Source organism: Rissa tridactyla, chromosome 6, assembly GCF_028500815.1.
Source record: "Rissa tridactyla isolate bRisTri1 chromosome 6, bRisTri1.patW.cur.20221130, whole genome shotgun sequence".
NCBI classification, from domain to species: Eukaryota; Metazoa; Chordata; class Aves; order Charadriiformes; family Laridae; genus Rissa; species Rissa tridactyla.
Window position 1 is genome coordinate 13,669,900 of NC_071471.1, and position 125,093 is coordinate 13,794,992.

At 50.9% G+C, this 125,093-nt stretch overlaps 7 protein-coding genes across 13 annotated transcripts; 3 read left to right on the top strand and 4 right to left on the bottom strand.

Moving 5' to 3' along the window:
- Nucleotides 1-25,255: 25,255 nt before the first annotated feature.
- Nucleotides 25,256-34,285, bottom strand: CRYGS (crystallin gamma S). Of its 2 annotated transcripts, XM_054206194.1 has the most exons (3): nucleotides 30,792-30,818; nucleotides 27,527-30,409; nucleotides 25,256-25,583 (listed from the first exon to the last, which is right to left on the bottom strand). In XM_054206194.1, the coding sequence occupies exons 2-3, from the start codon at nucleotides 27,821-27,823 to the stop codon at nucleotides 25,311-25,313; spliced, it is 570 nt and encodes a 189-aa protein (XP_054062169.1). In that variant the 5' UTR covers nucleotides 27,824-30,409; nucleotides 30,792-30,818; the 3' UTR covers nucleotides 25,256-25,310. The 2 variants fall into 2 exon arrangements, with proteins under 2 accessions (XP_054062169.1, XP_054062168.1); XM_054206193.1 differs by having other exon boundaries at nucleotides 27,527-34,285.
- Nucleotides 34,286-34,408: 123 nt separating this feature from the next.
- TBCCD1 (TBCC domain containing 1) lies at nucleotides 34,409-44,175 on the bottom strand. 2 transcript variants are annotated; one of them, XR_008467068.1, is made up of 8 exons: nucleotides 43,724-44,165; nucleotides 43,494-43,643; nucleotides 40,414-40,780; nucleotides 39,243-39,429; nucleotides 38,602-39,099; nucleotides 35,546-35,704; nucleotides 35,267-35,390; nucleotides 34,409-34,957 (listed from the first exon to the last, which is right to left on the bottom strand). XR_008467068.1 is itself a non-coding variant. In XM_054206192.1 (7 exons), the coding sequence occupies exons 1-6, from the start codon at nucleotides 44,054-44,056 to the stop codon at nucleotides 35,575-35,577; spliced, it is 1,665 nt and encodes a 554-aa protein (XP_054062167.1). In that variant the 5' UTR covers nucleotides 44,057-44,175; the 3' UTR covers nucleotides 34,409-34,957; nucleotides 35,546-35,574. The 2 variants fall into 2 exon arrangements, 1 of the variants encoding a protein (XP_054062167.1); XM_054206192.1 differs by lacking the exon at nucleotides 35,267-35,390 and having other exon boundaries at nucleotides 43,724-44,175.
- A 265-nt stretch (nucleotides 44,176-44,440) lies between these two features.
- Nucleotides 44,441-59,705, top strand: DNAJB11 (DnaJ heat shock protein family (Hsp40) member B11). Its single transcript, XM_054206572.1, is given in 11 exon segments — nucleotides 44,441-44,516; nucleotides 44,519-44,591; nucleotides 44,811-44,967; nucleotides 48,674-48,771; nucleotides 49,901-50,033; nucleotides 51,027-51,169; nucleotides 51,716-51,798; nucleotides 52,784-52,841; nucleotides 53,408-53,519; nucleotides 53,922-54,081; nucleotides 58,741-59,705. Coding segments are annotated over 11 exon segments (1,143 nt in total). The 5' UTR covers nucleotides 44,441-44,455; the 3' UTR covers nucleotides 58,806-59,705.
- Nucleotides 59,706-65,254: 5,549 nt separating this feature from the next.
- Nucleotides 65,255-68,453, bottom strand: PROCR (protein C receptor). The gene is made up of 4 exons (XM_054206212.1): nucleotides 68,282-68,453; nucleotides 67,930-68,166; nucleotides 66,668-66,934; nucleotides 65,255-66,588 (listed from the first exon to the last, which is right to left on the bottom strand). Exons 1-4 carry the CDS (start codon nucleotides 68,337-68,339, stop codon nucleotides 66,476-66,478), a joined length of 675 nt encoding a protein of 224 aa, XP_054062187.1. The 5' UTR covers nucleotides 68,340-68,453; the 3' UTR covers nucleotides 65,255-66,475.
- A 2,189-nt stretch (nucleotides 68,454-70,642) lies between these two features.
- PFKL (phosphofructokinase, liver type) lies at nucleotides 70,643-77,182 on the top strand. The gene is made up of 22 exons (XM_054207115.1): nucleotides 70,643-70,763; nucleotides 71,330-71,403; nucleotides 71,499-71,576; nucleotides 71,673-71,862; nucleotides 72,065-72,230; nucleotides 72,314-72,358; nucleotides 72,456-72,564; nucleotides 72,888-72,983; nucleotides 73,067-73,159; nucleotides 73,273-73,398; nucleotides 73,512-73,576; nucleotides 73,753-73,816; nucleotides 73,894-74,040; nucleotides 74,161-74,231; nucleotides 74,356-74,443; nucleotides 74,590-74,742; nucleotides 74,892-75,056; nucleotides 75,252-75,313; nucleotides 75,677-75,788; nucleotides 75,869-75,968; nucleotides 76,098-76,203; nucleotides 76,304-77,182. The coding sequence occupies exons 1-22, from the start codon at nucleotides 70,679-70,681 to the stop codon at nucleotides 76,449-76,451; spliced, it is 2,343 nt and encodes a 780-aa protein (XP_054063090.1). The 5' UTR covers nucleotides 70,643-70,678; the 3' UTR covers nucleotides 76,452-77,182.
- Nucleotides 77,183-79,593: 2,411 nt separating this feature from the next.
- Nucleotides 79,594-86,419, bottom strand: CFAP410 (cilia and flagella associated protein 410). Of its 4 annotated transcripts, XR_008467168.1 has the most exons (8): nucleotides 86,151-86,286; nucleotides 85,981-85,999; nucleotides 85,127-85,173; nucleotides 84,128-84,357; nucleotides 83,302-83,473; nucleotides 83,096-83,210; nucleotides 82,537-82,630; nucleotides 80,935-80,977 (listed from the first exon to the last, which is right to left on the bottom strand). XR_008467168.1 is itself a non-coding variant. In XM_054207197.1 (7 exons), exons 1-7 carry the CDS (start codon nucleotides 86,225-86,227, stop codon nucleotides 80,852-80,854), a joined length of 765 nt encoding a protein of 254 aa, XP_054063172.1. In that variant the 5' UTR covers nucleotides 86,228-86,284; the 3' UTR covers nucleotides 79,598-80,851. The 4 variants fall into 4 exon arrangements, 3 of the variants coding, with proteins under 3 accessions (XP_054063174.1, XP_054063175.1, XP_054063172.1); XM_054207197.1 differs by lacking the exon at nucleotides 83,096-83,210 and having other exon boundaries at nucleotides 79,598-80,977; nucleotides 86,151-86,284; XM_054207199.1 differs by lacking the exons at nucleotides 83,096-83,210; nucleotides 85,981-85,999 and having other exon boundaries at nucleotides 79,594-80,977; nucleotides 86,151-86,419.
- An 11,857-nt stretch (nucleotides 86,420-98,276) lies between these two features.
- Nucleotides 98,277-119,274, top strand: TRA2B (transformer 2 beta homolog). 2 transcript variants are annotated; one of them, XM_054205976.1, is made up of 9 exons: nucleotides 98,277-98,410; nucleotides 105,286-105,419; nucleotides 109,599-109,761; nucleotides 110,588-110,776; nucleotides 112,168-112,283; nucleotides 113,319-113,402; nucleotides 117,127-117,189; nucleotides 117,972-118,045; nucleotides 118,876-119,274. In XM_054205976.1, exons 1-9 carry the CDS (start codon nucleotides 98,375-98,377, stop codon nucleotides 118,884-118,886), a joined length of 870 nt encoding a protein of 289 aa, XP_054061951.1. In that variant the 5' UTR covers nucleotides 98,277-98,374; the 3' UTR covers nucleotides 118,887-119,274. The 2 variants fall into 2 exon arrangements, with proteins under 2 accessions (XP_054061951.1, XP_054061952.1); XM_054205977.1 differs by lacking the exon at nucleotides 118,876-119,274 and having other exon boundaries at nucleotides 98,360-98,410; nucleotides 117,972-118,053.
- Nucleotides 119,275-125,093: the final 5,819 nt, after the last annotated feature.

The window sequence follows — 125,093 nt, forward strand, 5'->3', positions numbered from 1 at the left end:
TTCTCTGTCCTTAAATGCATATATTGCTTGAGTTAGCAGAAAGGCTGGAGTCAGGCATGGTCCTCCTGACCCAAAACCAGAAGTCTGGGACCACCAAAAGTTTGTCCCCTTTTCTGAGACAACCACATAAAAGGCAACAAAGAGGAGGAAGATTTCTGTGGACTCCATCAAAGAGCCAAAGTCATCAGCTGAAGGAGCACAGCACCAGCTGGACATAAATCATCGAGCTGCATGATGGTGCGAACAAATGCACTTATTTGAAGGTGCTGAAGTGTACCCTCATTGCCAGTCTTGAAATAAAACCAGGTGATGAATCATTTAACTTGTTCCAGGCACACACTCTCAGCACGGGATCTCCAAAGAGACGCGTAGTTCAGTTTTGAGTACTACATACTGCAATTTCTAAGAATAAGTGGTCTAAAAGACTTTCTTTTAGGTCTCTGCTGAAAGCAACCACCATACTTCAAATTTGTAAGACCCTTTTTTTTCCTGAATTCCCTACAGATGAACTTTAAACTGTTTAAAAAATCATAACTAGCTTACCTGTGGGAGTAACTCCGAGAAGGTCTCAACCCAGAAGATGCTTTGTCCATCCACAAACCTCCCGCCTATACGTTCAAAATATCAGAAATCCTATCAAATCCGCACTCCACTTCTGCCCAAGGGTTGTAAGAATTTGATGGCTCATGTAACTCTGAGTTCATTTCTCTGCAGTCAGAAGTACACACCTCAAAGTCCTCCAGCTAAGGCTCCTTCTTTTCCTCACCTTACAGGTTTGCAAGGCTCACCACATGAAAAGTTATTTAAGACTCAACGTTACTTCCAAATTGAGATATTTGTAACAAATACACTTAGAATACAATATCTGGCTTTCTCAAAAATACCCGTCTTCTCCGACTTCCTTTGACCACCAATGGAAACAGAAATCTCGAGTTTCTAACTTGTCGAAAAGAAAGTTTAGGAATATTTTAAGAAAGGAGTTTTTCTCCTGCAGTTGTTCAGTCAGGACACCACAAAGAAGAAAATATAGATGGATGGAGAAAGAATGTCAAATATTTTTAGGATTAATAAGTGGATGTAGAATGAGGATTTGCCTAGCGTTTTATACCCTTAAAAATCAGTGGAATAACCACCATACAGAAGCACATATGGATCAAGGCATTAAAGATAACTAGATAGGAACCAAACAGCTGTAGTAATTGTGTGAGTCATTGTGTGTGAAGAGTCACTTGGGGATTACACATCAGGAGTGTGCTGTGCCACCCCTGAACTAAAGCAGAAATGTAACTATTTAAGGAATTTTGAAGAGACTTAACACTCTGGATTACAAAGTACTTCTACTTTTGTCTTTTGAAAAAAAAAAAAATATTTTCAGGCATGCTTAATTACATCATGTTTAAAATTCAGCCAAGTCTTGAAGTTACATTCTATAACAAAAAATTAGGAGTTTAGCAAGTGAATGCACGCACTGTCCTTTGGATCCCACTGCAAAGAATTACTTGAGTTTAGACACTGCTCTTGTCAGCCGAGAATCTGTCATTTGCTAGTGGTGTCCTTTAGCCACCCATAAAACACAATTCATACAATAAACCCAGGTATTGCAGTGGTAATTAAAATCCAAAAGCAATTAGCCTTTTGTTTATTTCACTTGGGAATCTGAATAAAACCTAAATGAGAAAACCAAAAAAAAAAAATTAAATAAAGAAAAGAAAAATCTTCAGCTTAGGCATCGGCTCAGATGTCTAAATGATGTCCTAATTAAGCTGTATTACGGCATCACAACATAAACCGGCCCACATATATATGTATATGTGTATGAGTGTGCACTTTATTATGTGCTGTAAAGTCTTGACAGCCTCAACAATTCATTTCCAAGATCTGAGCAGGTGGTGATTAAGGACTGAAGAACTGGGAGGAAAAAACAAGCAATCTTCCTAAAGCTCTCCTAGAACTGACCTGGGAACAAGTGCCTTCCTTGGTGAGGATGAGAAAGGTCTGGAAAGCTCCCTTAAAGGTGGATCCTTGGAAGATGGACCCATTCCTGGGGATGTTCAGGCTGGAGGCAGGCAGCTGGGTTCAGCAGGAGGAGGTGAAGATGTTCCTGAGTTTGAACAGGGGAGTCACACACAACCTTCACTGCTTGCAGGTCAAACCTCAATCTGCCAAGGAGCTTCTCATTTCCTGACATTTGTCCCTTCCAACCCACACAGGGAAAGGCTGCAAATCATTTCTCCAGACTCTCGGAGGTGATCCCATCAACAGACATTCCATGTCCTCCAGCATTTTTGAGTCTAGTCCCACAGAGGGTTGAGTTCACCCTTCTGGAACCTTTTAAAGGTGGGGTTGACCAGGTTCTTGGAGGAGTTAGAAACATCGAGGATTAGGTTCTGGGCCTGGGTGCAGTGCCCAAATGGCAGTGAGATGGGAGAAGGGCTGTTTTCCACGAGCAGAACTGCAGCTGTGGAGAAATACAGGTCTAGGAGCAGAAAAAAAAAAAAGGAAATGAATTATTTCAGGAGGACACCAGGCCCAGAAAACCCCTCTGGAAATGTTGTACTCAACTTCAGACACCAGCTAAATAATACCTTGATGATATCAGCTGCTTGACTATAGTCTAGTATTCTGTAAAATCACTTGCAGTACTCAGGAATATTCTTATGCATAAAAATAACAACTGTGTGAAGCACCTTCCCCCAACCTCTTCCTTGTGCATTATTAATATCAAACCCCACCCCCCCCAGACTTGCATAAGTGCATAGTCTACATGTGTGTATCCACAAATTTACCTGCAAACATCTCTAGGAAAATGGGAGGATCGCTCTTTGCTGTCAGTTATCATGTCGCAAATCTCAGCTACGAGCGTGGAGCGAGGAGTAGCACCCGATTCTAGCAGTGCGAAAAGGGGAATCAAGCTGAGGGTTCTTAACCCTAAAGGAAGCGTTCAGAATACGTATTTGTTTTTAGGGCACTATTTAAATAGAGTTAAATGGCATTTTGCAAATCACATTTCTCGGTAAAGGTGATGCGTTCAGCTTTATGTCAGTATTTCAGGACGTACGCAGACACTGAGCAAGGAGGGTTCTCACACGGGAGAGGAGGAGAGCACGCTCTCATCTTCCTCTTATAGCTGAAATGCAAAGGGAGGGAGATGAACTATTAGGTGCCATTTAGCTGGAAAAAGTTGAACTTAGCTGTTTAAAACACAATCCTGTCCTAACCAGTCGCTACCAGGCCCTTTTAAAGGCGCTGCATCCCCAGGCAGCACTTTGTTATTTATGCGTTACTGGGATGCCACATCTGCCTGCAAACATGACAGCACACAGCCAAGCCCAGCGCCACCAGTACACGGTGGCACTGTCAAATGCTCCACTTGTGTGTTGCTTGGCAGAGCAGACACTGCTGACAAAAAACACATTGTGTTATCAGCTCAAAGCCGCTATCAGACCCACCAGCCAATGCCTTTGTCCCTTGTGCTCCAGATCTCCCTTATCTGTATCATCTGGACACCTTTCTTATTTCCCTCCTCTTAAAGGAAAGCAGACCCACACACTCCACCCAGCTGCGTTGTTTTCCCCAGCAACTCTTTTTATGAGCTGTCTCGGAATTTCTTCATCAAAAGGCCTATCAAGCATTGGAACAGGCTGCCCAGGGCAGTGGTGGAGTTGCCATCCCTGGAGGTATTTAAAAGACGAGTAAGACGTGGTGCTGAGGGACATGGTTCAGTGGTGCTTTTGTCAGCGTTGGGCTGATGGTTGGACTTGATGATCTGAAAGGTCCCTTCCAAGCTAGGCGATTCTATGATTTTAATTTCCCACCGTCTTGTGCCTGTGGCAGGCAGCCAAACTGACAAGTGCGTATCAGACGGGGAGCATCGCTGTGGCTTTTCTGAGAGTGGTTTGATCTTTTCAGACGCTTCCCATGAAGTCTTTAGCAAAGCTAATAAGCTTGTTTTCCTGATCTTTCTAGATGTACTCCAGCTACAGTTCCCGCTTCCAGCCATTTTCCCCTCTCTGAGGGTACAGAAGGAGCATTCTAGAGTCTCATAACTTGTGTTGAAACCCATCAATTCTTTGTCCTGTTTGCTATTACCCTTCTTGACATGACTGCTTTCACACCTTTGCTTCACTGCTTTCTTACAGAGCTGCCCTCGCGCAGAGAGGTTTTGGATGCAGAAGCTTGGCGAGCTCCGAGCAGGACATCAGTGTAGAGACCTGCCCAAGTCCCTTCCAACCGGAATTATTTTATGACAGGTATAAAATATGTCTCACAATCACCGTGTTGTATCATCCAACGAGGAAAAATAAAGGCGGCCCCCCTGTATGGCCAGGTGCACCGTGTTTTCCCTGCCTCTTCCAACATGATGATCCATCTAGAGGTCATCTAGAAAGGTCCCACCTTTCGAATGCTGAGAGTATTTTAAGGCACAGGGGAAGCAACCAGCTATAAGGAGGACATGCCTGGTGCGGATTCCCCGCTGCCCAGCTAGCCATGAGCCCGTCCAGTGGCTAAGCCCTATCCAGGGTTTTACGCAGAGCCTTTGTGCTGCATATAGCTTGGGCTGAACCTCGGGAAGGACACCTTCAGAGAGGAAAGGCGCTGCAAGGTTCATGCTTCGAAGTTCAGGCAGCCTGGTCGCCGAAATCTGACAGCACTACCTGCAGGTTCGCCATCCAGTGCTTGACTTTCGTGCCCTGTGCTACGTTGACACGCGAATTAGCATTATCTGTCACTGTCCGCTAAAGGGTTAATCTAGAGCGCCAGAATACTGCAGGCATTTGGCAAAGAAAGCAGCCAAACTCAGAAAAGATCCCAGACTGTCACTGCAGTTTTTCCCTTTTCTGTTTCCTCCATCTTCCTCCACCTCCGAAACATTCATTTTGCTCTTCTCTTTGATGGAAGAACTAGCTCAAGCAGAGAAAGGGATAAAATAAACCCAAATAAAAAAAAAAAAAAGAAAATAAAAATAAATCCATAACAAACCCCTTCCAAATACTCACCCTTCAAAAGGATAAAATGATTTCAATTTTGGTCTGTCTCGTTCACTTCCCTCCCCCTTCCCTCCCTAGGTGTATATACATATCTGTATATTTAGAGAGGGGTTGTTTTTTTTAGTATTATTATTTAGTTAATATGAATTACAGGCCTCAAGCTGCCTCCCCTCTAAACCCAAAATGAAGAAGATCTCTTTTTGCTCTTTTTTTTTTTTCCCCCCTCTTCTTTCCCCCTCACCAACACGATTTACATTCTCAATGTAATGTATTAAAAAGTTGACAGGGCCGAAAGGATTCACATGATGTCGGCTAAGAAACCCAATTTCCATGATGAATTGCCCGGAGCCCCTGAATCACAAACCATTTTTTCCGCTGCTCAGAAGTTGATTTTTTTTTTTTTTAAATCTTCTTAAAGCTTCTCTCCTAATCTTCGGCTAGAAGAGATGGGTGAAAGGATTTTTTTTTCTAAACTAAGGAAAGTATTAGCATCTTGGTTGTTGTGCATCAAATTTGAAAATGCAAGGTTAGTAATATTTCAAATCGGCTACGGTCCAAGCCACTTGATAAGTATGCTTGCTGTCTCTCGCGGTCTCTTCCCCCCCCCTCTCCCCCCTCCAGCCTCGCTAAGTTCCCGTTGGCAGGAGCGGAGTGCGGCTTGCAGTGATTGCGTGTGCGACTGGGCACGCCGGGTGTGCAGGTGGGGCGGTGGGAAAGGAATTTCAGCCCCCCGCTCCCAACTTCAGCTCTTTCTCCCCTCTTTCTTCCCATAGCGCCTGATTTCCAGCGGAGGAGACTCATCCGTCCCCGTTCAGGGCTCACACGGTTTGAGACAGGGCAAATGAAGCAATGGCCAAACACCTACAACTATGCGATTTCCCTTGCAGAAGGGGCCGCTGAGCTCTTCCCTGGGTGCTGGGAGAGAAGCCCCGTGCTCAAACAGTGTGTCCTGCAGGCACGTATATTTGTTTTTAAATGAACTCCTTCCCTCCACGGAGTTCCTGAGGGGGGAAAAAAAAAAAAAGCCTGCAGAGAGGAAACGAGTCATTTTGCCCACTCTAATGAGACACCCAGCCATTCCCAATAGCGAAGGTCTTTAATGAGATTTCCCTCCCTGCTCCCCTCCTTCCCCAGCACATGAAAAACAGGAGGTGATTGGGGGGCTGCCTCTGCGGATGAAAGGAAGGACAGCTTCCTCCCCCGGCGCTGCCGCTTCCAAACCCTAGCATTCCCATCTCCATCATTTGTAGAGTGCTCCTACTGCTTACCCGTGAAGGAGGAATAAGCTGGCAGGCAGTGGATGGAAACGTGCCGTAACCAGCTGCCCAAATGCTCGAGGCTCTGAGGAAATGGCTCACGCCGTAAGTGCCAGATTGCAAACCCTGGGAAGATGAAGCAGCACAAACATTAAGGACTCCAAGCAGCAAGTTCTGCATACAAAGAGTGGGGTCAGAGACTAACCCTGAGCACAGCAAGGCACTTCCAGGGAATGCATTGCATTTTTCCCCTTTATGTTCCAAGACAAAAGGTATTTGCAGCTCTGGGACATTCAAAATAGTAAGTAGGGAGCATCCACTCATGCCATGCCATGCCATTCCTGCTTGGCATTTGGGACAAACAGGGCAGCAGCTTACAAAGGTAGCCCAGGAGTTTATCCAGAAGACCTGATGCACCCATGGGATGATCCTCCAGCACTAACAGAGCCAGCAACTTAAATATACACTGTGTGCAAAAAAACACGCCCTTCTGTCCATTGTGAGTCTGTTTCCTTCCTGGAGTCGCTTGTATTGGAAGCAACCCCAGACTCCCCGACCTCTTGTTGTAAATCTGCTTCTGCAGTGGTGTGTCTCACCTCAGCCCACCACGGCCCTCCACGCTTGCCGCCTTCTGTGTTCTCCATCTCTTTTAGCTCTCACCCTAGATGCCTAAAGGCAGGGAGTCAATTGTATCCAGCATTTTGCATATAAATTTCTCCCACTGAGCTAAAAAAAAAAAAAAAAAAAAAACACACCTCCGCTCTGCCAGAAGAGAAGCTGCCTCAAATGCCAGGTTTTTCTTACTGGGAGTGGTTCTGTTATGGTATATTGCCAGAGAGATGCTGGAAGGAGTGAGTCTCTCGTGACGTTGGCAGAGCTACCGCAGGAGCCTCCACTACCTCTCTGTCACGATCAGTCTTTCTCAGCACAGATTGCAGCAGCCTATTTCATTTTTATTCATAAAATCCCTCCCTGGGCACTTCCAAGTCAGGATCAGCTCTGGGAGCAAAGCCAGAAGTTCAGGAGGTCACCATCAGTGCACAGAGATCTGAGGACACCCTCTATTTGCTGCAGGTATTGGAAACACGAGGGACATGAGGGAGGCCATGGTGGACTGAATGCCTCTGTGATCCGTCTGCAATTGAGTGGGAAGGACCGGAATCAATGACCTTGGAGACCTCCGCCCGTTGAGTGGGACCTACTAGTTGAGTAGCTGAAGAGGAAATATCCACCCATCCCTAGCTGTGACCTGTGTCAAGAGCGTGGCATCAGACCCTCAGGTTTCTCACTGGCTTGCCATGTGAATTTACACCCCGAGGTGTCCCTCTCTCTGCAAATACCAGCCCTCTGCATTAGAAAAAACGTCTCCTTTTCTCCCAAACTTAGCCTCTACAATACAGCACCTGTTTTGACTCTTACCTTCGCTACCCAAAAGCCTGCTGTTTTGAGGTTTTTTTCCTGAAGCATGTTGACAAAACTCTAGACTGAGGCATCCTAGCACATCAAGCAAAGCCCAGTTTTCCTTGCCAGCGCCACGTGTGTTAGTCCCACCTCCCGCAGAGCTGTAGGGTCTGTGCCAAGAGTTGACTCAACCTCTTTCCCTGGCACAAACATTACTTTCATTGAGGGAGGCGATCCTACGAATTAGGGCCCAAAGATAAGCCTCATAATTGCTTTCTTCCAGGTACAGCAGTTGATTTTAATGCACAGCTGGCAAGGCGGTAGGCCGGTCTTAAACTCAGGAGCATCTTGAGCAATTCCAACACTTACAGGTTTTGGAAAAACATAGGACTTCAGCAACTGGGCTTAGGAGCCAATCAAGCTGAGCTCTGTTCCTGCAATCACGTCACCAGACTTTCCTTCCCTGGATTTAGCACCAGGAACATGTATATGAAGCAGTAGCAGGAGGGGGCTGACCCAGTAAGTATTGCTAGGAGCTAATCCAGTCTACTCAGAGCGATGAAGGCCCCCTCCTGTGTCCTGAGCTCTCAATCTCTGCACGGTTCTGCCTCGCGGAGGGGCTGGTAGAGACCCCCAAATCCCACTGCTCCCCCCTCCCTTGCTTCCCTGCTGCCACGGAGCATACATCCAACACCCGTACACCCACCACACCAGGGCAGACAAGGTGGTGACACCTGAAGGAGCTGGGTACAAACCAGACGAAGATGATGCAGGGAGGCTGAAATCAAAAAGACTACCAGGGCACTCAGGAGAAGGTGAGAAACACCACCTGCAATTGCTGAAAGCTTGGCAGGCTCCACACTCTGAAGGCATTTTAGTGTGAGACCTGTGTAATTTAAGTTTTCCCCATGTATTCCAAGGATTTAATGAAATTATAGCAGGCAAAAAAAGCCTGCTCTGCAGTCACCACGTCTGCAGAAACCTGAAAGTTGGTTCCCTTCTTTCTTCTCCAGACAACTTCAGGGAACTCAAATAACTTGGGTTTCTCACGGGCACCATCTTTTTCTAGTTACAGTGCAATAACTATTGGCCACGACATTGAACAAGTCTCAGAATACCTTTGGTCGCCGTCAAATTTTTAAGACAACCCCTTAGAATGCGCTTTGACCTCTCACAGACTGAGCAGGTTTAAGGCAGGAGGCTAGCAGGATGTCACCAGAAGCATCAGTTTTTGCATGATGCATGCATAAAAAGCAGCCGGAACACAGAAGCATGAGTGAATCCATGTCCACAGGAGAAGTCAGGTCTCTCCACGTTGGATGTCCAACTTGGAGTTTCCTTCACACCCAGGCTTTAAGTCTGGTAGCTTTCAGAGGGTGCCCTATCTGGATTATCTTCCTCAACCATGAACTCCAAAGCAGTGGGAGCTTCTTAGGTTGAAGGAAACCCAGGTTCCTCAGCAGTGAGCTGCATACAGCGGAGTTGCTGCCATCAGGCTGTGTTTAGTAGTACGCAGCAGGTAGCAGTACTGCTGTGCAAGCTGGGATGAGCTGGGAGCAAGGGGTGACCCCGCCGCAGGTGGTGCCCTCACCCACCAAGGCACAGCCCCTCAGCACCACAGAGCCAAGTACTGGCAAGAGGATCCCTCAACAGCCCCTGACAAAATGAGGGGATGGACCAGGTTCAAGGTCCATCTGTGGGGTCCCATCAGAAGATAGGGCAGAAACAAGCCAAATATAATGAAGATTCAAAACCTACCCAAGAGGAAAGGTAAGACTGGAGACAAGCACACCTACAGCATACCTCAGGCCAGGAGCAACTGCACGGGTCTGGGCTTAAATGGAGCTCCTGAGCCTGTGGGCAGCAGGGTGGGTGGGCCAGGGTCCCAGGTGAGCCTGCTTAGGGCAATTAAGACCTATTAGTGCACTCGGGGCCCTGGCATTACACCAAGGATATATATAATGCCAGGGCCGCAACCCATTTTTAGTAGCTTCTAAATCTAAGAAAATATACAGAGAACATTGAAAAGTCTATATTTCTTAAAAAACACATCTCACCCGGGCACTGATAAATTAGAAGACTGTCCTGCTTCTTCAAACTGTGGCAAAGACACCCCACTCCCATCCTAGGACCCCTCCACAGCCTGTCACCTTCTTTCCCATGAAGGAGAGAAAGGCAAGGGAGGATGTTCCCCAGCCCCGCTCAGCCCTGGGCTGCTGGAGGAGGCCACCTGGACCTCCTGTCTCGGCTGTGCTGGTTGGGCAGAGCTCCCGCTGGGTGCTCAGGGATTGCAGGCAGCTGCCGGTGACTGCAAAGACAGCAGCAGCCTCCAGCGGCCAGCTGGCAAACAACACCAGCATGGCTGCGCGACAAGCGTCCCACGGTTGGCCTCATGTCCCACGTCTCACAGCAAACACCAGAGTGGTTCCATGTTCGATGTCCCACGGTGATCTCCAGTTTGGCCTCACACCCGGCGTCCCATGGCAAACATCAATGTGGCCTCATGTCCAACATCCCACAGCAAACACCTGTGTGGTCTTATGTCCAACATCCCACAGCAAATACAGCATGGTCTCATGTTCGATGTCCCACGGTGATCTCCAGTTTGGCCTCACACCCAACATACCATGGCGAATATCAATGTGGCCTCACGTCCAACATCCCGTGGTGAACACCAGTGTGGCCTCGCGTTGGACATCCCATGGCGAATACCAACATGGCCTGACATCCAGTGTCCCACCACAAACACAAACACGGCTTTGCATCCTGCATCCTCATGGGGCATGGCACCATCACTCCCTCCATCAGCTCTAAACCCACAGGGATTCGCAGTTGTCCCAAAGCCAGAAGGACACAAATGATCCCCTTTTTACCCAAAAGGCAGCTTTTCGACAGGCATGAGTGGGGAACAAGCCTTTCCCCTTTCTGTCCAGCAATGGCACAAAAGCATGGGGCGGGCCCTTGCCCTTGTCGCATGGACTTGTGCTGTTGTGACAGTGTCATCCCAGCAGCAAGGGGGTGTGAAGGCCTTCTCCTTCCCTGCCCTCCACCCTGGTGCAGTTACACAACGGCACTGTCCTTGGCCAAGTGTGGCTATACATATGGCTGCAGCATCCTGGGGTCTCCTTGTTGGCTATTCCCCATTCTCCCCCAGAAGGATGGCCTTTAGTCCTCAGTGTCACCGTGTCACCGAGGCCCTAAGGGATCTTCATGACAGAGCTTTGCCTGCCCCGGGTCCTTGGGTCCTCAGGTCCTCACCCTTCCCCAGCATCTCACCCCATGCATTGCCTGGTTGTCTTCCCCAAGCTGCTGCACAAAGAACATCTTGCGGAGGAGGAGCCCACCCAGGTGCCTGGAGAAGCTGCAAAATAGGAGTGGGTGAGCTTGTTTTCTTGTTGTCTGCTTTCTCTTAGCCCTTTGAAATAATCACAAACACAGCAATTATTGCAAAGATAAAATAGCAAGGATTATGAAGTCCTCACAGGCAAAGCTCTCCATCAATTAACTAAATCAATCCTTGCTTCAAAATATAATCCACAACAAGAAGCCACAGCAAGAGACAATTAGGAAAAAAAAAAAAGTACAACAAATAAATATTTTTGTGGAAGAAAAGAGTGGGAAGGAGAGAGGAGAGATTTTTATCAGAGAGCGGAATAATTTCGGGTGGTTGTGCGTAACATAGGAGCACCAGAAATATCTCAGGAAGGAGCACGCTGAGACACACTGCTGAGGCTTCAAAATGCAGCTGAGGGGCTGGAGGGGTGTCATGAGTTTGGAGGTACATGCACACAAAAAAATGCCTGGATCAAGATTTTTAAAAGTAGTGCATAAAATTGGGTTCCTTCGTCTGCTTTTAAGGACATATAAGTAGAAAAGCTCTCTGGGACCATGAAGTCCATTTCCCCACAGCACGGACAATGCTGGTGTTTAATCCTCTTCATCATTTATGATTTCAGCATAAAACTTGCTCCTCTCCAGGAAGGGTTCGGGCTGAAGGGTGCCGTGCTCGGTGAGCTCTCCTGAAACTGGTTACTGACTTCTCTGTTCTCCCAGTTCAGCCCCATTTCTTCCAGTATCCATATCCCCTTGTAACCGAACTGGCTGCCAACCGCTCCCGTGTCTCTGCCTGGGGAGCAAAGCAGGTAGCCTGCTTCTCAGCAGCCCCAAGCCTTCTGCCGCAACCCCCGATGAGGCTATGAGCGCTTGACTGATTGATTAATTACTGGTTTGATTAAGGTTTTGCCTAGCAACTCTAGCCAGCGATCAAACCCCAACAGCAGGGGGGATGCCAACACGAAGCCGACACATGTCCTGGGGCACCCCAAAACCAACATACCTGGGAAGGACACAGGAGCGGTGGGCGCTGATGAGCACCATACAAAGCCCCAAGGCTTTGGAGAGATCACGGAATCACGGAATTTCAGAGTTGGAAGGGACTTCTAGAGATCATCTAGTCCAACTCCCCTGCTAAAGCAGGATTGCCCAGAGCACATCACTCAGGACTGCATCCAGGTGGGTCTGGAAAGTCTCCAGAGAAGGGGACTCCACAACCTCCCTGGGCAGCCCGTTCCAGTGCTCTGTCACCCTCGCTGTAAAGTTTTTTCTCATATTTGATTGGAACTTCCTATGTTTCAGCTTGTGCCCGTTACCCCTCATCCTGTTACTGGGAACCACTGAAAAGAGTCTGGCTCCATCCTCCTTAAACCCACCCTTTAGGTACTTGTAAACATTAATAAGGTCTCCCCTCAGCCTTCTCTTCTCCAGGCTGAAGAGTCCCAGCTCTCTCCGCCTTTCCTCATAAGGGAGATGCTCCAACCCCTCCATCATCTTTGCTGCCCTACACTGGACTCTCTCCAGTAGTTCCCTGTCTCTCTTGATGTCCATCAAAAGTTGCAGACCCCCCTGACACTCAAGTTTGCCCCCGTAAAATGGAAGCAAACCAGTTTTGATGTTCCTTACAGCCTTAGCACTGGTCTGGTGCCTTGAATAAGGATAACTAGCCTGTCTCTGACCAGGCAGGTCTGGGTTTATGGCTCAGATGAGCCCCTCGTTTCTCTTTGTTCACCATTTCTCTGTCCTCTGCCGTGGCACAAGGCAAGCGTGCCGTCTCCCCGTGCCCGCATACAGCACCAAGCGTGGAAACCTGCCATGCTGGGAGAGCCGGGAGAGCCACGGTCTCGGCAGGCAGAGCGAGCTGTGTCTCAAACCTCTTTCTCTCCTGGGCTTTGTCTTCTGTCTGAAACTCAGGGCTCTTCTGCGGCAGCGGAGAGAAACCGTAAGGGACAATCGAAAAGGTTAATAAAAAGTTGAAAACGTTCTTAAATGACAGCCTGGGCTTGAAATGTGAGTCTTCTGTTTGTTTTTCTTTGTAGCTCGACTTGAATATCCCTGCTAATTTTTTGAGTATTGCTGTAGTGTACAGAAGAATTGCTGATGACACATTTTCCTAACACGCGCATTACACAAAAGGAGATTATATTTTAGCCTCTTTTAGAGACTATAAAATCAGATTCATCCTAATGAAACAGCAAATAAAAAGGGTTTTCCCTTTTCTTTCTCAGTCTCTTGGCATTTTTCCTCCTGCGGTTTTATTCTTCTCCTCCCCCCTCCTCTTTCTTACGTTATCTATGTTTCCTGCTTATTTCAACTTGATGACATGTTGCTGGGACAACTAAGTCTCGTAACCTTCTTAACTTTGCCATTGTTACTGCCTGGAGTGTATTTAGGAGGAGTGTTTTAATTTCTTTTCGAAGGCACAGCGCCTGCCCCGTAGAAAGATATTAGAAATGGAAGCGGGGGGGGTAGGCTTTTCTTCTATAAATGTATGCTATTCAAATCATCTCTTTTTTTATTTCCTTTAAACCCATCATTTGTATGCTGTAGGTCGCTACTTTAAAACCCGGCTCGCTGTTGCTGAAAGGATCACCCGTATAATGATGTCATCCATATTCAGCTGAAATCTCAGCTCTGCTGGAGCCCAGCGCTTCCCTCCCCTCCCCTCCCCCTGGAAGCCCAGCCACCGGCGCCCGACCCGTCCACGCTCACCCCAAATTTCCCGGTGGGAATGATCAGGCTCAGCTGGGGATCGGGGAGGAAGGAGGTCCTGCATCGGGCTCGTGGCATGGCACCGCGATGCGCAGTTTATGTAGGAGCAAGCAGTAAAACTGGCTCTTTTGGAGACCTCTCTTTTCTGGGTTGGGCAGTGTGAGGTTGATGGTTGGACTCAATGATCTTAAAGGTCCCTTCCAACCTAGACAATCCTATGATTCTGTGAAGCTGGTGGAAGGTCCTTATAGAATTATATCAGAATCACAGAATGGTTTGGGTTGGAAGGGACCTTAAAGCCCACCCAGTGCCACCCCCTGCCCTAGGCAGGGACACCTCTCACCAGACCAGGTTGCTCCAAGCCCCATCCAACCTGGCCTTGAACCCCTCCAGGGATGGGGCAGCCACAGCTTCTCTGGGCAACCTGGGCCAGCGTCCCACCACCCTCACAGCAAAGAATTGCTTCCTCAGATCTCATCTCAATCTCCCCTCTTCCAGTGAAAAACCGTTCCCCCTCATCCCGTGGCTCCCCTCCCTGATCCAGAGTCCCTCCCCAGCTCTCCTGGAGCACCTTTGGGGACTGGAAGGGGCTCGAAGGTCTGCCTGGAGCCTTCCTTGGTGTCACCCTTTGGAGGAGAAATGCTTGTTCTCTCTGAGACGGAAGCATTGGGTCTGCGCCCTTACAGCCCGGGGAGAGCCCAGTGTCACAGCACGGTGCAATATCCCAAACCCCCGGTTGAACACCGGCTGGATGCCTCTGCGTCCACTCCAGTTTGACTATATTAAAAAACTAATTGTACATATGTTGTGCACGCGATCTCCCAGTCTCTTCAATGTCAGCTTGATGTCTCCCTGACACACTTATTGTACCTGGATCAATGCTCTTTTAACAACTAATTGATCTTTTATTAACATATAATAACTTACTTATTAAATCTAAATTAAAGACTTAATTGAGACACTTAATCTAGAGTGGCTCAGTATATCACCCTCATAAGCATAATGTATAATTTAATTAATTGACAGAGCTGATAATAGCATGTCATCTGTCACCATTTCTCCTGACCTGGGAGCTGGTTGCAGCCTGAGGATTTCGCCAGGGACGCAAACGCAGGGCTCTCCCAGGAGCGGTACCGCGGGGTTTGCCTCATGCCGCTCAACGCGCCGGCCACAAGCTCATCCCTCTACCCCTACCCAAAACGCCCGCAAATAAACTGTCCGCTGCCTAGGATCATAAATCGATCTTAAAATTTTATCTGCTTCACAGGAGGAGGCTGAACGTGCGCCCAGGCGCTGATGGCGAAGGACAAGCTCAGCCCAGCGCTACCCCAGGGCTGCCGGTGGAGGACAGCCTGGACATCTGGATCATGGATGGCTGCCTCTCCCTTTCCTCCGAGCAGGAATTTCAGCTCCCCTCCTGCCTGGCAGCTGCCCCAAAAGCAGGGTGCGGGCCGCACCCCCCAAGTGGGGAGGTGGCGGGTGGCCCCACCTCCCTGGGGACACATGGGTCCGCCCAGGCAGGGCTTTGTTTCCCCGCGGGTGGCTATTCTGCTCCGGCTCAAATTTGGGGGGCCGTGCACCATTTTTTCCCCAGCCAGGCACTTAACGTTGCCCACCTCCCCCACCGTCTCCCAGCAATAAAGAATTTCATTTTAAAAAATGAAAGATTTAATTTAAAAATACAAAATGGCAAAGGGAGGGTTTTTAAATAAAAAAAAGTAAAGGTAAAGAGATGATGGTTGGAACAAAATGTTCTAGAAGAAAGCTGTTCCCTTGGGGTTTCTTTTCTTTAAGCTTTGCATATTACAATTTGAAATTTTTGTAAAGAGATCCCCATTTTATATTCACACTGGTAGCCTGAATTTAAATATCTCTCTCACCTGAGATTAATACAGGCTTCACCCTGAATTACTTCCCAGCTCTGAAGTACAGCTCTGGAGAGCTCAACTCTCCACAAATTCACTTCTCTTTTAGAGGCATAAAAGCTTATGAAATATATGAAATATTAAAATAGCGTGTGTGCCGGGGCAGAGAGGGGGGAAGGGAAGGCTGGGTCAGTGGCGGGGGGGGGCGGTCCTTTGATATGAAAACGCACTTTTTCTCAAATGAAACCACGGATCTGTTAGCACAGGACAAGAGACCCATTAAACTCTAAAGGCGAAGGTTTCACCCCAAAAGAGAGGACACTCTTTTTTTTTTTTTTTTTTTTTTTTAAATTGTTAAGCCCTGCAAGGGGAGCAGAATGCAATCCACGTTGTGTGCAACAGAAATCGTTATTTCCGTCAGCAATAGAAAATATCAAGTTTCTCCGGCACAAAACAAAGTATTCCCTGCAAATGAGGTTATAAACAAAGTTGTAAACACCGGCTCCTTATTATGCTAACTCAATATTAACCAAATCCACCTGACGGGGGAAAAGTACTTTGTTTTACCTGCTGAGGACCCATTAGCTGATTGCAATAGAAATCTGGCATTTTATATAATGATTTAACCCTTGCAGAGCTGTCAGGCTGGTGGAAGAAGGCAGTGGGGTTGGTTTTTGACCAAAGGATTTTGGCGCTGTGAAAACCAGCCCCTGCATTTGCTTCCATTTGCTGAGCCCGCAAAGAAATCGACCCCATCAAATTTTAATTCTTTGCTTTAGCAGGTGACGCTCGAAGACCTGCTGGTCCTTGGTAGCCCCTCACACCATCCTTGGCTGCTCCCACACCTCCTCCTCCTCCTGTCCCCGTCTCTCTTTTCCCCTCCCTGGTGTTTTCATGTGTCCTTTTCTCCCTACTGCCACCACCAGCTTGCCCAGCCCAAGGCAGGAGCTCCTGTCCCCGGCCAGTGGGGAGGAGAGGAGCTCTCAGCCAAGGCAGGTGGGGTATCTCAAGGTGGGACCTCCTGGGAGACCCAACAGCCCTCAAATAAGTAACCAGGAGCTGGCAGTGCTGCACAACCCTGTTTGCTCATGAGCCATGAGCAGAAGATGCTGAGATGGGCATTGCTGGGATGGCAGAGACAGCCCAGAAGAGGCCAAAGGGCGACTTTATGCCACAGCTCTGCTTGCAAGAAGAGGCTGTGGTGGGCACTGCCCACACATGTCTCACCCTGCCATGCTCCACAGCCCATCGGATGGTTTGGGGCTGTGCTTGTCACCACCACAGTGACCTCCCGGGCTTGTGAACCACTGGCAGAGAAAGCCTTCCTTCAAATGTATGACTCCCCTAGAAACCTTCCTCAAGGGGCCATCAGCATATAAAAAAACCCACCATTTTCCTCCTCCTCGGCATCTGTGGTCTCCAGGGCTTGCAGGACACCCAGCGCTGTTGTAGCCCCAAAAGACACCCCGGTTGACAAACCCAGAAGGGATGCGGTGGCACATGCAGCGCACGGCGGGCAAGATGCTGCACGTCTGCAACGGCCAGTGAGCCCAGTAAAGGGGTGGCCCATCTCCAGTTTGGGACGTGCCAGTAGGGTCCTGCTCCTGGATGTCCCCGAGTCAAGCGCCACAGATGCTGGAGTCAACTGGGATGGGCACATCCAGGGATATTTTGTCATCTCAACGCCAGGCCGGGCGATGGTGCTTCCTCTTGGCAGCAGCATTTTCCATGCAGACCATCCACATACAGCATCCGCGTGTGGATGCTCTTTTCTTGGAAGGGAACTCACTGCTGTGGCAGAGGGGCTTCTGTGCAGCCGCTCCATTCTGCCAGCTGCAATAAATTTCTTTGCTAGCGCTGCTCGTCTGAATCGAATATAGTTTATTTCATTTTAAGAAGTCTTTCTTTTTTTTTTTCCCAGGAAAATGAATGTTAGAGCCAGATAAGAAACTATAGTCTGCTTTCAAGAAGGTTACAAGAAAACTGCATCTTGCATTACTAATCCTTTATCTTTCATGTTAACAAAAAGATTACTGACATATTTTTGAATGAAAGAAAATAAAATAGCAAATGCATCTAAAGAACTGTGTAACTTTCATGCAACACACAAATCGGTTGTTAAACGTGGAGAAAAAAAAAGGAGGGGAATGAAGGGAAAATTCATAATACATTTCCCTTTGTAAAGTGAGCAAACCAACTTTCTGTAATAAGAGAAACTAGCGGAGGATGAGAAGATGCTCCTTTCATAAACAGAAGAGGATGTTATTTTTACCGGAGGCTGGATTCAGACGGCAGAGGAGGAAATTTCCCTTGCCCAGGTTTTCCAGGGAGGGGATCGGGTGGTTCCAGCCCCCGTCCTGCCCTCCTGGGGGCCGGGGACCTGCGTCCCCCAGCCCCTTCCACCAGCCTGGGTGAACATGTCCCACCATGTGAGCCATCCCCAGGACAGACAGTTGTCACGGAGGAGCTGGACGGTGCCTCCCTCCGCGGAGCATCGCTCTGTCCCCTCTGCGCCAAATCCGCCTGGGATGAGCTTTTCTGGTGCTTCTCTCCCCAAACCTCCCTGGAAATACCAGTCCTGATCCTCAGCCCTGCCTTTCCAGGAGAAAACATCCCCCTGCCTTGGCACACAGTGGTTCATTAGGAAACCCATAATTGAATTCCCTGACCATTCAGTTCTAAAACCCCTTTGATCGAGAATTAGTTAATTACATTGGGCCCAGTATATTCCTTGTTACAAATTTTGCCCATGTCCCGCAGATATGTGATTGCAGGCTCCGCTCGCATTGTGTCCTTTGAAATGCATTTATGAGCCTTTGAAGCTCTCCCCCCTTAATGATGCATTGTTCGTTAATAAGTTGCCTGTAACATTTCCCCATTAGGAAATAGCTGTCTGCGACTCACTTTGGCTTGAATGAGTAATAATAATCCAAATGTAATTGATAATGCGGGAGAATAAATGGGGATAGGCACTACCTGGAGAATTGGCTGGAGCGGGGCGGAGGGGGAGAGCTGGGTCCCTGCCGGCATCCCCGCCGCCGACCTTCACTGCTCTCGCCCTGCCAAGAAATCCGTTTGACTTTGAGACTTTTGGAATCAAAACTCCCGGCGGCAGATAAGAGCCGGGGGAGATCACAGGTAAGGGAGCCTCGGCGCGGGCAGCCGGCTCTGCCTCCAGCCTGGGGGGGAGCGGGAGGAATGCGTAGGGATCCTGGGGAAGGTGAGAGGAGATAAGGAGCATCTGGAAGGCTGGCAGGGAGAGGAGGCAGATGGGGAGATAATGCTGAGATGGGGAGATTGCATCTCGCTCGTCTCAGGAAGGAGGGGGGAAGCAAAGGTGGTGGAGCCCCTTCGTTCTCCTTTAGTGCTGGAGTCCGGTTGCACCCTCTCCGAGCAGCAGCATCTCAACAAAAGGCCTATCCCAGCCTCCCCAAAAAACGTCCTTTCCCCCAAGGCTTTGGCCCCGGCCCCGCACCACAGCGGCCGCACCAGGGTGTGGGTCTCTGCCCAAATAACCTCCCGGGCTGCTTGCTGGGGTGGCCGGCCATCCTGGGCACCCCGCATCCAGGCAGGGTGCTGCTCCCCAGCACCCGCAGCTCCCCAGCACATGGATTTTTCCCCTCCCTTTTCAAATAATTGAGTTTTTTCCCCCCCCAGAAAAAGACCAGGTCTCCTCAGCTCTGCATCCAGACGGGAATACTGCCAGGAAAGACTTTCCTTGCAAAAAAGTGCCTCGTCCTTGTGCCTTGTGCAGGTGTCTTGTCCTGGCTGAGAGGGAATCTGCAGGATCACGATCCTGCCATGGAAAGCTTTCCTGTATCCCTTCCTGTGTCCCTTCTTTATCCCTTTATAATTCCAAACAGTTTGGGACCCCCCCCCAAAAAAAAGCTGAAAACCATATACAAGAATCCTGGCAAGCAGGATGTCAATACCCGCCAAGCCGGGCAGGAGCGTGTGGGGATGCAGCGGGACAGAGGCTCTTGCCCCAGCTGGTCCAGCCACAGGGAGGCAGAAGGGATGCTCTGCCCGCCTCTTCCCTGCTGTTTCCCCCCGAAGCCCGTGGTGGTTCCCGCTTTGCAGGGCAGAAGGGAGCCTTTGGGCGGCAGCAGCCCCAAGCCCAGCACATCCCTCTGGCCAGGGAGGAGGTCAGCAGCCGATGTGTCCAGGCACGTCGGTAGAATTTGATTTCCAAGAGACCAGAGCATCCAGAAAGAGACCCAGAAACTGAGCTCGGCTCAGTCACGTGAATTGACTGGGTAGAATATAATCGACGCTGGGAACTCTCGGAGCCTTTCCTTCCAGCACCCTTCGCTGGAGGTGGTCAGCCATGCCCAGCACAGCAGCACTTTTCACTTAAAAACTGACCTAAAATCAAGAAAGTTTAAACAAAAGGGTTAAATATCCCCCCTTCCTTCTCCATCCAAACACAAAGCAATTAATTTGGGACTTACAAAAACCCTGTTTTGCTTTAACCCCTACCAAAATACCCTTGAATTGCTCTGGTTTGCTTTGACCTCCTTCTCCAGCCCGCCTCAAACACCTCAAACACGGCATCGCTCCCGGTCGCACATCGCTCTGGTTGGGAATCTGCTCCTCCTCTGGCACATCGCTCGCAAGGTCTCTTCCATTTGCTTCTATTGCCCTCTGCTGGGGACCGTCAAAGGGACGGATGGTCCTCCGAGCACTGCCTTCTCCTTTCTGTCTCCCTCTGCGATTTCGGAGCAGCCGCAGTGTCCCAGGTCGGGGTGCCAACGTCCCCCCGCAGCAGCAATCCCCCGTCACCCCTTGTGTGTCCCAGAGAAGCAGCTCTCGCCCATGACGCCGCACACCTACTCGTGGGCATGGCCAACCCAGCATGTGGCCACCACATCTGGCTGAGAGGACACGTGTGACCACGAGCAGACAGCGGAGGGGTCCCCAGGGTGTATGTGGGGGTATCTCATGCAAGATACGAAGCAGCTCGGCTCTGCTATCGCATCTACTTGTGCACAGCTCGAAAGCTCTGTGCGCCTGGAGCTGGGACTGACTTTATCCACAAGCTCAAATCAGGATGGACAGAGCCAGTCTTGACCATCTCCTCCTGAAAACTCTTTGCTCCGAGTAACCTTTGCATTTCAGCCCATGTCAACAGGGGATGCGCAGAGTGGTTCACACATAAAACAAGAAAGGAGGATGTCTGGAAGGGCTGCACTGGCAAATCCAAAGCATGTGCCGTCATGCCCGGTGAGGACCTACAGAGACTGCCCAGGTACAGTCCAAGGAACCTGATGAACCTACAGGGTCTTTGGTTTCAGTGAGAAGGGCTCCAAGGGAACGAAATCACAGAATCACAGAATGGTTGGGGCTGGAAGGCACCTTTGGAGGCCCTCTACTTCCAACCCCCTGCCAAAGCAAGGTCACCCAGAGCAGGTTGCACAGGAACGTGTCCAGGTGAGTTTGGAATATCTCCAGAGAAGGACACTCCACAGCCTCTGGGCAGCCTGTGCCAGGGCTCTGCCACCGTCAGAGTAAAGAAGTTCCTCCTCACGTTGAGATGGAACTTCCTATGGTCAAGTTTGTGCCCGTTACCTCTTGTCCTGTCCCCGGGCACCACTGAAAAGAGCCTGGCCCCATCGTCCTGACACCCATCCTTTAAGTATTTATAAGCGTTGGTAAGATCCCTCCTCAGTCGTCTTTTTTCCAGACTGAAGAGACCCAAGTCCCTCAGCCTTTCTTCTTAAGAGAGATGTTCCAGTCCCCTCATCATCTTGGTAGCCCTTTGCTGTCCCCTCTCCAGCAGTTCCCTGTCCTTCTTGAACCGGGGAGCCCAGAACTGGACACGGTGCTCCAGATGTGGCCTCACCAGGGCAGATAGAGGGGGATGTGTTGGCACTGAACGTGTTGCAAATGGCAATGAAGTGTTGCACTGACGTGACATTAACGACCTGTGGTGGTGGGGGAAAGGGGCCTGCATCAAGGTGGCTGATGCCTCAAAACCGAAGAGCATCAACGACACCAAGAGGAGACCCACAAAACCCTGAGGACCGCTGTGGGCAGCACAAAAGCTCAGGCCATGCCCACAGCAAGCAGCAAGGAGGATTTTCCGCTGCAAACTGGGAGCATGGCCGCCGGCAAGCCCCAAAGAGGAGGGCAAACACAGGAGCACGAGCCGATTGTGTCACAGCCACCACGGTAACAGCTCCGGCCAAGCCCTTGCTGCGGCTGCCATGCCAAGCTTGCACCATCAGGGCCTGGGAGCAATTTTGGGGGGTGGGGAGGCGGGGGGGGAGCAAAGCTGAGTGCCAGCATCCCACCGGGGCCGCCCAGCAATCTCTGCCAGCCCAGGCAGAAACCCGAAGATATGATGCTCCGGCGCAGAGATAACCGTGCCCCACGCTGGGCCACCACCAGCCAGCTCAGAAAAGGAACAAATTGGCAGCATTCAGAGGAATATTCTTCATTTCTAAGCGTATCATTTCTGTCCTCTGGCAAAAAGCACCCCCCCCAGCCCTCCCCCCCCCCCCCCCAGCTTTGTAGCAGCTTTTGCATTTCATTGGGTTGAATCCAAGGTGGAAAGGGGGAGGGAAGAAACTGGGGACCAGTTTCCTTGGAGAACTGGGGGAGTTTCGGCAGCGTGAGGCTCTCCTGTGCGGCGTGAGGAGCAGCGCGGGTCTGCATCCGGAGCCGGAGGGAAGGGATGGGGCAGCAAGGATGGAGAAAGGGAAGCCACCAGCCCTCTCAGAGGGTGTCCTGGGGTCGCCTGGGGATGGCCAGCTTCGTGGTGGATGGCCTTTCCTCCTTCTAAGCGGTGCCTTCTCCCACGGTTCCCCAGTCCCACCTGGACCTGCTTCTCCCCAAGAGCTAGAGAAAAAGTTTGGAGGACGGCGGCACAGGGAGGAAACGAGGGGAAAACCAGCAGCGGGTCTTTGGGCACCCCGGGGAGAGAAATGAAGGTGGCTTCAGGATTTCAAAGCCCCTCTGTGCCCCTCTGTCACAGGGCGAGGAGGGGACACAGGCGCCCACCCAGTGGTCTCTGCTTCCATAAGTCCTTGCAAAGCTGCCGGATTACAGATGGTGGAGGAGAGGAACGCCTTATACCAATTAATTCCCAAAGTGTAATTAACATCTGGGCCAGCTCCATGTGATCCCCAGCTGCTAATGAAGCATGGCACCGCTTTAATTCCTGCTACGCCGCACCATCTTCTTATTAAATCCAGGAGTAAGTTCCATCACATTTCCCTTAAAGGGAAAAAAAAAGGAGAGAGAAATGGAGCAGGATTTGTCTCAATGAAATATGATAGATTACAGTTTGCCGGATAAAGAAAGTAGGAGCTGGGAGGGGGGGGGAAGGGGAGGGCATGAAATGTGAAATTTCGTGGGTGCTTGTGCGCGGGCATCGGTATTTTCTCTCTCACAATGACCTCCTTACGCCCCATCCATCAGCCCGGGGTTGGCTTATTCTAACTAGCAGAGTCTTTTCTCGTGTCTAACAGGCCCATCAGACACAATCTGCATGCCAATTACCGGAGCAGACCCCCTGATACTGAAAAATGGAAATTAGCTGTCAAGCGGAAAACGGCGGCGGGGCTGGGTTTGGATTGCCTGCGCCCCCCCCAGCTCCAGCTCGCTCATATCCATACGCGCTCTGCTCCGCCAGCAGCCCCGGCGAGGGAGCCCCCGATGGAAGAAGTAATCTCGAATAGTAACAAAATAAAGAAGAACAAACAAATAAATAAATAAATAAATAAATAGAATGAAAAAAACACCCAACTAGCATATTTTATCGTTAGGCGCGGCCGTTGCCAACGTTCAGGGGCACAACGCAAAATCCAGCCAGAGGAGCCGGGGAGGGTGGAAAAGAGTTGGGATAATTGCGTTTTCCTGGGTGGATCAGGTGGCAGAAGGGAAGGACGAGGGGAGGAAAGGTAACCAGAACCAGGGCTGGGCCCTCCCACGCCCCTGGGTGGATGTACACCAAATCTGCCCACTGCGGCTCCAGCATCTGCTGCTGAGCGGGACAAATCCCACCGCGGAGGATGAAGGACGGACAAGCACGCTGCCCAGGCAGACATCGCCCAAAATCAGGGCAGGAGATGTTTGGAAACGCACTGGCCAGAGTACACCTACCTGCAGGAGGTTTTCCTTCCAAAATGGGGACGGCAACAGGCTCCCTGCAAAAATTGGGGGCCAGGCCGTGCTGGAGCTGGTGCCTTCCATGGGCAGAAGCCGGCAGCCCTTGGAGAGCTTTGATGGGAGCCAGGGGGAAAACGGGAGCTGGGAGGGTTGGTTGGTCCTGGAGAAATATTTTGGGGGACAAAAATGCACCAAGACCCAACCGTAAGACCAAAATGTCTGCATCCTGCTGACCCATGATGGAGGAGAAAGGACCAAAGTTGTCCTAGAAGATGCCTCACCCTTTGCAGCAAAGGACTGAAACAGGGCAGGGGGCTAAGGTTGGGGGGGGTGAACTGCAGGGTCACGGGAGGAGGAGGAAGACGATTCTCTTCAGCCCACCTTTGTGCCGGGGGAAGCCCGTGGGGCTGGAGCTGCCCCTCTCGGTAGCCCCTTCCCACTCCCCACCGGCAGCTGTGTTCCTGGGGGATTGCGGCACCGCGGCTTGACAAGCATCACTTAACCTGCCTCCCTGCTCCGTAATAACCTCATACATCAAGCGGGAAGAGACCGCGCAGCATGGCTAGAAGGGCTCTGCTTCTACATCCAGCGTCATTATCCCAAGGCCCCTTGGCTCGATATGCAAACGGGCTGGGGGTCCCCAGGGTGCCCGGGAGCACAGTGCCCCACACAGCCGACATCAGTTATTCCTGAGCGCGGGAGTGCAGCCACGGCGCAGGTCCAGCCTGACATCTAGCGGCACAGGACAAAATGGGGTGCTCCAGCTGGTGGTAAACTGGGCTAACTGGGAGCCCCAGGGTCCCCGCCGCTCCCTGCACCTCTTCCCGCCCTTCAAGATCCTTCAGCAGCAACCTCCCATCCCAGGGTGGCTTTCAGAGGCACTCACCGCCTCTGTCCACGTCCAGCCTCTTCTTCCCCTTCCAGCTGCCCAGCTGGACATGGCGCTTAGCCCCGTTTTAAGCAGCCGGACCCCTTGTCTCACACCTACAAGCGCCATCCTGTACCTGACACACTGGTCCCCAGCGTCCCCCATGGAGTTGGCGGCCACCTCCCTCCTGCCTGCTCTGAGATCTCTACCTCTCATCCCCACTTTCCCCCCGGTCCGTTACCACATGCATCACGAGAGGGACATGCTCCTCCAGCAACAGGCCGTCTGCTGCCTGCCCAGGCTCCCCAGGGTGGGGGTCTTGATGCACGTGGCACGGATGCAGACCTCATCCCTTCTCCCCAGCCACCAGCAGCCCTTTCTCCAGCGCAGCTGGAGACTCAGCAAGCAGGGACTCCCCAGGGTCACGACGGACTAAGCCACCCACAGACAGCACCAAGAACTGGAGTCCCAGCGGTGGGTGGTGCCACTGCCCCACTGGCCAAGCACAAGCTCCGGCTTGGGGATGGCTTTTTCCCAGAGAGGAGCAGTGGGATGGAAGGGAGGGGATGGGGCCAGCCGGGAGGAAGGAGAGCGCAGAGATGGAGGCAACTGGGGCTGGAGGAGGGCGTTTTGCTCGGAGGAGGCTTGGCTCCACACCAGCTCTGCCAGGGCAGGACAACTCGCACGCAGACCCCAGGAATAAGCAAGGACAGGCTGAGCTGAGCGACTCGGTTGCTTTATTGAGGGCCTCCGGCACCCCAGTCACTGGGCTGCCTCACTGGGAGATGCTGCGGAAGGACTGGACGGCGGGGCTGGCCGCTCCCCACTCTACGGGTTTGCGGTACTCCCCCTTGGGCAGCAGGTACTGCCTGCCTCGGTAGTTGGGATGCTCGTAGAAAACCCAGGTGCCCTCCAGCACTCTGCAGGCATGGACCTCGCGCATGTGCCACTCATCCATGACGGAAGGGCAGTCTTCGGTGGCTTCGAACATCTGCCCGCCGAAATCTCCTTTCTCAAATACCTGGATGTGGCCCCGGCCTCCACTTGGCTAGAAAAAAAAAAAAAGGGGGAGAGAGAAAATGGGAGAGGGCTGGAAGGAGGCACCAACACAACCCTGGCTCTGGTGGTCACCAGCAGGTGGGAGCAGCACTGAGGCACAGTCAGACTCGGATCAGGTACAAACCACCCACCCAGCACCCCAGGACGGGGCTGAATGGTTCAACGTCAGCCCCCAAAAGCACCGCTTGGGGTAGCTCTTGACTAAACATCATGTGCAAAAGCACCGAGCTGGAGCAGAGAACGCTTTCAGCCCAATCCCCCACCGCAGTCCCAGTTTTGCAGGGAGGGATGAGGCCCGTTCAGCCGGTGCTGGGCGCTCTCTCCCAGGCAGCCTGCCCGTCCTGCTGCCGCCTTGAACCCTTCAGCCACCCCACACGAGCACCAGGAGGAGAGACGGACCCCCCTCCACTCCCCGCTCCTCCGGGCAATGAGGAGTTTAATGAGCTGGTGACCCCAGCTGGGTTGTATTACAGGCAAACACAGCGCGGGTATTTTCCACTGCGATTTGAAGCGCCGCGTTGCCTGAAGGCACTTGTGGCGGTTTTAATCTGCAGCTGCCCGGACACCGTCCTCCCCCGCCTCCCCGAGCCCGCTCTCGTTGCCAGCCCCAGCTGGGTCTCTCGGATCTGTGCGCTGCCACTGCCGCTTCTCCGGGGCACTCTGACCCAACGCCTGTGTCGCAGGTCCCCATGTGACCCCCCCGAGCACAGGAGGGGAAGAGAGGCACCAGGTGGATATGCAGGATAAAGCCTCCACATTTCACCCTCATGGAGGAAGCTGTGTTCCTGCTATACCTGCCACATGTTTTGGCTCCATCCCTTATGCCAGATCAGTGCCCTGAACGGGCTGGAAACTCTCCCTGCCCTATAGAAAGATCTAGCTCAAACCCACAACAGCCTCAAAGGGGCGTTAGACCTCCAGACATAAAAGCAAAACCCCTTCAGGGCTGCGTAGACCTGCTCCATGCAGTGGGAGACCATGGCTGTGCTACTGGAGTCAGCGATGCACAGATCCCCACTAAATGGCAAAGAAGCAGCAGCAGCACATAGTGACTCAACCCCAACCCACACTCCACCCACGCGCCCATCCTGGCCAGTTTTAAAGGGTGCTGCTCCCCATAAGCTTCACAAAGGGATCATTCCTCTATTCCTTTCTCCCATCCAGCACTTCCATGGGGTGTAAACGCAGCTCCCCATCAACCTACATTTATCCCATCTCCGGCTGGTGGAAGGACAAGTGCTGCAGAGGCTGGAGAAGCATCTCCCCCCACCATCAGTTAGGAGGGGATGAGCACAGTTCGCGTGCTGCAGTGGGGAGACGCGTTGCCCTGTGCTCTCCTAACACCAGGAGACACCGGGCTGCCCCAAGCATGCCCAAGGAGGGCTTCAGGCATCCCCTTCCCACTCCTGGTCACTCCAGGTCTGCTCCTGAGGCTGTTCTCCCCATGCCCAGAGGGGCTTGGTGACACTGAGATTCGGTTCCCACTATCAGAAGGGAGCCCTGGCTTGCTAAAGAGGCTCTAGGTGCTCCTGCAAAATCTACATCCCACTGTTACAAGCCTTGTGTCCATTGTCAGATTTGGATCAGTTGGCAGCACATAATGGGGGAAGGCAAGAGACAAACCTCGGAGCAACATGCCCAGACACTGAAGTCCTTGGAGGAATACGCAGATATGGAAACTCACCTACAAAGTACTCAAAGGGATCTGCTTTTTCCCATTGCAGTCAAGGGTGGAAGACATTTACCTTCTCCACTCACCAAACACCTTGCCATTCCCAGAGCACGACTGCAGGAGGAAACCCCCTTTAGCCGTCCTCTCCAAGGGAGCTCCCATGGGTCCCCTGGAAGATGGGAGCCACCCACAAGCATGCTGAAATCCTTTAATGATAGGCGTCTAAATTAAAGTGTTCCTTGGGAAGAGATTGCACTTACTATCTGGACGGCTTTGCAGGAGCCAAGGCGGTCATTGAGGCCCATCCAGTGGTGGTAGTCGGGATACTCGCCATGCGTCAGAACGTACATGTTCCCAGAAAAGTTGGGCCTCTCGTAGGCCACCCAGGTGCCTCCATCCACACGAATGGAGTTGCAGCGGCTCAGGTAGTTGTGAAAATCAGGGCAGTCGCTGTTGCATTCGTAGCAACGGCCTAGGAAATTCTTGTCTTCATAGAAGGTGACCTGAAACACAAGCAGAGGAAGGAAAGCAGGGAGGTTCCTTGTCCCCCAGCACATGCGTACGTCTGTATTCTAGCCACATCACAGTGTGAAATACCTGAAAAAAGAGCCCTCGAGATGTCAAAAAGTCATCCAGTCCAGCCCTTGAGCAGGATCAACTGCATCCCAACTAACCCTGGCAGGTGATTCACCAGTCTGGCCCCAACACCTCCAGCTGCCACCCATGCCTTGCCCTTCCCAGCACCTAGTTCTGTCCCAATCCAACCCAAAGTTCCCTTGGTGAAGTCCCTGTCCTCTTTGCAGCAAAACACTATTAATGCATTTCCCTTCCACCTTCTCTAGATCAGTAGTTACTCAATTATGGCCAAGGGAGCCATACGTAGTCAACAGACTGTTCTAAGCAGCACTTCATTTATACCTGGTTACGGAGTGTTTGCAGTTAGACCTTTACTGATAACGGGGTGGTGAGGTCTCTCGTCTCCTGGGTCATGTCTTCTAGCCCTGCGATCATTCTCCTTGCCCCCACTCTAACAGGTCCACAATTTGCTTTCGCAAAAGTCAACGACAAAAGCTGGACAACACACGAGCTTTATCGGTGCCAAGAAAAACTAAAGGAGAGCTCCACCTACGTGGCGGATAGCACAGTTCTTCGGACATCCGAGGATTGCATTTGCAGTTGGCTTCTTCTGCTTTGGTTGCTGCAAGTTTGTGATACAGCTGACGAATTTCCGATCCATCACCGCACTTCTTTCCCAAGAGCAGCCAGGGCAGCTGACTGCAAAGCACTTTGCTCGGGGACACTTTTTCCCCTACTTGATCACAACCCGTTTTGAAATGATCTCGAGAGCTGGTGAGCAAATCCCATTCCTCTTGCCCGAGGTATCACCGACCCAGCCAGGCCCAGAGAGGCAACGCGTGCTTTCTTCAAAAAGCCCTTCGTGGAAATATTGCCAAGCCCTACATCCAGACCAGTCCTTTGTACAGCCCCATTTTTAGATCCTTCTAGATGACGATTATTCATTAAGAGCTGCTCTTTGCAATAAGGGTTCCCGAACCACCACGTCTACTTTGACTGTATCCCTTTCTTGCTTACAGTAATAGGAAGTCAGACCATGCCAAAAATTACACGAGTTTGACATGAATTGGTCTCAGCAGACCCCTTTCAGCCCATCTTCCACCTTAACAGGAGTTCAATGACTTACTGCAGGGTCTTTTAGAGCCTTGCATTGAATCAGTCGACGTGCAAGTTGGTTGATCCAATGCAGTGCATACTCAGGACAACGTTTCACCTTTTCCAGACTTCCAGTATGGCATCACGCTGCCGGGTTATTTGGTAGCATCTGAGATTGCTTCAGCCAATTCTCCCACATGCTCTGTAAAGAATTTTTCTGGCCACAATGATTTAAACATCTAACATCTCTGTAATCCATTTTCCCCCATAGTTTTTCCCCACCTTTTCCTCCTAAGCTGGCTGTACTTCACCTGTGGTGCTTTGGCTACTGAGATTGATCTAACATCGCTGCCATTAAAAATACTGTTCACTGGGACAGTTTCAACCCAGGAGATAGAATCAAATCTAGGACAACCCGCCTACTTTTTTTTTTTTTTTCCATTCACTTTGTGTTAAAAAATAAGTTGGCCACAGTTTTCCTAGAGCTGGTTGGTCAGTGCATCCCACCAGCCTGACCAGGCATATGGGGAGTCGGACTAATCATGCCAGAGGATTTATGTCCTTGGTCTTGCGGACTGTTAATAGACCTTCATAAGGATAATGTTATTTCCCTCACATTTTCCTCTTACTTTCAAGGGACTGATCTCCCACTGCAAAGCAGTTGGCGCACACAAAGCAACCTGGCCCCACCTCTCTCCCTCCTGAACAAGCTCTTCCCATCTTCAGCGCAGTGGAGAGCTGGGAGATCACCACCATCTTTCCAGCAAGCGAATAAAAGTTGTAGAAGCACTAAAACGTCCCGTTCGTATTTTCCCACACTGCTGCTGTTGGGTATTTCACCGTACCGGTCCGCCCTTGCCAGCCACAACCCTGCCATTGTTTTACAGATCCTGCTTCTGGATCTTTGTCCCTAGAGGTATCACCTGAAAAACCTGCCAGCACGAGCCCAGAGGCAACGCTGAAAGTCCTGCCCACTGAGGTTTGGCAATCACTCACCACCAGTAGTCCTCTTCTTGAAGCCAGCGGTCAAGGAAGCCACAGCACACCAGTAATACCTTCCCCAGGTTGGTCCACAGGGATGCATCTTCGCAGCTCCGCTCTTACCCTTCGCTTGGACAGCTGATGAGCTCTCCCCTTCTTCAACCCCACTCCCAGAGCTCTGCAGCCCCTTCGGCTCTGGCAGTCCTGCTCCTGTCCGCACAGTGAGCACCCAGCACGCTCGATGAGGAGCTCTGCCCAACGTCTGTAAGACCACAGGTCTGGTCTCCGTGCAGGCAGCACCTCGCCCAGGCTGAGGGATGCCTCCTCCCGCCTCACCGAGGGCGGCTGGCAGAGGGAAAGGAACGGGTCTCCCTCACTTCTGGTCCTGGCTCCGCACGAGCTGCCCAGGTTTCGCGGCTGGCATCCAGCAGAACCAGCTTCTCTTGCGATGCCCTATCACAGCACCTGTGCGTGACGTTGGGTAAGCTGGCCTTTAGTTTTGTAACAGAAAAGAAAAAGCTCATTTGATGTTCCTTCCCCACCCAGCCTAACACAGCTGAACTTCAATTTGGCAAAGCCACCTGGTGTTCCCGCGAGGGTGTTTTCCCTGTACTTATATAAAGCCACAAAGCCAAAGGAATCCGAGAGCACATTAAGGGTACGACCATTCCCACAGAACAGTGACCAAAAGCGTTCGCTGCTCTATTCTGAGACCGTTTATAGGTAAAGACTTAAGGAGAGGGCTCCTGCCCACCCATTCTCCACCACAGCTCTTTGCAGACACCCTCAAGTCTTTTCAGACCTTCACACTCAGCGCTTCTCAGCTCTCCTCTAATGATTCAGGCACAAACAGACCAGACTGATGCTTTTCACCTGCAGCATAATGACAGGTGAATTACAGATTTCAGTTCCAGATTCGTCAGTTTGTTTCAGCTGCATCTTACTCTGATGCAAATCGCCTTCCTTCAGTAGAGCCATCCCAGTTGCTCTGCTCGCAGCACGAACCTGGTAACCGCTCACTGCCCAAACTTTGCTTTTTTGGGGCTTTACCTGCCAGATAACAATTTGCCATAGCAGAGCTTCCTTACGGGACTGTAACACTCTTTCTCCCTTGGCCACCTCATAGCAGGTATCATATTTCTTCCCAACAGCAGCTCTGTTAGAAGGAAACTCATAAACAATAACTGTAAGCAATAACCAGTAGTGCCCACTGCCTTCTAAGCAAGCAGCATCGGGGGAGTAACCCCTTTCTAGGGCAGACGGCTTGCTTAGGTTGCAAGAAATAGCGTTTCATTCTCTCCTTTGCCCTTTTCTTCTCCCTGGAACATGCTAGGCAAGAGCATGGCACAGAGAGTGCAGATGTCATCTTTTCTATCACTGACTTAACTCCTCTCGGACACTTTTGCGGCACCACGGCAGCACACAATCAACAAATTCCCTGTCGCACGCTCACAGGGGACACGGCTTTCAGCAGGGGTAAAGGCAGCATGTGTTAAAGTCTCTTTAAGAGACTTAAGGAGACTTGAGCGTGAATCAGTCACATCTCCCCCAGCACCTTCTTTATGCACGGGTACATAGACTGCAGTCTGATGGCCACCAGGTTGGAAGGAAGCGGCACACCCTCCTCAGTTCCTAAAGACTGCTCAGAAATAGCCAAACGACTTTGAGCCAAGATCACAGACAAAAGGTGGGGAGAAGCAGAGACTGAATCCAGGTCTCCCACAGCGCCAGCCAGTTGCCTACAAAACCACTCTGCTTCCAAACTCTCTGCCCCCTGGGGTCTTACAGCCTCCACAGGTTAAAAGGAATGTAACCCAAAAGAAAAACTAATACCACGAAAAGATGTAGGTCTGTCCGCAGCCTCTTAACGGTTGTCTAACACTTCACAGGGGACACTGGCCACTAGCCCAAAGTTCTCACCTTCCTTTCCCAGCTGTTTATCCCTGCCCAGTCCCAACCTTGCAACATGGTCTGCGTGACCAGCCAGCTCAGCTCGGCTAACTTCAAGACTGAAGGCCGTAGCATTAGAGCTAGATCCCCATCTGATGCACGCCACTCTAGCTGTTCTGATCTACCTCCTTCTCCGGTTTAAATTCATCTCTGCCGATTCCACCAAATCACGAGGACGGTGAATCTCTCAGGGAATGCTATTGCGTGCGGCGCTATGGTCATCATCCAGGCGTCCTTCTCTCGCAGCACACCCTTTGTTCCACCATGGAAGGGGGATGTGGCGGCTGCCGCTGGCGTTGCGGCTCAGCTCCTCCCAAGGCAGCCTTCCACGAGACTCCGCTCTGCAAATGCGGCTCGTCACGTTCGCTGCTGGCACAGCCACCGTCAATTTACAAGACATCAGGTCCCGGTGTATTTTAAAATACCCCCTCACCAGCCAGTCACTGTGTTCGACTCCGTCCTCTCGCAGAGCCACACCTAGAGGAAACAGCCAAGATCTGGGAAAAGACTAGGGAGGGCTCAGCTCCAGCTTCCCTCCATTTGGGGAGGGATTTCAGGCACCTCCTCTTGCCGACAGACTGACAGAGGGGAAAGCTGTCGACAGAACAAAGATACCACAGTTTCTCCACAACTTACCCTTGATAAATTCTGTACTCCTAGCCACAATCATGTGTAGGCTGCAAATAAACTTACCTTGGTTCCAGCTCTGGACATTTTCTGTTCCAGCCAAGCTCCCCGGTGCTGGAGGAACGTCAGAAGCTGTTACAAACAGCCAGGATCCGAGGCACCCTTTTTATAATGGGCTCGTTTTAAACCAGACAGCCGCTTCGTCATGAGAATAGGATCCAAAAATTGAGTCAGTGATTCTGAGGCTATAGACGGTTTCCAGAAAAGCAAACAGGATTATGGAATAAAGGAAGGCTTCGCCATCCTCCCTTTGTTACCATTTGCTGACTCAGAACACCAAAACTCTGCCAAACGCACTCAAAACACGCAGCCCCCTGCCAAGTCCTGGAGGACGGGGGGCGATTTGGCTGCTCTCTCCCTTCCAAGCATGTTAAACAAGACGGCATCCTCGGCAGCTCTAAAAGGCCCATCCTCATGCGTGAGGAAGAGAACTGATACTTATCGGAGAACGTTCCCATGCAGCAAAGGATGCAGCCGGGAAACGGGGAACACGCACCCAGGGCAGGCACCGCAGGCTTGCAAAGAACAGCCTCCGCGTAGAGGCTCCACTCCAAAAGCTCCCAATGGAAACACCTGCGCAGCAGAGGCTGCATATTTTTATAGCACACCCTCAGCTTGAGCTAGTATTGCTCCAAATGGGGCCCGACAGAGAAAAAGAATGCATGGCCGCACACCCCCAAAGCGAGCGATTTCACACATCAGATAGTAGAGAACAGTGCCCAAATTTCTGACAAAATCTGCCAGCGTCACAAATTCAACTCAAAACTCTTAAACCGCCATCTGCGGTTTGAGCAAAAGTATTTCTTTTAGCCACGCTCTGGCCCAGCGAGCAGGGAGGGCAAGGATTGCTGGCTTATGTACACCCACACCCCCCCGCCAGCGCATGATGAAAAAACACCTCTGCAGCTATTCACTGCACCAGCCCGAAAGGCTTAGCGAGACAAAGGGAAACGAATTTGGCACAGCAGCGCCTGAAACGCACAGACCCTATTTTCAAATCTGTCAGGACAAGCAGTCTCGCAACAGCAGCTCTGCATGCCACCCCATGTACGCTGCCACCGCTCCGCTAAATGCAGGCAGATATGACAGTCTGAGACAGACGTGCTCACCAGCGTCTCGCCTTCTTCCCATTTCAGGTGTCTTGGATCGCCCAGTGCTGCTGCTTACAGCTCTTGCTGCTGGAAAGCTGTAAGGCCACTTAACAGATATTTTTTTATCCAAATGCTGTATTATGAAGATCAGAGCCCAGCCACAATCCACGACCTATCGAAAGGCAACTCAGGAGGTTCACTAGGACATCTCAAAGCTGTCGCTTTGAACATCCCCCCCTTTAAAAGTTGGTTAACTGGAATAAACTCACCTTGTATTTCATCACGAAATATTTCATCAAGAAAAGGAGCCAAGAGAGACCTTCAGAATAATTCTAGCATCAGAAGAGCCGTGCACAGCAGAGCACTAAACGCCCTTGCCTTCCCCTCGCTCTCTGGATAGCTCTCCAGAAGGCGCGCAGAGCTGCTGCGTTTGGTCTTCCACGCAACGCCTTAGCCTGTGTTGCCCAGCTCATTTAGGTGTTCAGCTACGAGCACATCTCCCCAAGACAGGTTTCACTAGCACACGAGAACGGGACTCAGCCGAGTTGATACTCTTTACAAGAAATATTAAAGGTCGGAAAGAGTGTTTGTATAAAACGCTGCGCCAGGGCAGCCTTCAAAACCTTCAATTCCATGGCTGTGAATAAATTAGCACTTTTCTCTCAGCTGACCAGCTGACATCACTTAGCAGCAAAGAGGTTGTGTCCCTCTAACACCCACCGTACAGTTAAAACCCCTTCCCTAGGACACGCACCAGGCTCATCCGAGAACTCTTGTTTTATTGACATTTGTCAAAACAATGCAAACATATAAGGAAGTTAATGCCGTATCATCACGCTGCTTAAGTGCCACCTTCATATAAAAAAAAAAAAAATAAAAATCCACTGAATTTCATTCATAAAAAAATCAAACATTTCTTTTACACATTTATAAAAACAGCGCGGCGAGCTCGTACCATAAAGATGCACGCGATGCCCAGGGCGCCGCGTCCACCTCTGCACTGGGAAGTGCTGCGCTGCTGGATACTTGCACACCACGGAGACGCTAACCACGATGACAGCCTCCCCTCTAAAGGGTCTGCAACGAGGCATACTTCATCTTCCTCTAGTGACATGCGCTTTCTCAGTTATCAACAGACTAGTTACAGCACACTCCTGAGAAAGCGGCAGTGATTAAAATTCCTAAAGCAACCAGACAGTCCCACCCACGCCGAGGCTGGGCGTCGCGTCCACGTCGAGTGTGTTCAGGCAGGATGGCAGCAAAGTCTTAGTGAGAACTGTTTTCAGCGTATGGCTGCCTGTTCCCAGAACTCTGTAACAAAATAAGAAGAGTAAATTTCACTCCCAACAGTTCTTCAAAAAGCAACTCAAAGACTAAAAAAAAGGAAAAAAAAAAAAAGCCACAACTTTCTAATGGTTTGAAACATGCAATGGCAGAAAAACACAACAAGGGCTTGTTGCTAGCTCCTAAACTACTTCTACTTGGGAAGAGAAAGAAAGTAAGAATTATTTGAAGTCTTGATTCTCTTAAGCAAAAAATGAGACAGGTAAGTACAGACAAGGCACACAGCCTCCTTGAAAGAGCAGCTGTTCAAACAAGTTTTTACATCAGATTACGTACAATATGCCTATCTGCCTTTCCAGACGCACACAGATGTGCCCGACCAATCAAACAGAACAACTGCAGAGAACAAGGCAGGTGCTGAGTACACAGGGAATAGGTTCAAATTGAAAAGCGGTTTTGCCTGCAAGATAAGAACGAAAAGCAAACGCAAGGCTCTCGGGAGAATGTTCACTGAACAGTCTTCTACGCCTTCTACCTCTGCCCAGGCTGTGCACAGAAACATGGGACAATTCTTCTAGACAGAGAAGAATCAAGAGAAACACGCCCTCCACTCACCCTTCCTTTCGCTGCACAGGAACACGATGCTATCCTGCTGCCTGCTTGGAGCCTACCGCAGGAGGAACAAGGCTATCCAGCTGCTGACGGTTCCCTGTCTGAACCAGCCATTCGTAGAATTTGTTTTCTACCAACATCTGGAATTGTTTCCGCTGATCCCTGAAACCAAAAGACAATCAGCAGGGAAGTGTGCAAAGGTCACATTTATTTATAGTATTCTACTTCTAAACCTCACCTTCACTACCAAAACAAGCCTCCATATGTATCAGCTAAGAGCTGGGCTTGGCTCATGAGCTGCCCGTACCGGCCAGAGAAGGTTTTTACCAAGTGAATATTGATACAATGAACCCCAAAGGCAGAACTTGGTGGAGTTAGGGAAGTCATGCAAACTCCCTCATCCCACCAGTACAGCAACCCTGCCCCACAGGGCTGCCTCTGCTTTATTTTTTAGGGCACAGATTAAACTTGTCTGAAAAGAGAGAAAAAGAAGATTAGTAACCAGCATTTAAGCACTGAAGACACAAAATTGTCTTCTGACAGTGTCTGAAAGAGAGAGGATGGAGATCAGGAAAAAAATGTGCATCTAAACAACACTCCTCAAATAATTCCCATTACTGGCAAATAACTTCTGGGATGTTTTTTATAAGACCAGCAATAACGGGGTATATAATTCGCTCAGGCTCTGCCTCTGCCACTGGTGGATGTCCAAGAGCAGTGCAGGCTCACGGCAATATTTCTCCAGAATAGCATCCCAGACACCTGGCATCACCTCAGCTCCACAATTTCTTAAGCCAACGGTGGCACGAGTATTGAGTAACTCCTGCTGCACTTTTTTTCCTCTGAGCTTATGCAATTCCTTTCAGAACCCACGTAAAACATGAACATTTTCAATACCCTGTGGACAGTTTACCTGTTTTTTGCTTTGAACCCATTCCTAATTTGATGGGCTGATCCCACCCTGTACTGGGAAAAGCAGCAAAGCAGACCTATGCAGTTTCGTGCCACTCCAGTTCAGAGAGGCTTGGTGTACCCAGGCCTTTTTTCAAGTTAAAGGCTCTCCTTTGTACTATCGCTTCCATTTGAGACATTCCCCAGAAAGCAGGGTTCTAGGACAGAAACTAACCTAAATTCCTCCCCAGTGAATGTGAACACAAAGGCAGCCACTTCTTTCTTCCCTTATGGTTTTATCTTCTCTGAGTGCTTTTTATATACCTTGATCTGCTACTGACCCTGAAAGACTTTGTGTCTGATATGCTCCAAAAAAGAAGAAACAGGATTTTATGCTTTTGCAAGTTGTTCCTCATGCTGTCTTACTGTTCCTGTCTTACGGGGTTTTTGCTTTCAGCCTGGCAGGATTTACATTCTTTTTTTGCCCCACTTTCCTCATTCAGACAACTTCAACTTCTTGAAAGACGTTTTCTTATTTCTTACAGTCTCTTTCACCTCCCAGTTCAAGCATGGCAGCTTTTTTCTTTCTACAAGTCTGATATCCTGTTTGCTCTAAGCTTCCTACTTGTCTCCCTAGTCGTTTCCCTGCCTGCAGGAGACATTGTACACTGTCAGCTGCCCAGTCTCCTTTCAGCAGGCTTCTAAACCTGGCACAGTTTTTCCCCTTTTATGAAATAAGTCACTCCAATACCGAGCTCTTGCCTCCTGTGACTGCTGTAGAGGATGTTAAATCTAAGCACATCATCTGTATCACCTCACATTTTTTAACAGTAAAATTTTGAGAGGGGAAACACCTTCGCAAAGCCCTGGGGTGAGAAGCAGCAGCCTTGGGAGGACAACGGCTGCAGGGGGAAGAAGCACCTTAGATGAGGCTGACAGACACAACAGATGACGCTAGCACAAGGGCTGAAGTTACCGCTTTCCTCTCTGCTGCCCTTCAAGACTCAAGGACTGAGAATTTTGAAGGTTTTTATATTTTAGTCACCACTACTGGGTCACTACTGCTCAGCCACCCTCCCACCTGTAGCCAAACCCTGCCCCAGAATCCTTCCTCTCTCCCAGTCTAGAGCTCTTTCAAGCTGCAGGCTCCTCCTTGCCTGGCACAGAGGCACCTGGGTTTCAGAAAGGAACACAGGAAGCAGAGGGAGCTCCTCCAAAACAACAGATGATCAAACAGACTAGAACTCCTCAGCGTGGTATGATGGGAAGTGTTGACAGTTTGACCCAAGAGGAGGTTTTCATATTCTGTGCTCCCCAGAGGAAGTTGCCACATCAAAAAGGTCCACAAAAACATAAAAGCAGCTAAAGTCGGCAGAGATTTGTACCCTTGCCCGATCTGGCTGGCTGCAGAAGAAAGCACGTTGACAAAGGAAGCAAAGTGAACTTTTTCAGAACTCAGCAATAGGTGCTGAGAAAGCAAACAGACGCCCATCAGCACATGAGATGGGCTAGGGCGGGCCTAGCTAGCACAGGAAAAGTTGGGCAGAGAATTCCATGCGATCTGATAAAGACGACTTTAAAAGCTACTGTCCCTGAGGAGACCTGCTGGAATGGTTCACATGCACGTCCTTAGCTCATCTCAACAACAGATGGGGCAGTATTTTAAAGCTTCAATCTCAGTGTAAAGCTTGGGCTAAGAGTGACCACCAATCAGCTGCAGGCCAGTAATTAGTCGAGCTATTGTTCAGGGTACGCACCCAGATCTCACCCACGGCAGCACGCGACACTGGAAGCAGAGGAGAGACAGCAAAGAGACAGTAGCCAGCACAAGGTAGGCTGTAAACTCTTACTGCCAGGGTGGAGCCCTCACCTCGGCCCTCAGCAGTACCTAGGCATGCTTTTCCTTGATGTTCGCAAGCTAGGAAAATGCAATCACGACAAAGCACCTCCCTCAGAGTTACGATTGTGAATGTATATTAATAGCAAAGACCAGGATCCCAAGATTGCTAATTACTAAGACTCCATAAATGGCGTGTAAGACAAGGCTCACACAAAGCAACCCATTATTAAAGCATTTTTGTTGAACCACATCAAATGAATCTCCTGTTTGTATGGCCGAGCGGAGCTGCAACGCAGCTCACCTGTGCCTGTTCGGATGCAGCACTCACTTGGTCAGGCCTGCCTCCTTCACAGTTTTCTGCCAGATCTGTACCTTCTGCTCTCGCTGACTCAGTGCCTTCTGATACGCATGGGGAAGCCCCCCCGGAGTCTCCGTGGTGTCTCCTTCCATCTCAAAAGGGATCACAAAGGTGTAGAAGTCCGAGGGCGGCAGGAGGCGGAAGACACTCGTATCGCCGCTCTCCTTGCACACCAGCATGGGGCTGTCCCAGTAGTTTGGCAGAGTGGCCAAGCCCACCTGAGCCATGTGGTCTTCAAGCATGGGGTAATGGGTGTGGAAAGGGGCAAAGCTGACTGCTTCGTTCCCCAAGAGGATGAGAGGCTGGGTAGGCGTGAGAATGTAAAAAGTACAGCTGGAAGTGGAAGAAAGGCACAAACGATGGCAAACCACAATGACCTTGACATTGTCACAGCTGTGGACATGAACAGATGCCTGCACAGGGCCAAGGACAAAAGTGCTATTCCGGCACTTCTCAATGGTCACGGATCTGCAAAAGAACAAGAACACAGTGAGCAGGAAAGACCGAAACCAGGATTTTTTCACTGCTTTAGATGGACTAAGAAGAACTTAGTGCTTGAACACACTTGCTGAAAAAACATCTATCTATGCCTCAGGAAAACAAGAACTCACCGGAGAGGAGAGAGGAGATAAATGAAGGACTCGTTGCAGCGATGAATTCTTACGTGAGCCCCCACCAGGGTGTCTGAGCTCTTGGCCAGCGTCTGCTTGTACACCTGGCTCATTATCACCATGGGGAACACCTCAGGCACCACACGAGTATTGCAGGCAATCTTTGCTCTCCTGGTTGTTCCTTCAACTGCAAAATAAAGTTAACCAACACATTTAAAAATTTTTAAAAAAAAGCACGTAAAGGCTATACCTGATTCTTACAGAGACACAGACATGACGGTTCACTGCCCACATTGCTCAGCAATCCCTCAAAAAAAATAATCAACCCAAAACCTCAAGGATGGCACCATCAAACTGCACCACTTCACACACCAGTCATACCATCCACCCATGCCTACTGGGCAGGTCAGCAGTACGTAGCAGAAAGAAGCTCCAGAAGTCAGGGCACATTGAAAGATCAAAACCACTTCAAGATTATTCAGGGGCAGCTAAAGCCTCCCATAAGCTACAGACAGCCCTGACCTAGGCACCTCCATTTCCAGAAGTTTGTTCCTGAACAGAAGACAGCTTGGCAGGAAGATCCATAGGGTAAGTTTTATGTTGAAAGCAGGAACTGCATGTTTTAAGACAGTGAAATGCTCCCTCTACAGTACAACTGTTGAGTAACCTCACCGTCCTACCTAACACACTGCCACTCCTACCACTGTGCAGTCAGAGGAAACAACAGTTTAACCTGATTTTTTTTCTCCTAAGATGAAAGGTGCCTTAGCTCCGCTCCCGTGTCCTTACAGGTGAAGGAATGCAATTCAAGGCAAGGAAACCTAGACCAGTTCCCAACTTTGCCCCACACACATCACGTCATCTATTCTCTGTGTCTAGCTGTACTTGGATAACGAGGATAGTGATGCTGGCCTCACTTAGAGGAGCCTTTGAAAATAAAGTCATTAATGTTTGCTTACAAATGTTATCCAAGGACCAGAAAAATACCCACAGATGTCACGCAGCACCCTCTAGTCCCCCAGACTCGCCTCTAAGCTGTCACTTTGCCCATCCCCACTGACAGTAGGGGGAAAAAGAGGCAAGCCCCCCCACAACTGTCAGATGCCTGGACAGCAAGAGAAGCCAAGGCTGGGAAGTTATTTCTAAAAATAAAGGCAGGACGTGTAGCTACCTTGCTGCGCCCACGCGAGTTTCTTCCCGGACTTGAGGCAGGCAGTCATTCCAAAAGGGTTTGTCGTCAGGCAAGACCGCAGCCAGCTCTCCAGCTTCGGGAAAGAAAAGGCTCTGGAGACCTTTGAGTAGCCGTTCTGCCCGTGACAGGGCTGCCAGAGGGCAAGCTCGTGCAGAGGATGGACCATCCTGGATTTGCTCACACCCCCTTCAATAAGAAAGCTGAGGGCACGGACAGCTTCATAGGACACCAAGCTACTGTGGGTGGAATGGGAGGAGGCAGTGAGCTGCTCCGGCTCCAGCAGCAGTTCCAGCATATCCGAGAGGTGGCTCTGCACGAAGGCACAGTGGTCCTGATCGCTCCAGTTCTTAGCGGGCAGAAAAACACACAAGAAGGTGGTGAGTTCTCACAGAGCTGACGAGCTCCATCAACACCAACTTTATATAATGCATCCTCACTTACACTCATTCTAAAAGAGGGAAAGCAAGTCAAATGTGATGCTGTCTCCTACTCACTGCTTGTGCTGCTCTGCTTTTCCAAAACACAGAGAGCAATTTCCCCCCAAAAAGAAAAAAACATTTTATTCGAACTCCAAGTACCAAATATTTCATTCTAGAAAGCAGTAACAGACTCTCCTACAATCCTTCCCACACAAATTCAGCCAGCTGCTGCTGGCAACTGAAGGTAGGAAACAAATCAATAACTGACAGTCAAGGTCTTGCAACTGCACTATTGGAAAATCACTCCATCTGTTTCAGACCTTCAGATATGATTCAGTGCCACCTTCTGAGGCACTGCGGGGAAAAAAAAAAGCAGAGGGTCATTTCTTCACAGGCGAGCGGACCAATAAACCAAATGACCTCTGAAAGAACCATTAGTTCAAATTCTAAAGGGCTCCGGACCCAAAAAAAAAGCAGAAGACTAGAATGATGGCAGACATTAACAAAGACAACGTTTGCTGGCCTGACAACTGCAGAACAAGCAACACACAGCTGTGATTACACGTTGTCCTCACCATCCATGAGGACTGTAGCCAAAAGGATGTAACCAGCAGCTGCGAGTGTCTTGTCCTGCGGCTGGAGATCCCTGCACTGTGAAAGAGACCCTCTCGCACCGGACGAGCCTTGCTACACCATTTCAAAAAGGGGCACGGTTCACATCAGGCATCACTGAAGCTGGGGGAATCTCACCCCATCGCTCAGAGAAAACACCAGTGGAGAGAGCCCCAATCTCATCGGGACCAAAACCTCTGGGAGGATGCACCTCCTTCCTGTCCACAGTTTTATGTAATGGCTATACCTGAGTAGCAGTTAAAAGAAAACATCGACTTTTAAATAACACTGGATGCTCCACAGCCATCCAACACACAGTCCTGTATCAGTTCCTCTCAGCTCAGGAGGACTTGGGGGTGTTGGTGGGTGAGAAGCTCAACACGACACAGCAATGTGCGCTGGCAGCCCAGAAACCCCCCGCACCCTGGGCTGCATCCCCAGCAGCGTGGGTGGCAGGGCGAGGGGGGGATTCTGCCCCTCTACTCCGCTCAGGGGAGACCCCCCTGCAGTGCTGCCTCCAGCTCTGGGGCACCAACAGCAGAAGGACACGGAGCTGTTGGAGCGGGGCCAGAGGAGGCCCCGGAGATGCTGGGAGGGCTGGAGCCCCTCTGCTGGGAGGACAGGCTGAGAGCCCAGGGCAGGGGGGTGGGACTGGATGATCTTCAAAGTTCTTTCTGACTCTAACCATTCTATGATTCTATGATTTCTTTTCCCATTTGCTCAACCTTTCAGTATAGAGTCACCCAGTCCCTATTTTTAATCATTTTAATCATTTTAGCTTGTCCCAAATTACATTTCACTAGTTCATAACACATAGTCACGACAGAAATCTGCTGAGGTTTACAGCCCACCTTCATAACGATGCTGTGAATCTGTAATTCACGCTCAAATACAGAGCTGCCCACAAGCTGCACTGAATACACCCAGCTCACTTATCTTCTTTCAAAATACTTTAGAGGGACTTCAACATTTTCATGTGGTTGGTCTACAGCCGACTAACTCACTCCCCTCTCTGAAATACGGCTTAATGTAATTTTGCCAGGAAAGACCCTGTGATCCTAATACTCTGGAGCGAATTAGGGGAAAGCAGCCTCCAACGTAAGAAAAGCTTCCTTCCTGTTTGGCTAACAGAAAAAGCAAAGAGGCAGTCAGAATCATAGAATCGTCAAGTCCGGAAGGGACCTTTAAGATCATTACGTAAAGCTATCAACCTCACACTGCCCCAACCACCACTAAATCATATCTCTAAGCACCACATCTGCCCGGCTTTTAAATACCTCCAGGGATGGTGACTCCACCACTTCCCTGGGCAGCCTGTTCCAATGCTTGACAACTCTTTCGGTGAAGAAATTTTTCCTAATATCTATCATAAACCTCCCCTGGTGCAACTTGAGGCTGTTTCCTCTTGTCCTATCACCTGTTACTTGGGAGAAGAGACCGACCACCCCTGGCTACACCCTCCTCTCAGGGAGTTGTAGGGAGCGAGGTCTCCCCTCAGCCTGCTCTTCTCCAGGCTGAACACCCCCAGCTCCCTCAGCTGCTCCTCACAAGACTTGTGCTCCAGACCCCTCACCAGCTCCGTTGCCCTTCTCTGGACACGCTCCAGCACCTCAGTGTCTTTCTTGTCGTGAAGGGCCCAAAACTGGACACAGTTTTTGAGATGAGGCCTCACCAGTGCCCAGTAGAGAGGGACGATCTCTTCCCTAGTCCTGATGGCCACACTGTTGCTGATACAGGCCAAGATACTGTTAGCCTTGCTCCTCAAAAGGAGAACGGACAACACTCAGAGAACTTCCACAGATAGTCTGATTCTAAGGAAATTCCCGTAGACAACTTTTGCTGCAGAGAATACACCAACTTCATTTCACTTACTGTTTAGCAATCTCCAATTTGACTCTAGCTTAAACTTCACCGCAGGCAGGGTTATACCCTCCCAGGAACAAACCTGCCACTTTTCAACCCACCTCAAGGCACGACTTTGCAGTTTCCCACACAGCCACGCAAGGAGAATCCTATGGCCACAAATACCTTATTCTCGCTGGCGGATTTTCCAGTCAGGCTGGGAGACTTGGTCCTGGGGCTGGGCCATTCCTCCCCAATCAGAGACCTTCGCAGAGAGACCTTGTTCACTTGCTGGACGTACAGGAAGAGCAGGAACTGCAGAGTGTCTACTGACAGCTAGCCAAGAGGGGAGAAAAAGAGGCATTAGGATGGGCTGGGCTCTCCCCATGCCGCCCGGCCCGGGATGGGGCTCCTGCCTTGCTCCGCTCCTGCTCCAGCTCGTCGGGGCCGGCGCAGGCCGCTTCGGCCTCGGCCCACTCAAGGCTGCGCGGCGGGTCCGGCCGGAGGAGGCTGTGGAAGAGCTCAAAGTAGAGCCAGGCCAGGCCGCGGCCCAGCTGCAGCTTCCCGCAGGCGATGTGCCGCCAGCGGGGCCACGACAGCCGCGGAAAGCAGCCCTCGGCCGCCCGAGCCCGGGCGTAGGCCGCCATCTTCCGCAGGTAGTGGGGACCGAGGCGGGCGGGCGGCGGGGCGGGGAGGGCCCCCACCAGGAACGGCTCCGTCTTCACCCACAGCCGCACCGGGGCCTCCATGGCGACCGCCGCCGCACCCCGCTTCCGGTGCCGCACAGAGCGGCGGCGGCGCAGAGCAACGAGACGGCCCTTCCCTCGCACCCTGGAGGACTCCGGGCAGGACCGCCACCTCCCCGAAGATGCGATTGGCTGCTGTAGCCAGGTTGGAGGCGGGAATAAACGCTGCACCCTCTGATTGGAGAGAGCTCTCTGTCCCGTGCGGCGATAGGGCAGGGCGCGGCACGACGCGCTGAGCCGCCATTGGGCCGGCGGGCTGCGAGCCGACGCCCTGCCCGGCGATTGGCCGGCGGCGGTGAAGTGTGCGCAGCCGATAGGCTGTCAGCGGGCGGCGCGCGGGGCTGCGCCGCGCTCCTATTGGCCGGCGCTCCCATCGCCGGGCTCCTCCACTTACACCATCTAATGGTGGCCGGGCCGGGGCGGGCGGCTGCGGCGCTGCGGACCCTCCCGGAGACCGCCGCCCCCCCGCCATGGCCCCTGGCTGGCTCGGCCGCCTCTGCCTTCTGCTGCTCTGCCTCTGCGGGGAGGCCGCCGCCGGGTAAGTGCCCCGTTAGGGCCTGCACCCCCACACAAATGGGGCCGGGCCTGCACCCCCCCACACACACCGGACCGGGCCTACCTCCCACACACACCGGCCCTGCATCCCCTTCACCGCCTCAGTGCCGGGCCTGCCCCCTCACCACCTCGGGCTCGGCGCTGACGAGGCTTCCCCCCACCTCTCTCTCTCCCTCTTCCCTACCCGCCCCCCCACCGGCAGGAGGGACTTCTACAAGATCCTGGGGGTGTCCCGCGGCGCCTCCATCAAGGACATCAAGAAGGCCTACCGGAAACTGGCGCTGCAGCTCCATCCCGACAGGAATCCCGACGACCCCAAGGCGCAGGAGAAGTTCCAGGACTTGGGGGCTGCCTATGAGGTGAGGCTGGGGGTTCCTCCACTGCCCCGAGCCTGTCTGTGGGCGCTGCTGACCCCGAGGTGTAGGACAGGGTGTATGAGGTCTGGTGTAGCTGCTGGGGAAGGAGAGGGGTGAAGGTGTGTGCCCTGTTGTAGGGAGCTTGGAGAACCCTTAGTCCTCCCAGCCAGTCACAGACTGTGAAGAGTGGAGAGAGTTCATGGTAAAACATGCTGGGAGCACGAAGCTGAATTTGGCCAACAAGTAGTCTCGTGAGGCTTAGAATCATGGAATGGTTAGAGTTGGAAGGGACCTTAAAGATCATCTTAGAGATCCCCTGGACAGGGACACCTCCCACCAGACCAGGCTGCTCCAAGCCCCGTCCAACCTGGCCTTGAACCCCTCCAGGCATGGGGCAGCCACAGCTTCTCTGGGCAACCTGGGCCAGCGTCCCACCACCCTCACAGCAAAGAATTTCTTCTTCAAATCTCATCTCAATCTCCCCTCTTTCAGTTTAAAACCGTTCCCCCTCGTCCCATGGCTCCCCTCCCTGACCCAGAGTCCTTCCCCAGCTCTCCTGGAGCCCCTTTAGGGACTGGAAGCGGCTCTAAGTTCTCCCCGGAGCCTTCTCTTCTCCAGGCCTGTAGGCATCATCTTGTAACACTCAGGGGAACAAGAAAGGATGCCTTCTAGGGAATGTAAAGGCCCGCCCTTCTATAGGACACAGTGCAATCCATCTTCCCCCTTTGCTATATTGAATTTCAGACATTCTACTGCATAAAAACCAAAGGTAGAAAGGATGCCGGGTTGATTAGAGAGCTCCTTCTGTCAGGGGATAATAAAAGATCTTCCTGGCTCACTTAGCCAGGAGAAAGTGAAGGCAGCAAGTTCACGTTATCTGGTGTTTATTAATAGTTCTTTGAGGAAGAAATAGGGTTGTATCAGTTATAAGTGTTGGCACAGGAACAAGCGTGTGTATGTACAGGGCCTGGCTGTGAGGAAGTCCGAGCTGACAGGAGGTAAAAGGTGGTTGGCTTGTCTTTTAGAAGACATTAAGGTGGGGAAAAATAATGGTGGGTCACACGTGCATGAGGATTTGTGTTGTTTCCATGATAATATAGTAGCATACAAATGATACCTGACACTAGTAGCAGACTGCATTATATAAATCACGTACAGATTATTTTATTAGCCAAATGTTTTAAGTCAAAGCCTGCTTTCTCTGTCACCTACGCAAATGTTAACACAGTTTAGGCAGGGTGATAGGATGTGTTTCTTCCACGTTCTCTGTCCTTTTTGTCTCCCTTCTGTCACTGTGGGTTTCCATCTGCTCCTGCCATCCCCTGAGAAGCAGGGGGCCCCCAAGAAAGATGGTGTTGACCAGCCAGAATTCGTAGTAGCGGTTTCACCAGGAGCTTGCCTGCACCGGTGGGTTGTTTGGGTGGGAGGTTTGTGTCTTCCGAGTCGTCAAGCTTCAGAAGGAAAGGGTTTGGGTTCCCACTGCAGTCCAGTGGTGCTGCCCAGCTTGCAGCTGTGGCTCCCGTTTCCATCCCTGATGCTCCTCTGCTCTTTAGATACGCAAATATAAAATGAAGGTTTACTCTGAAGCTGTTTGTTGTTTGTGTGAGTTGGGATCTTGTGACATTTTACAGTACTTTATGCATGGGAAGCGTTTCTCTACTTCTTCCCCGAGTCCCAGCTTATTTAAGTCTTTACCATAGTAACACTTGAGTGTACTTTTTCTATTAAAAACGTTGGGGAGAAAATGGTTGTAAAACCAAATCAGCAGGGGATGTGGTGGCAGGAGTAGCTGAATATTAGCTTTTGTGAGGAGTGGCTGGGTCTGCCTCCTCCTAACCAGAGTAGTATTGAAGCACAACAGCGTCCGAGTTGTTCAACATCAAGTGTGAAGTTCCAGTGCTAACACAGACAGTATACATGCAATGAGCTCTCGGTGGGTACCGGTGAAAATTAAACTTGGAAACCCTCCCTTCAAAGTCTTCGTTCAGGTGCTTGTTGCTGAAGAGAGATGCGTCAGAATATTGAAATCCCGTATTGATGGACACGGTTTTTAAAATAGGTTTGGAAGAAGTAGCATTTTGATGTCCTGCAAGGTCTCTGTCTCTTTGTTTAGCCAGTACAGCTTGAAAATCCTTCTGCTAAACTAGCTACGGGGTGCAGTGTGTGGATTTGATTGTTTAGGGCGAAAGGGAGCTAGAGTTATGTTTCCCTTGTAACCTAAACCAGGATGCTTTTCGCCACAAAGCAAGAGCCTTTGTTAGTAGCACCGCTGCTCGGGGTTTGGCTAGTTGACTCTCTATAGCAGAGTCTTCCCAAAAAAATATTGTGGGGAAAGTAGGTTAATTAAACTACTTGGTCTCCTTCATTTTGACAGCCTAAGTGATTTTTCACCCTGCAGCTGTGTGGTCTGAACAGGGTTGTTTCAATTAGAAATGAAAGCGATCCCGTGTGAGGAACTGAGACTCCTCAATGGTAGTCATTAGTCTCTGGATGGTTTGGGGGCGGAGTTTCCATGGGGTTTTTTTTCCAAGCTTACCCACAGCAGTTGCTTTGCTTTCAGGGCAACCTAACAAACAAGAACTCTCTTCGCAGTACTTGAAATTGTTTTCTGGCAGTTGTTTTCCAGCAGCCTGCAGAAAAGAAGGAAAGTGAATGGAAAGGCAAATATTTTGTGTTCTTAATTACTTTCTTATTGCTTGTGGTATCGTCAGTACTGCGCAGTGCTCTACCAGAAGAATTTTGCTCTGACTCTAGCACATCACAGAACAGAAAGCTTATCCCAGCTTTAGGAAATGTGTAGTTTAATGCAAAATCTGGAGTGACAAAGGGAGAATTAAACTCTTGCCTACTAGGTGAAGCTAGTAAAATCACTGTTGGGGTTTTTTCCTGGTTGCTAGCCTTTATCATTGGTTACAATTTCAGGCTGGTTTTCATGGTTTAGCCAGCTTCTCCACCTGTTTAATTCCTTCTCCACCTGTTTCCACTCCTCTCTAGCCTTCTGAAAGCTAACGAGGCCATTTTAACCTTCCCAAATAGGATCAACAGGGGAGGGAAGACTAAATGTGACTGGAAACTTCTGGATCTCTGGGGGACGAAAGAGCAAAGATCAATATTTAGGAACTAAAATTGGAGCTTCGCAGTTTTGAAAGTCATGTGTGTTGGGATGTGTTATTCTGCCTCAGCGCCAAAGTTACTTCTAACTTTTGCTGCCTTTAGGAATGAGGGCCAGCGTTCAAACTGGTGCGGTGTGACCGTATTTGGCAGGTTTCAGCTTGTTAGGCAAAGTTGCCATCATTGCTAATTGTTACGAAACAGTAGCTGGAGAAATAGGCATTTTGTGTGCTTGAAGACCAAACTGGGAAACAGGGATGGTACTCTGTGACTTTTCAGTGTGTCCTGCTTTGTAGGAACTGATTTCAGTTATTCCTTCGGATTCTTTTTTAATCCTTAAGTTAAACTCAGTATGGTTTATATTTTCCATGTTGCTTCTGCTGTTTTAATAAGCTTTTCTTTTCATGAGGTTAACTGATAAATGTTTAACTTTTCTAGTCCGATGCAGCCAGCAAGTTCTAGCCGGTGCTTTTGTAATGTAAAGCACTGCTGCTTGTCCCCCAGTAAGGAGTACTGGTGAGCTTCCTCTCAGAGCTGTGTTTAAATAACCCGGTTCAGATGGGGGTGAACGTCTTGTCTGCTCGCATCCCTTTGCCAGGTGCTGTCGGATGAGGAGAAGAGGAAGCAATACGATGCGTACGGTGAGGAGGGATTGAAGGATGGGCACCAGAGCTCCCATGGAGACATCTTCTCACAGTAAGGAGATTTTGCAATTTGAGGCTATTCTGTAGTTGGAGCTCTAATTTAGTGGTGTTCATGCACGTGTTTGACGTGGGCAAATCCTATGTTAAGGTCTCTTACCCAGGCAGGAAGCACTGATCTGAAGCAACAATTGAAAATTTGAAGAAATAAATTTAGAGTGGGTATCCCACGTGCAGCTTTCGGTTGTCTGTCTTGTATCAGTCCTCCCTTCAAGAGCAGTGAGTAGCACCCAGTGGTGTCTTCCCACGTGGGCAGCTCTTGCACACTTGGCAAGCTGCGTGGCCAAGTGTGGGTGGTTTGTAAGGTGCTGCAGCTGCGTTAAACACATAGGAACTTTCTTGTGTTATCTGGTACGTGATTGATATTTAACCTGTTGGCACAGATCACGTGTGTGCTTTCGGGGTCACTTTTTCTTTTGCTAAGTAATGCTGTAGTGACTTACACTGCATTTCAGAGCAACTGTAGAATTTGGATCATTAAAATCTGAAGGCACCTGCACATTGCTCAGGCAGAACCTGATTTTCTCTTTGTTTAAGCCCCCTTTGCTTTGCTATGCACATATTTACTAAAACTATTCCTGAAGTTGCTCATCTCATGTAATACTTTTGGGTGAGAACTCAAACCATCTGCTGGTCTGTTTTGAGGAAAAATATGCAGACTTGCGAGGAAGTTGATTTTTTTTCCTCATCCCTCTTGTTCTCGAACTACTGAAAACCAACTTGCTGGCACTGACTTGCAGTGCCAGAGATGAAGCACTGCTCAGAGATTGCACCTTGTGGTGATGGTAGCTGAGCAGCAGCGCAGTATGGAGAGGACTTCCCTTAGGCAGTGGTCAGATTTTGAGGTGTTGGCATTCAACTCCTGCTCCAAAACTTGTTTTCTTTAGTACAGAAGACTCTTCCAAAGTGACCGCTTTGTTTGAAGGCGGTAGCTTGTGTCCTGGAGGAGCAAAAAAGAGGTATCTGGATTTACTATGGTGCTCTTGTACTGTGAGGAGGCTGCTCTCTAGGGGGCTAGAAGCATTTGCCAAGCCGCACGTTGGTGTTGCCTTGAGTGGCTCTCTTCATCAAAGCCTCGTTCGATCAGAATTCCTTCCTGAACTGATTGATGTGCTTTACTCCAGCTTCTTTGGGGACTTCGGATTCATGTTTGGAGGTAACCCTCGCCAACAAGACAGGAACATTCCCCGAGGAAGTGACATCATCGTGGACCTGGAGGTTACGCTGGAAGAGGTGTATTCAGGAAACTTTGTAGAAGTAAGTTTGACTGCTTGCCTGTCGGTCTCTCCAGGTCTTCTCAGGTTTGAGAACCCTGGTGTGATCGCTGCTCAGAATGATATCTTCTCCCAAAGAATAGAACTAAAACAGATGCTCGTTTGCTCAGTGTCTGGCACTGACAGTGGGGGATGTTGTGATGCTATTTGCTTGTAGTTAACTGAAGAAACAATACATTTATTCATCTTTGCTATCTGGCAATTTCTGTATAAGGGGGTGCTTCTTGTGGATATTGGCTGTCAGTGAGTAGCTGTAGCTTTTCTATTGCAGTAGCCCAGATGGAAAAGGCGTAAGTGGTCTCTCTAGAATTTAGTGATATTTGAGGGCCCATTCAAAAGCCTCAAATTCATTTTGCAATTCTTGCAAAACAGTGTTGAGGATTTTTCATAGCCTCTTTATACAGCCAAACATGTCACTGCAAACTTCTGATTACATACTTGGCAGATGTATGGTGGCCTTTTAATTTTTTTTTTATTATTGTTTTGTTGTTTGTTTTTTTTAAGCAACCTACATTTCTGGTGCTGACAGTCCCTGGTAATTCTGCATGTTAGAATTTTGCGGTGATTGAGTTTGTGTTGTGAGTGTCTGGGTAAATGGGGAACTCCAAATAATTTTGTCCGTTGTGTGGAATGAGGAAGCTGTTGTAACCAAAGGTGTCAGGTGTTTCATCCTGGTGTTTACCTTTCCTATTTAGAAAGGTGTGCCAGAAGAAGAAAGAAAATGGGTAATAGTGGTGTCAGATGGGGTTTTTTTCTGATATTTTGATGTTTAATGTTTGGTCAGCGAGAGGTGTAAGGTGAAAACTTATCAGGCGTCTTTTGCCAAGACCATGTGGAGCTACTGTGGAGGCAGCAGAGAGTGCATTAAAAAGAAAAACCCAAACTATGTTCAGGCTGTTTTAGAAATCCAGACCCTCGTGGAGACCCAGGAGTGCTGGCCTGTGTGCTGGTGTCACCCTCTTCCTCTCTCATGCAGGTTGTCAGGAACAAGCCAGTGGCAAGACAGGCACCTGGCAAACGGAAATGCAATTGCCGGCAGGAGATGAGGACCACCCAGTTGGGGCCTGGACGTTTCCAGATGACTCAAGAGGTTGTTTGTGATGAATGTCCCAACGTCAAGTGAGTTTTAAGCTCTTTGCTGCTATTATGGATGTTTATTCAAAACCTGCCACTAGATGGAGAAAAGGGCCTGTACTACCAGCAAGACCTGGGGAATTTGGAAAAATTTAACACAGGTTTCTCACTTCAAGGAGCCAGTCTTTATTCTTGCACTAGAGATGACCAGCTCTATTAGATGTAGGGCTCCCCAGTTTGCTCTTTCAGCCTCTTATTCCTTGAATAATCGGTCATACTCATTCGAAATGGAACTTCCACAGCTAAATCTGAATAACCAAAGTCAGGGAAGCCCACGGTTTCCAGCTGGGAAGAGTTGGACATAGAATACTGTGGTGTAGTTGCACATCCAGATGCTGACTGTGAATTTTAGGAGCTTTAACTTTGCCTTCTCTACTAGATGAGTGGCAGCACTCGTCCTCCAGTTTTAGACGTGAGCAAGGAGAGAGTATGTGTAAACTTGTGGGGGTCTTCTCGTTACCCCATTAATAGAAGTAGGTGCTACCACCTACTGTTGAAAACTTAGCGCTTGCTTGCTTTTCCCCTTTGCAGGCTTGTGAACGAGGAGCGAACACTAGAAGTGGAGATAGAGCCAGGCGTGAGGGATGGTATGGAGTATCCCTTCATTGGTGAAGGTACGTATATGCCCTGCTGCTCAGCTTTGGTTGACTTGCTCCTTTTCTTCCTCATGCTGAAAGTGTCCAGGCCCTGCTTTGGTAACTGCGCAGCACGTGTGGTTTTAAGTGCTGTGTCCCCTGCATGCTGCTAAAATCCAGGAGCCTGCTCTTTGCTAAGTCTGGATAACGCTCTCGAGTTCCTGCTCCCTTTGCTGGTACTGGGGGCATGCACAAAAAACAGCTCTAAATCTGATATTTCAGATAACTTTTGAGTAGGAGCATCTGTTCCAGGCTTGAGTACGTGAGGGAATCCCCTCTGCCCAAGGAGATACCTCATTAGCATGCAGGCAAGTCTTTCAGAACAGCGGAGAGGTAGGAACTCATTGAGGCAACAATCAGAAAGTCCTAAGCTCTTTAATAACAGATGTTCCCAGCCAGTGCAGTTGTTCTTTGGGGTTGTTCAGCCTGGAGAATAGAAGGCTCCGAGGAGACCGTATAGCAGCCTTCCAGTACCTAAAGAGGGCCCACAGGAAAGCTGGGGAGAGGGACTCTTTATCAGGGAGTGTAGTGATAGGGTGAGGGGTAACGGTTTCAAACTGGAAGAGGGGAGATTTAGATGAGATGTGAGGAAGCAATTCTTGGCTGTGAGGGTGGTGGGACGCTGGCCCAGGCTGCCCAGAGAAGCTGTGGCTGCCCCATCCCTGGAGGGGTTCAAGGCCAGGTTGGACGGGGCTGGGAGCAGCCTGGGCTGGTGGGAGGTGTCCCTGCCCAGGGCACGGGGTTGGAACTAGATCATATTTAAGGTCCCTTCCAACCCAAACCATTCTGTGATTCTATGATATGTTTAAGCAGGGTTTTTAGACATGTAAAGATCAACTAGTTGTTTGGGTTTTTTTTTCCTTTAACATGTGAGCTGCGAATCTCTATTGTTTAATATGCTGCTTGTTTCTTCAGTTGTTGTTAACTAGCTCTTTTAAACAGAGCTTTTCTGTCTTTTTCACAGGTGAACCCCACGTGGATGGGGAGCCAGGTGATTTGCGCTTCCGAATAAAAGTTCTTAAGTAAGTAACTGGCCTAGTTAGACCGCTCTTTCTGGTTCATCTAAAAAAAGCTTGCAGGCAGCTTCCTGGCCAGTGTTGCCAGCTCGGCTAGCGTGTAGCTTACCCTTCAGCAGAGTTGGTGCAGCCAGGGATCGGGCTGTGTAGGATGTTCAACCATGATGATGCTAGAGTAACTGGATTCACCACTGTTAAGATGCTGTGATAATTCCGCTTTTATTTTGTTTGGCTTGAATTCTGGCATGCTTTAGTAGCTCCTGTGTGAATCACATGAAATATCTCCTTTTTTCCATACGCATACTATCTCCCTATTGTAAGGAAATGCACTACTAAGAAAATCGTTGCATGAGTCACAACTTCTTGACACGCCTCACCACTCATTGCCCTAGAAATAGAAAGGTTATTAGCAGTACATATCTCGCACAGGAAAACGAAGCTAAATTTCATTCATTCTTCACTTCCTCTCTGATTTGTGACTTCTCCAAGCTCGAAAACAAAGAGGAAGAAGCTAAGGAACCTATTTCTGCTGTGGGGAAGGAGAAAAGTTCCCATGTCTCTTATTTCTGCAGGCACCCAGTCTTTGAAAGAAGAGGAGATGACTTGTATACAAATGTGACAATCTCGCTGGTCGAGGCACTTACAGGCTTTGAAATGGATATTGCTCACTTGGATGGGCACAAGGTGAGGCAACAGTTTGCTTTCTTGCTGCGTGTAAACAAAATTTAACTGTAAGTCTCCTGTGCTGAGGGTTAGCTTGCTCAGACTCTGTGCAGCTGCTGGTTGTATACGGCACCCCCTCTGCTGGAGGCTTCCAGATTAATTCCTGTGGCCAAAACAGGGTCTGTACAAGGCGTGCACAGCGTGGGTCTGGGTTCCAGGCTGTCACAGCAGTTACGGCGTGTGCTGTCTTGGGTGGTGGTGGTTCTGGTGTGTGTCCTGGCAGTAGTGCTGCTTGGACCCCTTGAATATCACTGACTTTAGCAAGGGATCAATATCAGTTGGAAGCTTTTCAGTGGGTCGGAAAGGGTATTGGTGCATATACAGAGAACACTAATAACACTCTGAAATTTATCTTGTCTCTAGGTTCATGTTGCTCGGGATAAAATTACAAAACCCGGGGCCAAACTGTGGAAGAAAGGAGAAGGTCTTCCAAATTTTGATAACAATAATATCAAAGGCTCACTAATAATAACATTTGATGTGGAGTTCCCCAAAGAGCAACTGACAAACGAACAGCGGGAAGGTGCGTGTTTTAAAGCTCTTGTCATGGCAGAGGCTGCACAGACCTCTCACCAAAGCTGATAAGAACTTGGCACAACCACACCAGTGGCCCGTAGCGGTCAGGAGGGGGTCTCTTTTCCCTGTGCCCCTATGTTGTGTACAACATAACACAGTTGGCCGATGCCCTGTGATTAACTTCCATTTCCCTTTGAAGCAAGCAAGGTTGGCTGCTGCAGCTGTAGGGAACCAGATTAGGTTGGGATGTGCCACTGCTGGGATGTAGCACTTGGCAAGTTTGCGGGTGCTTTGTTTCGTAGCTGGCCATCTGTCTGAGCTGAAAGATTTACCGGGCTTAGCCTCTGTCTGCTTTGCCTTCGCTGGAATGGAATCACAAGCCGTTTTCCAGCCCCTGTTTCCTCTTTCTTGGAGGCAAGACTTATGAAAATGCCCCTACTGTCAAGGGGTAAAGAGTCTCATGAAGCATCAGGAGAAGGATTGTTCCTCTCTACATCTCCTTCCACCCCAAGTGCTTTGTGACTGTATAGGGAAGAAGGGTGCAATGCAGACGTCTGGTAGGAGAGATCTGCTTTTCAGCTTCAGTGCTTAAATGGAAGCTTGATAAACCATATAGAAATCCTAAAATTGACAGCAGAGCAAATACTATACTTCTAACTGGAAATTCCTCTTTGCTTCAGCAGCCTCTGGGGTAGGTTCTGCTGCTCTGCGCAAGGCATCAGCGTAGGCGTCAAGGGTCCTCTGTTACAGGGCAAAGAAGTTCCTGGCACGTACCAGTGGAGCTCTTTAGAAAATTCCCATCCCCAGAACTTCTTCCTGCTTGTCGGGCTATCATACTTCCTTCTTCTGAAGGGGTCCTTTTGGTGCATTCTGGCAGCTCTCCTGGTAGAATGGGGCAAACGCGCAGCTTTCCTGGACTCCTCAAGCTTGTAGAGGGAAGCCAAGCCCTGGGTGGGCTTTTCCCAGCCCTGCAGCACTTACTGCTGCGTTGATGACGCTGTGCTGGCTACCACTTGGAGCCCAGCTGGTGGCTGCAGCTCCAGGGCTGACTGATCTTCTGTGCCTCTTCCTGCAGCTGTTTGGGCTGCAAGGGCTGTGCTTTGGGTGAACCTGGGTTGTGTTTTGACCCCTTTGCTTTCCTGTTTATTGCAAGTGCATTGTGAGCCCAGTGAGAGCTGTGGAGCACAGTGTCTACATCAGTGGTAAGTCTCATTCCAGGCTCTGCTGCCGCTCTTGAAGCTTCATAAGGCGACACCTCTCGAACAGACGTGAGGCTTTTCCAGCTGTTGCTCTTGGCAGTTTGTGAAGGGACTGTCCAAAGAGCAGTGGTAGAAGCCTGTGTGTTTGTTAAAATAGCTCGCGCATCTTTACGGATATCCCGGGAACAGAGAGGTGATGGTACTGGCACGAGTGTGTTCAGGCACGAGGCCTTTGGATGTTTCACTGCCTCCTAAAGCAGTTCCATGCTTCCCAGGGGAAGGTGACTGGGTGGACGGTCAGATGCATTTCTGTGTGCAAACATCTCCAAACATCCAGTGATTCAATGAGGTTTTTGAGGGAATAGGTCTATTCATCTTGTGTGGCAGCAGTTCAGTGTACACATTCAAAGGAAGACTGTAGGCTTCAGAATTCAAAACATCCCTTTTTTTTCTTATTGTTGGCGGCGGTCCTAATTTCTTATCTCATAACCATATGTACAGCTCCTGGGGTAGTCAGAAGGTACTCTGACTCCAAGAGCACCACTCTGGTCAGTGTAAGCTTTAGAGTCAGAGAAATAACATGCTTGCTTTCCTGCCAGCGTGACATCAGGGAATTTATTGCCCGTTGATAAGAGGTGACTTTCTCTTTGACATATCTTTCATACATCTCTGCTGACACTTGTTTATTGTCTCTTTTTTTTTTTTGTTGTTTTTTTTGGAGCTTTGGATCCCATGCTTCAACTCTGGAGTGCTCAGAGAGCAACGGCAGGCAGCAAAGCGCCCAGGTTTTGTTGTAACCTGTCACCTGTTGGCGGTGTCAGAAAAATCTCGAAGTCAGCTCCATTAAAAAAAAAATAAAAAAAAAAAAATGCCTGAGATGCAGCAGCACCAAGTGTCAGGATTCCTGGCTGGAATTCCTGATTGAACATCAGATACGTGTTGAAATATCCTGTGTGCTAATGAGGGTATCCTTCAGGCCAGCAGGCAGCTGCCTGGTACTAGCTAGCAGGAAACGAGGTATGGGAATGGTGCTAATCCTGCTTTTTTCAGGGTTACTGGAGCACACCTTTCTCCAGCAATGTCCTTCCTTTCGAAGAACTACACATCCAGGAGGCACATCCTCTTACCCGTCAGCCAGGAAGCCCCCTGTAGCGGGGCTGGCTTTGCCCTGCTGTTGAGGGTGTTTCTGAATGTAGAAAAAGTTCAGGATTCTCTGGGCAGCAAACAAGAGGCATGGATAGTTCTTGCCTGGCAGAGAGCTGTCTTGCTTCCAATTATTTCTTCCAGGACAGTTTTCCAGTATTTTATCACAGCTACAGTGACCCTTGCGCATCAAATCACCTGTCTTAAAGGACAGGAGTATTTGTAGGCAGAGTGATTGAAGGGTAAGCAACTGGGACGAGGTTTGTAGGGAGACATACTCTCTTTTAGCTGGATTAGTCCTGAAGAAGGACTTGGGGTTTGGTTTTTTTTTCTGTACAAGTAAATTGGCTGATTTAATTACTGATCCTCCCTCTCCCTGCCTATGTACCTCACTTGAAGCTAACGGCTACTGCAGGATTTTCTAGGCAGCCTAATCTGACCTTTTGTACAAAGACGGAAAGCGTCCGGCCCCCCCTTCACCGTGACTCTGGCTTCGGTGGAGCAGCAGAGCAAGCTGCTGCCAGGCAGGACCACGATCCCATCTTCTGTCATGTTTTGGTGAGAGGCAGCTGCCTTCGTGCTTTGTTGCAAGACTGATGCTGTCCTGGGGACATCCAACAGCAGAATTATAGCAGTTTGGCTTAACTTTTTTATTATTTGAAAGCTGCCTGTGGCTTGGGTCTCTGTTTTGGGTCCTGACAGCCCCTGCTCAGGCTCAATGGTTTCTGGTGCTGGTCAGAGCAGAGATGCTGCCATGGCCAGGGCACTGGGAGTCCTGTCGGTGTGTCACCAGGCTGACTTTAAAAAGGGAGTCCCCTCCGATTATCTCTGGAAAAACAGTGTGACACGTCCATTCTTGCCAGTCTGCTTCCTCTGCTTTGTTCGGACTTGCCCTTTAAGTAGAGCGAAGACCTGCCGGTCTTTCCCTGAATGTGCTGACCCCAGTAGATGAGCCATTACGGTTTTAAGGGCTGACTCACTCTTCTCTTGCTCTGCTCTGGCAAGAATTTGATACCACCAGGACCTCAGAGCAGTCATTCTTTGAAATTTTTTTATGAATGGTATTTGTAAAGTCACCTAAGACTCCTTTTCGAAACAGTGCGTTTCAAAAAACCTCGAGATTTTCTGACCTTCGGTAGGATATTTAAGACCGCAGATAACAAGTTTGCTTCTCTTACTTGCCTTCAGGGTCTACTTCTAATGGACAGTAGTGTCCCCAGGCACCGCTTACCGGTGTGAAAACCTCTGCTTTCTAATTACTCCTGTGGGTTTCTGTAGCTGGCACAACCAGAAGGACTCAAACGCAGCCTTCCCGATCTTCTAGCAGATTTGTCTTGGCCTGTAGAGGGAGCCTGGGGAGATGAGCGAAATGAGATAGACTCTGAAAATACTCAGAAAGCTGTTTGTTGATGCAGCTTTACTTAAGATGATAAAATTGTTCTGCACTTCCATAGCAAAGCAGCTCTGGGAGACAGCTTTATCCCTGTGAGGGTCTCAAGGTGGTGCTCTGGGCTTTGAGTTTGTAGCAGAGGAGGGATCTTCTCCCTGGATCCCCTGGCCTTGTGCATTCCTGAGAGTGCCTGAAAGCACTGCTATGGCATCACTAACCTTGGTCCTGCTTCTCCTTGTGGGAATGCTGAAGGGGTAGGAGTAAAGCTGTTGCAGCACTGGGTTTGGGGGGATTTTTCCTTCTCTCTCTCTCTTTTTTTTTTTTTTTTCTTTTTTAATGATGCTGTTAGAGTACCAGTATTTGCTATAATTTATACCAGTATAATACTTCCTTCTTATGAAGAAAGGCTGAGGGATTTGGGTCTCTTCAGTCTGGAAAAAAGACGACTGAGGGGGGATCTTATCAGTGCTTATAAATACTTAAAGGGTGGGTGTCAGGAGGATGGGGCCAGGCTCTTTTCAGTGGTGCCCAGGGACAGGACAAGGGGTAACGGGCACAAACTTGACCATAGGAAGTTCCACCTAAACGTGAGGAGGAACTTCTTTCTTGTGAGGGTGGCAGAGCCCTGGCACAGGCTGCCCAGAGAGGTGGTGGAGTCTCCGTCTCTGGAGACATTCCAAACCCGCCTGGACGCGTTCCTGTGCAGCCTGCTCTGGGTGACCCTGCTCTGGCAGGGGGTTGGAGGAGATGATCTCCAGAGGTCCCTTCCAACCCTATGATTATAGCACGTATATTATTCAGATACGTGGGCTCAGCGTTGAAAGGCTGGTGCCACGGGGCCTACGAGCCAGACGTGTAAATGCAGCGGGAACATCAAAACGCGGAGTCCTCCTCCTGTTTGTGCCCCACAGTGACGCTTCCCTTTCTCTTGCAGGTCTCAAACAGCTGTTAAAACAAGGATCGGTGCAGAAGGTGTACAATGGCTTGCAGGGATATTGATGTGCGGAAAAATCGGACTTAACGGAAAATGCAAAGTCCGATTTGTTTGCAGTCTTTTCTCCTGCCCACTGTAGAATGGCAAAGAGGGAGGGTGGGGCAATTGTTGAGGTATATATAATTATTTTTTTTTTCTTTGTAAATTGTGGAAGTGCTCAGACGAGCTGGGGGAAATACTACCCTTTTCAGGACATACCTGGTGCTGCCTATCATGTTCCACGTCCTGGAACAACAAAGAGACTCCTTGAGCAGAAAAAAAAAAAAAAAAAAATTGGGGAAAGGAGTTTTAAATTCCACACAGATTGGAATTTCTGGTTTTTAAATACATTTTGATGTGACTTTTCTTCACCATCTCAACATATTTTCACAGCTTCTCCTGCTTTTTATGTCCTTTGTGTCAGTCTCTTCCGAGTTTCTGTTGTTTTGTTGTCATTTTTTTTTTTAATCCCAGTCCTTCCCGCCCTTCTCCTCTGAGTCCAGAGTGTGGTGTTGCTTCCGAGTCTGTGTTCCTGGGGCAGGAGTTTGGGTGCTGTTGGGAGTGGACTGGCAGGAGAGCCTTTGCGGGCTGTGTTAGGCCCCACAGATGGTTGGGAAAGCGGTGGAAAAGAGTCTCTTCAAGCTCCTGTGGACTCTCTTAACTACCAACTAGTCCTCGTGTCCCAAAAATTAAAGTTTGATTTTTAAATTTGAAGTCACGACAGCTTAGCAAAGACTCCTCAGACTTCCACGGTGGGATTTTTTTAGAAAATCACGGGAATGGCTCCTCGTGGCCTTGGTTCTTCCTCGTTGTCCCCAAATGTAACCAACAGCTTGTCTGGAAAAGTTCACTTTACCTCCTGCGCTCTGTCCTCTGTGAGGACGGGTGACGCTAACAGCACAGAAATAAAGGTGTTTGAGTTGGAATGGCAAAAAACTCCCTGGTTCTGTATTTCAGCAGCCCTCACCCTGGGACGGCTGCAAGTCGTCGGACGAACAAGGAACCGTCCCTTCGGTGATCCGAGCTGTGAGCTGCTGGAAAGGGTGAAACCACGGCTGCTAATACTGGCAGAAGCTCTGTAGCTGCTCCAGCTGAACCGAGGGCCTCTGCTCTGTCATGAAGACCCTGCTGCTTTAAGCATCCCTGTCAGGGACTCTCATCTCCACGTGTCCTTCAGGAGCAGCAGCTAAAGAGTTTCTCAGAGGTGTCTGTGTCAGGCTCGTGCTTCACTGCGACAGGGGTGTAGGCAACAAGAGAAATGAGGCAGTTGTTCGTGTAGGACATTCTGCTCCTTCCCTCTGGGCTCTTAGGGGCTATAAAGTGGGATCCTCACAGCTCGTCCCCTGCCTGGGAAACAGATGGCATCTGGTTTCTCTACCTGGAAATATTTGCTGGGGAGCAGCAGCAGCAGGAGCCTCAAGGTAGTTGGTTTTTTTTTTGTTTGTTTTATTTTAAGTAGCTCAGATCTGAGCCTGGAGAGGTGGAGGGCAGCTCTGGGCCAGCCCTTATGTGCTGCTGCCCTGGGTCTGGCCATGTCCCACCCAACCCTTCGGATCCAGCGTGAGCTGACGCAGCGGAAGCAGCAGCACCGGGAAGGTTTCCTGTTGGATCCTTTGTACATTTGCTTTGGCAGAGCAAAGGCGCAGGGGCTTCGGGAACAGCTGAGAGAGGGGGGCGAGACAAACCCAAGATGCCAACCTCTTGGTCTCAGTGTTCATCCTCCTCGAAATCCATAAGTGTAAGCCGTTAATCCCGGGTGAGGCTGCTGCCCGAGCGTCTGCCCACTCGATGACCAGCTCTTTCCAGGTGTTTGTAGGGAGCTCTGCCCCCACTTCCCCCCCTTAGCTTAGATTTCGAAGAAACCCCAGATTTCAAAGAAACTCCTTCCGCTATCCCTGTGCGTGGGGCTGGTTTCTGTTCCCTCAGCCCCTCGAGGGTCTGTTTGATGGTTGCCTTTCTGCCTTCCGATTCCCCTGGCGCACAAACCACGCTGCCGGCGCTCGCCTGTAGCAATAAAACCAAAAAGCTGGGACTTCACACCAAAGTCTCGACTTCTCCTCGGGAGAAGGTGGTGTAACCTTTCCTACCTGCACACTTGGCAGCAGGCACTGCATTTATTTCAGGCATGAGTATTTATTCCTGCTGCTGCTTTTTCCTTTCCCCGCTAATTCTTTTCCTTCCTGTGGTTTGGGTTGTTTTTTTTCCCTTTTCATTGTGGCCCTGGACTCCTCTGAGAGGCCAGTAGAACAGCTACACTAGCTGCAAAGCCCCGGCTTTCACCAGGGTGAGAATTAAAACAGAAAAGCAAGCCCCAAATCATACTGCGCAGCCCTGCTTCCTTCCGTCTTCCTCTCCCCGCTGCTGCGGGCGTGTGCGGAGCTGGGCCCCTCCACCTTTCCCACCTTCAGGCAAAGCTCCCAGCGTTTCCATGCTTCCTCCACAGGCAGGAGCGCGTGCTAGTGTGTGCCGGGGTCTGGTTCAAACGTTTCCATGGGTTTTGGTATGCTTACCCGAGGAAAGGTGTGCTGCTTCTAGGGCCGTGGGGAGGTGTTTGTCCTCCAGGGGGACATGGAAGCTCTTGGGTGGCTGTGACATCCTGTGTCCCCTGTTTCCAGCAACACGTCACTGGTGCAAGTGAGTTGTACCGCGCGTGGCCTCCTGTATCTCATATAAATGCTTCTTAGGAGGCCTAGGCGTTCACATCGCTGCTGCTTCTTGGTTTGGGACCAAGCAAGGGTCCTGAAGGTGCCCACCCCTGAGCTGGGAATCCTGTCACACAGAGTCTTCATTTCCAGCCCTTTCTACGCAATACCCTTGTTCCCAAATTGGATCAAATGAAAAAAAAACCAAATACCTCATTTCTTGGTCCCCTTTCACCCTAAACTCTTGCACAAGTCAAGGATTGTTGAGGGTCTAGATAGAGGCAAAACCCTTGTCCTTGACTATATTTCTTGCTGTTTTGAGAAGGGGGATGTTTAAACAAGCCCGCGGTCCTTGCCTGGCTGAAATGGGATCCTGATTTCTCTCTGAGTGGTTTTGATCACCTCCAAGGAGCTGTGTGTGTTCCTCCAGGGCCTTGCCAAAGGCTCCATTTAAGATGCCATCACCTCCATCAGCGCGGTGTTACCGCCCTGTGGCTCAGTGCCTCCCACCCCAGGAGTGGTGGAGGCGTAGGTGGCGTGAGGACTCCATGGCGGGTAGATAATGGGAGTGAAAACGGGCTTCAGATCTGCTTTTCCCAAAAGCATCGTGCCCTGGCAGCCTCGTCCGCACCTCTTGTCCCTCCGCAGCCTGGGCTTGCTGCAGCTAGAGCCGGGTCGCCCATCCCAGACCAGATATTGAAGTTTGAGGGCTGTGCACGGGAGCTTCAGGTTACGTGGGAGCAGTCTGGCCCAAGCGGGTGGCTTGTTCCTGGTGGCTTCAGCCCCACGGAAGGTCCCTGGCACAGAGCATCGCCTCCTCCCCGAGTCCAGGCAGGGGCTGACAGTGTTCCCAAACTGTGGTTTCTTTTCCATGGAAACTCCTCTGCAAGTGCAATACAGGCATGCTTGGGGATTTTTTTTCCGAAGAGCTTGTTATTTTAAAGTACTTATCTATATCTAAACTTTTCTGTGGAAATAGGAAGGGAGAAGTGACTGGTGCCAGGAGAAAATTACTCTGGAGACAGGGATTTGTGATGTTCCCGGGGACATCTCAAATGGCTGAAGGCCGTGGTGGCCTGCCTCTGGCTGGCAAGGGCAGGTGGTGCGATGATTCCTCGCTGGAATTTGCGATGGCAGCCCCCATCTCTGCTGCCGTCTCATGGGGCTGATGAGCAGCGGTTGGAGCATCTTACACGGGATGGCTCGGGAGCGGCCAGGCCGGGTGGGAGGTGTGGTGGGACTGGTGGCATCCTGCTGCCCGGCAGCCTCCCTTCATCCCCACTGCCACGTCGCCCTGTTGACTGTGGCCAGCGGCCAGCTTTCTCCTCCCGTTTCCTCTGGCTGGGTCAGGCACGCTGACCTGGGAGGTGAGAGGAAAGGGAAGAGGGCAGCTGTGGGTCCCGGGCACCCGTACGCCCTACGAGGACTCACCAGCACAGCCCTTTCCTCTGCCGTTCAACATTTCCAGGGACCTGCCCCTTGGGTGGGGGCAGGAGGCTGAGAGAAAGCAAATACCCACCGGCCTCCACCCCCAAAACGACGTCGCCCCCAAAAAAAGCGTCCCTCGCTCAAGGGAGGGCTGCCCACAGGCTGCGACTCCCCTCGCCCCAGTGCAGCCCCCCAGGGCTACAAAGGATGTTCGAAAACTGGCCGTGCCAGAAATGAGGACAGCTGGGGCTGCGACAAAGGTGGCTGCCGGGGAATTCTGATGGAGAGGGTTTGTTTAGTCCAGAAAAGCGATGACGCCACCAGCGCAGGCACCGAGTGCATGAGGGGTGTTTATCAGGCTAATCCCTTCTTCCTGTCCCCAGAGGCTAAAATCTGGTGCTCCCCATTTTCGGGAGAAACGCCGATACCCTCAGCCCAGCTGATTTTCCCAGCTGCCACCTTGCCCGTCCCCACCCCAGCAGGCGCAGGAGCCCCTCACTGCGTTTTCGGGAGGCTCCCTGCGTGGGTTTTTTTTGCCGGCCGTGGGCAAAGGGGAAAGGCGCTTCCCGGCTGTTGGGCATCCTCTTGCTCACTGGGACAACGTTCAAGGCTGGGCATCTTATCTCGACCCTTATCTCAAGCCCGTGGTAGCAGAGCTGAGCAATCGAAACCACGCGGGGGAAAGCGAAGCCTCACGCGGCGATGGGTGCGGAAAACCGGGATGGTTTGCTCTGGGGGAGATGCTGCCGGTGGCGGGGGGATGGTTAAAGCCCCCAGGGTTTGTTCACCCTCTGGCAGAAAGCAAAAAAAAACCCGAGGAGGAAATTAAAACCACCCCTCGGTTGACAGGATACGGGGTTAAGCGTTGGCACCTGTCCCAAGCAGTGAGGGAAGGCGGAAGAAGAGCCAGATTTGGGAAGGCACCGGCCATGGATGTGGCTGCCAGCTGCTGGGGAGATGATGCGTGTCGGGGTGGCAGTGGGGAGGGAGCCCAGCTCCCAGACTGGCGCAGCTGGGGCCGCCTGTCCCCAGCCTCCTGCTCCAGGACAAGCGTTGGTGGCCCTGCTGTGAGGTGGTTTGGGGATGAGGAAATTTTGGGGCAGGGTGTGGATGCTATTGCCATAACCCCTCGGCTCTCGGCCACCGTGCCCACATCAGGTGCTGGTCACCACCAGGGAGGTGGCCCTGCGACAGAGGGGTGGCACCTTTGGGTGCAGTGCCCATGGGCACGCTTCGGGATGAGGCTGGTTTTTTGGGATCCTGCAGTTTTGGGGGGAGGGGGGTCCCTGCATCTGGGTGCTGCCCCGTCCCCCTGTGGTGGCTGGCGGACCCTCCAGAAGCCAGCAGCAACATCGGCTCCGTTCTGGAGCGTTCTCCTGCTGCGACCCACACGCATGGGGGACCCGGGGGCAGGAAAAAGGCTTTTCCAGAGCTGTTTAAAGCAGAGGCTTCCTCATCTGTCCAAAAGATGATGTTATTCAGGAAAAAAAAAAGGCAAAACAAGCCCTGTTGGTCCAGACCTCCCCAGTTTCTGGGTCTCTCCTGGGTGCCGGCCCTGCTGCCGGCCCGTGTCCGCCAGCACCTTCCAGGCCTTGGGACATCGCTCTTCCGTGGGATCCACACTCTCCTCTCCCAGCCGGAGCAGGGACCCATGGCGCCGCGGGGGGATTTGGCATGAGAATCACGCGGGGTCTCGGGACCATGGTGGAACACCAGCCCCTGCCTGCGGGCCGTAGGGATGCCCCAATTCCAAAAACCAGAGCGGAGCCGTGAACACAGCGGTTTCTCCCAGCTGGAGAAACCCTTCGTGAGGAGCAAACCTACGGCGTTTGACCCTCACCATCAGCCTCATGTCCCCTGATGCCCGCGGCGGGGACATGCAGTGCTCAGTCCCGTGTCAGGGCTCCGCCAAGGGCGCTTCTTCAGAGGCCGAGCCGTGACATTGACGTGCCTCAGCCCCTTTGTTTTGGATCCTCCGGCCTCTTGGCTGCCATTTCCCTGTCGCAGAGGAGACCGCTGAAGGGTGGGGAGCGCCCCGGCCCCTGCCCCAGGAGCCTGGGGGAGGCGGGGGCTGCTCAGGGGATGGCCGGCGGCCAGGGTGATGAGATGTGGTCTTTGGAGACCTCCTCCTCCTCCATCCCTCCTTGCGGACAACCCCTATGTCATCTCCCCATCCCCTTTCTCTCCTGCAGCTCTTTTCCCATCTTCCCCGGCTTTGAGCCGCCGGGGTGGGTATTTAGAAAGGAAGGAGCTGGAAGTTCATCCAGGAAAGCTCTTTGCTCCTCTGCTGTCCCCCTCTTTCGGTGGCCCAAGCCAGCTCCTGGCTCGCCCCCAGCCCTTCCTGCCCTCGGGGCAGCGCAGACGAGCACGAGGGGAGTGTTGGGCTCAAAACCTTGCTATGAGCGAAAGGGAAACGCAGCCAAGAGTTTATTATTAATATAAACAAAGTCCAAACTGTCAAAGGGCAGTTTTTGGCTGAGATCTAGGTCACAGAAAAGGAAAATAAAGCCATGAATGCTGGTGTGTGGTGCTGGTAGCGCAGCTCTGCCTTTCCTCAGCTGGGCCTCGGGGAGCGGTTTCTCGCCTGCCCTGCCCCGCGCCTGGCGTCCCCACGCTCCCGTATCCCTCTGGGATGCACATCCTTACGGGAGAGGGGTGAACGCCTTGATCTGCTCAGAAAAACTGTCCCCGTCCGGCTGTCTCGACATCGGGGGCTCATACAGAGATGAGGAAATGAGAAAGAAACGCAGGGTCGCCACTTGCTCATTGGAAAAATCACTTAATTGAGTCAAACCAAAGCTGCCGGTGGGTTGAAATGAGCTTGGGAGGAGCAAACCCCCTCCCCAGACTCTCTCCGGAGGCCTTGCAAACTCGGTGCATGGCTGGGGGTCCGACACAGGGCTGGCAACGCCGACAAGCCCCACTCCCGTGTGCCTGCCCCCATGGTGGATCTGTAGCCCCACGGTGGATCTGTAGCCCCACGGTAGATCTGTAGCCCCACGGTAGATCTGCAGCCCCATGGTGGATCTGTAGCCCCATGGTAGATCTGCAGTCCCATGGTGGATCTGCAGCCCCACGGTGGATCTGCAGCCCCACAGGGGCGCTGCTGGTGGGAAATTAGAGCATCCGAGCGGGGTAGGAGAACTGACAGGTGGTTTTATTACAGGCCATCTCCAAGTGGTGCCACAAAGATGTGACATCCTCCCTTCCGGGCATTTCTCCCCACTGCAACAGGGAGAAAACAGGGTTTCAGTGCCATCCTTTTAACTCTTTCTTGGCTCTTTCTCCTGCCAATTCCCACCACCACCACCCTTCTTCCCCATTTTTTTCTGTCTGTGCCAAGCATTAAGTCTCAGCGCTCCGTGCCAGCCCGGCATGGGCACCGTCCCCAGGGCAGGGTGCCGCTGCTTGGGGGGGTCAACCCAGCGGGGACCGGGCAGGGAAGCCACCGGTGCGGTGTCCTTTGGGAGCAAAGCCTGTGGCGCCGAGGAGGTCTGTCCCTTGCGGGGCATGGGCTGGGTCCCTGCCTCCCCGGGGTGACGATGGGTCCATCCCCGGCCTCCACGGGGTGACGATGGGTCCGTCCCCGGCCTCCACGAGGTGACGTGGGACGGCTGCCGGCTCCGCTAGCATCTCCCTCCTGTGCACAAGAAGATGCCCACGGCCATGCCCAGCAAGGCGACGGTGCCCAGGATCAGGCCCAGCACCAGCGGGGCGTGCGACCGGCTGCTCTGTTTTCCTGCAAGAGGCGAGAGGGGTGGAGGTGACGACCATGCCACTGTGTCCCATCCCCCCCGGCTCCCAGCCCCAGCACGGACCCGTCCTGGTGCTCTGAGCCCGCAGGATGTCCACGCAGGTGGTGTTGAGGAAATGCTGGAGGTCCTGGGTGGTCTTGGGCCACTTCATCAGCTCCCCCTCAGCGTAGGCAGCCACAGCGTCGCCGCCGGGCCAGCGCCGCTCCCAGGTGGCATTGGGGACGTGGAAGCTGAGGAAAGCCGTCCCGTTGAGGGTCACCTCGTAGAAGCTGTGGGCTGTGCCGTTGGGGAAGAGCTGGCAGCCCAGGCGGCAGCACAGGCTCTGGGTGTCTGCAGGGACGCAGGGAGGGGGTCAGGGTCCGCACGCTCCCACCCGCAGCAGCCCGTTGCCATCACCAGCATCAACCTGTGCACTGAGTTTGCAAAGCCTCAGCCTTGCGCTGCCCAGCCCACACACAGCTTTGCCTTCGCTCGGTTCCACTGCAGCCGCGGCTTTTCCGAGGGCCGGGCAGCTGCGCTTATTTTCCCCTTCCTTATCTGTGTACAGCGCAGCTTCGGTTTTATAGGGACGGGAGGTTTTTCGGCGCAGAGCGAGATACTCATCGCTCTCACGGAAGGATGCGGCACAGAGAGTGTGGGGACACTGGGCGAGAGGAGACGAGGGGCTCACCGCCGAGACCCCGAGGGGAGAAAGTGCTCCCCGAGGGACGGGTAAAGAAAAGCAGAGCTGGGACAAAACTGGTTTGGGGGTAACAAAGAAAATGAAGGTAAAACACACCCTGCACAGGAGCACTGGGGGTAACAGGGGCTGGCGGAGCAGTGCGGGCATGAAACCACTGCCGTCAGCGTCCCACGCCTCCCGGAAAGGCTGCGGGATGCAAGTGAGTTGCAGGTGGGATGTGGGCAGGGTGCAGGCAGGGTGCAGGCAGGGTGCAGGGGGAGTTCAGGCAGAATGCGGATGAGATGCGGATGAGATGCGGGTAAGATGCGAATGAGATGCAGGTGGGATGCAGGCAGGGCACAGGCAGGGTCCCTACACCTCACCGTCCCCCTGGGCTGCAGCCCCCAGCCCTTTTCTGGAGGTTTGAGCATCACCCTGTTCCCGGGGCGGGCTCGGGGTAAGAAATTCCCAGCTCCGCAGAAGGGCTCCTTTTTCCCAGCGCAAGGTTTTGCATGTGGCCGTGTCCCTGTCCCTTTGCCCAGCTGTCCCCAAGGAGCCATCCCCTTACCCAGGCAGTGCCGGGGGGGGGCTCCCCTTTCCCCAGTAGGACCCGTCCCCCCACCGGGCCATGTGTCCGCATGTCTCCCCCCCGGGTACCACTCACAGTTGATGGGCCTCTCCTTGCTGAAGAGCTGCACCAGCTGCCTGAAGTAGAGCAGGTAGGTGTTCACATCCTGCCGCCGCCTGGCCCAGGTCTCCGGGGGCTCCAGCGGCAGCACCTGGGTGACATTAAGCCCCTCCAGGAGGTGGCTGAGCCGCCCGTCCAGGCTGGCGTTCCCCCAGAAGATAGAGTTGCCTTTGTAGACGCGGGTCCATTGCAGCATGGTGAAGGTGAGCGGGGCTGCAAGAGACGCCGGACATCACTCACCACCCCGTCCCCTTCCCGTAAGCCGCGGGTGTCCCCCACGCCAACCCCGAGTCTCTCCAACCCCACCGCCACCGTGTCCTCGCCTTACCCGCCTGGTCTGCCCCGCAGCCCAGGGCTCCGCAGAGCAGCAGCAGCCGGAGCATCATCGGGACAGGGATGGGGAAGGGGATGGTGGCCCCACGGCTTGCCTGGCAGGGAGTTAAGTGTGGGGACAGGGATGGGGACAGGAATGGTGGCCCCACGGCTGGCCTGGCGGGGAGTTAAGCGGGAGCGGGGAGGTGGGGCTGCAGGAGGAGGAGAGTGGGAGTCTGGCCAGGTCTCTCCCATTTCCTTAGCCTGAGCCACCCGCACCCCTTCCCTGCCGGACACGCTGGCGGTGACCGGCCTTGCCCTTGCAGCGCCTGGGGATGGTGATGGGGGATGAGGCTTTGAGCTCACCCCGGCACCTGCGGGACCGTACAGCAGAGCTCCAGCCGGCGGGGGAGGGAGCAGCCAGCGCCTGCCTCAGTTTCCCCATCCCTTGGCTGGGATGAGGCCCCGTCCCCGCTCCCCCAGGGTGAGGCCAGCGGGGGGGACAGCAGCGGGGGACCGCTCCAGGAGGAGAAGGGAGGGAAGGAGGGGAGCGGCCTCGCAGCGCCACACTGCACCCAGACACCCAGCGCCGGTGGTCCTGGCAAGCTCAGGAGCGACGGGACCCCCATCCCTGTAGGGATGCGACCCTCGGGATGTGGCATCCTCGCAGCCCCCGCGATGGGCTGGGGGGAGGGGGTGGGACAGGGAAACCTCTGGCTGGCCTCGCTCTGTGTGTTCTTTCCTTAATTATAGCTGAAATAATTAGATTAAAATTGAAGAAAATGTAAAATTTATATTAAAATATAAAATTTATATTAAAATATCCAGCTCGACCAGCTGGCACAGCGTGGCGCCACCTGGGGTGGCATGTACCCACACCATACTGCCTGCCACGGTACAGTATAGGGTGGTATGGCAAAGTATGGAGTGGTATGGAACAGGATGGGACAGTACAGGAAGGCATGGCATGGTACGGCACAGTACGGCACAGTATGGCATGGTATGACATGGTATGGCACAGTATGGGATGGTAGGGAGCAGTATGGGACAGCGTGGTGTGGTACGGGACGGTATGGCATGGGATGGCACAATAAGGCATGGTGCAGCACAGTACGGCACAGTACGGGACGGTTTGGCATGGTATGGTGTGGTATGGGGTGGTATGGGATGGTATGGCGCGGTATGGGACAGTATGGCATGGTATGACGCAGCATGGCATGGTATGGGATGGTATGGTGTGGTATGGGACAGTATGGAACGTTACGGGATGGTATGGGACAGTATGGCATGCAATGGGACAGTATGGGACAGCATGGCATGGTATGGTGCAGTGTGGGACAGTACAGGATGGTATGGGACAGTATGGCATGGAATGGGACAACGGGACAGCATGGCATGGTATGGTGCAGTATGGGACAGTATGGGATGGTATTGGTCAGTATGGGACGCTATGGCATGGAATGGGACAACGGGACAGCATGGCATGGTATGGTGCAGTATGGGACAGTATGGGACGGTACAGGATGGTATGGGACGGTATGGGACGGTATGGGATGGTATGGGAGAGCGTGTCATGGTACAGGATGGTATGGGACGGTGTGGCATGGACTGGGACAGTATGAGACAGTATGGGACAGTATGGCGTAGTATGGGATGGTATGGCATGGTATGGGACAATATGGGATAGTATGGGACGGTACGGCATGGTACAGGATGGTATGGGATGATATGGCATGGACTGGGACGGTATGAGACAGTATGGGAGGGCATGGCGTGGTATGGCACGGTACGGGATGGTGTGGAACAGTATGGGAGGGTATGGCGCAGCATGGGACAGTACAGAATCATAGAATCACCTGGTATGGGACGGTATGGCGTGGTATGGGGCAGTATGGCATGGTATGACCAGTATGGCACGGCATGGCGTGGTATGGGGCAGTATGGCATGGTATGACCAGTATGGCACGGCATGGCGTGGTATGGGGCAGTATGGCATGGTATGACCAGTATGGCACGGCATGGCGTGGTATGGGGCAGTATGGCATGGTATGACCAGTGTGGGACGGTATGGCGTGGTATGGGGCAGTATGGCATGGTATGACCAGTGTGGGACGGTATGGCGTGGTATGGGGCAGTATGGCATGGTATGACCAGTATGGCACGGTATGGCGTGGTATGGGGCAGTATGGCGCGGAACAGGACGGGACGGGACGGTATGGCTTGGAATGGGACAGTATGGGAGGACACGGCGCGCAGCGTCGCGCTGTGTCGCGCTGTGTCGCGCTGTGTCGCGGTGTGTCGCGGTGTGTCGCGCCAGAGCGGCGGGGCGGGGCGTGTCCTCGCCGTCCGGGGCGTGTCCGGGGCGTGTCCCCGCGGGGGCGTGTCCGGCGGCGCCGGTGCCGGGAGCGCAGCGATGGCGGCGGCGGAGCTGGAGCGGCTGCGGATGGCGGGGGCCGGCATGGCCATCGCCGTCCTCACCAGCGGCGGGGATGCGCAAGGTGGGGCCGGGCGGGACGGGACGGAGCGGAGCGGAGCGGAGCGGGGGGACACGCCGCGGTCCCGCCCCGCGTGTCCGCGTCCCCCGGCCCCGCGGGCGCGGCGGGGACAGAGTCCGCGGGGCCTCGGGGCGCGCAGCGGGGACGCGGCCCACGGTCCTCCCCGGGGAGCGGCGGGGTGGGGGGGGGGGACACGACACCCCGCCATCCCCTGTCCCCCCCACCGGGGAAGGGTCGCTGCTCCCCCCCGGCCGTGTCCCCGCCGCCCCCGGAGTGCCCTCCGTGGGAGGTCACGGACCCTACGGGGGAACCCCCACGGTGGAACCCCCACGGTGGGCCGCCCCCCACCCCCCGGGGACAAGCAGCTGTTTCTAACACGTCTGGCTCTGGGGCAGTTGCTCGTCTGCAGCTCCCACCCGAGCACCGAGTTCCCCCAGTCTCTGCCTGCGTGGCGCACACACACACACCCCCCCACTCGAGGGGACACTTCGAGGTCATCTATAGGATCCGGCCCCCTATGGGGCGGGGGGTCCCTGGGCACCGCCCCGGCTCACGTCTCGCTTTCCCAGGGATGAATGCCGCCGTCCGCGCCGTCACCCGCATGGGGATATACGTGGGAGCCAAGGTCTTCCTCATCTACGAGGTTGGGGTGCCCCCCTGCTCCCCGCCACAGGTGGGGGGGAAACCACCCCCCCTGAGACGGGTCACCCCTCACCTCCGCCCCCCACTTCTCCACAGGGCTACGAGGGGCTGGTGGAGGGGGGAGACAACATCAAGCAAGCCAACTGGCTCAGCGTCTCCAACATCATCCAGCTGGTGAGGATCACCCCTGGGGCCATGAGACCTCCGAATCCCACCTCCCATCCTAAATCTGCGTGACGAGCCGTGTCCCCCCCACCTTTGTCTCTCCAGGGTGGGACAGTAATCGGCAGCGCCCGCTGCAAAGCTTTCACCACCCGGGCGGGCCGGCTGCGGGCCGCCCGTAACCTGGTGGAGCACGGCATCACCAACCTCTGCGTCATTGGCGGGGACGGCAGCCTGACGGGCGCTGACATCTTCCGCTCCGAGTGGGGCGGGCTGCTGGAGGAACTGGTCCAAGACGGTGGGTGAACCCCTCTCCCAAAAGCCCTGGGTGGGTAGAGCTGAAAGCATTGAGGAGATGTTGAGGTCCAGAGGTCCACCCCATCGCTGTGACCCCCAGGGAGGGCTGGGCTCCTCCGCTGCTCTGCAGGATCCGGTGTGATGCTGGAGGGGGACAGGAGCACCCTAAAATGACGGGTTGCGCGGCCATGTCCCCCCCACAGGGCAGATCAGTGAGGAGGTGGCGCGGGAGAACTGCCACCTGAACATTGTGGGGCTGGTGGGCTCCATCGACAACGACTTCTGCGGCACCGACATGACCATCGGCACCGACTCGGCGCTGCACCGCATCATGGAGGTGATCGACGCCATCACCACCACGGCGCAGAGGTGAGCGGGGCTGGGCACTGGGGGGCTGGGCCACCCCAGGCATCGCACCCACCTTCCTTCTCCTCCCACCCATGTCTTTGCAGCCACCAGCGGACGTTCGTGCTGGAGGTGATGGGCCGCCACTGCGGGTAAGCACCAGCCAGTGGGGAAGGCCGTCGGCAGGATGGGATGCCATGTTTTGGGGACATTCCTGGGGATGGTACTGCCACCACCATGTCCCACCAGGTACCTAGCACTGGTGTCCGGCTTGGCCTCGGGTGCCGACTGGCTCTTCATCCCCGAATCCCCTCCGGAGGATGGCTGGGAAGACCTCATGTGCGAAAGGCTCGGGGAGGTGAGCGGAGGGGTTCCGACAGTCCCATCCCCCTTTTGTCCCCGGAAAGTCCCCAGAGGGATGCGGGCTGAGCCCCGCGGACAGCGCCTGGCCCCTGCGAAGCTTCGGGAGCTCTTGCCATTGTCCCTGTGAAACGGGCCACTCAGCTGAGCACAAATCCAGCCCTCGGGTGCCAGGGGCTGCGCTGGCCCGGGGGCTTGGCCGCCCAGAACCTGAGCCGCCCCTCCCCGGGGCTATGGCCGGTGGGGACAAAGGATGCTCGTGCTCGGCCGCCTGTGAGTTTTGGCTGAGCCGCAGCGGCTGTTTCCCTCCTCTTGCACCAGACACGCAGCAGAGGGTCACGGCTCAACATCATCATCATCGCCGAGGGCGCCATCGACCGCAGCGGCAAACCCATCTCCTCCAACTACGTGAAGGACGTAAGCTCCCGCTCCCGCCCCCACTCCGGCCCCCACTCCAGTGACCGGTGGGTCCCCGGCATGATGTCCTCTCTTCTCCCCAGCTGGTGGTGCAGCGCCTGGGCTTCGACACGCGGGTCACTGTCCTCGGCCACGTGCAGCGCGGAGGGACCCCGTCAGCCTTTGACCGGGTGCTGGTAGGTCTTTAGTGGTGGTTGCCCGTGGGGGTGTCCCCATATGAGCCCGGGGCAGCGTCCCGCCCGGCTGGCATGGGTGGCCGGCAGCAGCGGGTGGCCCTTTGCCTTCACAGAGCAGCAAGATGGGGATGGAGGCGGTGATGGCGCTGCTGGAGGCCACGCCGGACACCCCCGCCTGCGTGGTGAGCCTCTCGGGGAACCAGTCCGTGCGGCTGCCGCTCATGGAGTGCGTCCAGGTGGTGAGTACCGGGGCGGGGGGGGTGGATTTGGCACGCCAGCCCCCCACGTGGGGCTCCCGCTCCCCTCCCTGCGAGCGTGGGTGTCACGGTGCTGCATCTCTCCCCGCCCCAAGACGAAGGATGTGCAGAAGGCCATGGATGAGAAGAGGTTTGAGGAGGCCATCCAGCTCCGTGGGAGGTGAGGAGCGGGGACTGGCACTGGTGTGTGACATCCCTACAGGGTGGCCAAAAGGATGTGCTGGGGCGGGGGCTGCTCCCCGGGGAGGAACCAGTGGCTCCGGCAGCCGGGGAGGGTCCCCCCCCACGCCCTGGGGTCCAGGTGCACCTCGGGACCACGCCACCTTGTCCTTGCAGGAGCTTTGAGAACAACTGGAACATCTACAAGCTGTTGGCGCACCAGAAGCCGGCGCAGGAGAAGGTGAGGAAGGATGGGGAGCAGGGGACACCTTCCCCACCTTGGGGACACGCAGCGACGTGCTGTCCCCCTCCCCGCAGAGCCCCTTCAGCATGGCTATCCTGAATGTGGGTGCCCCCGCCGCCGGCATGAACGCTGCCGTCAGGTCGGCCGTGCGGATCGGCATCTGCCAGGGACACACCATCTACGTGGTGAGCGACGGCTTCGAGGGCTTGTCCAAAGGGCAGGTAAGGGGGACGGTGAGCCTGGGGGGGCGGCAGGTTTCCCGGGGTGGGGGGTGGGTTTGGGCTTGGAGGAGGGGTGCTGGGGTGCTCCCCCACCCCAAAACTGAGCGCTGCTGCTTGCAGATCCGCGAGGTGGGCTGGCACGACGTGGCTGGATGGCTGGGGCGTGGAGGGTCCATGCTGGGCACCAAGCGGTAAGCACAGCCCCAGGGTGGGCCACGGGGGAGGTAGGGGAGGGGACACAGCTGTCCCCGGGGATTGCGGGGACCCCCCACCTCGTCCTCACCCCGCGGTCTCTCCTCCCTTTCCCCACCGCAGGACCCTGCCCAAGACCTGCATGGAAAAGATCGTGGAGAACGTGCGGAAATTCAACATCCAGGCGTTGCTGGTCATCGGCGGGTTCGAGGTGCGGGGGGAACCCTCAACCCTGGCTGGGTGAGGGCCGGGGCGGGCTGTTGGCACCCCAGCCAGTGCGGGCACCCTGGGCCACCCCTTCTGGGGTGCGGATCCGGCCCCGGGGCCGGCATCTCCCCAGCTCTCGGCTGTCTGCAGGCGTACGAGGGGGTTCTGCAGCTGGTGGAGGCCCGCGGGCAGTACGAGGAGCTCTGCATCATCATGTGCGTCATCCCCGCCACCATCAGCAACAACGTGCCCGGGACCGACTTCAGCCTGGGCTCGGACACGGCCGTCAACGCAGCCATGGAGGTGAGGGACAGGGCTCACGGGGCTGTCCTGCTCCGCCAGGTCCCATCATGTTTTGGGATGACATGCAGGAAGGAACCAGCCTCCCATCCCAGGCAGCAAAGATGGGTTTTCCTGGTGTGACCCCCCCTCCCGCCTTTTTCCCAACGTAGAGCTGTGACCGCATCAAGCAGTCGGCCTCGGGCACCAAGCGCCGCGTCTTCATCGTGGAGACGATGGGGGGCTACTGCGGGTACCTGTCGACCGTCACTGGCATCGCGGTGGGCGCTGATGCCGCCTACGTCTACGAAGATCCCTTCACCATCCACGATCTCAAGGTGCGCAGGGCGAGGGGCTGCTTTCTGGCAGCATCGTTTGGGTAAAATAAGATGGAAAAGCAGGAAAGAGAGGGCTCCAGCCCAGCCCCATGAAGCCGCCGGGTGTCGTTAGCGGCTCTCAAGTCGAAATTAGAGGACCTGGGATGGCTGCAGAGGACATGGGACACCGCTGGCATCCTGGTGTTCCTCTTGCAGGCCAATGTGGAGCACTTGACCGACAAAATGAAGACGGATATCCAGAGAGGGCTGGTGCTGCGGTGAGTTGGGGACCCCTGGGGACGCTAGCTGAAAACCCCAGCCCAGTGGCAGGCAGCAAGGCCAGCGCTGAGCCCGTCCCGCGGCCACAGAGGGTCCCTGGGCGCAGTGAGGTTTGGCAGGGTGGGTGCGCGGCGTCCTGCCCGAGGATGCCATGCTCGGCCAGGAGGACAGTCCTGCGCTGGATGTCTCCGCTGCCATCCCCACCCCAGCTCCAGAGTCCTGCTGGGGAGACGGGCTGGGGCTCTGGGCCTCAGGGAGAACAAAACAGCAAAAAACAAAGGGGGTTAGGGGAGCGTGGAGGGACCCTCTGGGGACACCAGATTAAGGAGCAGCCTCCCAACCCCTTCCCTCCGCTCCCCCAGCAATGAGAAGTGCCACGAGCACTACACCACCGAGTTCCTCTACAACCTTTACTCCTCCGAGGGCAAAGGCATCTTTGACTGCAGGATTAACGTCCTGGGCCACCTCCAGCAGGTACGGGGGACAGGGCAACATGGGCCACCACTGTCCCCAAAAGCCAGGCAGGCTCGACATCACCCTTTCTTTGTCCCCAGGGGGGAGCCCCGACCCCCTTTGACCGCAACTACGGGACCAAGCTGGGAGTGAAGGCGGTGCTGTGGATGTCGGAGAAGCTGCAGGAGGTCTACCGCAAGGGTGAGCCGAGGGCTGGGGGTCCCAGGGGGTGGGGTGGGGGTCTGGTGGCACCGGGCAGCCCCTGCTGCGCTGGGCTTGGCCACTCGGCTGCCAGCGAGGTGGCCATGGTCGGCTGTGTCCCCCTCCCAGGACGCGTGTTTGCCAACTCGGGCGACTCCGCCTGTGTGATCGGGCTCAGGAAGAAGGTGGTGGCCTTCAGCCCCGTGACGGAGCTCAAGAAAGTCACCGATTTTGAGTAAGTCACCGTCCCCACGACCCAGCGGTTCACCAGGTCCTGGGGGACCTTCCTGGGTTGTCCCCAGGGTCACTTGAGAGCCGTGTCCCCCCCTTTGCAGGCACAGGCTGCCCCAGGAGCAGTGGTGGCTGAACCTGCGGCTGATGCTGAAGATGCTCGCCAACTACCAGATCAGCCTGACCGAGTACATCTCGGGCAAGATGGAGCACGTCACCCGCCGCACCCTCAGCATCGAGAAGGGCTTCTAGTCCCGCCAGCCTGAGCCATAGCCCGCCTCCGCGTCCCCTCCATCCCCACCTGCTGCTCCGCGAGCACCGGGTCCCCCCTGTTCTCAGTAGCCCTGTAGCTTTGCCACCGATCCCTTAAAGCAGGCAGAGCCTGGTCCCGGCTCCCAAAACTGCACAATCCCGCCCCAAATCGCTGGTCCAGGGTCTGGTCCCTGTGCAGATGCAGCAAAGAGGTGTTGCTAGAGCCCCGCTGCACAGCCCAGACCCTTAATCTTCCCTTAATGGTTTATTCTTATTATTTAATGATGGGGTATTTAGCGGCTTGACCGCCTGAGCCAACTGCTGCTTTTAGTCGCCCGCCCTGCGTGTGGGAGGGGAGCGGAGGTGCCGTCCCGGAGCAGATAGGGGCTGGTACCTGGGGCTTTTGGCTGCCCCGGGAGCCTCGGTGAAGCCCCGTCCTCCTGTGGCGTTTGCCCAGTGGGGTGTCTCGAGGGCTCAGCGCAGAGCACGGGTCCTGGCAAGCCCCTCTTCCCCGGCCACCTTGCATGACGCTTGGCTGTGACCGTCACCGCACGGCCTCGGGTGCCGCCAACGGGGCCATGCTCGTCATCTCACCGCTGCTCTGTGACCCCCCCCCCACCCCCAAATCTTGTACCGTTTGCGGCGCTGCTCTCCTCCTCTAGAGATAAAACCCGCTGGAGCCAAACCCCCCTCACCGGAGAGTGGTCATTGGGCACCGAGTGCCCGCGGGGAGGAATGGGGGGCAGACCCGGGGTTAGCATGGGGATGAGCAAAACCAGACGGTTTGCCGGAGCCGGATTAATGCCGGTCCAGGATGTTTCCCTGCTTCATGCGTCCTCAAACCCTGGGAGAGCGGGACTGCATGCGGTCTCTCCCTGGCTGGGCCATGGCGGGTGCAAGGTCAGCATCCCTCTGCGGGCAGACTTCGCAATCCCGGGGAAATATCGCTTCTCCCTTGTTTTGGTTCCCACCTTCAAAGCAAGCGCAGAAGCGATTTATCAGGGCCATGTGCGTGTGTGTTGAGGCAGTTTCTCAGGGCGGCTGCCAAGCGCGCCGGCTCCCGCGTGCGGCGCTGGGGCTTGGCTGAGCTCCGCCGCGCTTGGCCCATGCCAGACGGCCGCGGCGTAGCCCCTTTCCCAGGCTGCTTTCCTCCCGGGGCTTTCGGCTGATGGCTCCAGCCTCTGGGACATCGCCAGCACCAGGACGCATCACGCTCTTTTGGGTCAAACACAGTTATTTTTTTCCTCCCCGCAGAGTTTTCCCCAAGTGAGAAGTCGTCCCCCGCCCCGATTTTAGTGCTTTTCCCCTAGCTGGCCACGTTGCTTGTTAGAGGCTCTGGAGGAAGATAATAATTATTGTATCTGCCTTGCCAGAGCTAGACACGCAGAGAAATAGCAGATGGAGGCAGCGTTGCTGCGCTTCCCGGGCAAGTACCTGCTCTGGGGACCCTGGGCAGAGACCTGGCTGCTCCTCCCAACGCGGGGAAGGCGGCAGGTGGGAAATGGGTTCTCCCACCAGCCCGTGTGCCACTTTCAAGGCACATCCAGCTCCCAAGCGGGACCCCCTATCAGCCACAGACCCCCACATCACGGTGGTCCTGCACGCCTGACTCACCATCGGACTCCAAGAGTCCCCAAAGATGCTTTGAATGCAAGTTGTGCTGGATCCACGCCTGCAGGCAGACAGCCGCCGGCGTTTTCCATGCCCGGGAAAGGTCTGCCCTCGCTGCTTGACATCCCCCACTGAGGCAGGTCAGGGCAAAAGCAGGGCACGCCGAAAAGCCCCACAGTTGTACCATCGCCCAGGTGGAGCCTCGTGCCCGAGCGCAGCTGGCAGCCCTGGGCGTTCGGCTCCTCTCCAGCGCGTGTGTTCTCCAGCCTGGCACTCTCGGCAGCACACAGGGCACCGGAGGGGCTGGCATGGCACTGGAGGGGCTGACACGGCACCACAGCCCTCCAGCAGCCAGGGCTAGGGTGTGAAGGGGCAAGGGGTGTCACGGGATCACAGGATTGTTATGGTTGGGAGACCTTTAAGACCATCAAGTCCAACTACCAATGTAACGCTGCCCAAACCGCCACTAACCCATGTCCCTCAGCACCACGTCTGCCTGGCTTTTATACCCCCAGGGGTGGCAACTCCACCACTTCCCTGGGCAGAAGTGTCCCCACACTCAGACCAGCTGCACATTTGGAGGCGCTTGGGGACAGGCATCACTGCAGCCCTAACGCCCTGTTTCCACCCAAAAAAAAGATGCCTGGAGTGCTAAATTCCTGGGGGAAACAGGCAGGCACAGTCCCCACTGGGGGCAACCACCCTGTGCCCTGCCAGGACGAGCAGGAGGGGACGCGGTGGTTGTGCACCCAGGCTCCCCGGCACATCCAGCCCATCCCCGATGAGAAGGCAGAGCACAAAGCCATGAGCATCTTGCAGCGAAAGGCGGGCTGCCAGGTCCCCGGAGTAGAGGCATGAGCCGAAGGGGCCAGCATGCCCCCCGGGGCTGTGCCGAGAGCGAGGGGATGCTGCGGGATCATCCTGCAGGGAGTGGTCGGGAGCACTGAGGGCAGCTGGCCTGGCAGCGGGAGGATCGGCAGCAGCCAAGGATGACAAGCGCGGCACGTAGGCAGCGAGCTCTGCTCAGGGACAGTCGTGCGTCGAGGATTAAGAGAGGAACTGTGCCAGAGCAGCCTCGGGCTGTGGCGATTGCTCCATTAGCTGCCCTCACCACAAACCAGCCCCGATGACAAATGATGACACTCGCTTTGATCATTCTCCTCCCAGCAAAGCCGGGGGGTGTCTGGCACACCCAAACGGCAAGCTCCCCTGTTCCCCAACGCGAACAGGCGCGACTTTTGCCACCAAGCTGACTGTGGAGACAGCCTGGGAGAGGGCTTGCCCTCAGCACAAGGGCAAGATGCAAACAAGATGATGGATAAGTCTCTCGGGCCCTGGCTGTCAAGGGAAGTCTCGTATATTATAAATCGCACTGGCTATTTAAATGCAGCTGGGGTTAGCGCAGGAGGCAAGAACTAGGTCATTTGAGGAGCTAAAGGGTCCGAAGCCGAGCGGCACCGAGGGCTTGTGTCCTGTCTCAGGGACCCTCATGCTGCCGGGGCAGGCTGTCCCCCTCCGCACGAGCAAGCGAGCTTTGCTCACCGTCTCTTTTGCTTCCTGCGCTCAGTGTGGACTCGTGGCTGCAAGAAAGTTCCCAACTAGGACAGCGCCTTTGAAAAGCAGCCCCCGCAGCAGCTCGGCACGGTATCAACCAGCACCAGAGGCGGGTGAGCCATTTCACCGGCCCAGTGAAGCGGGAGGGCGCGGGGGCCCACAGCCCTCCTCCTCCTGCTCCACAATGCGAGCTGTGAACCAGACGTAATGGAGCAATGCCCAGAGTCAGTTGTTCTCACTATGTTTGCTGAACCCCAGCCACTACTTACACGTCCTAGAGGGATAATTGGTTTTATTTGGTATGTCACAACGTTTTAGTTTGTATTTAACCACGCTATAAAATCTTAGTAAAGGCAGCTTTTTCGGTTAAAGAGAAACGCCACCCCTGATGCCTGTGCAAACAGGACAGTAACGCTTGGCTTCTTTTCTCCTAACTGCAAAACGCACAAGGGCTTTTTTATTCTGACGTTGTTTCCTTAAGCTGCTCTAATGCCTGCAGGGGCATGTGGGGGTGAGAGTACAGCTGAGCATTCAGGAGCTGGGAGACAGTCATTTGTTTCACCTAGGCTGCACCGAGCTTTTCTTTGGGCTGCCTGACCGCCAAGTCAGATGCTGCATGCGCCAACGAGGACCAGAAGAAGTCAGGAGTTCGAAGATAAATTAAGAACTTGACATTGACCTTCACAATCTGCACCAGAGAGTTCTTAGTGATCATTTCAGGCAGCGTCTCCCCGACAGACATCACAAAAAACACATCTTTGTGGTAGAAACTGCCTTCAGAGTCTGCTACACGCACAGAGAGGCTGGCCGAGGGTTAGTCTGACAGGGAGCCACCGACAAGCAGTGACCTTTCCAGCCGCCAGCAGGCTTTGCCATCCCCCTTCGATCGCACAGCACAGCAGCAGCTCTCACTGCAGCCCTGCTCTGCTGATTCCCCTGCAGCTCACATCAAACAGCCCCAGCGACACCAGACACAAACATTAACAGAGCCTGCCACGCAAGCGGGAAAGCTCCTGAGAGCCAGACCGGGTGCTGCCAGTCCCAGCAGGACATGCACAGCCAGGGACCATGTCAGGAGCTACGGGGGCAGCCAGCAGCACCCCATCCCAGCCCCTCCGCAAGGGACGCGCAGCGGGAAACGCCGAGGCTTTGGCAGCAGCCAGGCATGTGTGGGAAGAACGGTGCTGAGGGTCTGGGGCCGGCTGGTGGTCCAGGGATGTTTGTAATGGGCACCATCACTCCTCCTGCAGCTCCTTCTTCCGAAGGACCTGGAGCCTCCTCCCCACCGTCTGCTGGACGATCTCCAGACCCTCTGTGTCCAGTTCCTTCATAAGAAGCAGGATGGCATTCAGGACATTGTTCTGTCGGAAGGAGACAGACGCTGCTTTATTACAAGCATGTTAACGTCATCCCAGAAAAGGACAGCTGATTTTCAAAGAGCTGCTCTTTCTAGGAACTCTGTCACCACCAACACGGGTTTGCAACAGCCACCTGCAGCTACAGGGACAGATCAACCAAGCCTTCGGGGCAAATATGGGCAGAGACTGCATGTGACAAGGCTCACTGGAATGCAGGACAAACCCGTCCGCCCAGTCCCGCATAGACTGCCCACACGCCTCTGGCTCCTGTGAGGAAAGGCGCATTCAAGAGCGGCCACCCTCTCTCTCCAGTGTGACCGCGTGTAGGATGGGAAAGGACAGGAACCCTACGGTCCGAGGAATAAGAAGAACTGGTAGAATCGTGAAAGCACGAGCTGGAATCAACCCTTGAAGGTCCCCAGCCCAACCTCCCCCTGAGGCAGGACTACTGCCAACACCAGGCCACGGCTCTGCCAAACCATGTCTTGAAAAACTCCAGGGAGAGATTCCGCAGCCTCTCTAAATAACTGTCCTTCTAGGGAAAACCTTTTTCCTAATGTCCAACCTGAACCTCCCCTTGTTTAATATTTTCTTTTCCTAAAGGCCAGAGCCTGCAGTACCACTCAGGGAGCGGCAAAGCAATACACTAAAGCACATTTAAAATCTGAACGAAAGAGATCGCAGGCAACTAATATAAAAATGAGGCAGAACATGGTCTAGATGTTGCACCCTGCAGATTGAAGTGATGGCACTGCGCCCAGCAGACAGCAATTCCCAGCTGAGCAGCCAAGATCCATGAGGTTCACCTGAGCCTACACCATGGAGGGGTCTGAGGAACGACCTAAGCTTTCAATTCAGCGGTCTCCTGTCCGCCAGGCCAACCGCCACCGCCCAACTGCCACGTGTTCTTAGCACAACCCCAGCGAAGGGACACACATGAGCTCATGTGCAGACAGATCAAGAGGACTAAATCCATTGGGCTTTCTTTACATTGCATGACATCTTAAGGATAGGATAGGATAGGATAGGATAGGATAGGATAGGATATTTCAGTGGGAAGGAACCTACAACAATCATTTAGTCCAACTGCCTGCCCACTCCAGGGCTGACCAGAAGTTAAAGCATATTGTTAAGGGCATTATCCAAATGCCTCTTAAACACTGACAGGCTTAGGGCATGGACCACTTCTCTAGGAAGACTGTTCCAGTGTCTGACCACTCTCTCGGTAAAAAAATGCTTCCTAATGTCAAGTCCAAATCAGCTTGCAACCATTCCCACATGTCCTATCATTGGATCCCAGGGAGATGAGCTCAGCACCTCTCTCTCTACATCCCCTCCTCAGGAAGCTGTAGAGATCAATGAGGTCAACCCTCAGGCTCCTTTTCTCCAAGCTAGACAAACCCAAAGTCCTCAGCCGCTCCTCACAGGACATGCCCTCCAGTCCTGTCACCAGCTTTGTTGCCCTTCTCTGGAGACATCCAGGGACCTTCACATCCTCGTGGAATGGTGAGGCCCAGAGCTGCACACGATGAATGCCAATTTGGTCTTTAAAAGATACTCACTCTCTTTTTTCGGTTGCAGTCTGTGTCTCGAGGTGAAAAGGAGGAAAATTTATCCCTGGGAACAGGCTTCATACCAAGCTCCTCTCGAATTTTGCTAAAGAAGGGGAGGAACGGCAAATGTTAATATGACCAGCTGGCAGAACCTTCCTCTGCCAGACCAATCCTTTCCAATCATGGGGCAACCATGCAAGAAATACCTGGCTGAAGGACTGAAGGCACATCTATTCACATACCATGACGGCCTACAGACCACAACGCCCCAAGTAAAACTCCCACCTGCAGCAAGAGCCTCACAGCTATAAAACGTAAACCAGCACGCTGCTACAAGGTGTCTGCTCACAGCCCCACCTGGGAGGGCAGGTTCCCATGCCTGATGTTAGCTGGGGCTGCAGACTGACCGTGTTAATGCTGCACTTGAACAACACGTGCCACAGCGCCCACAAGCACCAAAGCCTGTCACAGAAGCAGAGCTAAGCGGGAATGGGCCGTAGCTCACACTTCAGAGAGGATCCATCTCCCTCTGCACATGCAGCTGACACGCTTGAGAGTAAGTACCCACCTACAGAAGAGCCCGTTTTGCAGATACAGAACCAGACCCACAAGTGCTGTTAAACCAGCACAGCTCCACCACGGTAACTGGAACAACGGGAATTTGCACCAGCTGCAGGCCTGGCCTATGGAATATCAGGGTTGGCTGGCAGGGTCCTTTCATGCTACACACGAGTTCGGCCCAGAAATCCTAACAGCTCACGAGCAAGCCCTCACTTTGTCTCCTCCAGACTGAAGTTCAGCAGTTCGCTCTCGGTCTCCGTTGTGGATTCAGCAGCACTGGATTCGGTGGACTCGAGGCAGCCATTCTCTATGTTCCTCCTGGCTGGTGGGGCCATGATCTCCTCACCATCCACCAGGGCCTGGGACAGTTCTTCCTCTGTCACAGCTGCAAAAGCCAAAACAAAACCCTGCTGCAATGAACTCCAGCAGCCCAAGAAGACAGCATGTGTAACGGGGCATGCACTGCTGCTGCAGAGCCATACTGCAGGGGTTTGCTCCAAAAATTGTCCTTTGTACTGGCCTTTTGCTTTCATCCTCCTCCCGCAGTAAAAGCCGTGCAGGAGAATGACAGCAGCCGTCACCAGTCTCTCAAAGTGGGAAAGATATCAGGGAGGGAGGCAAACGTGCTTTGCCATTTCTTGTCTCTGGAGAAGGCTCCAAAAGCCACCAAATTACTGCTACTAGGCAGAAAAGCTTTTTTTTTTTTTTTTTTTTTTTTTTTTTTAACGACAGCAGATCCAATTACAGAATCTTTGTTTTGCCACAGCAAAGGAAAGAGCTCTAAAAAAACACTAATTAGTAGTACTGTCTCAGCTACAATGAGGCACTCTCAGCTAGTGTTAATTCTGGCACTGCAGGGAAGGGGGGGAAGAAAACAGCTTAGAAGCGGTGGATCATGCAGAGGGGGCGCTCAACCTCTAACAGATCCCGACTCAAGGAAGAGTCCAAGGACGCCTTAACAAGAGGAACCAACACGTCACCGGTTTCCAGTTCACCCTGCCCATGGCTCGGGGCTGTTCGTTTACCTGCAAACACTCACCTTGGTTATCAAGCTTCTGCAGGCCGGGCAGGTTACGCAGCACTGTCATTCGGTAGCGGTGGGGGTCCGACCCACAACAGGGATTTTCAGACAGCCACAGGACTCTCAGCCGGGGCAGGTTTTTGAGGTAGAAGAGCTCATTTAGGCTTGCAATGTTGTTCTTCCTCAGATAGAGTTCACTCAGGTTCTGGCACTGATTCAGCGGCTCGAGGTCTGAGATGCCATTCATGCTGAAGAGGGAAGGCAGGATCAGCGACCTGCGAGCCCATCCCTCCCTCGCTGTACTGTTCAGGGGGGAGCACGGCAGCCCCTGCAGCACAGCAGCTCTCCAGTCCCCTTTCCTGCAACAGCTTCACCCTGGCACAGCACAGCAAGGGGGGTTCAGGGGCCTATGGCTTTGCACAGAACATAAGATAATGTTTCATCTTCCTGAACAGAGGAAAGAATTAAAAAAGCAGGCTCTCCTCTCTGCTGAAGGTGACAAACAGCCTTTGCTTCCCCCAAACACCCATCACACTTGCACCCTTTCCCATAGCAGTTCCTCAGACTCACTGAGGGAGAACCCATAGAAGATTTTTCAAGCTAAAAAGCTCAAATTTGCAGGCAGTATTGGCTCTGTGAGATCTCCAGGATAGGTGGGTGTTTTGGGGGGAGCCTTATGGAAATGAAAAGCTCTGCGAGATCCAAGAAGAATTTCAACAAGCATTCTGCAAACCGGCCCCACACGGAGGCTCAGAAGACCTCATCTAAACTATGGAATACAACTTAGGGAGCAACAATCCTAAAATGTTTTAACATGTCTCAAAACAGGGATTATTTTCTCAAGTAGCAAAGGTGCAGAGGAGCTAGCAGAAGACTAATCATTTCTGCATCTCTGCCGCTTGAGAAATCAGGCAAGAGGAGCCAGGCAGCACAGAGATACAACCACAGAAAGGTGGTAAGAAACCAAGGGCCAAGCCAAAGAAAGGTGATTTCCCCTGCCCTCTCCATGGCAGTCACCTGAACGTGATCACCTCGATGTTGGGCAAATCCCGGCATATCGATATCTGCACAGGAAGAGACAGAAAGAGCAGGTTGGCACTCCCAGGGAAATAAAAAAGAAGGCAATTTAAATCACAAACAAGCAAGATAAAAGCAAGAACCGCAACTGAGATTTGCTTCAGTTTAACCCAAGCTTAACACCACTGGAGAGACGTGCTGCCACAGTCACTGCGGAGTCAGCAGCTCCTCCGCCCCAGAGACACCAGCCAGCATCACGTTGCTCTTCTGCTCCAGCAACTCTGCCGTCTCCGCGCTGGTTTCCAGCCACCGCACAGAAGAAAGGACCCTCTCCCTCACCCCAGACACCACCACAGACAAGAAAGGAGCCCTCTTTCACCCCAGATGCCACCACACAAAATCAAGGACCCCTCTCTCTCACCCCAGAAAGGACCCCCTCTCACCTCTCCAAATGACAGCCCTCTCCAAACCAGAGCACCTCTCCCAAAGTCCCAAAGAGATGGGGCAGGGTCCCGCTCTCCGGGGAGGGACTCAGAGAGGAATTTCCCAGGCGCTCTCTGAAAATAACGGCAAATCCCCCCGCCACTCCTTTTTTTTTATTTTCTTTTTTTAATAGGAGACACTAATCCACCCTGACAAGCTCGCTGGCACCCGGCCACCCCCCGCCCAGGCCTGCGCCTCCCTCAGCACCCCGCCATCCCTCTCCCCTCCCGCCTCTCCCTGCCGGCCCCGGCCGAGGCCTCCCCTCCGGCGGGGTCGGAGCGGGGGGGCGAGGGGGGGAGCTCCACGATGGCGTCCGCGGGACCCCTGCTCGCTGTCCTGGCGGTCCGGCAGCGGGCGGCGCCCCTACTTACATCCGTCAGGTGGCTGCCCCTGCGGGGAGGAGAGGGGGGGGGGTCAGCGGGGAGCGCGGCAGGGCCTGTCCCCGCCGCCCAGGCCCGCGCATCCCCTCAGGCCCGCGCATCCCCACAGGCCCGCCCGCCCCCTTCCCGCCCGGCCACCCGCCCGGGGACGGTTCCCCCACCAGCAGTTGAGGCGGCGGACGCCATCGAGTGCGGCGGCCTTGGCCCGAGCCAGCACGGCCGCCCGCGTCAGCCTCATGGCCGGGCCGGGCCGGGCCGCGGCGCCGCCGCCGCCGTCGCCGGGGGAGGGACCCGCCGCCCCGCGCAGGCTCCTCGCGGCCGGGGAGGGCCGGGCCCGGTGCTCCGGTTGCCCGGGACCGGCGTCCCCCGCCGGGGTAGGGCAAAGCCCCAGCGGGAGGCCCGGGATGGGGCGGGTGGCTGCCGCCGGTCCCCGGCTCGCGGCCGGAGGCTGCATCCGCAGCAGCGTGGGCAGCAGGGCGAGGGGGGGATTCTGCCCCTCTGCTCCTCTCAGGGGAGACCCCCCTGCAGTGCTGCCTCCAGCTCTGGGGCACCAACAGCAGAAGGACACGGAGCTGTTGGAGCGGGGCCAGAGGAGGCCCCGGAGATGCTGGGAGGGCTGGAGCCCCTCTGCTGGGAGGACAGGCTGAGAGAGCTGGGGGGGTTCAGCCTGGGGAAGAGAAGGCTCCGGGGAGACCTTCCAGCCCCTTCCAGTCCCTAAAGGGGCTCCAGGAGAGCTGGGGAGGGACTCTGGATCAGGGAGGGGAGCCATGGGATGAGGGGGAACGGTTTTTCACTGGAAGAGGGGAGATTTAGATGAGATGTGAGGAAGCAATTCTTGGCTGTGAGGGTGGTGGGACGCTGGCCCAGGTTGCCCAGAGAAGCTGTGGCTGCCCCGTCCCTGGAGGGGTTCAAGGCCAGGTTGGACGGGGCTGGGAGCAACCTGGGCTGGTGGGAGGTGTCCCTGCCCAAGGGATCTTTAAGATGATCTTTAAGGTCCCTTCCAACCCAAACCATTCTCTGATTCTATGATATATCTAGTTTTACATGTGAGTATATATACCCCCGTTCTGGTTTGAGGTAAAACAGAACCAATTTTCTGATTTGTAATTTTACTTTTTAGCTGGGCCTCTTCCAACTGACTAAAATCTGAAATTAACAGCAGATTGTTCAGAAACTGTTCACTCTCAGAGTGATAAGACCCGATCATACCAAGGAATGGTATGCACAGAGGCTCTTGCTTAGACTTATTGCTATAATGACCAAAGTCAGCTAACTTCGCTGCTTGCCCCGTTAGAGGGTCGGAAGCGGAGACGCATAGCGGGGTCCCACCTGCAGGGAGGAGCGGATGGGACAGGTGACCCAAAACTGACCAACAAGGTATTCCATCCCATATGCATCACACTCAGTATAAAAGCTGAGGGATCAAAGGGGCGAGGCTGCTCTGGCTCGCTCGTTCTTCAATGGCCCACGTCTGAGGAGGACCCTGTCTGTTCGTCTGCCTTTGATCCCAACCCGAGCATTCCTGACTCTAGTTCCAGAATTCAGCTCCTGTCCGTCGCTGACTCCCTGTGTCTGCTGGTGATGCGATCGTCATCCTGGGAGCTGGATACGGTTTTGTATATATCGTATACTTTTTTACTTTAATTTTTATTATTCTATTATTATTTACTATTTTCTTATTTATTATTATTTTCACTAAAGTAGTTTAGTTCTTTTTTCTAAACTCGTAAATCTCCTTATCTCTTCCTCTCCTCTCTGAGGAGAGAGTGGGGGGAGGGCCATCTGTCATTCTGATTAGCCAATCTGGCCAAAACCACGACAACCCCTATATCAATATATATATATATATGAAGTGTGCATAAATAAAGTATGTATTTATACATATTTCTACACCACCTTATATATTAATATATAGAAATATAGGTAGCGCTGCTGATTGCACCGGCACCAGGAGCCCCAAGGCCAGTCCTCCTCCACCACGTTTTGGGGTAAAATAGCGGTGATGTGCCTCAATTTATATCTCTGGGGGCTCGATGCACGGCTTTGGCGCTTGAACAGGGATAGCAGAAATGAAACGGCTGGGAGAAGCGGTGTGGTTAGCAAAGGCTTGCAGTCCAAAATAAGGGGTTAATGCAGAGTTTCCTGATGTTTTTCTGCATGTTTCTGCCTTATTCAGCAACAGAAACAACTGCAGGATGGGGGCCGGCGGCTGTTTCGTTGTTTATGCTGGTGTTTTTGGGGTAAGCAAAGGGCCGACAAATGCATATATTGGGATCGATGGGTATGTGCTTTTCAGGAAAAATGTGGGATGAGTGGGTGAGGCAGATCATGCCTCTGCATTTTCTTCTGTCCATCTCTTGGCACTGGGCTGCCCTCGCGGCCATGGACAGCTAGCTGGGACCTGGGGCTGGGAGGCCGGAGTGCTGATGTTGCTCTGAGGCTTTTAGAGGTGGATACACAAGCACTTGGAGGCAGCTGAAGCAATTTTTGGAGTTGTTGGCTGTGCTGTGGGCGGCTCTTTGCGGGCCAGCTGGTGCGAGGTGGCTGCTGAGACGCAGGATTTGGCCACTTGGGCCATGTGTCAGAGAAGGCAGCTGCAGGATCGGTGTCGCGGGAGGAACAGCAACGTACATGGCTGTGCTGTACTTTCGTTCTCCGAATCCTGGGGTGCTTTCACTTCCAGCGGAATACGGAAATACCCAAGCATGCTTTCAATTGCCCAGCTGCGCAATCCCAGCCCCAGCCATGTTTTGCTGCACTGTCAGCAGGGAAGCCTGTCCCTGAGACACGCTAAAAAGATTAAGGACTCATCTCGAGGTGCCACAGAGAGATTTTGGTCCTCATCTTGCTGACAAAAATAGAGTTCAGTCAGTTTAAACACACACATCCTCCTCTGCCTGCTCTGACAGCTCTCCTCTCCCACAACTGGAACATGCACAAAAGATTGTTTTGTTCAGGTGAAGTAAATAAAATAGATTTTAATCCCCAGTTTAATATTGCAAGTAGTATCAATAAGAACCTCAGGCAAACCTCCTCTCTGGTCTTTTAAAAAGGAGGGAGCTTCAATAATGCATATAGACTTGTAAAGTGCATTAAAGTAGCTGCCTGGAGAGAAGAACAAGAGAACCACTGAGGTCTGGGAGCACAGGGCCTCCTAAGGCCGCATAGGATCACCTACAATCCCTGGCACATCCACCTCCTTCTTGCAGCCTTGCGGTGCCACCTAACAGACCTTCCAAGGCTCCGGTGCAGGGATTGACTCTCCCCACCGCGAGCTTCCCAGACTCTCAGCTCCTCTCATGATGAGCTCCCACTCCCCCGCTAATGCCCGGTGGTGGGTTGTGCTTCTCATCTCCACCTGAGCAAGAGAGCGAAAAGCTCTTCGTACACTTGGGCTCATATCTAGGGTATCTTCAGTTTGGTCTGCACTACCAAACTGGTGTGGTGTGTTGAGAGAGAGAACTTGGCCACGTGTTCTCTTTCCAGGTCTAGAACAGTGTTTTATATAATGAACCCATTGCGGCTTGTTTAATTGCTGTGTGGAGGGACCAGGAAAGCCACTTCTTTCACATAATCGTTATATATATATTTTCCCATTTCAGAAAAGCTGTCATTTCTGAGATCAGTGATTCCTCCACGCAGGGTCCCACAGCTCACTCGTCATGCCCACAACATCTCCAGAAAGATGTGTTTGGAGCCCCGAGTGTCCTGGCTGCTAAACTGAACCTTCTCTGGACGTGCTATGGGATTGCTGGTGGTGTGTGAGCCACAGCAAAGGGAATTAGAAGGAGCTGGGAGCTGCCACTGGTGATGATGACACGAGGTGCTGCTGGTAGTAATCGCAAGTATCACCGTTGCTGCCAGGATCGGCACCTTCATGCTTGTCACCACCATCACCAATGGGGTGTCTACCATCACAGTTATCAGCAGATACTTCCTCCGTTGGCCACAGCGGCACTCGCTAACATCCCCGTGCAGATGGCAGGGCCTGAATGGACACCCTCCTCTTGAGTCTTGGCCTCACTGCTGCAGCTGGGAGGGCAACCAGAGACACCTCTGTTGCTGCCACCCCCTTGCAACGGCAGCAGCAGTTATATGTAGCCCAGAAGATGAACCCTACCAAGCACCACCCCGGTTAGGAAGTGCTGTTAACTGGGGCAGAAGGGGCAGGATGGCTTTGGGGGAGGCGTGCGGAGACCCTGCTCTGTCCTCCCGGTGTCACCAGAGAGGTGCCCAGCACTCCTGGAGATGGGCTCTGCTCCCTCCCCTGCTGCGTGGTACCTGGCAGGGAAGGGCGAGCGCCTTCAGGGCGGCCACAGGGGCTTCCTGGGAAAGCCCCGCTTGTTTGGGAAGGGCTCAGCAGTCGGCTGCGGGTGGCAACTTCTTCCTGTAACTGCTCCAACGTAACTCCCTCTTCTGCTCTGAGAAACCCACAACAATTTATTGTCGTTTAGACAGGTATTCTCTCACCCGATGGCCCCTCCCCACCCAGGAAGGGGAACTGGGAAAAAACAAGGAACGCCGAGGACTGGAATTCAAACAGGTTTAATAGAATAAGACTAGACAATTAACATTAAGAACACTAAAGAACCAGTATTGATCCCGATACCAATAGAAAATGCACAAGGACTATTCCCAGCCCATCCCATCAGCAGAAGCCGTGCTCTCCCAGCAGAGACAGCCAATGTGGGACCCTGCGAGCGCTGTGGCGTCGGGAGGAAGGGAAGGGCTCAGGGCTCCGGCACCGGGGCAAGGAGTGCTCAGGATGGCAGCCAGCAAGGGAGAGAGAACTTCGCAGCAAACTTTCTCATTTATACTGAATGTGATGTTCATGGTATGAAATAATCCTGTTGGTAGCTTGCATCAAGTGCCTGGGTCTCACTCCTCCTCATCCCCAGACCTGGTGAGCTTGAAAACACACAGATCTTGAAACCCACCTACCAGAGCTGGATATAAATATTTTCACAAATTCAGACACCAGAGTTTTCTAAAAGTGCAGTTTTCCCAAGCATTAGAAGAGAAATGAGTCCTGTGTTGCTCAAACCAGGACACTTAGCGTCACGGCAAGCTGGACCACGTTGTGGTTGAGAGGATGCTCTGCTCATGGCAGCCCTCCAGCTGCTCTTCCACCCACAGGACATTCCCCCTGTGCAAGCGTCACTGCTCCAGGCTCAGCAGCACTGGATGGGATCACTGTTTAGATGTTGGCAGGAAATGCCGTGGTTTGGTAAGAGCTAATAAAAAAAATCTTGTCATCATGGAGACAGCCATGTCACCATAGACCTACGCAGGCTCTGCCAGAGGCTCGGTTGCTCTCTTTGGGACCCATGCCAGTCATCCCCTCTGAAGAGTCAACCAAGGGAAATACCAGTGTTTACCAGACACTGCTGGAGCCAGTGAAGGAGATGTGCACTCCTGGGGCAATGTTTGTGCCGAGCTGAGGGAGCAGCTTCTGCAGAAATTCTGGGAAAGAGCTTTGGACTTCCAGGAGAGCTCCTGTTACCAACAGGGGGGAGGAGCAGCAGGGATTTTCCCCTATGATCACACCACCACTAGCACCGTTTCACTGGAGAGCTGTATGGACACCACGGCAAGTGCTCCTGAAGCCACCTTGGCACATCACATAGCTCCAGTGACCTGGCCAGGACGAGGGGTTTCGCGACAGCAAAGGCTCGTCTAACCCGACAAATGCAAATTCTTAAGACAGCCATCCCCAGTAAAAGGAAATCAAACCGGGCCACTTCAATAAATAATAGCTTAAAATTACATCCCTATCCTGTTAAGCTAAAACATAGAAAGCATTAAATCGAGAACTTGCAAGTTATTTGTATAGCAAATTGCTACATTATTAAAAGCTAATCTCATCAGAGCGGCTTCCTGTCCTCTCAGCCAATTGGGTGGAACAAGTATTCCATTGACCCTGCGGACTACAAAATTATGAGCGAAGAGACAAAGGCCACCAGATAGGTGGAAGACTTCTTTCTTCAGACTCCTCTTCCCTCCTGTGCGGGCGTTATACACTGTCATTACGCCGAGACAGAAATGGCCCAGCAGCGTCGCTGTGCTGTTGCAGGCCGGATCTCAGTGCTTTGCCATGCCGACAGAGGTAGTCACTGGTTACAGCTGGAATGCCAAAGTAAGGAGCAATTCCCACTGCTCCCAGTGCTCAGTAGAGAGCATTATTTTGCCAATAACACATCCTGTTAACACATTTACATGGGAACTGGGGTCCTGCTGATTTGCGGATAACCAAAGTAAGATATTACGCTTCTTTATGCAGAGCATGAGATTGACAGGAAGGAGCCTGAAGGGATCAGGGTGGTATGTCCCTCCCTTATAAAGAGACCAAAAAACACGCAAAAAGGGCAGAACATCAGACTCCAGCTGGGTCAGAAAGGTCCCTTTTGCTTTCCTCCTTTCTGAAGAAAAAACCCCACAGAATTAGTGAAGCAGAGTGAAGGGAGCCAAAACACAGTGGGAGCTGCAGGGAACTGACTGCGATCAACTTACTGCAAGGGGGGTGAATAAAATAACAGGTACTGGGGAAGACAGAAACGGGGAAAAAAGCAGAGAAATCCTTCAAAAGGGTTTATCGATCATTGCAGACACAGGTGGATCACAGCACCAGCACCACCAGCACATAATACGCTAGATTTTGAAGTCACAACCAAGTAGCAAATCCAGTAGGGTTTTTAGTTACATTTTTTAAAGGATCTGGAGAAGAGCACAAGGAGGTACAAGGAGGTACAGGGAGTTTAACCAGCACTGTCTTCTCACCCAGCTCTGTCAAGGACAACACCACTTCACAGGGAAAATGTCCCTTGCAGCCCAGTCGTTTTACCTTTCAGTCCCGCTCCTTCCTCACATCTGCTGTTAGGAGGTCAGTGTCATGGAAGAACAAAGATTAAATGAAGAGGAAGAACATTTTTAGTGAGTATTACAGATTAAGATCCCAGGGGGTGACCCTCCGGCTGTTCCCCACCGGGGCAAAGTACTAAACTCCATCCATAGCTCCCGCCGCGGCTGCAGGAAGGTGGACTCAGCGATGCTTGGTCTGCCACTGTCTGCATTAGACATTACGTTCTAATAGAGATTGATCTTTTGGTGTTAATTTTCCAGGGTGCTTTTTTCAACAGATAATAGAGCAAAGGAAAAAAATGAAAAGGTGGAAGTTCCTTAAATTCCTGATTTCAAGTGCATTTGAATCTATTTTAAGAACTCCACCAGCATAGTTTCTTTTCGGGATTGATGGAATGAAAGTCACCTGATACATTTCTATCAGTATTTTCCTGTTCCTGATCAGCTGTCGTGCCAAATTAGCGAATTACATGCCAGTGGAATTTGTACACGCTGGGCACAGTGCAAATGCAATAGCTCTTGTAAAACATGCTGAAAAATGAAAGGTTTTTATCCTGTGCTGTTTAAGGTTGCTGAGCGAGAACGATGAACCGGCTACGATCAGCTTCGAATGACTAACAGCTACCATATGTAATTGAGTAAAGGCAAAATCCTCTCCCGTGAGTAATGCAAGATGAGGAAAAATTATTATTTTGACAAATAGATCCTCATGATGTAAAAGGCAAGTAGCGATGCTCACTCGGGGGTTGCTAATTCCTTGGCATTTGCTTACTGAATTGCAGCCTATGAAAAAATCCGCACTTCTGAAAGTTATGCAAAGACGGGTTTTCTTCAGCAGCGTGCTCCAATTCCAACATGTCTGCAGCTGCAGAGCCAACCCGAGAGCTCCCCGCTCCCCCTCCGCCTCTTCTTGCCCCCGCACCGCCCTCCGCAGCACACCAACACACTCACTGGAGCACTCCGAAACCCCGTTAGCGAGCGAGCCAGCTCGAGAATAATTAGTGAACTGGCATTACGGTGCCAAGGGTGACCGTCCAGTTTCTCAAACAGCTTTTTTCAGTGGCAGCGCGGGTGCGAGCTCCCACCACCATCACACTGTAGCCCTTCTTCCAGTCTGTGTGCTACCCAGAGCTGTGCCAGACCAAGCATTTGTGCAGCTCTTCGCTGAAAAGGGATCAGAGAACCGATCCTGCTAAGGATTTTTCCTTTTTCCCTGAGCACCAGCTCACCTTCCTGCTGAAAGAGCAGACAGAAATGAGCACAGAGAGGACAGTCATTGCTTGAACCAGAATCATAGAATCATCTACGTTGGAAGGGACTTTTCAGATCATCGAGTCCAACCATCAACCTGACACTGACCAAACCACCACTAACCCATGTCCCTCAGCACCACGTCTGCCCGTCTTTTACGCATCTTTATGTCTTTACATGTCTACATGTCTTTACATCTTCCACCGCTTCCCTGGGCAGCCCGTTCCAATGTTTGATAACCCTTTCAGTGAAGAAATTTCTCCTAATAGAATCATAGAATTGCCTAGGTTGGAAGGGACCTTTCAGATCATCAAGTCCAACAAACAACCTAACACTGACCAAACCACCATTAACCCATGTCCCTCAGCACCACGTCTGCCCAGCTTTTAAATACGTCCAGGGATGGTGACTCAACCACTGCCCTGGGCAGCCTGTTCCCGTGTTTGATAACCCTTTCAGTGTAGAAATTTGTCCTAATATCCAGTCTAAACCTCCCCTGGTGCAACTTGAGGCTGTTTCCTCTTGTCCGAACACCTGTTCCTTGGGAGAAGAGACCGACCCCCCCTGGCTACACCCTCCTTTCAGGGAGTTGTGGAGAGAGAGAAGGTCTCCCCTCAGCCCCCATTTCTCCAGGCTGAACACCCCCAGCTCCCTCAGCCGCTCCTCACAAGACTTGTGCTCCAGACCCCTCACCAGCTCCATTGCCCTTCTCTGGACACGCTCCAGGCCCTCAATGTCTTTCTTGTCGTGAGGGGCCCTAAACAGGACACACTATTTGAGATGCAGCCTCACCAGTGCCGAGTAGAGGGGGATGACCACTGCCCCAGTCTTGCTGGCTACACTATTCCTGGTACAGGCCTAAGCACACTCTGAAACCAGAGCACACAACCTGAGCTGTTTGTAGATTTTGAAGGATCTAAGGAATGAGTTGCACCTGAACGTGATGTAGCATGTGTGAGGCTGCTACTTTAACTGCACAAAAAAGGTTTTTATAAAATCTGACGGGAATATGGCTGTGGGGAACATGGTCAGGAGTCCCATGAATGCATATTCCCCTGGTAGAAATGCAAGCTGGAAATGGCCCAAGCAAACCAGAAAAGGTCTCTTAAATCCAGTTGTGCTCCCCAGGCAAAGGGAGAGGAACGGGTGCATCTCCAGGTGCCTCTGTGAGCAGGGAGATGGTCTCCTTGGGATCATCCCACACCTGTGTCACTGTGGCAGAGCCCCAGAACAGTGGGCTCAGATGTTCGCCCAAAGGTAGCTTTGCTCTGGTAGCTCTGCTCTGGTAGCTCTTTGTTGACTAAGTTTAAATGTGAATAGAAAGGAGCAGAGCACTCTCCCATGGGCTGTCCCTTCTCCTTTGCACCCTGTTCTCCTGCTGGGAACATTTTTGGGAGTGTCAGGGTGCCTGCCAGCCCTGAAAGCGTGGAGCTCAAGAAGCCCTCTCCCCTAGCAAACTCCAGCTGATTGATCCCCCATGGTGTGGGTTTATCCCTCCTTGGTTCTGCTGGTGAGGGGGAAGAACTCAAGGACGGGGCAGACCCTGCAGGACGATGCCTGGTCCTGCAGCAAGCATAGCGGGCAGAGATTTGGCTTTCACAAGCCATAGGAGCCTCTGTGAGGCTTGAGGACTGCCTAGCTTTATAGACACAGACCAAGGGCTGGAAAACAAATGGCCAGTAAAATTTCTGCAACAAAAGCGAACCAAAGGAGATTCCCTCTTGAGTGCAGGTGCTTTCGGTCAAAAGTCTCTGCCGCACATTTTGGGTGAGTGTTATGGTTTCTAAAGACAACCCAGAACTTTGACGCCATGCTCATGAAGATTAGCCAGCTTCGACAGCTCGTGTCAGATGTCTCTCTCCGCCCCTTCTGTTACAAGCAGCACAGAGGGCAAATGGATTTTTCTGAGCTTGAGTTCTTGGTGATTCAATAAACATGGTGGTGCTTTACGTGCCTACATCCTTCCAGCCCCGCTTAGGACTTTGTACAGTGCAGTGTATCACTAACTGTGCTAGAGCAAAGCATTGAGATGAAACCATTGAAAAGTGTCATTAAAAAAAGCTGCGGTATCTTTAAATCAGCAAAAGCCATGAAAATACTGCCCACCTTCCTCTTTGGCTGATAAATTCATGTTTGTGTTCTGGGGCTGGGAGGGAGAAGGAAGGCAGCCAAGCTGCCTCCGGCTTGTCTCTTCTCATGAGTGTCAAAGCTCAAGAAACGGAGCTGGAGTCCCCCCTGGGCGTTTCAGGAGCCATCGCCTGGCAATCTGCAGTGCCGGAGCTGCTGGCCGCACAGGTGGCTCACCGAGGTTTAAAGCCATCAGTCAAATTGCTGTTTTTCACTTTACAGTTTGCTGACAGCCTGCTGCCTGGCATTTTCCGTCCTACTGCTTGAGCATGTTGCTGCCGCCTCTTTAATCTGTGTGGCAAATGGCGCTGGGAATAACCTCGGCAGCAAAATATCCACAATTAAAAGAGGTACTGAGCTGTTCAGCTCTCTGCCTTGCTGCTCGACTAACAGCACAAATGCAGGGGCGTGCAGGGCATCATCCCAACTCCCACTATAATCGCAGTTAAGTGAGGAAAAATAATTGCTGCTGGTGTGTCAGGTGATTATGGGAGCAGTCATGGAGTGGGATCACATCCTTCAGCAGCAGCGTGCGGGGTAACCAGTGCTCTGGGATATGATGATTGGGTGTGACGACTCCTTCTGCCTCCAGACTTCAACCCTCACACAGAGGCTGAGCCCTCAAGAGCACTGAATCAGTCAGTATTTTGCTTAAACTGAAGGGGAGTATTTTAGGTCATGGCGATCCACTCCATTTGGGTGTCCTTGTTTAACACCTGCACAGATGGAGCCACGTTGACCCTTCGGGGAGGATGGTGCTTTACTCGTGCTGCTTGTCTTGCCAGGGTGAAATAAAACAAACATGACAACAGTCAGTGACAGCCGGAGTGCCTGTGATGGAGAAAAAGGTGTTTGTGTAACTCCTTGCAGACGCAGTGGTACGTGATTTATGAAGAAACAATTCAAGGACTGTGCAAAAATGGCTGTTCGGTGACGCCATGCTGCCCTCACGTGGGTATTTTAGAAATATCCCCCTCTTCAAATCCAACCTGCACTGAACTAATGCTTTAAAACTCTTGGGCATCTCCTCCAAGAAAGATCTTGCAATCACAGTGATTTTTTAAAACCGTTTCCACAGCCTGAGAGGCCTGTGGAAGGTGAGGCTGAGTGGGGAACACACTGAGAGCAGCCGTGAGCAGAAGGACTTGGGGGTGTTGGTGGGTGAGAAGCTCAACATGACACAGCAATGTGCGCTGGCAGCCCAGAAACCCCCCACATCTTGGGCTGCATCCCCAGCAGCGTGGGCAGCAGGGCGAGGGGGGGGATTCTGCCCCTCTGCTCCGCTCGGGGGAGACCCCCCTGCAGTGCTGCCTCCAGCTCTGGGGCACCAACAGCAGAAGGACACGGAGCTGTTGGAGCGGGGCCAGAGGAGGCCCCGGAGATGCTGGGAGGGCTGGAGCCCCTCTGCTGGGAGGACAGGCTGAGAGAGCTGGGGGGGTTCAGCCTGGAGAAGAGAAGGCTCCAGGGAGACCTTCCAGCCCCTTCCAGTCCCTAAAGGGGCTCCAGGAGAGCTGGGGAGGGACTCTGGATCAGGGAGGGGAGCCATGGGACGAGGGGGAACCGTTTTAAACTGGAAGAAGGCAGATTTAGATCTGAGGAAGCAATTCTTGGCTGTGAGGGTGGTGGGACGCTGGCCCAGGCTGCCCAGAGAAGCTGTGGCTGCCCCATCCCTGGAGGGGTTCAAGGCCAGGTTGGACGGGGCTGGGAGCAGCCTGGGCTGGTGGGAGGTGTCCCTGCCCAGGGCAGGGGGTGGCACTGGGTGGGCTTGAAGGTCCCTTCCAAGCCAAACCCTTCTCTGCTTCCATGAAAGACAGGATCCTGGCCTTGGCCCCGCTCGGGCGGGCAGGACCAGCTCCACCGGGCACCGGAGCTGTCTCTGAAGGGGCCGCTCGTCGGGTTCCGCCCCCCCGGCCCCCAGCAGCTCCCGAGCCCGGGCAGGAGGGGGCCACCCCCGGCGCCCGCCGCCAGCCGCCACGGCCTCCCGCCAGGGCCGCCGCGGGGCGGGGCCTCCCCTCAGGGCCGGCGGCGGGGGAGGCGGGGCCTGGCGCGGGGGCCCGCGCGCCGGCGGGGCGGCGTCACTTCCTCTGCGGAGGGCGCTGGCGCCGGGGACGGTCGGGTCGGGTCGGCGGTGCCGGGGAGCGGCGGGACGATGAGCGACAGCGGGGAGCAGAACTACGGCGAGCGGGTAATACACGGAGCCTGAGTGCGCTGCCCGGCCGGGACAGCCCGCACTCCCCTCCATCCCTCCCTCCGCCGCCCCTCTCCGGGCGGCGCCGCGGCCCGAGTGGAGGAGCCGTCGCGGGAAGGGCCCGCCGTGGCCTCGGCGGAGGTGGGGGAGAAGCGGCGGGCTCGGGGTGGAAGATGGCGGCCGGGGAGGCGGAGGGAGCATGCGGCGGGGCCGCTCTATCCGCCCGCCCGCCGGCGCGCTCCGTGGTGAGTCTGCCCGGCGCCATCTTGGGCTGGTGACCGGGCGCGCCGGAGAGGGACAAAATGGCCGAGGGCGGCGGGGCTGCCTGTCCCGGGCCCTGCCGCTGCGACCCCGCTGCCGGGGCTACCCTCTCCCTGCCCCGAGGGGACGCGGGGGGTGGCCGGCTCCGCTCCCCCGTGCCTCCCGCTCCAGCGTCTCGGCTGGTGCCGTGGTGCCTCGGCCTCCGTCCCCCTGCCCGTGATGGGTAACGTCTGGGCTGGGAAGGAGAATCCCCAGCCGGGGGTAGTCTCAGCCTTTGTTCTGCTCTCTCCAAAGCTGCACTAGAACCCGCTTTCGGTGATTTACTTCCTAAATTGAGTTCCGATTTGCCGCTCCTCGCGCTTGCTTGTAAAATATTAACCCCGCTTCTTGATGCGGTTGCAGCCTTGCATCCAGGTGGCTGGGTCTCTAAATGCCATTGCGGTAGTCCAAGGGTTAAACCTCAAGCTGTGCTAGGGCGAGATCCTTGCTTTGTGCAGCCTGCAGTAGGTGTTCTCTTAAACTGCATAGTTACTGCAAGATGTTGCTGTTTGGATGGAATTTTAATAACACCACAGTAGGTGACTTGCTAAGCTTCACGTTTATAATGTACATCTGCAGTACAGATTATCTATAGTTGGTTTTTCTTTGGGAAATGAGTCTTGTTTTCCTTCGAGGTGTTTAGTTTTTAGAGAGAAGTGCAGTGCCGGGGTCAGCGCTGTGGTTTGGGTGCTTTTTTCCCTCATCAGCCTGTACTTTTTGAACTTCTCGCAGCCTCAGCAGGAGTTGTGGAGGTGATGAGTAGTTTGAAGTTTTAGCCTTCACTGGAGGTGGCAAAAAATCCATTTTGAAGAGAAGGTAACAATTCTGAGCAGGAAATTGGAGTGTCTTGCTTTGGGTAGGGCCTTTTCTCTTTCAGATTCCCTGTAAGAAGCTTTAATAGTGCAAGTGTTTGTCCTTCCATGGAGCTGAGGTTAGGAGAATTTGGTCTGCGGGAGGTTAAAAATGCTGCATGGGAATGAATGCTGAAAGACAGGGATTAGAGAATAGGCGCGTGCCGCCCCCGGTCTTCCCTCTCCGTTGGTGTCTTCACGTCGTTCTTACAACTGCTGTGTTGTTGGGGAGGAGCTCTTAGTTCTGACTTGCTCAAGGTGGATTTCTGTGGGTTAGTTTTTTTTATAAAAGGTTGATTGAATTGCTGTTGTGCGAGTCCACTGAAAAGCAGTTCAAGACGGCAGCCGACCTTTAGTAAAAGTTTGGCAGGATAACCTGCGCTGTATTTCCAATCAGAAGGAGTGGAAACACGAAGACCTTTCGAGCAGTCTTTTGGAAAGGTAACTGTGCAGGGTGTGATAGGACAGCAATTGCTATCCCACCTACTTCCTAGTCTGTACTTTCCCATTCTTCCTGCTTCCCTGTTCTTCCCTTTTCTATACTTTTATTTACAAAAATAAAATCCTGTGCAGACAGTCTTCAGCAAGGCTTAAAATGAGTTATGTCTGAACTTTTGTGAGTCATAAATAGGCAAGTTGTACGCAATGTAGGCGTTTGTAAAATTAAGAGAGAAGAGCACAGAGCTACAAGCCTGCTATTTCAGACTAGATGAGGGAGCGGCTTTTCTAATGCTCTTGCTAGTGTTATTTATGACATTTTTGGCTTACTTAAGGCTTCTATTTTACCGAGTCAATGGCTTTTCTACTTTTTGAAGCTGGAAGCACTCAAGTCTCTGCAGAGCAGAAGCAGTGTTTGGATAAAGAATCTAGGATATGACTTTACAGTTGTCTGTGAAGCTGTTCCAAGTCCATGCTGCCAACAAGAATTGTGCTCCTGAAAATGTGTTCTGCTTTCTCCCTTATACTAGTGTTTGTACAGTCAGTCGGATCTGGGAATTAGCTGATTTTTTTTTTTTCCCCTGATTCCGTTTCCAGCTGCGTTGCTTTGCAGGCTTGACTGGATTGTGGAGCCACGAGTCCTAATGTCAGCATTGGGGATGGAGAAGAAATACCAGGTGCTTTTGCAAGTAATGGGACTTGCTATTTCAGCAGCAAAGCAAACTGAAACTGGTTTATGTCACAGTTTAAAAAAGGGGGGTGGGGTGTGAAAAAAAGAAGGGAAAGAAAATCCCTGCTCAAATTCTCTTTCAGAGTTTGTAGTCCATAGTGGGATTAAACTCCGGAAGCTCTTTTTAACTGAAGAGGCTCTAAGTTATTAGGTGCTACTAATACTTCGAATACTGGAACACACTTGAGATACCATCGGTACGCTGTAATAATTGCCACGTTTTTCCAAGTCGCTTGTATTGTGTTTTCCTTCATTGAAATTGTGCTCACTGGAGTGCATGTGATTCAGGCATGCGAGGGCTGGGAAGAAGACTAGTTAAAGGGAAAAGTAGTGAGTCTCGTTGTGTGAATTAGTTAATGGTGGTGGTGATTACTTGCTATGTGCCTGGTCAGCAATTGCTTAATATGGTAGTCAGGTCTGTTGGGTGGTTGGTTTTTTTTTTTAATCAGAGTAACTCGAACAGTAGAAATGCTCAAGGTATGGATGTACTTACAAGATACTTAAGGCATCTATTTTTAAAAATGCTGATTTTTATTAGTAAGTTGTGGAAGAAGAACTAAGGAAGCAGTTTGAGAAGGTTCGAAACAATCTGATAGCTTGATGCCACCAAAAGGACAGGTCGTTCTTTGTGTTCCTCCTTCATCAGCTGCCCTTGATCTGACTTTTTGTTGGGCTGGTCGGTACCCGAAGCTGTCAGAAAATCCTTTGCTTTTTGCTGCTGGACTAGTCTCCTGCCGGCTTGGTGGCACGGAGTGATCCCCAGGGCCAGTGCAAGCGGCAGAGGTGGTGGGAGGAAGCTGGGCTTCTGTGTTTCTTGTCTGTTAGTTTGATTTTTCGAAACACATTATTGTCTCTTTTTGTCTTTTTTTTGTGGGGTTTTCTTTTTTCTTTTTGGTGGATTGTGGGAACTGTCATGGGAAGGGGCTGCTCTGCTTTCCCTCCCAGTGGATTCCCAGCCCCCCCAGCAGTGATCTGGTCTGGTGCTGGTGTGCTTCAGGGGGAGAGAGCCAAAAGCTGTTCCTTCTCTGTTGGATCGGTTGCTAAATTGAGCAGCAGGGAGGTGGAAGGAGTGTGAAGTGAGTGCAGTGACACGTTGAGGAAATCTTATTGTAGATTTGATGATGTGTAACATGGGGCTGCAGCTTTCCTTAAGAAAACAAGTGGAAATACATAATTTTATAGGAATTTAGGATTTTAAAAATACTAATCACTTTATTTGCCGGTGTCTTCCATTAAGTAACGGAAACCTGTAACTTGGATCCCCGTGAGGAAAACCTGGATCTCAGAAGTACAAAGAACACGCGGTCCTCACTTCCATACCTTACGGCTGCTTCTGTCCATGGAAACCTTTTGTGTCCACTGCCCCCAAAATAATGCTGCTGCCCTGGCATTCCCTGCCTGTGGAGTAGATGACTGTAACACATCTTTAGGAATGTGCTCAAAAATGTCATCCCTACAGCATTACCCGTTGTTTTCAATATGCTTCAAGGATGGAGAGAATAATTTGGAAACACACAAGCCTGGACTTCAGGGCTTCCATCTCAATTCCAGCAATGGCCAATGAAGGGGAAGAACTGTTGGTAACGATCAAGGGATCTGGTGATTTTGGAAATGTACACGTCACAAATTGAAGGTTGGAATAAAATGGTTATTTAATACCAACACCAGTCCTGATCTGCTTACCAGCAGAGTTTGAATATAGGGAGGGTAAAGAAGTCTGTTTTTTCTTCTTTTGTTATTGCATATTCCTTACAGGAGCCTAGTTTGGCAAAAGAGCAAAAATTAGGCAGAGAAAATGTCTGAAGAACAACCAAAGGAGGTAGTAGAAACTCTGCGATTTCAGTGAGCTGCAGGGAGTGGCTTGTAGGAACCCTCAGTATGTGTCAGGATAATGGGGCATAAACTGCTTTTGGAGTGATGCAGGCTCCTGGTGTTTGACATTTTAGGTCGGGAGAATTTCCTGGGGCTTGGGGGGTGGGTAAGAGCTTTGAAATTTTAGGGGTTATTGCCAGTCTTAGCGATAGGCGGAGCAGGTGAGGTGCCAGGAATTCCTTTGAGGCTGGAAGTACTGAAGAAGTGGCATAATCCTGTAAAATGTGGTAGATTGAAGAGAGAGGTTTCAAGGAATGGTGATCTGGAAACAAAAATGTGGATGTTTAAAAACTGGAAAATGTTGTAAAATCCAAAAGGGCTGAATGAATCTAAGGCAGCTGTTTAATTTTCTGGTTTAGATACACATCTGTTTCCTCTCAGATCACAGGTGTCCCGCTTCCACATCCATCTTAACATAATGTAGCAAAGGTTGTTGTAAAAATATGTCAAAGGGATGAAGACTTCAGTCATTTGCTTAAGCTAAAATGATTTCTCTACTGATTTCTTCAAAGCTTATTAACTTCTAAACACTAGAAGGGGGTACGGGGTATGTTTGTGGGCAAGATTCTCCCTGCTGCTTCCCTCCAGTTGTGCATTTCTTGTGTCCTTCTCAGTGTCAGACCACCTGCCTTTCGACGTGGTTCTTTCTGTCTTGTCTGATTCTGCCAAGAGGGTTAAGTTTTATGAACAGAAGGATTTTTCCCCAAATGAAGAACAGCCTTAGCTTCGGTATTTAGCCTTTCTTTAATCTGGCGTTGTCTAACTCTTTTAGAAAGAGTTGAAGACTTCCTACAGCTCAATTAATACATTAACTCAGATCTCATCTCCATGGATTGTTTTCTTTTGAAGGTAATAATGCGTTTAGGTTAAATTTGTTATTTGTAACCTAAATTAGTTCTCAGGATTTGCACTGCCCTTTGCAGGGTTAATATGTGAGGTGGCCATAGTTTAGGACACCTCCTCCAATATTTTGACGGAGAAGAATATGGCCTTGATTCTCTTGCTCTTGGTATTAAGTGAAAATCTGCTTTATCCTGGAAGTTGTGTCCCACCCCGTCCCCACAGTGTTGGATGGGAGGCAATTGTAAATAGTTCAACTTGAGGTTGTTTGGAAGTGGTTTAAGCACGATTAAATTTTGGTTTAGCAAATTATTTTCTGAATGCTTAGTATAGAATGCCTGTTAGGGTGAATATTCAGGTTTAAGAGATGCTACAAAGACAAACCAGGTGATTTTTGAAAAAAATCTGGTACTCCGGTGTCATGAGTGAGCGTTCTTGATCAGAATTGACACAAAATTTACAACTGTTGGTTTTTAGGAACAAATAGAATTCTACTGCTGAATTTTAAATGTTCTTTAATCTCTTGAAAGAAAGAAAACCTTCTGGTGTGTTCAAACCAAGCGTTTAAGCCATGTGACTGAAGTTAAGCTTTACACTGATTAAAAACAAAGTCTAAAATGCTAATTAGGTTCTGTCATTACCAATAAAGATTACAAGTAAATAATAGAGTAGAGGGGGTATTATTTCAGAGCAGTGTTTGAGCGTGTTACACAGAATTGCATTTTCGGTCGGTGGAAAATGGTGATTTGTTTGGAAGTGTGAAGCCTGCACTTGTAAGGACGCTTGTGCAGGCAGAGTAGGTGGGAGTGTGCTCATAAACCTTCAAACTAGACCTTCTAAACGGAAAGAAACTTCCCCCAAAGTAACATAATTTTAAGTCGTTGAAAGACCAACCACGCTGTGCTTTCTGCATTCAAAAGGCGCATCAGTTAGTTGTCTCTGGCGCAGTAGGGACCTTGCTTAAGTCACTTCTTGTTGATTTTTGTCTAAGTATGTGGCTGATGGTGCAAAGTATTTTGAGTTTCCTAATGCTAGAATTCATTAGTAGATATTCAGTTGATCCACTGTGCATTTGCTATTAAATACAGGCATAAATAGCGAATTCAGTTACTTAGTATTAAGTTAAACTGAATGGACTGAATCTGTTTATAGAATAGTAGGGCATTTGGTAGATTCAATTCTTGAACTGCATATATAGTAAAAGTCCACAAAACATTTTTTTTTCTAGTTTCAGTTTTGGCACTAGATTTTATCCTGGAGTTTTTAAATATTCTTCATCCTGTTCTTTTTCTATTAAGGTTAATGTTGAAGAAGGAAAATGCGGAAGTCGCCATTTGACAAGTTTTATAAATGAGAATTATTTGAAGCTCAGGAATAAGTGAAGCTGAAATTTGAAAAAAAAGAAAGTGAATGCATGCTAATTATCAGACCAGAAGTCCCACTTGTAGAATATTGAGCAATTTGTGTGAAGTGGGGAAGATGAAAGAAGTCAGAATTTGAAACGGAAGAATGAAGAAAAGGAATAAAAATGAAGTTAAGATAAGAAGTAATCTGGAATCTGAAAGCACTACGCTAAGTAATTACTAGTCTGTTTATGTGTCCCTGTATATTTTGCTAAACATGCATGCATTATCTGTTTAATAGCAAAAGTATATGCAGGGTAAAGAAGTGTCTACCAGGGAAAAAAAAAAAAAAAAAACTTAAAAATCTAGGCAGTTCTAATGCCAACTGCCCGGACACATAGATATGAATTTTTACCATTTATTTCACTGGAGCTTGTTTACAGACCTTAGGTAAACGAGAAATTGTGTACAAATTAGGCTTTCAATATCTGCGTGCAGGAATCCCGTTCTGCTTCCAGAAGCGGAAGTGCTCATGGGTCTGGCAAGTCGGGGAGGCACACCCCTGCAAGATCTCGATCTAAGGAGGATTCCAGGCGTTCCAGGTCAAAATCTAGATCCAGGTCTGAATCCAGGTGAGTTTACTTCTTTTACCTCTTCCTCCTCTTTGCAAGTCAGATGGTTATGTCAGAGGGAAATGGAAAGTCCAGTTTATCCCAGTTGTTTCCAGAGATAACTGGTGATCTGTGCATAGTGAACACAAAGGGGCATGCGTGGTTTCAGGATTTGAAAAGCTAAACTATCAACTCAAATCTTGTTGCAGCTTTTTCTAAGAGGTATTTGGCTATGTAGGCTTGTGTCTTGACACAGCTTGGAAGTGGCCTGCCTTTTAAGTCTTAAAATAATGGCTAGTTTCTGAGCGTTAAGCATTAGGAATTCTAAATCTTAGTTTTTCTGTGCAAAGAAATATGTGCATCAGCAGATTTTCCATTTTAGGTCACATTAATGGAAGCAGTGATGTTACTGGATTAGTTAACGGTAAACTCAATGAAAAAGAAACAATAGGGATAAATATGAATTTCAAGACATCTGTCTGACTTTTTAAATATATATTAATTCGATTTGAAAATTAACGGGCTGGAAGGCTTTGAAAATTAGAAAGCTTTCCAAGCTCTCAAAAAAAGCTGTGGAGAAAGCAGCTTGCTTATTTTGTATTTGTTACGTGGCAACGCAAGTGTACACTATGAAAATGCCCTTTCCACTGTATTGCCTATCCTTATGCCCATCTGCTAAACAAGCTGAGGCATAAAATATGCTGCTAGTCTAAAAATAAGACAATAAGCGTCACTGGTGGTCACTTTACATTGGCTTTACCAGGTGTGTCATGTAAGAGGTACATTTTTAATAAAGAATGAATAGAGAGGGAACAAAACCTGTAAGTTATGTCATTTTCTTAAGAGTTTAGACAATTGAGTGCTGACTACAGAAATAAATATGTTGATAGTTCCTTTACCCGTTTTTAAACACTCGGTTAAAAAAAAGTGGCTTTCAGCAGTGGAGCTTCCAGTTGAGCTGTTCGCAGTATACTTTTTATGTGTATAAGCAAGGAATTAGGCTGGAGGGAGGGATGACAACTCTGGAAGACATTGCGCTGTTAGCAATCGCCCATGTTGGAAAAAGCTATCAAATACTGTGTTTAGGTCTCCTTGCCAGATCAAGGTGATCTGTTTGAAAGGCTTTTTGTGAGAAGGAAAATACTTGGGAAATTTTGACAGCAGAGGATTGTGCTTGTTTTTTCTGTGGGCTACAGGCATAAGTCTCAAATCATGGACTTGTCAGTCCCTGTAGTGCAAGAACAATATGTCAAATTAAATGAATAAATATTTCTTCATAGAGTAATATCGCCCTACAGAGTTCTGAGATTGGAGTGACCTCCAGAATTGCTAGCAGTAAGGGATGCATAGGATAACTCAGGAAGGGTCCAGTCCAAAACCCTGCTTAAAGCAGAGTCAGCTCTGGGCTCAGACCATGTTCTCAGGGCTTTATCCAGTTGTGTTTTAAAAATCTTAGAGGATGGAGACTGCACACACTTTTGGGAAACCTTTTAATTTTAAAATAACCAGCGAGTCAGGACCCATCCCAGCATGTCCTGCTGCACCTTGTCCATAACCTCGAGGGGTTCCTTACTTTTAAGGCACACGTTTCTCACTTGCTGGAAAACTGTAGTGTTATGCCATCAAAAATTGTGTAAGATGCTGAAAGCAGCAAATACAAGATCTAGAATTTATGAGAAACCTGGCAAATCATTTACTTTTACAAGAAATCACTCTTTAAATAATACCCTGGCAACTGACCTTTTACTTCTTGAGGAACTTCTTGAGGTAGAAGATTATGACTACCATGGCTTCCTGAGCATTTAACAGCTGTCTTGAAAATGCCTGAGACTGGAAATACTGGAAGTGTATTGCAGAGTTGGAGTGTGTTCATTAGCATATTTGGGCAGAATTGTGTCAAGGCGCACTTAGAAGCAACGTTACTTATGTCTGTTTTCAGTGCCGTCACATGTTTGGATGTGATTACAAGCAGGTCTTCTAACTCTGGGTCTCACCAGAGAAATAACCTTGTGAGAACTTTCATATTTCTTGATAGTTTCTCTTGCAAATGTATTTTTGAATTACCAGCTTTATAAATTAAACTTTGATTTGGGAACAAATCTGTGTCCTGGTGTATTTATCAGTTGGGGTGTGGATATACTTGATTGAATCTCCTTTTATTGATGTTTTCAGCAGCAGCACAGCAAGCCATCTTTGGCTGACTCTGTGAAGTCTAAACAGTTCTTAACGAAGGAATAGGATTTTCAGCTGTGATGGCTTTGCAGCAAAAAAGAATAATGGCAGTATGACATTTAAGGCAGCAATATAAGCAGTGCCTATTTAAAATAAGCCTTGTTCTTTCACATAATAGATTGCCTGGTTTAGAAGTGTCCAGCTTTTGTTCAGTGTAATGGGTGCATTCTGTAGCCTGGAACATCAGTTCTATGTTTGCCTTAAGTTTGGTTTTTTTTCCTACGTCAGTGGTTGAAACGTAGCTGTATGCATGTGTTGAACTTCTTTTTTTAATTATTATTATTTTTATTTATTTATTTGCTGTCTTCCCTGCCTCAGGGAATTTCTCTCTTTTCTTTTTTTTTTTTTACTTTCTGTTGCCAAAAATAATTTATTCTTTATAAATACATAGTCAGAAGTGGTGTAATGGGACATGCTGAAGTCATTTCTCCTGGACATGTATATGTGCTTCAAGTTGAGGAAGACAGAACTTAGCTGGCTCACTTCTGATGAGGTTGAAGGCATTTTTTTAAGGAGGCCTGTAATGTACGGAGTGTATATTGTGCAGTTTGGCTGTCTGGTGTCACTTAGTGAGAAATCCCAACTGTGGAAGAAGCTGTTAAATGCTCAGGAGTAAAAGCATGTTCCGGTTAAGAGCTTCATTCATACCAGCGTAGTGGTGGTGTCAACGTGAAACACGGTTGTGCAATGATGGTAGCGTATGGTCTCGGTCAGTACTCGCTACTGGGCCTCCACAGACTAGAGGAAGGATTTTTAAGACACAAACAAGACCCTGAAGATTAACAATTTATGACTAAGAGCCTTTGAATATTAAACTGTTCAAGGCACTTCTTAGCCTTGCAGCAATTTTCTTTGTAGTTGTGCAGAATGCAGATTACTCAGTGACTGCCAGCAACAGGCCAGGCTCAGGTGTAATATTGCAGTTTAAGTGCCTGCCCAGCTTTACAACTAAGATTGTCTGTGTTGGGAGGGCTGAGGGTTTAGTAGAAGGAATTGAAGTGTTTCAGGACCTCACCTTCACAGACTTAGTCCTGTCAGAAAACATTTCTGGAACTGGGCTGAAATTTGTGAGCAGTTACACCTTTGCCTAAATACACTTGAAGTGTGAACGTGTAAACATTTGTGAACAGCTAATGTTAAATAACTGTTGAAATGCTGGAAGGCAAACAACTTGATTTCTTCAGTTGTGTTCAGCTCTGTTTCAGAGGCATTTGCCAGACTTCTGTGCTTGTAATTATGCACTGTGTAAAAAGCGTATTTGCTTTTCGGTAGCACTGAAAGCAGTGCTGTTCTGAGTGCTAGAATAAGCAGAAGCGTGCACCTCTGCAATCGTGCATGCTTTATGTTAATTCAAATTTACTCCTGTTCTCTTACCACCCCAGCTATTTTTACTGTAATGCTTTGAATATTCTAAGCATATACTGTGTCAAACCAAGATAGCCTTGTTAGAGAAACTTGAAAGCTATTGGGGAATTAGGAGCAAGTTCTTTACACTGAGGGTGGTGAGACACTGGCCCAGGTTGCCCAGAGAGGTGGTGGAGGCCCCATCCCTGGAGACATTCAGGGCCAGGCTTGATGAGGCTCTGAGCAACCTGATCTAGTTGAAGATGTCCCTGCTGACTGCAGGGGGGTTGGACTAGATGGCCTTTAGAGGTCCCTTCCAACCCAACACGTTCTGTGATTCTATGAGTTAAAAGCTAACTGAAAGGGAAGTTGAGGTGCCTGTTCTGCAGTAGGAATGCTCTGGGAGCAAGTGTTCAGTAATCTGAACGTAAAGATTTAGCACACAGTCCTTGAGAATAGTGACTAAATTGATTATAGCTGAATCATATGGTACTGCAGGTTTTAAGAAAATGGTTATTTGGGCTTTTTGTTTGTGAATCTCTGATGTATTTTTGAAGGGTTAAAAAAAACCAAACAAAGCAAACACTGTACCTTTTTCTTTTTTTTTTTTTTTTTCTTCCTCAGATCTAGATCAAGGAGGAGTTCCCGTAGACACTACACAAGATCACGTTCTCGTTCCCGCTCTCATAGGAGATCCAGAAGTAGGTCTTACAGTCGGGATTATCGGCGACGACATAGTCACAGCCATTCACCCATGTCTACTCGGAGACGTCATATTGGAAACAGGGTATGTCTGTTAGAAAAGAGGATGACTCATACGTAATCCTGAATACATCCTAAAATCACTGAATCGATTCATTGGGGTTTTCCAGAAAAACATTCTCCTTCCTGCTCAAGTCTATTTAAAAGATATAGTTGAGGTTAATTGTCACTTGGCTTTTGATAAGCTGTAGATCTCCATAAGTTTGCTTAGGATTTGGGGTGGGGTGTCTTGTTTGTTTGTCTGTTTTTTAATAGATGCCTTTAGAAGTGCTGGCAGTGCAGGCCGTTGTCAGCATACCTGCTATATTAAATGACCGAATGTATGCAGTGAAGGATGGGGGTAGAATTAGGAGAGAGAAACATCTTTTATTTTTTTATTAGAAAGCCTGGAAAACTAAAATATTTAATTAAAAGCTGTTTTGATGGTGTCTTTTTATTAAATGAGCCTGCAAACCAGCTTGCTTTTAACTGCTTTACAGGCTTAGGTGGCTGAGCGCAATTTGGTTCGTGTTAAAGTAGGGGGGGGAAAGCAGTAACTAGCATACATGAAGACATGATCCAGGCCTCTGTGTGTGTGTATATCACTCCACATTCAACAGTATATGGTACCTGTTATGTGCTGTAACTGTAGTTTGTACAGTACCCTGAGAAATGCAAAGAATTTTTGTGAAAGGAGGCTCGTGTATGTGTAGGGTTGATTGTAATAGAGTCTTAGCAAGTTAACCCAGCCTGAACCTCAGTAGTATATTTTTGTTGTTTTGTCTTGAAGCTCTGACAGTCACAGCTTGTGAAATAACTGCAAATACAAGCAATTTTATTCTAATATCTTATCTCTCTGTCCCATCCTGCAGGCAAATCCTGACCCAAATTGTTGTCTTGGCGTGTTTGGATTGAGTCTGTATACCACAGAAAGAGACCTGAGAGAAGTTTTCTCCAAGTATGGCCCAATTGCTGATGTTTCCATTGTATATGATCAGCAGTCTCGGCGTTCAAGAGGATTCGCATTTGTGTACTTCGAGAACGTTGAGGATGCTAAGGAAGTAGGTTGGGTTACAGAATGTATGGTGTGTTTGCAGTTGCTGGGATATATATGCTGTAACGGGATATAGCCTGAGAAAGCTCACTGATTGACCTTTAAAGTGCTATAGGAACCTTTAAATTCAATTCCTTGTGACTATATGAAATAACCATAATGCAAACTAGTTCACAGGATCTTCTCTTCCCTGCCTCCTCAGGGGCTAAGATAATGCTTGGCATCTTATAATAAATGTCAGTGTCTTAGTTCAGACGACAGTTACTGTGTACTAGAGGTCCATGAATACTGCTCCCTGTGCAGGCTGAGCTGTTGTAATTTCACAAAAGCAAACTTCGGGCTAGCCATAATGGAAACTATACCAGCAAGGAAAAGAAAATAGAAGCATGGGCTCTGTTTTAATTGAGAGGTGAGCGTTCCTTCCTAACTGCACATGCGATCTTGTATTTAATAACAGGCCTGTTCAGTGTGAAACAGATGGCCATTTCTGAGCTCTCTGTAAGAGCGCTAACATGCATTCTGCTGACTTCTAGTGCTTCAGTCTGAAAGGGGCCGGGGGAATCTTTTCCGAAAACAAAAAGCCAGGCTGTACGTGGCTTCTTGGTGCCTGCGCATGTCTATGGGAAACCCTCAGGGACTCAGTAAATTGAAGCGGTGTCAATACCATATAACAAATTATGAGATCTTTTGCTTACAAAGTGCTACAGAATGAACAAGGGAATTCTATACTTGTATAGAATTCTACACTCAGGCCAGCCCTTGGAGAGCTTTGTGCATGTGGGCTGTAATTAGGCTTATATTCTGTATACATTCCATTACTTAAAGTCTCCAGTGTCGTCTTTCCCAAATTTGGCATGAAGGATTCCAGGGTAGATTGGAGCTTTGGATGTTGGTCCTGCTACTTGGCAGAAAAATCCCAATGGTTTTGGGTTTTTACTTCAGATTTAGTTATGACTCGGATATTATTATATTCAAGGTTACGGTAGGTTTGAGAATGTATTGGAGGAAAAACAACAGTGTTCTTCTGTTAACGTTTAAATACTTTGCTTTGTGTTGTATGCTGGAGTAGTTACATGTCCCTACATTAACATGATTAAGACGAACCTTTGAAAGTGCTTGTAATAGAGGTACCGAAGCAATTGTTAAATTATGATCCTTTCAGGCTTTTTATGCAACGTAAGTCACATTTTAAGTGGTTACTGAAGCTCATATCCAGCTGGTCTAGAATGTCTTACAGTTTATTTTTGGTGTTATGTATAAGGCATAAGTGAAACTTAGACGTGCATCCTAACTGAGCCATTTTAGGACTTCTCTTAATACTTGAAGCAGTGGTTAGACACTTGTGTCGGTAATAAATTTCACATTTACAGCTAACTGTATTTTTATCACTCTGTTCAGGCAAAGGAACGTGCCAACGGAATGGAGCTGGATGGAAGAAGGATCCGAGTAGACTTCTCCATAACCAAAAGACCTCACACACCTACCCCTGGAATCTATATGGGAAGACCCACTTAGTAAGTTACCTGTGTGGGTTTTTTTTTTTTCCAAACCAGTATGGGATAGGATTAATTATATTATGTTTCGTTAAAAACTGTTCTATATCCCTTCTAAGAGACCTGATTCTCTGTGGTTTTTTTCTTCTCCTTATTGAGAGCTGTGCTAACACTGATGTGTTTATCTGGCAAGGCTTGTGAAAACTAAAAAACTCAACTGATAAAGGAGGCTCTTAAGAAGTTTAAAAAAAAAAAAAAGACTACATGTGGACAGCCACCAGTAATAATACCTAGCCTTTCCAGCCCTTTGGATAGGAGGAGTTAATTTATACAGCACTTGTCAGTGACTGATCTAGGATCAGCCTGGATTACAGTGAGCAGAAACCTGGGTTCCTTAGTTATACAGCCCAGACATGAGCTATCTAAACACTTAAATGAGCCTACAGTAAGATTTTTTTTTGACAGCTTCTAAATTATTTTAGGTTGTTGTCCTATGTACATTCAAATATTAATGTCTTTTGCAAGCTTGGGTTTTCAAGTGTGAATTAACAAATACTGCTTGGGCAGCTGTGTGGCGCAGTTTGCCCTATCCACAGAGTACACTTAAAGTTGACAAGAGTGTAAATTGTTCTCCCGAGACTTTGAGCTAAGGTACTGGTGGTTATGCAGTTGATGTTGTGTTGAGACTGCAGGTTATTTTTTTTAATGGGAAAGTTCTTCCAAAAGGAGCTTCCTGAGAGTTAAAAGTTGTCACAGAATGGAATTTCTCATGTGCATGTGATATCAAAAGGTTAAGAGGTTTCAGACCAAGGAGAAAAGTAGCTGTCTTAAAGTTCAAGCGTTTTAAAAAGCAATTATTTAAGTACTTCTGTTCCCATCTGCACTGATGGGAAAGTAGGAGTGCTCACACTCACTTCAACTGTGAGGATGTGAGGTAATAATATAACCCAGTTAAAATGGTATATACTTGACTGATTGTGTGCCTACTGAAAAGTACTGCAAACAATGTGAATGCTTTATATTTTATTAAATTTAATTCTCTTTCACTATTTGTAGTGGCAGCTCACGACGACGAGATTACTATGACAGAGGGTATGACAGAGGGTATGATGATCGTGACTATTACAGCAGATCATACAGGTGAGGCAATATTTGTAATAACTCTACTGCTTTTTAAACTGTGCTTTCTCATCTACGTTTTTACTTCTTGTGTAAGTGTTAAGCAGTTCATCCTACATCGGTATGCCAAAATAGTTTTGCACTCACTGTCATTCTGGAAAATTACTGTGAAATCATTACCAAACTGACCGCTCGGTACAAATCAGATTGGTCAGACTGAGAAACGCTTTGTGGTGTTTAACCTGTGGCATGAGTTAGTCCATAATGTTGGTGGGGTTTTTTTTAAATGTGCATTAAGTTTTGAAAAACGAAGTCTGTTCTCCATACTCTTATTTTAAAAGAGTCTTTTGTTGGTTCATCTATTAGCATTGAAATGGTGGGAGTACGGGTGCAGATCTAATATATGAGTTGGTATTACAGTGCCAACTTAGATTTTGAGTGCAGTGTAGTAGACAAAAAGTGTGAAATTTCAGTGGTCGCCAGTATCCCCTACTAATAATTATGGCATCTCAAATGTTGCAAAAAATAAGGAATCAGGGGTTGGAACGTTACCTTTTCTGTATTGGACATTTGTGTAAAAAAAGCTTTTTTTAACATACTTTGTCAGGTTGGATGTGTGTGTTTTACTTGAAGGACTCGCACCTCCTATTTCCGACTGTCTTCAGTCTAAACTTGTGTGTTCGCCAGCATAGTAGTTAGCTGAAAGAGGTGAATATTCAGGTGGCAATATACGTTGTCAGAGGGCTAGTAAAGTTGATAGAAAATCTGTCAAACATGGTTGATATGTAATTGGTTTTGGAGATAGAGCAAGTTTGTCTTTGGCATTTTCCATTAAGACTGACAACAAGACTTGTCCCAGAAATTGTGAGGATTGCACAGGGGACACTATTAACTTGCGCACAAAGATAAGAGTTCATTTTTTCTGTCTGCAATTACCAAAAAGTTCCTGCAGTTGCTGGATTCTATAGTAGTTCTTCCTAAGTGGTTTGCAAAGCTTAAATGCATCAGCAGTGGGTGGATTTATGATTGTTCCCTGATGGCAACCATGTATTCATGGAAATAGATTAATTCAAATTGCATTATCACATTACAGCTCAAAGACAAAGGAAATAAATTCTGTGATCTTAGCTTTCAGTGTACTCTTCTGTTGCTTTCTAGGTATAGAAGAAAATACAATCTTTACACTGACATTGGTAACTGTATGGTCATTGGCAGTGACTGAGGGCAGCTGTCTCCTCCTGTCCCCTCCTACTACTTTCAGCCACTCTTTATTCCATCCCAGCCTGTTGGGGTTGCTTCCAGTCTGTTTCTCCCCTCCCTGCCTTGCGGTTGTCACTTAAATCGGGTGCCTTGCTTCCACAGTGCTTAAATGCTGCTGTGGACAGAGAGAGGATCGAGGCGCTCCATGCCATCACAGTGAACGCACGTTTAGAAGCGTTCCACTCACATTTCTGGGAAGCAGTCGTTAGGGTAGTTCTCTGCCTCCAACGGTCCGTTTTCTTGAAACATCAGTGGCTTTGAATGTTCTGGAGAACTGTAGCAGCTAAAATCTGAAGTTGATACTGGGCATACAAGAACCAGGATGTGTCAGGTTTCACTTTGCCAGCACTTGTAGATGGCTCTTTGACCAAACTTCCAGTTTGTTTCAGGTACAAGGTATAAAACCCTGCTTGGGATAGTTAACATAGCTTCATCTTGCTTAATGTACTGAAAGTAATTAACCAAAGTCTAGTGGGTAAATTAACTGAAGCAGCTTGCCGAAGTGTTGGGGAACAGAAAAGACTTTGAACGTAGCCTGCTAAGCAGTCTGTTAGTGGTGCTTCTGGCTTGTTTCTCCCAACTTCCGTTTCTTTGTACGGGGTTCTGATGTAAACAAAATGGCAAAGGCACCTAAGTACCAGCAAAAGATGTGGGGCTAATGCAGTGTTTGGGGAGGGTTCTACACCATTGGTCTTTCTTGCACTTCTTCATAGTACAGGTTCCCTTATTCTTTCGCAAAGGGTCGGTCAGGGTGTACTGGTGGTCTTTGAAATGTGTTGTTTGTTGCCTGTGTGTTCTTAAAATGTAATTTAGTCCTTGTTTAGATTATGGTATGACCTTAAGTCTTTACTGCTTGAAGTGTTACCTCTTTCTTACCTGATAGTGAACAGTGGCTCAGATGTTTGTAAAATGTTATCAGAAGCTGTAATTACGTCAGTTCTAGGAGTGTGTCAGTGAGAATAGTTGTAGGATAGTGACTAGTAGGACGTGTGAGCCTGACTGCTTTAGGCAGTGTACTAGTCTGAGTGTAATATATCGGAATTCCTGGCCATGCTTTGGGCCAGCTCTGTGAGGCAGTCATGTGCTGGGAGATGTTCTGACCTTACTGTGTGCTCTCCCATCCTGTGCCTGTTGTGAACTACGGCTTTAGGGTGGAAATACTTGAATATCGACCACTCAGCAAGGCTGATTTACGTTTGCTATCTTAAAAAAAAAAAAAGGGGGGGGGGGGCACACGGACGACACAACTCCCAAAACCCCACACCCCAATGTTTTAAAGCTCACTGCAGAACCTTTATAATGTCTTCATGGCAGATATTGAGAGTGTGAAAGTAAAGCCACAAATGGTTTGTGTGTGGCTACTTTAAAAGTATCGTGGTATATTGGTCGTTGGAGGGAGAGAGAAGAATAGCGTTGCGTATGGTGGGAGTGCTTCCTTGAGGAAGGGAAAGTTAGAATTGTTAAAGATGCAGTAGAGCATTGCATACTAGTACTCCACCCTAGCAAATCAATTGGTAACAATTACTTTGCCTTTCTTGCCTTCTGTGCAGTGAAGCTGTAAGAGAAATGCGATTTCAGATGGGATTGTAATGTTAAAACTTTAATTTCTCTTCATTGCTGTGGGATGCTTACTCTTGGCTGGAAAAGTATCTGTAAACTGGAGAATAACATTAAAAAAACTCCATTTGCACAGTGGCTATCTACCAAATTGAGACTTTTATTTTTAAAAAAATAAAGAAGGAGGCCTGCTGATTCAAAGTGTGGTGTAGTGTTTGGGGGTTCTTTGTCCTTCATATGATTTACAGCCCTTTTGGGCTGCTGTGAGGCATCTGTGGCAGCGACTGTTCCATAATCCAAACTTGATATAGACTCCTCCTGGTAATGCTTTACTGTATCTAAATCTGTAGAAGTACCAGCCCAACCACTTAATATTGTTAAATATTATAACATATTGTTGGTCTACACGGCGTCTGTATAAGGAGAAGTACCTCAGTTCTTAAATGTCCTTCTTTAAACATGATTGTGAAGTGTTTAAAATGTGAGTGTGTGGGGTTTTCTCTCTGCCTCCACCTGGGAATCAATTTTTTCTTCAGGACAGTGAATTGATCTTGCTATGTTTAAAAAAAAAAAAAGTTGCTTGCCTCAAGTGGGTAAGCATCTGAGAACAGATAAGGTCTCAGAAGCAGAGGCTATGTAACGATCTTAAAATGCTGCTTGTTGGAGAGTATGACATCGTAAAATACAATATTAGTCAGCTGGAATGTGAGTCCTCTTTAACTGCTCCTTAACACCAAGGTTAGCCAGCTCATTCCAGGAATACATAAAAATGATGGTCATGAAGTAATTGAGCATTATCCAGTGTAGGAACCAATGTGTCTTTGTTTTCACGTCATTTTCCTGTACTTGATGATGCATTTTACTTACACAATTGACTTTTTGTTTAGTTTTAAAATTTTCAAAAGCCGTTCTGATTTTGTATTTGCAGAGGAGGTGGCGGCGGCGGAGGAGGAGGATGGAGAGCTGTTCAAGACAGGGATCAGTTTTACAGGTACGACAGGAAAGCTTTCAGTGGCCGGTCAACAGTGGAAATACTCTTACAGAAGATATTGTTTTGAGTGTTCTATGAATCATGCCTAGGGTATCTTTAAACACACTGACAGAAACTGGGTGGACGCTGAGCACCTGCAGCTCCTCAGTGGGCAGCGCAGTTCATTTCAAAGGCTCCCTCAATGCCATGTAAAAGGGTGAGGTTAGTATAGGGATGGGTTAGTGCAGCTTTGCATAGGAAATACTTGTATTTATGCCAAGAAATTAATGTCCTGAATGTATGGGGATATATTTTTTTATTTATTAGGAGATCAGTGGAATTAGGCAAGGAAATGCAAAACTTGTGTGTGCCTGGATTGGAGGGGCTTGGGATGGGGGTTGGTGGTAGCAGTGACTGCTACGCAAATCAACGCTTCCTCTTCGGAAAAAATAATTTAGATTCAACGTTAAGGTGTGATTTGGCTTACGCTGCTTGTTTGGGATGCTCTCGGCTTGAAACACTAAAGTTGTAGGTAGTCAACTCATGAATGCAAGAGAGCTTATATTTCTTTTATTAGTCCAAAATAACATTACTCTGACCCGGTAACAAAAAGAGTATTAAGAAAATTCAAATTTTTGCTTTGTTATCTAGTAGAGATATCGATGAGTTAGTTGTGTGCTCGTTAGCTTTCCTAAGTACACTCTTGATACCAGGATAGGTTTAGAGGTATCAGCATAAAACTGCTGCCACTCCACTGCCGCAGGCTTTAACAAAGGGGTTGTTTCTGTTGCCCTCTTCCACAGGAGGAGATCACCATCTCCATACTACAGCCGAGGGGGCTACAGATCTCGATCCAGATCCCGATCCTATTCACCTCGTAAGTAGCCATAGAGCTCGCGTATCAAAAGCAAATTTCTGCTTTGCCTGAACTACTTCTGAGGTTTTGTGTCCATAAAGACTGTTCGACTTCAGTGTGGTGGTTATTTTTTATTTTTTTTTTAACTACAGTGCCCTTTAATGTACCATTGAGCAACTGGTAACCTTGAGGACAGAGCAAATATTTAGCTTGCAAAAAAAATAAACTAGGTAATACAGCTTGAGGTACCATTTCTTTCTCTGAAACCCTGTCAAAACAGGAGTTTGTAGTATGCCGACAGTTTGGTTACCTCTAGGACAGCAGGGCTGAATTCCCAAGCCTCGCACCTTCTAACACTGAAACTAAATTTCCCACCATAATTTGCTAAAGAGGAGGTTAACTTCATCTGAGGTCCAAATAGTGCTCTTTTTTTTTTTTTCTGACTTGCCTATTTGCATGGAAGATAAAGCTGCGTTTTGATGGCAGAAGGTTAATAAAACACAATAGCATTCTCAGCGTATTCCCCAATGTGAGGGATACAGAGTGAGTGAATAGGTTGTGTTCTCATTTTGTGTCCAAATGAAAACAAGCGTAACTTCTGTTACTGGTAGGTGGGGAAAAATTGCAGTCTGGATTTTCCTTGTGCATGGAAATGTCAGCCCTGGGCATGACGGGAATTGGGGTTTTTTCTACCCAAAGGAACGTACCAGCTGGACGTGGTCATAGACAGGCCATATGGCTCTTGAATTCCATACAGAGTTGAGGGGTGGCAGTGAATTTTAGACAAAATTCTTTAAAATATGGCAATCCTTGGAAGCCTAACAGCATGTATATTTTTTTTTTTCTTTCAGGTCGCTATTAAAGCATGACACACAGAGGAATTCCTAGCTACAGCCTTTGAGTTGAAATTGCAAGTTTGTGGACAATATTTTTATTGTCTCTTCTGTTTAAACAAGTGAACAGTGCCTAGTGAATAGGTGACTTTTACACCTTTTATGAAGACTACTTCTGTGATGTTCAATGCTGTTTCATTCTGCATATTTGTGTAGTTTGGTGCTTTGTTTCAAGTTGTGTTTTGAAAGGAGTATGTTTTGCATGTATTTTTTTAGTCTCAATTTTGACTCCTGAAAGGTTTCTATTGTAAAGACAAACTGTTCAGTTAGTTTTTTCTACTGATTCCAAGGTATTCTGAAGATCAAAACCTGTGTAAAATGCTTTCAAAAAGTAAAAAAAAAAAAATAAAGTAAAAAGAAGTTTGGTTTTTCTTTTCCTATTTACTTTTGCCAAGTTGCAGGTTGAAAAGAGACTACAACACTTGTGTATTGTGGAATAATGGTTAAAGCCCAGAAGTAAAGTTTACCCTAATTCTGTGTTGCTGGGTGGTTGTTCTCTCAATGTAATACCTTCAGGTGTGTAAACCCAGGGCGTGGAGGATCCTTGTGTGCGGATTGTAGGAGCGAGGCACCTTGTTCAGCAGCAGCCCACGTGTGGAGCAAGACTTGCAATAAACTCTTGGTAATGCTGTCGAACTTGGAGATGGGTGAGCTGTTGGCAGGTTATCAACCTTTAAATAAGGAGAGGGCTTCAGTGGACGTAGGGAACCATACACTTAGAGAGGGCAATGAAATAACATTTAGATCCCTTTGATTGTTCTTATTTCTTCACTGATGATTGTCACTCTTTTAAAGAGCAGTATCTTTATCTGCATATGTGGCTAAAATGCAGTATAACTCCAGATGATGCTTTCCTACCAGTTGTAGTTTTGCCTACTCAAGATTCGTGAACTTCATATACTTACAGGAAAATGCTGCATTTGAAAGTATTTTTGTCAGACTAGATCTTCCCTCAGCCTTATGCCATAGCTCCAGCGGTGACCCTGTATGGGAACGGGACAGACGGCTGCTCTCGTGCATTTCTGTGCCATTTCTCATCAGCGGCCTCCACTATCTGTTGTCTTACTGGGGTTTTCAGGTCCAGGTAGATCTTTGTAGGGAAGTTCTCAGTAACTTTACTCTTGAATGATTTCTGATTCTGCTGTGTGTTTATTTGGAGCGAGGTGGAAGGACGGAGCAGGATGGCACGCAGCGTTCCACAGGTTGGGGAGCCGTGGGTTTATGTGGTACCATAATGCTGATTTCTTCCTGAGCACCATCTCACGCTTCTCCTGGTTTGGTTCTCTGAAGTTCTACTGAGCTGAAGTTTTTCCTACAGCAATTTCCAGGAGCTTGCAGCAGAGGATGAATGATGAGGAACCATCTCCTACAGCCTTCCTTTTGTTAGAGAATTTAAAACATGGCTGTGTGAGCTGCTGTGCAGGCACTTGGCTATAAAGAGATGTGTCACCACAGGCTGGGATTTAAGTGGTAAGCCTGTTCTACCCCCAAATTTTTATTCAGTGGGAACTGCTGTAATAGTCCTGTCAGCCTAATGAAACCAGAGGTAATCTCAGGGCGAGCGCTCGTGTACTCTGAGCTACATCCCATTTCTGCTAGGAACAACGGGTCATTTGCTGGCCTGTGGAGGCTAAAATGGCGCTTAAGGTTCTTCATTAAGCGCTTCTGAAGCCCGTTCCTCATTTTTAAAACTGTCACTGAATCACTCATTTTGGTTTTTAGCTGTTGAGTTATGTACCCAGTTTAAAAGTTCTTGGGCAAACACTGCATGGTGTATCTGTCATACCCCTAGTAAATCTCTGCAGTTAGATCTATGATCTAATTATTTTTTTAATCTTCGGTTGGAGAAGATGCATTGAGCTTTCCATGTTGGTTTACAGTGAGAACATTTTTTTTTTTGTGTAGAAATAGTGGTACACTCATTTCTGGACTCAAAAAATTCTGTTCTCTACTGATGCAGGGAAGAAAATGCTTTTCCCTTTTGCTCTCGGAGGCAGTTCGGCAAATTATGTGTGGTTGCACGAAGCAAGAGACAGAAGGAGTAAGCCCTGCAGGGGAAGGAGGCTGACAGCAGTACTCCAGGTAGTTTAGGAAGGTATTTACAAATATCTGGATATATTTTTGCATCCGTAGCTGTTCTTATGGTCCGGAATGGACAACAGGACTTCAGAGGTGGTTATTTTTAACTAGCAGCAGCAATGTCCCGTCCCATTTACATGTCCCCTGTGCTGGGAGCATCCCCAATCCCCACGCCAGGTCCCTGCCCAGTGTCAGCGTTCTGGGGCCATGGGGCCACCGTTTCCCTTGAGGACATCTGCAGAGGTGTTCCCGAGGACAGTGGAGCTGACCTTTCTCCTCCGCAGAGCGGGCGGTCTCTTCGTTCTTTTGACCGTGTTTTCTTAGTCACGGTCTTGGGCTTCCTTTGAATCACTCAGCAGGGGCTGACAAACGCGGAGTCAAGAACGTGCGTCCTTCGGTAAGCGTCTCTATGTTTTAGTAAAATCGGGATTTCGCAACTGGTGGTGCAGTTCCTGGCAGCTGAGTTCATCTGATGGCTGCTTGCTGCCAGAAGAGCATCCTCCCACCCCTGCCCAGCGCTGTGGTACCTGGTACTTGCGGTACTCCGTGCTCTGCTCCGGATGAAAATGACCTTTTCCTCCCCGAAGGGCACAAAAGGAAAGGGGGCTGCGGTGTCAGTGGGAGATGGTGTGTCAAGCTGCACCCTAAACTCCATTTTAAAGCTGTATCTTGGGTCTGGGAAAGCGTTGGCTCTGGCGCTGTAGTGGGGAGAGCCTTTTGTCTGGGTGTTTCCTGCTGCTGAATCACTCCCAACTGCTTGTCGGTCCAGAAAGAGCCCCTGGTCAGATGCTCCCCAGCGTGTGTCATTCTGCCCTGCTCCGCAGGGATGACGGATTGCTGTGGTATGTGATGATCTGAATCACTGCTGGATGTCCTGACGCTCTGCCAGCGTGGAACGCAGAAATTCGTCGCAGGGGAGGGGTTTTGGTACCCTGGATGTCGGCAGAAATCCCACCAGGGGAGCATCCTCTGCCACTGCGGCTACCAGAGCAACATCTGTGAAAGGCCGTGCCCTTTGCTGACCCACTTGCCCGGCAAGAGTGGGACAAATAAAAAAAATCTTTAAAAACATGTGGCAGGGGAAAAGGAAACCGGGTGATGTTTGTGCCCTCTCCCCACCATGTGCAGGTGGAGTTTCCTCCAGGTCAGTTTGTGCCTCCCTTGGCGTGAGAAATGCTCTGGTCCCTGCATAATCCCGCAGCATCTCCCCCATCCCCCCCACCAGCACCCCATGCTGGGCACAAGGAGGGTCCCTGAGGGGTGGCATAGCTGGAGGGAGCTGCTGGGCAAGGGCTGGTACTGTCGGGGGTAGGCATGGTTTTGGTATATTCTCACAAAAACATGAAAGGTGGCTTACAAACAGAAATTAACTTGAAATTGGCTCTTAAGAATGTCTCTAAGATGGGAGGGAGGGAGGGAGGGATGGAATGGAGGGCACAGGACTGACTCTCCTGACACCCCTTGCACAAGCAGTGCAGCAGCTCTCAGCTGAACCTCACCAGTTCCTAAAAATCTGATTATTTTTTATTTTTTTCTTCCCCCCCCTCCCCCCAGCAACCCCTTAATTTGGGTTCAAGCAACTTCGTTTTGTGGTTTGTGTTTCAGTTGCAGCGAATCAATCGCACTAATAGCAGGGACTCCCGCCCCAACAGAGCTGCTTTCCGAGCCAAGAGAAGCTGATCCTTCTATTTTTTTTTTCCCCTGCTTAGAGATGACGGGTATGGCTCCGTAGGGCTCACTCGGGTGGCCATCTCTGCCCGTCCCTTGGTCACAGACATCCCTACCTGCAAGATCACCTTAGGAGAGCCAGCAAAACGTTGAGCCAGTTGGGAAGAAGCTGTTGGGACATCGGGACTGACAGTCTCTGTACATCGTTCCCATCGTTAAGAACTTTTAAGAGTTATTTTTTCAGTCATGCTCAGCCCCGTACAGGTGTAATTAATGGAGACCCAGTCATTAATTCAACTGCCCAGCCATGCTTGTTACCTTGCATCTCCCCATTCCCAAGTTTTAAGGGTTGATGACCTGAAAGCTTCTGCAGTTCCGTTCGTGGTTTGTAGATTTTTCACTCGTGTCCTAGCAAATGGTGAGCAAAACGATTCCCCCATGGCTTGAAAAGTATAGAAGTGGTTCTTTCCACCAAATTCTGAATTCGTTTTCTCAACTGCGCTGTTCGTGGTGGATAATCTCGCCCTACCCCGGGGGCTGCCTTAGCTCTCGGTGCTGCTGGCTGCAGCCGGTTCTGGGATGCTCTTTCCTCATCTCCAGAGCAGCTGCTGCCTTTCCTTGCCTGGGAGGTTTCTAAAAACCGAAAGATGCTTTGAAGAAAGTTCATCGACGCTTTATCGGAGCTAAATTTTGGGGCTGCTCTAGTCTCATGGTGCCTCATCCCTGGCAGGCGAGAGCTGCTCCACCAGCACACGCTGGTCCCTCCCTGCGGAGCATTGTGGCACGCAGAGTCACCTCTGCAACTTGCTTTGAAGAAAAAAATCCGTCCTTTTGTAAAGGAAACGAGTTAATTTGTAGGGGAAGGTTTATTTGGGGCTTTTTTTCTGCCACTGCCCCTCCTGTAATGTCTCCCCACACAGAGTGATGAGTGGCTGCATCCCACCTTGCCCCAGAAACCCACGGGGCAAGGATGGGAGGAAGCTCTGCTGAGATTTCTCCTGCGTGATGAATGAATGAAAAGTAGCCTTAGGGATTAAGGGAAAAGGGGCAGGGTGGAGGGGCAGGTTCCTCCTGAGCCGGATAGCTGCGCTTTTTCCACTGGATTAGGACAGTCATAGAAACATAGAACAGTTAGAGTTGGAAGGGACCTTAAAGCCCACCCAGTGCCACCCCCTGCCCTGGGCAGGGACACCTCCCACCAGCCCAGCTTGCTCCAAGCGCCGTCCAACCTGGCCTTGAACCCCTCCAGGGATGGGGCAGCCACAGCTTCTCTGGGCAACCTGGGCCAGCGTCCCACCACCCTCACAGCAAAGAATTGCTTCCTCACATCTCATCTGAATCTGCCCTCTTCCAGTGAAAAACCGTTCCCCTGCGTCCTATCACTACATGCCCTTGTAAAAAGTCCCTCTCCAGCTTTTTCGTAGGCCCTCTTCAGATACTGGAAGGGGGTTGAAGTTCTCCCCGGAGCCTTCTCTTCTCCAGGCTGAACGCCCCCCAACTCTCTCAGCGTATCTTCTCAGCCAGTCCCTGGGGAGCTGGGCGAGTAGGTGGTCCAGCCGATTTTCCTCCCACCACGTAGCCCGTTTATAGCATCGGTTTTGGTCGGAAAAGACCTTTAAGATCATCGAGTCCCTCTATCCACCCCTGGGAGCATGCTGTAACGCTGCCGTGTTGGGCTGCAAGAGCGGGCGCAGGGTTTTCTTGGCCACTGGCAGAACCACAGCCAGATGTTACGTTTTGCCACCAATGCTTTCACATCCCCTCCAGCCACTGGGGGATGCCTGCGCTTCCCTGATGCCTGGTGGCCGTGGGAGATGGCTCCTGGAGAACATCTACCTTGGGATCATCCCCAAGTCCAGCTTGCTGCTAGCCCTGCCAAGCACACCGCAACTTCTGGAGCCCCTCTACTGATGGAAATGTGGTGGTTTCACTGTTTCCTTCCTGCTGGTTTGAGGCAGGACCCACCTTTATCCCATCCCCAACACCCTCTGGGGATGGATACTTTGGCTGTGGTATCCAAGGAGGGATCACCACAGGGATCCCCCAAAACATCCGTTAACAGGAGCCCAACCGGTGCCCTGAGCGCAGGTCCCAGTAAGACCAGTCCATCAGAAACGGGTGATGAAACCTGATTGATCCCGACCTGCCTGCTACGGGACAGGCTTACCAAAGGCTGGGGATAAAGCAGAGTTGTGGGCCAACCCGCTTATTGCCAGCTTGGAGGGGATTCAGGAATGCCTTGGGCTGGCACGGGCTGGATGTGGTGGCCCCAGGTGTCTGTCCTGCCTCCTCCCAAAACCCCCAGCCAAGGAATGGCCCCACCTCCTCCTGTTCCCCTGTCTGATCCACCAAACGCTCAGGGTTTTTTTTTTTTCCTAATTTCTCCTGGCTTTTCCAAGCAGCCCTTCACACACAGGGGTCTGTTATCT

Bases quoted from the DNA above. Each gene is read 5' to 3' on its own strand.
- PROCR (XM_054206212.1), bottom strand. From the start codon at position 68,339: ATGATGCTCCGGCTGCTGCTGCTCTGCGGAGCCCTGGGCTGCGGGGCA. The intron at 68,167-68,281 runs GTAAGGCGAGGA...CGTCTCTTGCAG, and splicing joins CTGCGGGGCAGACCAGGCGG to CCCCGCTCACCTTCACCATG. The intron at 66,589-66,667 runs GTCCGTGCTGGG...CGCCTCTTGCAG, and splicing joins GGCTCAGAGCACCAGGACGG to GAAAACAGAGCAGCCGGTCG.
- TRA2B (XM_054205976.1), top strand. From the start codon at position 98,375: ATGAGCGACAGCGGGGAGCAGAACTACGGCGAGCGG. The intron at 98,411-105,285 runs GTAATACACGGA...ATCTGCGTGCAG, and splicing joins AGCAGAACTACGGCGAGCGG to GAATCCCGTTCTGCTTCCAG. The intron at 105,420-109,598 runs GTGAGTTTACTT...TTTCTTCCTCAG, and splicing joins AGATCCAGGTCTGAATCCAG to ATCTAGATCAAGGAGGAGTT.
- CFAP410 (XM_054207197.1), bottom strand. From the start codon at position 86,227: ATGAGGCTGACGCGGGCGGCCGTGCTGGCTCGGGCCAAGGCCGCCGCA. The intron at 83,474-84,127 runs GTGAGTGTTTGC...TGGCTTTTGCAG, and splicing joins GCAGAAGCTTGATAACCAAG to CTGTGACAGAGGAAGAACTG. The intron at 82,631-83,301 runs GTGAGGGCTTGC...CCCCTTCTTTAG, and splicing joins TTCAGTCTGGAGGAGACAAA to CAAAATTCGAGAGGAGCTTG.
- TBCCD1 (XM_054206192.1), bottom strand. From the start codon at position 44,056: ATGGAGGCCCCGGTGCGGCTGTGGGTGAAGACGGAGCCGTTCCTGGTG. The intron at 40,781-43,493 runs GTATTTGTGGCC...CTGCCCGCTAAG, and splicing joins AATCCGCCAGCGAGAATAAG to AACTGGAGCGATCAGGACCA. The intron at 39,430-40,413 runs GTAGCTACACGT...TTTATTTTGCAG, and splicing joins ACTCGCGTGGGCGCAGCAAG to TTGAAGGAACAACCAGGAGA.
- CRYGS (XM_054206193.1), bottom strand. From the start codon at position 27,823: ATGTGCTGGGGGACAAGGAACCTCCCTGCTTTCCTTCCTCTGCTTGTG. The intron at 25,584-27,526 runs GTAAGTGCAATC...TTTTTTTTCTAG, and splicing joins CCTGCAAAGCCGTCCAGATA to CCAAGTGGAGGCCGGGGCCA.
- PFKL (XM_054207115.1), top strand. From the start codon at position 70,679: ATGGCGGCGGCGGAGCTGGAGCGGCTGCGGATGGCGGGGGCCGGCATG. The intron at 72,359-72,455 runs GTAAGCACCAGC...ATGTCCCACCAG, and splicing joins GTGATGGGCCGCCACTGCGG to GTACCTAGCACTGGTGTCCG. The intron at 75,789-75,868 runs GTACGGGGGACA...CTTTGTCCCCAG, and splicing joins TCCTGGGCCACCTCCAGCAG to GGGGGAGCCCCGACCCCCTT.